Source organism: Danio aesculapii, chromosome 4, assembly GCF_903798145.1.
Source record: "Danio aesculapii chromosome 4, fDanAes4.1, whole genome shotgun sequence".
In the NCBI taxonomy this organism is placed as follows: Eukaryota; Metazoa; Chordata; class Actinopteri; order Cypriniformes; family Danionidae; genus Danio; species Danio aesculapii.
Window position 1 is genome coordinate 46,403,743 of NC_079438.1, and position 144,179 is coordinate 46,547,921.

The window sequence follows — 144,179 nt, forward strand, 5'->3', positions numbered from 1 at the left end:
AACATGCGTTTGAATGATGACTCATGTTTTAATATGGAAATTCATAAAATCACTTTGCCTTGAGTAATATTTATTTTCATAGATATTGTAATAGTTGTCCAACACTTCTGCACCTTTTTTATGAGAACAATTGTGTACCTTCATTTCAGTAAAAGGTTCAACTTTTACAAAGGTACACAACTGTCCCATTTGTCCAAAATTATTTGTACCACCGTGTACCTTTTTTTTCTGAGAGTGTATGGTAATTGTCATGTATACCCATCTCTCGTTCTTAAATTTTTTTCTATCCTTTGTTATTTTCTAACATGTTTTATGCTAAAATGTGAATATCATATTGTAAGATTTGTTTTGTATTTGAGCAATTATTCAGCAAATACAATAAATAAACATTAAAGAAATAGACTGCAGAGAAAAAACAAACAGCACTACTGCTTAATATTATAAGTCTACATGATAAACTTTACAAAAATCACCTCAACACAAACGTCATTACCGACTTAAATGCAAATTAAGCATTGCTATATAATCTTTTAACGACAAAAGTGTAAAGTTACTCACAGGTGATGGAGAGTCCAGCATTCCTGGACTTCAGCCGGAGATAGTCGCATGTTTTTACCTATAGGGTTGAAATGTGTCATGATAAGTGACATTTAAAGGCTCTCACTGACTTACCTGCAGGAAATGTACTTTTATAACTTTAAAACAGTTTGTGTTGACTGTGGTCAAGCGTCGTGTTGTTTTCAGAGCCAAAGGCGAGTCTCGTGCTGAACGTGAGGTCTCTTGCGCCTCTAGCGGAGCGGAAGGAGATCTGCACACTTTCCACAGGACAGACTGAAAATGACTTCCAGTTATCGACTGTCATTAAATATTTAGCTTGAATAGGCCCTCCTGCATATGACTGAATTTGTTTAGTGATTAAAAAAATTTCCCCAATAAACAAACATTAAAGGACTCACTGTAACTGCATTGTCACTCTTTTGGTCATCAAGTGGCAGTCTGCTTTGCTGCAGGGGAGTTGTTACGTGATTAAGTGGGATGCTGTAACATTTAGGTGAGACAGATGTAATTTGTGCGACAGATCAAGAATGAGGCAGAAATCAATTCTCCATTTAAGCATTTTTTACTCAATTGTTTAAACAATGTAACAATAAATGGAAAAACCAACATTTACTCTCTTTAAACAAAAATAACGTAAGCCAAATCAAAGAAATTAACAAAACAGTCCTTATCCCAATCCGACAAAAAGAAATACAAATAAAAACCGATATCTTCAGTGCACACGATAGCCGAACTACACTAATTAAACCACAAAACTCAAGATTACACAGAGGCAAAACACAAACTCATCTAACAAAAATCCATCTAAACTAAAACAAACCGGACAAGATGGTCAAAGGCTCGGTTTAAAAGTTACACAAAAAACATCACATTACGCTACTTTCATAAAGCCAACGAAGTTCAACAAGCAAACTCGAATTACCACAGTAAACTGAGATAATAAATCACTAAACAGCCGAAGCATTGCACAAACAAATCGCGTGGAGCGCAAACCACACACTGGGCTGTCTGGCCTTTAAATACTTGCGGCTCGTCCCGGGATTGGTGGAACCGACACCTAATGATGAAGGACAGATGATGAACCAATAAGAAATCTAAGGGTTGAGTAAGCGGAGAGGAGGATGAGAAAAATAAATACACAAAGAAAGATCACTAACATCAAACATACCAGTGTGCACAATTATTTCTTCTTCATTTCTGAATGAATCAGTCAGTTTTACGGGCATCTGAATCAGTAGATGAACGTAGAAACTATCGGTGAAATATTGGTACAATAATCAGCTCTCAAAGGAACTGGGGTAATAGAGGTCACTAAAATATAGGACATTTTGAAGATAAATATTCATTTGTTGTGGTGAGATCAGGGTTATTCCACCAAATATTGATTTCTTAACTCTTTTGAAATTCAAACAGTCGATGTTTTCTAAAGTGAATACCAGTGTTTCCCAACCCTGTTCCTGAAGGCACACCAACAGTCCACATTTTCAACCTCTCCCTAATCAAACACACCTGAATCATCTTATCATAACATCAGAAGAGACTCCAAAACCTGAAGTTAATGGGTCAGATAACGAAAATATGTACTGTTGGTGTGCCTCCAGGAACAGGGTTGGGAAACACAGGCTTAATCAACTTTTTTCAGTTGTCATTTTATAATCAAGCTATAATTTTATTTGACATTTTAACGAAATTTCATCAGTAGTTTGCTGAACATATTCTAAGTGGTAAATCCAGATACATATTTTGCCATAGCTGCATATATGGTGGTATTATACTTTTTTTAGATTGATGGCAAATGGGCTTATTTAGCTTATTTCTAAAAAATAATAATAATTAAACAGGGTTTTATTTATTTATTATTGTTATTATAAATTTTTCTTTACACAATTTGGCAGTCATTGTGTCATTTTGTTTTACATTTAGCTTTAATTAGTAAGAATGCAAGACTTCAAGACCATTTTGAGCAATCGTATCTGGATGCAGCCTTTATGATGCAAGCTGAGATTGCATCACTCAGTGATGCAGTGTCAGACACAATACACTCAAATGGAGCAAGTGATGTCACTGTGAGAGGTAGGGTTAGGGGTGGGGTTAGGTGAGCCCATTAAAAAGCATTGGATGCTGCTCAGATTGCACCACCGAGTCTGCATCCCTCTCATTTTGAGGGATGTAAACAAAAACAATGGTCCCAACGTACTTCCTGTTTTACATTTTTAATTTCTATAATTTCCGAGAATCCAAAAAGAACCACATATTGATAAATAATGTTATGATAGCTGTTTTAACATTAAGTTATGATTGCATTGCCTTATGTTACAGATATGAAATAGTTTAATAACAAGCGGTAATTTATTTTTTCTTTCTTTTTTAAAATAATATTTGAACAGTACAAAAAATACTGGGGGGGGGGGTGTAAGCATAAGTCAAATACAAATATACAAAATGTACATATGTATAATCAAATAAATACATTGTAGAATTCACAAAGTTTTAAAGTGTATAGGGCTCTCTTATTTAGAGAGTCTCTGATATGACTAATATATAAGCATAATTCAGTCATTAATACCTTAAAATTCGGTTTCTTATTGGTAAATTTACATTTATGAATGTAAAATTTTGTTAGCAAAATAAGTAAATCAATTAAATGAAAACATTTTTCCTCTTGACTAGGTAAAAGGGGTTTAGAACACTGAAAATTGTTGTTAATACATTTTTGCACCTCACCCCATAAGTTGACTGAGTATGCACAATGCCAAAATAAGTGTAAAGCAGTCTCCTCATATTCATTACAATAAAATACAATTCACATCAATTCCATTTTTTATTTTTTGTAAATAATGTTTTCTGTGGAGAAGTTTGTAGGATATTTCTTTAATTTTATTTCTAACATGATATTTCTGTCATAACAGCCACACTTTTTTCCAGCAAATCAGTTGACTCTTTAATAAAGACATCCAGTGAGATTGAATATAAGGTACAATAATGATTTCTCTTTGGAATAGTATGGCCTTATTATTACTCTTGGTTTTTATGGTAAAACAGGTTTTTGCCAACATAAGATTTAGTAATATCAAAAGACGATGCATCAGAAGAGCAGGAAATGGACCACTTGACATGACCACATTGAAATGGTCTATGCATTGTATCTAGGTGGCAGTAGCGCATGGGTGAGCTACAGTCTAACGTAAAACATCTGAAGAAGAATACGACATACGACGGAAGAGATCGTCGTATTCGTTATTAAATTTGTTACCAAATGATTCAGGTTTCATTAGACTTTTAACAAACATGAATCAAGAGAAGTATCCGCGGTCATCCATTGAGGATGATTTTAATTATGGCACGAATGTCGCGACGGCGAGCGTACACATCCGGATGGGTAAGTCGATACGTTGATGTCTACGTAATCAGAAACACAGTCATTAATGTAATACGGTCTGGAAATTACTGACATGTAAAACACCTCGAGCTGTTTTATTTCGATTTTTAATTTCACGTTGTTGAGGAGACAGCAGGAGATGCACATAGTATGACGCAAATGATAAATCAGCTGTCACGAGTCACTGAGCTCCTCATTGTTTTTAGCAAATGTCATTTTTAGCATGCAAAGAAATGCCACACGTTTCTTAAAATGTCGCATGCAGTTGTCAAACCAGTTTTTAAAAATACTGTAGATGTTTTTTTGACCAGCTTTCCTTTTCTGAAGGATGCTTTTTTGATGATATTTGGAAGAAATGTTATTAAACCTTTATAGGCATGTACTATACATCGCATTTTATTGATTTGCAAGTTTGTTGATTCATTGTTACAATAATTTCTTTTGCTCAATGAATGATTATTACTTATTATTTCACCAAAAAATGTAACCAATATTTTACTTTATTGAAATAAATTGTATTTAGAACACTGTATTACACTCTTTAATTAAGTTAAGTATGGAGGGCGAAACCTGGAAAAAGTATAATTAAATAAATACGCAAATTAGGCATGGGCTAGTATAAGATTCTGACGGTATGATAAAAATATCACGGTTTCACAGTATTGTGATCAATACTCTAAAATATATTCTTTTTAAATGTCAGGATGAAAAACAAAATCTTACATATACCATAGGAATGGTATAGCAGAAAATGTTGACTTTTCTAACCGTAGTGTACCTTAAAAACGTTTATCGTCCTATGCATAACGCAAATATATAAATAAATGAGTAAATAAATCCATAAATTCCTACATAAATAAAATAATAAATAAATATGAAAATAAATAAAAATCCACAAATTCCTGCATGAATAAAAATATCAATAAATAATAGTGTGGGCAGGTAAATAATTCAATAAAATACATGAATGTGATGTTGATAGCCACCCTCTCATTAGCATGTTGGGAGCGGGATGAAATATTGAGGTAAAGCTGGTTTTATATTTACATATTCAGACTTTCTCCTTTATAATATAATTTCGGAAAAGCAGTCTTTGCCATTTCCAAATAGTCAAAACATTATGGCAGCCAATGACTGTCAAAGTACAACACTGTTCATAGTCAAATAAATAATGCTAATGCTGTTTTGAATCATATTTACATCTGATTTCAGACCGAATATTCAAAGTATCATGGTAAACACTATAGGGAACATGTCACAAGTTGTCATTGAATGAATATGCGAATATAAAACCAACTTTACCTCTGTGGGGGAAACAAACTTTCAGTTTAGCATTTTCTTATTCCCCTAACATTCGTGTAATTTATTTAATTATATACCTGCCTGCACTATTAATTATTTATATATTTATTTATGCAGGAATTTGTGGATTTTTTAATATACATTTGTTTGTTTGTTTATTTATTTGATATTTATTTATTAATCTATTGTTTTATTTATGCAGGAAATTATGGATTTGTTGGCTCATTTATTTATAAATTTGCGTATTTATTTATTGTTTTTGCAGGTTTCGCCCTCCATAATTAAGATGTATAAAATCACTTTTGCATGTGATTGTCAACACAATAGGACTAATTGTCTTTTTATAGTCATTTATTTAGTAATTTATTTGTGTATTTCTTTTCCAGATTTCCTCCGCAAGGTCTACACCATCCTGTCATTGCAGATTATCATCACCACGGCTGTATCTGCCCTGTTCATGCTCTGTAACCCCATTAAAAACTTTGTGCATGAAAGGTAAGCCCAAGTCCTTCCTGTAGGTTAACCACACATCATTCTGCCTGTTAATTAGGACAAAGTAGACTTTCATCTGTGTAAGTGTGTTAATGTTAACTGCTCTGTTTATTTCTCAGTCCCTCTCTAGTGCTGATATCCGCTATCGGCTCTCTTATCCTGCTCCTTGCCTTGGCTTTTTATCGTCACCAGCACCCAGTCAACCTTTATTTGCTGTTTGGATTTGTAAGTATAACACTAAAATGATCAAACTAATATATTAAAATGCATAATAAATTAATAAACAAATGTATTTATAATTTATTTAGAAATAATACAGGTTTTTTTTGTCATATAATAAATTGTAATGTAATATAAACAAATAATAAAAAGTGTGATAATATAATGGCTGTACATAATCCACTGTTTAATCAATGAAGAAATTATTATTATTTTGAAAATAGACATGACCAAGACACAAAATGCCAATTCTGTCATACAAAGACTCATTATAATTATCTCTCGCATATTTTAAAAGAATATCCTTTTTAAAAGATGGCAGACAATGTTTTCATTTGGAAAATTTATTAATGGACATATTTTAAAAGGTTTCTTCTGGATTAATATTACAGTGTTAGCAGAAATCAAGTTGAAAACATTTATATGTTTTTTGTTATTATTATTATTTTTGTATTGTATTTTATAAATTTATTATTAATTTATGTTATTATATATATATATATATACACACACACACACACACACACACACACACACACACATATATATATATATATATATATATATATATATATATATATATATATATATATATATATATATATACATATATAATTTTTTTTTTTTTTGTGAACATTTGATATACATTTACTGACTGAAAAAATGTGTAAATCATTGTTAATAAATTATTATTAATATATATTATTATTATTATATGTTTGCATGATCAATTTGAATTGTCTTTGCCATAATAACGTTGCAATAAATCTCGAATAAATAAAAAATGATGTAATGGTTGTGCTTTTTATACAGACTCTGCTGGAGTCACTGTCTGTTGCTACTGCAGGTAATTTTGTGTCATTTCTAAATTTATAAGCATCCAGTGTGAGGATAAAATCTGATGCAGCCATAAATGAACACTTGTTTTATTTATTTTTCTCCTTCCAGTGTCATTTTATGAGTACACCATAGTCCTCCAGGCCTTTGTGCTCACGTCTGCTGTGTTTCTGGGTCTCACTGCATACACCTGCCAGTCTAAAAGAGACTTCAGCAAACTCGGAGCCAGGTATTTCTGTCTTTCCCTTCGGCTCAAGGCCCAGCTCTGTCACATTTATCATGGTAACTGAGTGCAAGAATTATTGTTTTAATCCATTTACTCCTGAATCCATGTGGAGTGACGCGGCCACAATTGTCTCTGGAGAAACATTCTTCTTTTCGGTCATTAAAATGAAATGTAACAAAAATAATGGGGCTGGGTGAGTCATAACTCTGTTATATGATATGATGCATGGTCCACTCGTCCACATGGGAAGTTACTGGGAGGGGAAATTAATTTCTTTGCGAGGAGGATTGAGGAATTCCTTGATTCATATTGTTGGTCGATGTAATAGCTTGCTTGATGCAACAATTCTTGCTATGTCTTTTGTTGTTGTTTTTTTAATAATCCATAATGATAACAATTTACTTGCAGAAAACTAACTTGTTCTTCTTTTTTAGTTTGTTTGCGGGCCTGTGGATCTTGATCATAGCCAGCTTTCTGAGGGTGAGTTTGAGGCATATCAATAAATGAACTGAATGCTCTTTAAAATACTTGTTTGCTAGACATAAATGCCATTGTGAATGTATGTATGTATGTGTGTATATATATATATATATATATATATATATATATATATATATATATATATATATATATATATATATATATATATATATATATATATATATATATTTTTTTTTTTTTTTTCAATTCAATTCACCTTTATTTGTATAGCGCTTATACAATGTAGATTGTGTCGAAGCAGCTTCACATAAAAGGTCATAGTAAATAGGAACAGTGTAGTTCAGTTTGTAGTGTTTAAGTTCAGTTCAGTTTAGCTCAGTTCAGTGTGGTTTAATAATCACTACTGAGAGTCCAAACACTGAAGAGCAAATCCAACGATGCGCAGCTCTACAGATCCTGAACCATGCAAGCCAGTGGCGATAGCGGAGAGGGAAAAAAATCTTCTCTAAATGGCGGAAGTGAAGAAAAAAAACCTTGAGAGAAACCAGACTCAGTTGGGCACGACCATTTTAATTTCTCCGCTGGCCAAACGTCTTGCGCAGAGCTGCAGTCTCAGTGGAGGAGGCTGGAAGCTGGCCTCAGCGAAGACTCGTCTGTCTCTGGAGCATCACAGGAATCAGTCTCATGTTCTCCACTCTTCCATGACCATCACAGTAGCTGCTCAGGATACGGCCTGGTCCAGGATATGGAAACCTTGGGATCATCTCGTCATTGGTCTTGGATCGAATCAGTGACTCTGCATAGTCTGAGGGCCTCGGGAAGAGTATTCCCAGGTGGAAATGGAGAATAAAGAAAATAATTAGCGTAGCTGCTATTCATAGTGTATATAAACAAGATGCAGAACCTGTGTGGAAGCCCCCTAAGTGGTGCACTGAGTGTATGCTTTACTGAACAGATAGGTCTTTAATCTAGTTTTGAATTGGGAGAGTGTGTCTGAGCCTCGGACGTTATCAGGAAGGCTATTCCAGAGTTTAGGAGCTATAAATGAGAAGGCTCGACCTCCTTTACTCGACTTAGCTATTCTGGGTACTACCAGAAGCCCTAAGTTTTGAGATCTTAAAGAGCGAGTTGGATATATGTATATGTGTATATGTATATATATATATATATATATATATATATATATATATATATATATATATATATATATATATATATATATATATATATATATATATATAATCATTTTATACCAGGGCTGCATAAAATTGGAAAAAGTCTAACATTGCGATATTTTGTTAGTCTGCGACATATATTGCGATATGAATACAATTGTCTTGAATATCTCTGTTTGGAGAGCTTATCATGTGAGATTGATTGCAATGATTCTGTAGGTGTGTGCATCTGCATAAAATCCAATAAACAAAATGAAAAGCATAGATAAAAACAATAAAGAAAAAGATGGAATTGAAATAAAAGCCTAATAGTATTCAGGTACAGTAATTAAGAAAAAGAAAAATAATTCAATAAAATTAATCATTATTAACATTACTTATGGTACAATTCCTTAGGCCAAACGCTTTTAAAATCCTCATACACTCACAGGCCTCAATCACAGAAATGATAAATCCAAACTCAACACTTGCATATCCTGCGACGTGACTATTGAGAAAGATCACATTGCGATATCGGTGCTGAAGTGATATATTGTGCAGCCCTGTTTTATACATATTTCTAAACTAGTATAATAGGTGAATGGAAGTGCTTAATTGGTATTGAACGTGTAACACGCCATGCTTCTCCTTGCAAAATTCAAGATTCAAGGCACATTTCCTAAGCTGTTCAACTCTCTGTGCAGTTCTTTTTCTACAATGACACTGTGGAGCTGGTGTTTGCTGGGGCCGGAGCTCTGCTGTTCTGCGGCTTCATCATTTTCGATACCCATTTGCTGATGCACAAGCTGTCCCCAGAGGAGCACGTCCTGGCATCCATCAACCTCTACCTGGATATCGTCAACCTGTTCCTGTACATCCTGCGCATCCTCGACGCCATGAAGAAACACTGAATGCTGTGACACTCATCCTCAATGTCACAGGTGAATGTCGGTGCACTCCATAAATAATACTTTAATTTATTTTAACACACTTTCCTTTCAATAAAACAGTGGGTTTTGGCGCTGCTGGAATAATCAAATAAAAAATGAGGTATTAATTATTAGGCGAATTAAGTGTTGCATCTGTGGACCAGAAATCATTCTAAGCATGAATAAAAGTCTTTAAAAATACATGCACTCTGAACGTTAATTTCCTTAATTAGCAGTTTTCATATTATTAGTGTATGTATGCCCTTCTACTATTGAGGCATAAAAAAAACTCCTCAGATTTAGCTTAATTTTGGTTATTAGTTGTGATCGGCTCCTTATTTTCATCTTGCAAAGTGGTAATTGTCATTTAAATGGGCAAATGTGAATGTCTAAAAATGATTGTACGATTTTCTCCTGCTCTATTGACTGTTCCTAATTAGATTCCTTGGTTTTTAGTGAGATCTGTATCATTCTGTGGTGATTTCTTGTGAATTTCGATGTTGTGGTAAGTGAGTTGATGACTGGAGAACACATTTTAGGCTGTAACATTTAATTTTTGTGTGTTTGTAAATGGTATGTGTATTATTAATTTAACTCAACAGTCATTCGAAAACGCCCGGAATACCTAAACCTCATAAAATCTGCAATGAAACATCACACAGACATCTTAAAATATAAGAATAATAATCATTTTAATTTGTAGGAGTCTTTGGTTTTACATTGTAACATCGATAAAGCAGCATTGAGTCAGTTTTAAAAAGCACGCCAGTCATCTCATTTGAAATGAACTAGAAAACTCACAATATTCAGGGATCTCTGTATGCCTGTGCCCAAAGTGCAATAGTAATCATAATAAAAATGTTTTTAAATGCTAAATGGTCATGTAGACAAACTGAGATGTTATATAATTTTATGTTACTTGCTGTATAAATAAAAATAAAATAAAACAACTATTTTAACCTGTATGTATCGTCTTGGTGTACAACAGTTAGTCACCATCTTGAAGTTTGATTGGTTGAGCAGAGTTCCAAGTGTGATGACATCAACTCTGGCATCTCTGGAAGTTTGTACTATGGAAGGTGATCAGGGCCAAAATTTGTCTCATTGAACACAGTTTGACTGTTAACGCATCAGCAAATATAACAGCCAATTATATTGCTGTGTTTGAGACTACATTTGCATGCGAGTTGTATTGAGCTACATGTAAGCAAACATCAGACGGCAAGTTTATTCATCAAGGACTTGGTATACTGACATGTGCATATGCAAATATTAGACATAATATTGCACTTACATAAATATTGCCTTTTAACTTTTCAACGATTTTAAACTGCACGTTTAATTTTTGCATCTTAAACCCCAAATTGCACACTTTAAGCTAGCCTGTGTGCACATACAAACACACAGCCTTTTAGAGGATACTACATCTAATGCCATATGTGCACACAGATCCGCACAAGAAAAAAATTCCACAAGGGAGGAGATTAAAAAATGTTTCCACAACTCTGTTAAACAAGTACAAAGATTTTCCTCTACAAAACTTCAGATTGAAAATAACTTGCACAAATACATAGATATATACATTAGATGTCGACTACCCTGTTGTTGTCTATTGGAAGGAATGCATCAATAGAGCTGCCATTTTAGTACAGGGTAGCGCTCCTTTGAAATTAATGCGGGACCAAGGTGTAGTGGAGGACTTTGGCTATCTAGAGCCAGAGATTATGCATATATCTATGATCAGGAGTTTTCCCGGTGGTCTGTATGCAAATTTTTTTTTTTAATGCGAAAATTATAAATTTACATCACTTTTCTACATTGATGGATCAGTGACCGCACGGATATTGCCGACAAAGAGCGTATGTTTGTGTGCATGGAAATGTATTATCCTCCCTCCCTGTTAGATTTGATCTAATCCATATCCTGAAACACACACCACCACCCCCCCCCTGCTTTCACTTCTCATTCTACCGGAGGGAGTGATTCGATTGTGAATGAATCTCTGTTATGAATGACTCGTTCACTTTGCCGACAATAATACAAGTTTCTGGCAACGCAGCGCCTTGTTGTCATATTTCATTTACTGTGTTTTCAAAATTTATTCAACAAAACTATCATAAGCGGAGTATTTAGTACAGGTTGGTGCTACTTTGCTTTAAGGTGAATGCAGTAGGTGACTATTATCATCAGTAACGTTACTTGTTGAGCACAAAAGTTCGTAACATACAAAAATGTAAAAAACAAAATCATGAAACGTTCTGCCTTTGTGCTTGTTTTTTTGTTTGTTTCCTCGATACTACACCCGTACACAGCACTAAAGTCCAGCATCTTCAGATTGGCACACTGTCTTGAATGCGGTTGAATGATATTTGTCCTGGGAGCCCTGTACAAATGTGGCGGCGCTATTGACGCATGCTCTGAGTCCGTATGCGATATCTAGTGTATATATCTATGGTACAAATAGAGTTGTGCACTCAATAAGTTTTATCTATCTTTACGTTTTAAGCTATCTATAGAACAGAATCTTGTTCTTTTCCAGTCTCTATATATTTCTTGCCTTTGGAACAAAAATTATTCAAACTGCACAACATGCTTTGCTACTAATGAATAAATTATGCAGCGTACATACTTTTCTGGTGTCAAAATCAGTGGCATGCTTACTGGACAAAGATGCCTCGCATAAAAATGCTTAATGCGGTCAAACTGTATGTTGACAATAACAATTCACGTTTCTAGAAATAATTTTGGCACTGAAGACCCTCCATATTTTTATTCAAACTTTTGTTGTTCAAGATTAGAGTGTACGAGCACTTTATATCATTTGTAAACTTCAGTATCGCGTCAAAGCACGCACATAACATCACGGAACAGGAAAAGAAAAGGTTTGACTGCGTTCATATTTTCACTTTGAGCATCAGATTTTTTTCTTTCGATTTTATAAAGAGAGAAATGGCTCAGTTTGAAGCCTTCACAGATCTCTCGGCTGATAAAACCTGGATGTCTCTCAGTAAATCGGGCACGCGCCTGATGTCCTGTCTTAATCCCTCGGGTATTTCCAGCTTGCAGATATCTTGTTTTCTCACCAAACTCCGGATCAACTTCAGGCAGCATTCTTGTAATGAATACACTGACAAAAAAATAGAGCAAAACATTTAATTGAAACATCCGCATATTGATGTATAAGATTATGGATGGATAAATACCTGGAGCAGTGACGTAGACCGCTTGGAAATGCGGGTATCCGTACTCTTCATACTGCGCAGGAGCAGGAAAGTAAACTTCGCTTAGGTTAACCAGCAGCTTAGCTCCATCAGATGCTCTGAACATCCATGGATGAGCTGGAAAATACTATTTAGTGGAAACCACAACTGGAAACAAAAAGTTCTGTGATAGCGTTACTTACTCAGATAAGTGTTCATCTTAAGAGATTGCCCTGGATCTATGTCGCCGTAAGACACCGGCTTTCCCGAGAAGTTCAGCCACCATGCTTCGGCTGTTCTGCTGGATTTGTTAATAAAAGAGATGTATGTTGGATCTTCGGAGTTGAGAGATTTTAGAGGTGCGGGCGCTTCCTGTTCAGCCATGGTGCCTCTGCTCTGACAGATGTAGTGTCGCTGTATTACTGACAGGTGGCAGTGTTACACACGCTTTATACTGTCTACTCTTAAAGGGGTAGATCACCCAAAACTGAAAAAGTACTCACTATTTACACACCCTCAAATGGTTCCAAACCTTTATTCTATTGGCCACAAAAGAAGATATCCTGAAGAAAGCTGAAAACCTGTAGCCATTGATTCCATTGTAGGATAAACAAAAATGGAAGTCGATGTTTACAAGTTTCCAGCTTTCCTCAAATTATATTCGTGTTCGACAAAAGAAAGTCAAACAGTTTCGGAACTAGTAAAGGGTATGTAAATGATGATAGAATTCAACTATTTCTTTAACACAACATCCTACTCATCATCCAACATTTTGTTAGCAGAATGCTAATATGCTAATATGGTATATCTATAGGGCCAGTCAGAATCTGCAGACTTTTTTTGCTGTTTCTGCAGAGAATTTTGTAAAAAAATATATATATATATCTGCAAATTTATGTGGAATGATTTTGGGAGTATCATAACTTTTAACTTAATATATGAAATAAATTTTTTTTGTTTACTTTTATTTATTGTTTACAATGCAATTAGATCCACTTATTTGTTAAACAAAGAAAGTCTCTCATATAATATATCTACAGAAAGACAGAAAATACTACTCTACAAACTGTATTGTAAATAAATAATTAACATTTTAATATTAGTATTATTATATCACAATTAAATTAGTGAAATGAATTTAAAAACTGAAATGTACACACATTTACACATATAGACTCGATGGGCTAAAAATCTGCGGAAATCTGCAGATTTCAGCACGTGCAGATTCCATGTGGGCCTAGTTATATCTTATAAAACGTTTTTAAAAATATCTCCTTTATTTTAGGGTAATTTGCTTTATAAAATCAAGTCGTCGAAAGATATTGTGATTACAACATTTGACGGGCCTGGAAAAATAATAATTGGGTAATCTTAAACCATAAACCAGTAATCCTTATACACAACGCAATACAATGTTAAACACCTGTTAAAATGAATATTAAAAATATCATCAGTAAATGGAGCCATATTTTTACTAAATGTATAGTCAAATATAATATTTTCTTTTTTGGTTCTTTGTGGTTTACAGTTTAAAGTGTGTTCATTTATATCACATAATTCCTATTTTAATTTAAAGTTTCATTCTTAAAAAAAAAATATATATATATATAAATATTATATATACATATAATGACATGAATTAATAGATTAGGCAATTTATAATATCATTGTTTTTGTAATTGCCTAAAAACTTTAGATTTAATGTTTTTACTTAAATGAGTACAGCAATACTGTGAAATATTACAAGTTTTAAACAACTGCTTTTAATTTTAATACATTTTTAATACATTTTTAAAACATTTTTGTGATTGCAAACTTGAATTTTATGTATGTATTTTATGTATTATACATTTTTTATGCTTATACTATATGTTTATGCTGTATTTTTGATGGAAACTGGATTTTTGATAAGGTTCAAAATCACATCATTTACTTTATATAGAAATGTTTTGTAAAATTACAAGTCTGTCTTTGGATGAATTGAAGGCATCCTAGCTAAATAAATCCATCAGTATCTTTCTAACGCCACATAAAATATTAGTTTGAGAAAAAATATCAAGCGGCACAATGGCATTGATAATAACAAGTCTCTTGAGCATCAGCATATTAAAATACTTTATGTAGGATCATTTTACACTGAAGACTAGAGTAATGATGCTGGAGTAACCTCAGCTTTGCCAAACAAAAGTCTACCATAAGTGAATCAACTGCATATGTCTACTGGATTTAAAAAAGCACTTCTAGAAGTTTGATAGTCTCAATTTTAGGAGTCATTTGGTGTGCCATCCTGGATCCCCTCACCCGTTCTGTTCAGATAGAGACCCAAGGAAAGATGGGATGGAGAAATCCACTTAAAATTCCAGGGTGGCTGGTTCTTGAAGGATGGGGGCACTCCGAAATTCTTGCATGATGACAGCGAGGCTTTGATGTCAGTGTTTTTGTCTCTGGAGAAGCAGGGCAGGGCCAAAAAAGATCCTATTCTCCAGAGACAATGATTCACTTTACAGCTCAGACTATACACACACACACACACACACAATCATATATAGGCCAGGAGTCTTAAAGCACGCCATCCGTGTAAATGCGATCGCTTTTCAAAGTCTTAGAGAAGTGATTTATTTGGTTAAGTGTCTCCTTACTGCATCGTCCCACGCGTCTGGATGATGCTCTGTTAATGCGTTTTCCTACCTCTTTTTTCTTTTTGGTAGTTCCTCTATAATTTTCCTTGCCTTTATTTATAGTATTTCATTATATTATAAGAAGGTGGCGCAGCAGGTTTCTCTCTGATGTTTCTTGGCAGGTCGTGTTTGATGGAGTGGGTGGTTTGGCATTTACTCTAAAGGATTTCGAGGTGTTTTTGTTTGGCCCTTTTTTTGCCTATTTGCGCTGTTTGCTGTTTTTATTGTTAACAATAAAAGCCTTGCCACACACACGTTTATGGACAAACCGCTTTATATGATGTTAAAGAACAAATGTATCAATGTTAAAAGAAATCAATTGGAGAGAATGAGAGAGTTTCCATACACCATGAAATGGAAGATGGGGATTTTCAGACTTGAAAAGTCATGCAGAGTCATTGAAAAGCTAAAAATCTTGTAGCAAATTTACATTTTATAAATAAATAAAGTGAAAATATTCACCTTTATTTGTATAGCGCTTATACAATGTAGATTGTGTCAAAGCAGCTTCACATAAAAGGTCACAGTAAATAGGAACAGTGTAGTTTAGTTTGTAGTGTTTAAGTTCAGTTCAGTTTAGCTCAGTTCAGTGTGGTTTAATAATCACTACTGAGAGTCCAAATATTGAAGAGCAAATCCAACGATGCGCAGCTCTACAGATCCCGAACCATGCAAGCTAGTGACGACTGCGGAGAGGGAAAAAAAACTTCACTAAATGGCGAAAGTGAAGAAAAAAAACCTTGAGAGAAACCAGGCTCAGTTGGGCACGACCATTTTAATTTCTCCGCTAAAATAAAATGGATAATTAGATTTTTTTCAGGTACAGAAATTGAATAGTCACACCGCAAAAATGCTTTTCTGACTGTTCAAGTTCAAATAACTAAATTCTTAAATCAAGTAAAAATATTTAGTTTTTACTTTCGAAGGTGATATGTCAAATTTAAGTTAATATTTAAACAAGTAAAAAAAAATCTGCCAATGGGTTAAGTAAAATTATCTTGTTTTTGGTTTAAAATTCACATTTTTGGACTTGAAACGAGACAAAAATTCTTAAATATAATTCAGACACAACTTTGAAATCCTGCGATGTGACTATTGCAGATGTACACATTGCGATTTCAATCCTGAGATGATATATTGTGCAGCCCTAATTTGAACTCAGATTTGTCATTATTATTATTATTATTACGACACAATTTTTTGATGCCGACATTTATGATGCCGTTTTTAACATTGCATTCCTGAATAAAATCTGGAATGTGACAGGCATGGAAAGTCAAACATTAATTCATTAAATTATTGTCAAATTACAAACTTCTGATTATTATTATTATAAGAATTATATATTTATTATTGTTTTAAATCACTTCTCATTGTTGACTTTTGCATACTAATTCTTTTTTCACTCTCTGAAGCGAAAAAAAAAATCTGAACAGATCTTTGAAATTGATTATTTAATAATTCAATTCATTTCATCTTTATTTCTATAGCGCTTTTACAATGTAGATTGTGTCAAAGCAGCTTAATATAGAAGTTCCAGTGAATTGAAACTGTGTCAGTCCAGTTGACGCTCAGTTTAGTTCAGTGTGGTGTAATTTTCACTGCTGTAAGTCCAAACATTGAAGAGCAAATCTATTGATGTGCAGCTCCACAAGTGTCAAACCAAGCAAGCCAGTGCCAACTGGCGAGGAACAATAAGTCAATATACACAGGTATATTTGGGCTAAATCTTACTTTACTTTTAATTATTAAGTCTATAGCTAAGTTTTCTATATTATATTGTATTTGTAATTTTCTATAGCTATATTTTCTATATATGATTGTTCTACTCTATTTGATCTCTTATTTTAATCCATCATTTATTTCTTATTGATATTCTTTTTTATTATGAGGATCATATAAGCATTTCACTTCATATCATACTGTTTACAACTGTGTATGTGACTAATAAAACTTGAATTTTAATTTTAAACTTGAATATTTGAATTCATAGTCACCAAATGAATCCCTTTAACCCTTCAATGACATCTTGTCAGGAAAGAAAAAAGTTTTGAAGCATGAGAATGAAATACCTCAACAACATATGACTCAGTATATTTGTTAAGCTAGCTATACTCTCAAACCCTTTTGTGTTATATAAGCCCAGAGTCAGTAACAATGACACAATGCCCATCCCCAGTGTCCTCCAGCTCTACCTGTAAAGCCTACTGTATTTTTCCGGCGGGGTGATTATGTATGGAGGGGCAGAGCAGATCTAAAGCTCTTGGCTCAGACAGTCCATTCTCCTGCTCGCCCCTTTGATGTCCTACTTGCATTGCTTGTCTTCTGCCGAGACAATGACGAGAACCTTTCGCCACAGTGGGCATAATGCGCTTGTTGCTTTTGTTGGTTCTGTCTTTCTTCTCCACACCCCAGGGGAATTTTCCTGACTGGCACAAACACACTCTGCCTTCTGCTTCACTTGCCAACATATGTCTTCCTGGCTTTGATAACATAAGTAGATGTAGGATATCTGCATGTACTGTAGCAAGTATTGGTTTCCGAGTTGTCTGAATGGTTTAAATGGGTCATGAACTGCCTTTTGTGTCTAAATATGGTAGCAGAAATGGAGACTAGACATCTTTTTTCCAATCTTCTGTCCTTCAGTTTGTTGATCCGCCATGTGAATCGTCATTTGTGTGCTTTTCTGCTGCTGTAGCTCATCTGCTTCAAGGTTGGATATTTGTCCAATCAGAAATGCTCTTCTGATTGCTGCTGTTGTTTTTTAGTTACTGTTTTCTTTCAAGTTCAACCAGCCATTCTCCTTTGCATTAAAAAGGTATTTTCACTCATAGATCTGACACTTGCTGGATATTTTCTCTCTTCCTGCCCATACTCTGCCAACCAGATGGTTGTCTGTGAAAATCCCAGTAGATAAGACGTTTCGGAAACATTCAGACCAGACCGTCTGGCCTGGCACAAGCAACCACAAGTCAATTCTGAAGTAATATAAGAGCTTCAGGAGAACAACTTGCCCATGTCTACATGCATAAAGTGTTAAAATGTTATTGGCTAATAAGGTATTAGAAGAATATGCCTAATAAAATGGCCGGTTAGTGTAAACATTCTTTGTACCCTAGCAGGTGAACCTCCTGATGTTATGATTCTCAAAAGGCTCATTATAATGGAGAAACTTTTCAATTGATTCTCAACAGACCGAATCTTTCTGAAGTGCCCGCTCCGGCGCCCAGAGGCAGGCACAAATGGAACATACCTGCTCCTACCCAGACTGCACCTGCTCTAACACAACGCACCAGATGTTCGGAAAACCAACGGCACGAAATGAATCTATGGTTACCGCCGTTTCATTTGCCTGCTGCATTTTTGCCATTCCACACAGTGTTTTTGTTATTGTTGTATTTCCCCCATGAAAGGTGACCTGACGGGGGCAGCTTTCGCGTGGCTCCCATAGGGCAATCATGGTGGGCCTAGCTGCTATGTGATGTGGAACAGTGCAAATAATCACCCCAGCAACTGTTTATTTTCACCTGTCCTTTCTCAGCTTCCTCTGGACGGCGACGGGAAGCACGGCTGATCGAGCCGAGCCCCCCCATAGAGGTTAATTGGCGTAATGTGTGAATTGCTTGCATGCACATTGCCATCATTCTTCTTCTTCACCGAGACTCTGAATTGAGAAGCTTTTCAACCATAGACTGCTTTTTTTGAGTGATGAATGCTCTTCCAGGTGGCTGGTTGTGTATTTGATAGGTAGACATCAACATTCCTGTTGCGTGAAGTTACTTTTACAGACCCCAACATCTGACGATTTGTCTGGTGATGGTGAACATCTGCAGCCGTTCCATCTTTCCTTTACTCGAGACGTGTGAATACTTGGAATTTTTGTCAGAAAGCATCACTCATTCTGCAACAAGCAACTGATTGGCTTGCCAGCGCTACACGGAGCGAGACCCACCACAGCGCAGGCACACCGCTTTTGTACAGAAGCCGCAAACTCGGCCTATAAAACTCGGCCCACTTTCTCTTTGTTTTACAATCCTTACTTATAGGCTCAGAAACCATGTGGAACAAATGTCGGAGCAGGTTAAAGGAAGATCAGGTATCTAAGAGCCATGTTTCGGCATTGTGCCATTTATATAAATGGATACTTTTGAAAGATATTTATATTTTCATCCACACATGGATTCAATTGATCAAAAGTACACTAAAAATATTTGTAAAAAATGGTTGTCACGATAGTGGAATTCAATACCAATCAGTACTGAAATAAAAAAAATTTGCCCTTCACGTGCTCAACAGAATTGACTGATTGGGCGTGAAGGTCATCAGTTCAGGGAACTCACCGCTGTTTACTGAGTGTAACCAAAGATACAGGGACACTGGAGCGTTTCAACTTCACGTTGATCAGCTGGTTTGTCTATAAGCTGACATACGAGCCATCCGCTGATGAATCTGCTGTCCCTGTATCTGTGGTTACACGCAGTAAACAGCTGTGAGTTCAGTAAACCGATGACCTTCACAGCCAATCACAGTCATTTCTGTTGAGCACGTGAACACAATGGCAAATCAATAGTGTTTAAGAATGTGTTCACGGAAAACGGACGTTTTGAAAATTTCAGTACCAATTGGTATCGAATTCAAGTATCGTGACAACCCTAATCCAAGCGCCTCCAAAAATATAGTTTGGAATGACAATGATCTTAAAGAGTTAAGAGATCTTCACCGGCTTCATGAAAACACGTTTTATTTGTGTAGGCTAATGGAAGTCACACGAAACCTTTTTTTTTGGCTTTATGTTTACGACATCACAAAAGCAGCTTATAATCATTGTTATACATAACTATAAAAACGTTTAAGCGTCAACTTAAAGACCGTCTATCTAAATATATATCTATATATTTCAATTTTACATGGGCGTCAACAGGATACATGTTACTTATACAAGAGCTTGTTTGTAAAAGCTACTACATAAATGTCATCTGCGTGAGGAAGAAAGTTAGTGATGACAACATGTTTACAAAATGAGCAAATCGGACGAGAGCTTTGAGAGCAAACTGAACAGCAATTACCATCCTAAGAAAAGCTGGATCCACAGCCCGGAAGCTCTCGGAAATCCTCCAGTGATTCAGCGCCACATCTGAAGCGAAACCACACGAAGCATCCCAAACGTTCACCGCAACCATTTGACTCACTCCCAGGACAGAAGCTGGATGAAGGGCGACTGGATGAGATCTATTATATCAAAGGCGTTTGGTGTGGTGAAATACTACAAAAACAAGTCCTGCTCGGAGAAAGCAGCAAGTCCGGCTTGGGAGTGTCCCGATGAGGAGTGGAAGAGGAGGATGAAAGCTTTGTTCTGGGGAAAGGCGATGTTGAAATGGAGGTGCCATTGGCCTGAAATCTTGAGGTTTAAACCACATAGTTGGTTTCAGACGGCTGACTGGATTCAGGCGCTTCCTTCGCCGCCGCTGCAGATGGAGACTTGTGTTTGGATGGAGAGACCCGCTGGCTGTTAGAAACTCCTCCGCGAAATCCTGCGGGAACACAGCAAGCACACACTGAGGAACGGCCTTTTAGAAGCGGGTTTTGGTTCAGATTGTGCAAACTGGTATATTTTTTTCACATTTTTCAAACAAATCAGAACAAAAACACTCATATGACAACAAAAAAAAAAACAAAAAGACAGGTCACCAGATACGATCTTATTTACATTCATAAGCATTTATGTGTGATCAGATGTCTGCCACACAAAGGGTTACATATCAAAGATCGGAAATCTCTTGAGGGGGGATTTTAAATACAGTGGGGAAAATAAGTATTGAACTCGATTGAACTAAAGTATTGAACTAAAGGTGCTGTTGACATTGGTAACAACCAAAGAAATCAATATATGCAAAGAAAACAAATCCAATTAGTTTACAAATGAAGTTATGCGTAATAAAATGAAATGGCGCAGGGAAAAAGTATTGAACGCATGAAGAAAGGGAGGTGTAGAAAGGCATCGAAAGCCCAGACAGAAGCTGAAATCTCTCAGAAGTTATTCAGAAACCCTTTGCCCTTCCTCATTGTAAATTAATATTAGCTGCTACAATGTTACATCTACATTATATCAGGAGGATGAAGATGAAACCAGAGTGGACATTTCAGCAAGATCGAAAACACAGCCAAGGAAACTCTCAAACGCTTTCAGAGAAAGAAAATCAAGCTGTAGAATGGCCCAGCCAATCACCTGACTTGAATCCAATATAAAATACAAATTAATGATCAGATTTGATAGAGGAGACCCACAGAGCCATCAAGATTGTTACACTGTGCTGAAGTCTTTTTTAAGCTGCTATCACCAAAAAGCATTTATATAAAGTATTATAAATATAGATGTAGGATATAAATACGTTTCAGTAGTTTAGTTTATTACACATAACATGAAATGTTTTTATGTTTGTATTGTTTGGGTTTTTACCAAAATCTGGTTTAATTCCCAGTCAACAAATGGGATAATAGATAAATAAATAATAGAAATATTATTTCTAGGAAAAATACTTATTTTTCTAGTACTCTGTACACTCATTTCTTTTGATAAAGTTGTTTACATTGTAGTAAAATGCTAATAAAATGTATCTCTTTTTATCCCAGCTGTTTATTTTGGTATTTGTAATTATAAACTGCATAGAACTAATTTTTTGGTGTTATTACAGCAATATGTCTAAATATTCATGGTAAAACCCTGGAATTAGAGCAGATTTCTAGCTCTAATCCATTTCCAGGTGGCAATTAGTCACTTGGCCTTGGGAAAAGGGGTTGTGGGATGTTGTCTTACTCTTATTGCAGTGACGTCCATGCCAGCCTTCCCGACACTGGCACCTGTTGGGCTCCACGCAGGTCCCGTGTGCTCCACAGCTGGGCTCACAGACAGCTGCACACACACATGCGCACACACACACACACAATCAGCCATACACAGAGACGCAGTGTTTAGTCTTACAAACCTTCAGCCTGCAGTCCCAGTGGAAATTTGAAGGTTCAATCAAGCACCGACGGCTCGTTTTTACAGTTTGTTACTGTTTGAATTTGCTTGTTAAGTCTGACGTCTCTATCAGCTGCCAAAAGCAAACGACAAATGGTCTTTTATGTGCTCAGAGTGTGTGTTTATATTACTGAAAATCATGATAGTGATATATTCATATTTATAATATACAGTTGAAGTTAAAATTTGTAGCCCTCCTGTGACTTTTTATTTCTTTTTTCAATATTTCCCAAATGATGTTTAACAGAGCAAGGACATTTTCACAGTATGTCTGATAATATTTTTTCTTCTGGAGAAAGTCTTATTTGTTTTATTTCAGCTAATATAAAAGCAGGTATTCATTTTCTTTAAAAAACATTTTAACATCAAAATTATTAGCCCCTTTAAGCCATAATTTTTCGATAGTCTACAGAACAAACTATCATTATACAATAACTTGCCTAATTACCCTAACCTGCCTAGTTAACCTAATTAACCTAGTTAAGCCTTTAAATGTCACTTTAAGCTGTATAGAAGTGTCTTAAAAAAATATCTAGTCAAATATTATTTACTGTCATCATGGCAAAGAGAAAATAAATCAGTTATTAGAAATGAGTTATTAAAACTATTATGTTTAGAAATGTGTTGAAAATATCTCTCTGTTAAACAGAAATTGGGGGAAAAATAAACAGGGGGACTAATAATTCAGGGGGGCTAATAATTCTGACTTCATCTATATGTATCTTCATCCCTAATCTCAGATGGTTAGACTGTAGGACAATTTTTATTACAAATTCACATGAAACATGAGACCGTGAGAAGTAATTCCAAAAAGAATGCTGACAGATTTAGGTATAGGTTTACTTATACTGAAAAAATGTACTTGCAATTTGTAGAGATGTGTGTGTGCATCAGAAAACCATTAATGGCAAGACATGTGGATTTTACATATGTGACCTGTATATGCAAAAAAAAAAAACACTTTGCATCGCAGTTTTGTTAAATATACAGTTGAAGTCAGAATTATTAGCCCCCCTGAATTATTAGCCCAATTCCTGTTTAACAGAGAGAATATTTTCAACACATTTCTAAACATAATAGTTTTAATAACTCATTTCTAATAAGTGATTTATTTGATCTTTGGCATGATGACAGTAAATAATATTTGACTAGATATTTTTCAAGACACTTCTATACAGCTTAAAGTGACATTTAAAGGCTTAAATAGGGTAATTAGGTTAACTAGGCAGGTTAGGGTAATTAGGCAAGTTATTGTATAACGATGGTTTGTTCTGTAAACTATTGAAAAAATATATAGCTTGAAGGGGCTAATAATATTGACCTTAAAATGGCTTTTAAAAAATTTACAACTGCTTTTATTCTAGCCGAAATAAAACAAATAAGTCTTTCTCCAGAAGAAAAAATATTATCAGACATACTGTGAAAATGTCCTTGCTCTGTTAAACATCATTTGGGAAATATTTAAAAAAGGTTTATTAATTTTGATTTCAATTGTACGTGACTTGTATATGCGGGAAAAAACAAACATGTCCATTGCATTTTTGTGAAATATTCCTTTTTCAAATAGCCTAAAAACCACTTCATTCAGTCATAAATTCTTTTTTTTTTGCAATATATAGGTGTTTGTGAAATTGACGTTTTGAAATTATCATAAAATTTAAATTGTCCAATAGGCATATTTTCAATTCACAATTTCATTTTGTACGATACGAGGGGTAATACAAACCTGCCCTGTTGATTATTCTTTTGTAAATCATTAAAATATTGTTGTCTGAGATGCAGAAATCCAGAGACTTTAATGTGTGATATGCCTAAATGGCTACTAAAAGAGTTCTCCCAATTTATATGAGTGGAGAAATCAGGTTTAGAGTGCCGTTGGTGAATGTGTTTTTCACCACACGTGTCCAGAGTGGTTCTGTCAGCCTCAGATAGTCTCACCTTTGGAGCACAGATCTCCATGATATCCTTTGCTGCACTTGCATTTGTTTCTCCCTGTGCATTTGCCTCCATTTCTGCAAGGCTGTCGACATTTACCTGAAAAGGACAATCGTAAAATGAATAACGGGAATAAGCCGAAGGAAAATGAATGAATGAATGTAAACTAAAATAAAAAGCAACAAAAAAAGTTCCTGATATTCCACGACTTGAGGAATAATCTATCAAATTCCCAGACTTTTAATGTCTGGAGTAGAGCATTTAAAGTTCCATGGTATTCCAGAAATTCCATGACCATGTGTGTGTGCACATGTGTAAAATGACTAAAAGGCTCTCTCCAAATGCTCACGTATCCTCTTACACCTGCATACTTGATCAAGATCAAATACATCTCGCCGGCTGCTTTCCTTCTTAAAGCTCAATGTAATCCATCCTCATGAAACCATCCAAAAAAAGGGGCTAGTTTTTACACAACATGACCTCAGCAGGACTCTGCACATTCACGTCACAGTCCGTTTTGACAGAGAACACGATACTGCGGCGGACCAGACGGCAACAACTGGCCTAACGCTATTAAAATGTTCCTTCAATATTTTCTCTTCCCTCCCTTTTCAGACCAAACACCTCAGAATACGGCAAAACTTCCTGCCTTTGAACAGGAGCGGAAGAAAAACGGGGTCAAACAGGAGTCGTTTAAACATTAACCAAACAGACCGCGGGCCTTTGACGCAAAGCAGCTAAATCTATAATGGAAAACCGACATCTGTAGGCAAATATAAAGTAGAGTTTATATCAATGCTCGCTCTTTATTTTGTTAAAGGAGGAAAAGGCTGATTTCTGTGAAGCGCCGGCGATAAAATGCCACACACATGAGCTCATGAGGTTGGTTTTAGTGATTAGGGTGACAACACAACTGCATTACATCCTGTGTTTGCTCATGTAGGTGCCGGACCATTTAACACTAATGTGAGAACACACTTCACTAAAGACATTTACTTGCTGAAGTGCAATCTCTGGAAGTCAGTCTATTAAAGCCTAAGAAAAACACAACAGCTTTCCTTTGAAAGATGATGATGATCATGATGATAATGTGACTGCCAGTTAATAGCTGTTTGTTTAGTCGTCCTAAAACTTAGAGGAGGATTAGCCATTTTGAGCCTTGGTTCAGGATGTTCTTTAATGTAGTTTTCTACTTTACCTATTTTAAGTTTCTCTTTCCTCTTTAGTGTCACATAAGTCTTGGGAAATCATTTTAACATGTTGATTTGCTGCTTAAGAAACATGTGTTATTGTTAGCAATGTTGAAAATCTGTTTTTTTTTTATGAATAAGAACATCATTTATTTTAAATAAGATCTTTTGTAACATTATTGTTGTTTTTACCATCACTTTTAATACACTTAATGAATTTTTTTTACTGAATAACATTAATCATATGGACTCTTTCAGAAGTGTTTATCAAGTATTAGTCCATAAAGACATCAAAAACACTATTAAATGATCAAATTAAATTTGAATGTGCACCAGTTTTGCACATTTGCACTTTCTTACCATCGTTCAATATCTAAAAAAAAAAAAAAAATTATGAAGTGAGTTATACACGGGTGAGTGGGCTTGACAAACCACCTGTAGAAACACTCTTCTCTCTCTCTCAAAAAAAAAAACCACTCCCATCTCTTAACTTTAGCACTTAATACTCTGAGCACTCACAGTTCCTTTGTATAATAGGGTATATGCACAGCTAGTGTTTCGGCTTCCGGTGAACGGTTAATGTGACTTTTTTTCAATTTTATATGGTTTATTTAACAGAATCGATGTTGTAATGTAATTAAAATACAATCAGTTAAATAGACTTGAGCATTTATTTAGTTGTTTAACCGTAAAACGAGATGAAAAGCCGTTTACAAGCACACACTGTCAGGATCAGCAAGGGCAGAAACACCATTGAAAATGCTGGTGTAAACTAAATGTTCATATTTTAAAGACATGGCACTGGAAAATTGAATATAATGCAGTTCTTCTTGTACAATCTGAGACCCACTTTATATAGTATCTCAATAAGGCAGTGGAGATCATTGATTTTTAAAGAAAACAGACCTTAAGCGCCCCGATTTTGTAACTGTATAAAGTTCACCAGAAGCGCTTGACCCAGGTTACTGAAAAATTAAAAGTCCTTCTGCATATACCCCATTAGCACTCAATGCCTTCTCAATTGTAAATCGCTTTGGACAAAAGCATCTGCTGAATGACTTTATGTAATGTAATGATAGTTGAATTAATTAAATGAATTGATCAAAACGGATTTCATATACATAGAGAGCAAATTAAATGCAAATAAAGTCTATATTTTAATGATTAATATAACTGCAGAGTTTTTAAATTATGGGTAAAAAATGTTCTTCGTCATTTGATATAGATATATTTTGTCACAGATATTTTTGTTAAAGTGAAGCAACATGCCTATTCTGGACTCTATAAAATCCATAAAATAAAAAACGATCATACTAAATGTTGTTATATTTAAAATAATTAAAAACTGACATCCGTGTTTGCGTGGGTTTCCTCCGGGTGCTCCAGTTTCTGATATAGGTGAACTGAGTAAGCTAAATTGGCCATAGTGTATGAGTGTGAATGTGAGAGTGTAAGGATGTTTCCTAGTACTGGGTTGCAGCTGGAAGGACATCCGCTGCGTGAAACATATGCTTAATAAGTTGACGGTTCATTCCGCTGTGGCGACCCCTGATAAATAAAGGAACTAAGCTCTAACTAGTGAATGAAAAACTGACATTTGGGTAAAACTTAGCAGTGTTTTTGAAAGATAGTCGCACTGTTCATACTGAATGGCATCTTAGTAGCGGGTTGTCTGTAAATCGAAGCAAACTTGTATAATAGTGATTATTTTTAGGCCAAAAAATAAATGTATATGAAAAAAAGGTTATAGCTTATTGCATTTTGATGGTTTGTAAGCTTAACAATCTTTTTTCCATTAAACTCATTAGAAAATCTATAATGTTGGCCTCCAAACTGGCATTAAAGTATGTTTTTGTTGTTGTGGTCTGACTGTAGTTTGTTCTTTTAGTGTTGATTAATGTGTCTGAACTCACTGAGCTCACAGCGGACCCCTTCAAAGCCCACGGCGCAGATGCATTTGCCAGGATGGAAACACGTCCCTCCGTTCAAACAGGTGGTGCTGCAGTTTGCTGTTAATGGAGAACAAAAACAACATGCCAATGTCACGCCGCAAACTACAAAGAGAAATAACAACACACGAACAGCTAGAGTGCTTTATTTATTTATTTATTTGACCATTTATTAGATGATGTTTCTGGCCTTTTGGTGTTTACATCTGTAGAACACAAATGGGGGAAAAAAAGTGTCCAAAGGTAAAACCTTGTCTATTTATTGGTTAATTAGTCATGCTAAGTCATATGTATTTAAAGCCTGTATCTTGTGTATTCATTACATTTTATGCTTGGAGTCAAGTTCAAGTTTAATCTCATGTGGGGTATTGATTAAAATTGGTGATTCATATTTTCAGAATATAAGCATTTTACCCTAAAAGGTCCTGTGATTTCTATTGCAAAAATGCTTGTAGCAACTTCAGGAATTAATATATATATTCATTTTCTGATATTAAAAAAAGGAAATTGCTTTGATAGACAATATTTTAATAAGACATTTGGAAGACACCGGCTCTAAATGCAAGATAGCATGACAAAGTTTGAATAACAGAGGCGTAAGTCATTTATTATGGTTAAAAAATATATATATTCACATATCATGCCAGTTTCCCAGGAAGCAAAAATTTAATTCTCTTGATTGCATGGTATGGAAATAGTACCTCATTCTTTATTCGTTATTTACATTTGATGCATAAAGTATATTTGCAGCTCTGGATGGAAACAGCTTGTGACTTTTTTTTTTAGTTTAGTTTATTTGTTTACAGGGTCAACACACATTAATAAACATTACTGTAAAATGTGCCAGAATTAGCCAAGAATGGCTATTTTTCATCTGTAGACCCCTTACAGAATGTTAAGAGTACTTAACAGTACTTAACTTAAAAGTAATGTCACCTAAAATCTTTTTTCTCTCTCTATTTTTAAAGACCAAATGTAATTTATTATCAGGTATGACTTATTTTTCAGAGGGAAAAAGCCACCTATAAAAAACTTTGGCACAATTTAGCACTCTAACCACATGTAGCATGTAGGAAACTAACCTCTCTCACAACTGGATCCAAAGTAGCCCGGTGGACAAATACACACGCCTGGACTCATACACAGACCACCATTCAGACATCTTGGAGAGCACAGGGCTAATAACAAAGCAAAGAGGTGAACATTTAAATTCTCTTAAGACGGTTTATTGCTCACCGACTACTACAATTAGACCATTAAAGTCCACGCGAACAGGAAGTTGCTGAGACTTTTTATTTCAGTATGTTGGAGTCCATTTTTTAAAACTAAAATGGAATATTAAGTAGGGGGTGGGGCATTCTTTTTGCATATCATTACCTCTTGGAAAACTAACAGTAAGAGGGGAGTGATTAAGAATATCGTGGCCGTCAAAATGATCAGAGAAGGACTCCAAACGCAGAAGCAAATGGTTAGACTTTGATTAAAGATTACTAAAACCAACTTTTTAACTGCTCACCTAAAGAATAACAATGAGCACTAGCAAAATTTTGATGTCAAACTGATTTTTAATAGATTTATTTCCATAAAAGTGTAAACACTGAGCACTTTCGAAAGATTGACACACTCTCCTGCTCGACCAATCATAGTTTGGGGCGTGGCTAAAGGCTGAGACACTGTGTGTTTATGGATGATGTGTCAAATTTAGAAGTACCAGTCAAAATTTAAAGACTTACAGTATTATTCAAAAAGATTAAATATAAATACAAAAATGAGGAACTAAGTTCACATAAGTGGATGCTTTATGTAATTCTACGAATATAAAATGACATACTACACCTTTAGATATTACAACCAGCCATAAAATGTGCCTTTATGTTTAGTAGCTCAGCCTACATGATTTATGATCTTAATGCGAAATATAAATGTTCACTGACCTTCTAGACTGAAACATACAGTTGAAGACAGAATTATTAGCCCTCCGTTTATTTTTTTCCCCAGTTTCTGTTTAACGGAGAGCAGACTTGTTCAACACATTTATAAACATAATAGTTTTAATAACGCATTTATAATAACTAATTTATTTTATCTTTGCCATGATGACAGTAAATAATATTTGACTAGATATTTTTTAAGACAGCTTAAAGTGACATTTAAAGGTTTAACTAGGTTAATTAGGTTAACTAGGCAGGTTAGGGCAAGTTATTGTATAACAATGGTTTGTTCTGTAGACAGTCGAAAAAAATAAAGCTTAAAGTTAATAATTTTAACCTTAAAATGGTGTTTAAAAAATTAAAAACTGCTTTTGTTCTAGCCGAAATAAAACAAATAAGACTTTCTCCAGAAGAAAAAATATTATCAGACATACTGTGAAAATTTCCTTGCTCTGTTAAACATCATTTGGGAAATATTTAAAATAGAAAAAAATTAAACAGGGGTTTATAATTCTGACTTTAACTGTACATAGTCTTAGTTTAGGTAAAAATTCATGCTGCTGGTGTCGTTTGGGCTGCAGATTTTCTTGATAAGCGGAGCACAAAACTTAGTGGTTTTGGCAGCAATGCAGGCAAAAACAAATCAGCCAAAAGCTGTGTAGGATGAAAGGTGTTTTGTGGATGCGGTTTAGGTACAAACACAGCAGAGCTACAGTGAGGATATTGAAAACATTTTCAGCATCTAATGGAAGCTTTTTTTTAATGGTAAACCGCTCTTTTAAAGTTGTAAATAGATGAAAACCACATGTTTGTGAGTCCCAACCTGCTGGGTAATTCATGTTTTTTTTCTTCTTCTTCAGACAAGAAACCTTTTAGAATACATGCATGCTTCATTCCTTCATCTAAACTAGTACATAGCAGACTTAACCACGCTTTGTAATTTGCACAAGGTATTTTGGGAAGTGATGCCCAGAGGTTGAGTATAATCATCATCATAATAAACTATATGCATTCGTTTGCTTCCAAAGGAGGCTTGTCCTTCTGAGAAAGGACTCTTGGAGGATACACTTCTCTATTTTTTTTTTATGAATCTATTTGGCTTTTGCAGTGGAGGCTTTATAACAAAGTTCTACATGCGCACATCTGTTGTTAATGGGTATGGGTTGTTGCGGGTATGCTGGTCAGACGTTTATGGGACATCTATAAAAGCCAAAAATGTTAATGAAAATCGAATATTTCAGTTGGTGTTATAGAAATACGGCAATATTTTATACAAATTAAATGTTTTATTTTAATATAGAACTTTTATGCTGTCATCAAGTACACTTGTTAACGATTTTTGTAAATTACACAGTATTTAACTGTAATATGAACTGTATTTTACTGTAGTATTGTATTTTAAAGTTGCATTGTTAAAATGACTATAGATATACAATATATACATATTTAGTCAATATACAATGACTAAAGATATACAATACTGTAAATGCATACTAAATGGTGCTGTAAATGTAAATACAGCATTTTTGCTGTTATTGATTTACAGTAAATTACTGGCGAACTGCAGGAAATTGTTAACAGTGTACATATCAACTTGTATGGTAAAATATGGTTACCTTTCTCACAGTGAATGCCATAAAACCCATCCTGACACTCGCAGACCTGTCTTTCATTGCAGTAGCCTCCATTGCGACAACCTCCAGGACACTTTGCTTCATAAAGAAGAGACATAAATGGTGAGAACATTTCATCTCTATTTTTTTTGTTTTTAATGTTCAATGTTCTCCAAATGCTCCATAATTTATGCCACTTCAAGGACTTCAGATTCCTTGAGAAGTTGAAAGGCCACTGAATTCAATTCAATAACAGTACTTCCTGATACCAGCATATAAAAAGGAGGGAAAAGCCTTTGAGGTAGAAACCACAATGTCAACAACTCTGTCAAATCTGATGTGGCCCCAGTATACTGTTACAGATATGTTTTAACGTAATTCACAACTAGCTTTAAGGACCAAAGTTTAGTGTACCTAACATTCTGTCAACATTTGTCATCTTTTGAAACTCGTTTTTCTTCTGTGAAAAGCAAAATGAGAGGTTTAGCAGAATGTTCACACCGCTCTTTTTCATACTGTGAAAGGGAATGGGGATTTTCCAGTGAAGAACGTCTTGAATTTTGGCATGTTATTCATTTATAAAACTCTTGAAATACAGCACAATCATTTTTATTAGCATTTAGTTCCTATAAATGTTCATTAGAAGTTAAAAAGCAGCTTGGACATTCTGCTAAACCTGTGTTCCACAGATAAGTTTGGTATGAAGGTAAATAAATGATGACAGATTCTCAAATAGTGGTTACTTCCATTATTTCTATTCAGTGTACTGTAACATCCATGCATTTTGCTTTTATATTTATGGCAGTTTTATAAAACACAGAGCATAATTCGCACTTACACAATATGTTTCGGTGCACGTTGCATCCAGTCATTTTACATGATTTACTCAAGTCCTTTAAAACTCACACATGCTTTTTGTAAAAAAACAAAAACAAATAAAAAACAGAAGTTTAGCAGAATGTCCAAGCTGCTCAAATGAGACTGACGCTGTCAATCAGAAAAGATTTTTACAGAATCAGTCTCAAAAGTAATTGGAATAAATTATGTTAAACATATTAAGTGTACTTTTTCAATGATTTTGGCCTAGTTACATCAAGATCATCAAGATTTTAACTATATATAGCGTCCAGACCAACGGAGAATAACATTCTGTTTTTTGTAAGAATGTTGTGCACTTTTGTCAGCTACAACTTTAAATCCTCAAGCAACACTCAAAAAACAGGGGACATGTGCATGGAAGAAAAAAAAAACATGTACAGGAAAAACAAAATTGGGACCCATGACTCCTGAGGATACACATTTGTCTTTTACAGTGAAATGATCATTCTGTGCAAGAAACTGAACATTACTATCATACTTTAATATATGAAAAATGGTCCAGCACACATTCATGACAGTCTGGACCTTCCTTTTGCTTATTGATATATGAGAAATCAATATGCTTGATCTGTGATGTTTATTCATAATAGAGAAGGAGGATATGTATGTTTCATTATTCATAAAAAAAGGTATTTGTATATATCTTGGTTTCTGCAATTAATATAAAAAAGGTTGTAAACAAACAGTGTCAGTGAAGTTGTGAGTTTGCCTTCATGCATGCATCATTATGAAATTTGAAATCATGAATATGCTCTGGTCCACTCACGGAAGCTGTGAATTACAGGTAATAATGTTGTAAATAATAGTCATTTTTTTACTCATTTTGCTTCATTAGACCTCAGTGTATCGCCAGGAACCATGGGAATTAATATTGTGTTGCCTGTATTGTGTTTTGACACTCGGAGTGCTGGTAATCTTAAGGGTCATTCACACAGAATGCTTTTCCATTCCAATGCACTGCTTTCCTTTAGTTTTTCTATGATGGATATGTGTGGATGATATGTTTGTGTCTTTTACAGCACCTTGCACTTGAGTGCTGCTCATTAATATCAGTTCCTAAGCAGTGGACCAATCAGAAGAACTTGGAGGCAGAGCAAGTGTTGTACAGTAGCAAGTTGGCACTGTTAATAACTGTTTTATTTGACAGCAACTATTGTTCTCATGTGAATGGCCCCTAAGACTTGTGTTTTATGAAGCAATGATCCAAATTTCTGCAAAATGTTCTAGTAAAATCACCTGCATGTTGGATATTCCAAGGAAAAATAAAAGAAAATCAAACTGAAATGTTTGTATGAAATGTTTTAAAGGGATAGTTCCCACGAAATGAAAATTCTGTCATCATTTATTCACCCTTTACTTGTTTCAAACCTTTATGGGTTTCTTTATTCTGCTAAACACAAAAGAAGATATTTTGAAAAATGTTGGAAACCTGTAACCATTGCCTTCATAGTATTTGTTTTTCCTGCCATGGAAGTCAATGGTTACAGGTTTTCAGCTTTCTTCAAACTATCTTCTTTAGTGTTTAAGGTTTGAAACCACTTGAGGGAGACTAAATACTGAGTAAATATTCAGGTTCATTCAATGCACAGTCCAGTTTATGAAACATCACAGCAAACATCGGCAAACATACGGCTCAAAAGGCGGGTAAACTTGAAACGTTCAACTATATCTACTACGTCATCCTGTTGGTGAAACTCAAGCAGTCAGACTTTTAGAAAAACATCTTGTGAGCACTAGTCATTAAGGCACCCTCAGCTGTCAGTAGGAAACACTGGGCTTCCTCCCCGCGGGGAGGCTTCAGACAGATGGACCATTTGATCTGTGAAGTCTGCAGGCCGAGTGGAGAGGGGTGGAGAAGGGTGTGTAGGGGAATGCAACACCGTGAGGTTAGTGTGTGTGTGAGAGGAGGGAGGGAGGGAGGGGGGATCAGAGAAAAACATAACACGCTCATTCTAAAGGGCTGCAGCTGGCAGGATTCACATGACCTCATGAGCCAGCGATGGCTTTGTGGGTGAGGCTGAGCGTCACCCGGACCGTGATCTCTGTTTCTCTTACCAACTACACTTAAAGGACATCAAGATGGAGACCAGACATAACATATGCGTTTGTGCTCATCTCAAATCCAAACTTTCACCTGATGCATTCTCCAGCACGCTTACATTCATTCCCTAAAAGTTTGAGATGTATGAATATATATGTAACATACAAAGATATATAATAATATACATTTACAAAGCTCCACGCATGACTTGCAAGGAAAAAGTGTGTACATCATGGCCATGAACGAACAAATTCATTACCATAACTTACTAATATGTCAGATTGTTTTGCTACTTTATTTATTTTAGGTAAATCATAAGCATGATATCATAATTAACTCCCATGTTTTACTAAAATTTGAATGTTTTATTGAATCAATTATGTTATATAAACATGTTATATTGAATCAATTATAATAATTTATTTTATACAGCAAAAGGGAAAGAGTTACAGAGGCTGTCAAGCAAAAGTTTGAGTGGATAGTATCTTAATTTTGGCTCAATTCTTAGCACAAAAGTCTCAAAAATATTACGAAATTTATTTTAAAACAAATATAATTTGTTTGCTTATGATATATACATTAACAATAATCATTAGTTTAATATTTTTGAGACTAATTATTTTGGATAATGCCAATTTTATGAAGAAAACGTTTTTGTTATATTAAGAATATCTTTAATTTCTATTTAATGCATCCTTGTAAAACAACTGTAGTATTAAATACCTTTTCTTGGGTTTCAGATCTCAAAAAAATCTCTACACAAAGAGGAAACCATATTACGACTCTACATTCTGTATATGGATTGTCTTTGTTATACTTTATTATACAACAAATCGTTTACTGTCATCAAAGTTATGACAGCAGAATTTGTAAGCTCACCTCTCTGGCATGTTTTGAAGAAGATGGCGTTGTGTGGCGTCCTCAGGATGATATTTCCTCCAGCGTCCATCACCAGGATGGTCACCTCGAATGCCGCCACACCGTCCTGGTCACCTCTGCACGGAAAGCCCACCTGAACCACTGAGTATATAAAACCACTGTTGATTACTAAACTTTGAGAATCAACGTGAAACAAATCTCAGGATTTATGATGAAATCTTCTTATGGGTGTGTTTTACGAATATTTATACACCCACACACACACACACACAGTTGAGGGCAAAATAATTAGCCCTCCTGTAAAATATTTATTGTTTTTCAAATAGGGATGAACTGATACCACTTTTTACAAACCGATACGAGTACGAGTATTTTAATTTGTGTACTCGCCGATACCGAGTACCGATTCCGATACTTCTTAGATTTGGTTTCAATGAAAGTGTAATTACTTTAAAAGGAGGTTTTTATTTTTTGCCCGTAGCAAGGATGAACACAAAATTCCTTACCAGAAGGCTATTCCAAGCCAAAAATATACACACATTGCTAAGCATGACATATTAAGAATGGATAATTAAAGGATAAGTTATCTTTGCGCTGACACGCATCCACAACTTCACACATTACATAATCAAGGATCATATTGCATATTCGGTTTATTCTTCAGTAGCCTATAGATTCAATAATAATGTACTCTATAAATAGATTGTTTATGAGGACTAAGCTATTAATATATAATACGTTAAACCATACATTAAGACAATGAAGTCAGGACAACAAATAACATCTATTTAGTGAAATACTGTTGAGTGGTAATAGTGCATGGTATTGGCATTTCATGTACGATACGTGTACGAGTATTTTACCCAAGTATCGACCCGATACCCGATACTGGTATCTGTATTGATGCATCCCTATTTTCAAATATTTTGTGTGTGATATGATATTTAATGGAGCAAACCAATTTTCACAGTATTTCCGATATTTGTTACTTGTAGAGAAAATCTTATTTGTTTTATTATGGATGAAATAAAAGCTGTTTTTTTACCTTAATATTGACCTTAAAAAAAGTTTTAAGGCCAATATTATTAGCCATCTATAGGTAAATATTATTATTTAACTTTAAGCTTAATACTAGCATCTTCAAACATAGCTAGTAAAATATTATGTGCTGCCATTATGGCAAAGATAAAATAATTATTAGAAATAAGTTACCCGATACTGGTATCAGTATCGGTTCATCCCTATTTTCAAATATTTCTCAAGTGATATTTAATGGATCAAGGCAATTTTCACAGTATTTCCGATATTTGTTTCTTCTAGATTTCTTATTTGTTTTATTTTGGATGGATTAAAAGCTGTTTTTTACCTTAATATTGACATTAAAATCTGTTTTAAGGTCAATATTATTAGCCATCAATAGGTAAATATAACTATTTAACTTTAAGCTTAATACTAGCATCTTGAAACAGCTAGTAAAATATTATGTGCTGTCATTATGGCAAAGATAAAATAATTATTAGAAATCAGTTATTAAAACTATAATATTTAGAAATGTGTTAAAAGAAAATCTCTCCAATAAACAGAACTTGGGGAAAAAAATGTAAGACTTTAAACTTAACAAGAGGGCTAATAATGCTGACTTCAACTGTATATTGATATATTCCTCAAATATTTTGAGATGAAACTAAACCAGTACAATGTCAAATAGAATGTATTAAATAAATGAATGTGCAACAAAAAAATGAAAATAATAAATAATTAAATAAAAAAAGAAATGACATTTAAATGTGCAAAAATTCTAAATAAAAGCGCACCAGAGGCTTTGTGTGGCACTGATCCCAAAAGAGGAACATTGACAGTAGGATCATCCATAATGTCTTTATCCAATGAGCGCAGCGTCTGAAACTCATAAAAATACTCTGCCTGAAGAAACAAAAAAGAAACAAACAGAAATTAAATTTGTTAGTAAAAATTAACCAATCAAGCAATGAAATTTACATTTATAACACAAAAAGTTGCATGACAGGAGCACATAAAACTTTTTAAAAAAGGGTTTCCGGGTATGCTTAAACACGCAAGGTAATCAATTTCTTCAGAAACGTGCAACTAATGACCTCAACTCTTTGAGAACGAGGACAGCCGTGATGCTGAAGCCAAACACAAACTACAAAAAAAAATGTCCCAAAAGAAGATGAAAGCGAGGTGGACGCTTCTCCCCCCGTCTTTCTTTTTTCTTTCCCCTTGCTCTCTAGATTTGGGAGTGTAAAAGCTGTGCAACGTTTGATGAAGGCAAAAGTACACAAGCTGTGTGGAGAGCTTAGCTAATCCTACAGCTGAATGGTAATAACCAACACAGATAACTCTCGCCGCCAGCCTTTTATGCCCGAGACCTTTGTTCTAAAGCCTCGGCGGTCGTCTTTGAAGCTAACAGGGGCCGGGACAGAGCGGGCCCTCTCTTTTTCGCCACTATCCCTCCCCTTGCTATTTTAATTTCTCCCTCTTGCTGCTCTTTCGTCAAGTCAACATGCCACTCACGAATTATGATCCCGGTGTGCAAAGATAGATCATTGATCAAAAGAGATTCATGGGAATCCCTAAACATGTTTTTGTATTTGATTTGTATGTACTTGCATGTAAATAATTGCCAATTGATGATGCATTGAATGACGCACTGTTGCATGCAAGAGCATCATAGAGCTGTTTTTTTTTTGTTTCTGTATGGTAAGTATTGTGTTATTCTTGATATTGCGAGATATGTTTACTTTGAATTTTTGCAGGGTTTCTGCAGGTTTCATCAAGTCAAATTTAAGACTTTTTAAGACCTTTTTAAGAGCATTATAATTGAAATTTCAGACTTTTACAGGGCAAAATGCTAAGGATTTTTTGTAATGGCCAATGGATTATTTTCACTTGCCCCATTAAATTTGAAATTCGGTTATTTCTTCGCCACATATTTTAAATAATGTGTCAAAACATATATATTTTATATAGATAATATTTAATATAGTCAGATAAAGTAACATTTTCATAATTTTTATATATATTTTTTATTACCTTAAGTTTTAAAATAATAAACTATGATAAACTAAATATATTCTCAACAAACATTATGTTTAAATACATGGTAAACACAACTTTTAAAGAAATTTTACTGTAAGGATCTAAGGAAGATAAGTAAACCCTATTATTAAAATTAAATGTGGTTATTTCTTAGCCACATATTTTAAATAATGTGTCAAAACATATATATTTAATATATATTTATATATAAATTTTAGTTTTAAAACTGTTTAAAAAAAGACATTTTGAATGCTGAGAGAAAACTCAGAAATAATGCTTTATTTTAATCAGAGCATCGTCAAAACATTTGCAGAACATATTTTCTATTTTAGTGTTTTGTTCTCAGTATTTCAATGACTTTTGCTAGAAATCTCTTAAAATATTAAATATATATGTGTTACAAGTTGTTTCAGAACATTTTCAAAATTTGTATATATTTTTGTATTACCATAAGATTTAAAATAATAAACTATATTAAACTAAATTTATTTACAACAAACATTATGTGTAAATACATGGAGAACTTTTACAGAAATGTTACTGTAAGGATGTAAGGAAGCCTATTATTAAAACTGAAATTTGGTTATTTCTTAGCCACGTTTTAAATAATGTGTCAAAACATAGTTATATATGTAATATATATTTATATGTAAATTTTCGTTTTAAAAAACTGATTATAAAAAACAATCTGGATTCTGAGAGAAAATTCAGAAATAATGCTTTATTTTAATCAGAGCATTGTCAAAAGAAATTTTAGTGTTTTGTTCTCAGTATTTCAATGACTATTTTTGCTATAAAACTCTTAAAATATTAAATATATAAGTGTAACTACTTGGTTCAGAATGCTTAGAGGATTAAATGTTCTTTTTAAAAGACTGAACCATCAGATTTTTAATATATTTTTATTACCATAAGTATTAAAATAATAAACTATGATAAACTAAATTTATTTACAACGAACATTATGTGTAAATACATGAAGACCTTTTAAAGAAATGTTACTGTAAGGATGTAAGGAAGATAAGTAAACCATATTGGCAAGTAGAGTTCATCAATTTTACTTGTGTTAAACTTTTTTTTTTCCTTAAATGGATTGTATGTTGTAGCGATTGGGAAGCTTTATATGGACAAAGGAAAATTAACACCTGTTTAAAAGTATTTAAGACACACAACGCCATATTTCAGTGAATTTAAGACTTTTTAAGGCCTACATTTTAGGAATTTAAGACATTTTAAGACCCAGTGGACATCCTGTTTTATTTATAACAATATGCATTCAAGAAGTGTGTGTATTTGTGTGTCTTTTTATTAACTTTTCTCCTGGCTATTGTTATATTTATCTGCTCACAAGGTGTAAAGGTAATGTGTACATGTTAAACTGCTATAGAAAAATATTTACTGTGGAATGAGTTATGAAACAAAATCTAAATTCATTCATTCATTTTTTTTTTTTTTTGCTTAGTTCCTTTATTAATCTGGGGTTGCAACAGCGGAATGAACCGCCAACTTATCCAGCATATGTTTTACGTAGCGGATGCCCTTCCAGCCACAACCCAACACTGGAAAACAAAATCTAAATTATTCTTATTATTTTAATGAAGTAATAAATTAAAATGTTAATATAAAAGTTACTTTAATGCAGTTATGTTGGCTGTTTTAATTTAATATATTTGAGATATGTTGGTCTAATGGTTTATATATGAGGCTTATAGTTTTCTTAGGTTTATTTTAATGTCATCGAGCAACTATTAAACATTTTAGTAATAATAATAATTTCATATTTTTTGTTTTAATTTACATTTAAAAGTTTTAGCACTTTTTCTGGCTGTTTTGATTATCTTTTTAAGTTATTTATAGTAGTATGTATATACTTTTTTAAGCCATTTAAATTATTTGTTTCTATTTTAAGTTAAACTAAATAAAATATGATTGACTGCTAGCCTGCAAAATTTTACATATATGTTTCAGTTAACTATATAATACATTTAAATGATGATATGTAATTATTTTAAACTAATTTATATAAAAACACCATTAAGTCTATTGACTTTTGACACATTATTATGAATTATCATGCTTACAATTATATTTAAATACATCTAAATTAAAATAATCTCCTATAATATTATAATCAAGGGGTCCTGATCAATCTTATATTCTATTATCCTATAAATCATAATGCTTTAAAAGCCCTGATAGGGAAAAAATCCCTCATAATTCATAATCAATACCAGATACTCACTATATTTGTGGTCTTCTGATTTTATGAAACTATTGGAAAAATCTCTGGAGGGTAAAAGAAATCATTCGCCACTGTTTCTGCCAAAACCATAACGAATTACAAAGCGGATCAACAAGCAATAACGCCGCTACAAAGTGATTCCAAATGGAAGTTTCGCTGGTCAATAAAGCGCGGGCTCTGGCACGCGCGCTCGCGGTGGAGGCTACTGATGATGACGAGCCAGATGTTTGGCACATGCATGAGGATGCGCGCTCACGAGGCGGACCCGCGCTTTGATCCGCGTGCAGCTTTACAACATGCAAAATACCGCAAGAAGAATTTAACTAATTTTTTCTTTTCAAATTAGTCAATATAGGCTACGAGGCATATTTGGACTATATTAAAGTCTTTAAATAGGCAATTTAAAGTTTTTTATTTATATAATTACTGTTATCATGGTACATTTATTTTCTACAAAATGTATTTTTAATCTAAGCCTTGTTTTAAATAGCTTATAAACCATTTAAAACTACAAATTTTTAATAAGCAGCAATAATGGTAAATATTTCGAGTGTTTCAGATTAATTCACTCATTTCAGAGTTATCCAGACGTACAATATGCATCAGGTTAATCATAAAAATGAAATAAAAATACCATATAACTAATAAATAAACTACGTGAATGCAAAAAATACAGTTTTTCTTATTAACTAACACAAATTTAAATATGTTAAGCTAATAAAAAAACCTACAACGGCTTGAGAAAAGTGGTTTGTCAGCATGACGTGTAGCCTACTATGTTTTGACGTACAGTACCTGATCGGTGGCTTGCCAGGTGAAGTTGACGTGATGGATATTGACAGGTATCGCTGGCATTCTCTGCTGTGCTTTCCTGAAGTCGTGTGTGAATGGAGCCATTTTCCCCTCAGAGACTATTAAAATATCCTCCTCAAAACCTGTTCAATAAAACACTGAGCATTCACAAGCCTCTCATACTGGAGTTTAAAATCAAAAACTTTTAATTGAAATGTTTCCGCAATTGTTTGCTCTAATAACAACACTGGCGTGTCAGTACGGAAACTACGCAGACTATTACCAATTAATATTCTTGCTTGATTGGCATCAATCCACATGTACATGGTTCCTCGCTCTTCATAGGCAGCTTCCAGCAGACCCCCTAAAAGCAGAAGGAAGCACGCTTTAAGGTGCAGTTGAACAGCAGGCGTCCTGAAAGCCATCCTTTGTTTGGTTTAAAGCGAACTGGCCGTTTTTTCTGTTTGTCTCCGCTCGCTTCAGTCCCGTGAGGTAAATGTGTCTCGAGCGACTCTTCAATTGACAGAATGATTCGCGCGGTCTGCTCCGCGAGCTACTTGTACGCAGCAGGAGGCGCAATTTACAGAACTTACCACGAGGTGGCGCTGTTAATTATAAGGTGCCACTGACGCATACATTATTAAAATAAACACAAACAGTGCTCAGCATAACTGAGTACACTCTATTTTGAAAATGAATATTTCTCAATGAATATAGGCAATGTATTTTGGTGTAATTAAACAAAACAGATTTATTTAACAGATACATTTATTAAAATAATATTTAGTCACCAAATATTTTAAAATTGAAAGATAAAACAATTAAATTCAAGCCAAATTTAGTAAAAATAAATATTACAACCTACAAAATTTCAACTAAATGTTTCTTTTTTTTGCGTCTTTTAATTTTTCCTCTTTTTTAAAATTTGTATTTAATATTTTTATATCATATAAACTTGAGTTGAATTGTTATCGTAAGTTATTTTGTTAGATAAGCTCCAGATTTGGCTTCAGTACTGACTAATCTAATGTATATGCACAAATATAATATTGTATAGCTTCCTATTACAGTTTTTCTCAGTCACTTTGGTCCATTTCTCAGTTCAGAATTGAAGTTCTCAAAACTACCTGTTTGATCTTCACATTATTGTGTCACTTGTGCACATCAAAACAGCAGCAGTTAGCATCTGTGCAAATGATTATGCGCAATTCTCTGATGTTTCCTACATTATCAACTGTATGTCGTGTTGATCCAAATCATTTTGGTCTATGTTGAATAGTCTCACTCCCCACAACATTTAATCATTTGTTCATGCCGTAAGTCTTCACATGCAAAATGGCTGAACAAGTTTTCATAATACTTTTTTATATCTAATTTTTCTATACATTTCCAGTAAACTTCTTGTTCTAAATCTGTATACAATTGGTAAACTTCTCCCAGGTGAATCTTGACCTTTTCTAATAAAGGTGTATCTAAAAGCAGATTGTCCTATGTTCACATTTCTACTTTTGTTTTGTTTTTTCTTTGTGCTATGCAGTTTTGTCTTTTCCTTTCTGTATCACAATATCTGGCAACAAATTACAGTACAAAGAGCAAAAAATAAATAAAATAAAAACCCTATTTTATATTAGAACACCTCTTTAGACTCTGTTATATTGACAACATGACTAAATAATTCAACTGTCTTATCCGTACATAATGACCCAAGGACTTGTCATTCTAACGGCACTGATACATTCATTGACATAGAAATGTAGTTTTGAGAGATGAACTAAGGATTTTGAGCTGGCTTTTGCTGGCAACCCATGGTGTTTTGCTATTTGAACACGTTGTTTTGAGAAATGCACTTACTGTTTTGCAAAATTTCAATTCTGATCTGAGAAATGTGCCAAAGTGACAGAGAAAATCTGTAAAAATATGAATTTAAAAGATAGATTTGTGAGGGGTGTACTTATATACGCTGAGGACTGTATTTGCCTTTCAAAAACATAACAATTTAGGCAAATTTTATATTCATAAATGCAAGCGCCTTCAAACAAAACCCCTGTTTTTGGTTTTCCAAAAGGAATTTGGCTTATAGGCTACTGTAAATCTTTAAAGTTGTTAAGACTGTTTAGTTTATTGGAAAAAAATATTAATAAAAGACCCTGCAGTGTTTTTTTTTCAGTCTGTGTTTGTCTGTTCTGTGTTTTATAATATATTTATTTGTATTATTATCTTATTGATTTGATTAATATTTGGGGTCTGTTCTGTAAATGTAGGTGAAAGTGGTTAGTCGAATTTTACCTGATTGTATTTGTTATACTGAAATAAAAAGAAAAACACAACAATTTAGACTAAACAAAATTCCATTGTAATCTTTCACCAAACTGCATGAGAAATGTCCAACATTCATTCATTCATTCGTTCATTTTCTTTTCGGCTTATAGTCCCTTTATTAATCAGGGGTCCCCACAGAATAATCAAATAAAAATAAATAAATAAAAAATATGTTTTTATATATAATTTAATTATATATTTTAATATAATTTTTTATAAAGTATCTAATTGTTTACACATTTCTGCTTTTTGGTCATCATCGTCATTATAACAGAACAATAACAGAAACAAGCATTAACGCAAAATAATAGTAATAATCATCTTCATATGTATTATTAGTATTATTATTATTAATAATGAAAGAAAAAGAAAAACACTTGACCATTTATCACATTAGAACTCCTTATGAAACTGAAACTGACATGTGTGGGGTGAAACTCTGAAAATATTTCATTTTCTGTGTCTTGTTATATTTGTGACTTGTTTTTCTCCTTTAATGTCTTTTGTTGTGATGTTTAATGTTGGTTATTTAATCACAAAAAGGTTTCCTGTTTCTTTCCTTTCAAGTTGGCCGTCTGTCCGCTTACTTTTACGTCACTTCCGCCGTGTCTCGCTGTGTGCGTTTTTCGTGCAAAGATGGCGTCTGCACAGTTAACGGATGAGGAGCTTGTGTCTGAATTGAAACGGCTCGGCTTTACCCCGGGCCCGGTGACGGAGAGCACGCGGCCCGTGTACTTGAAGAAGCTGAAAAAGCTGCGTGAAGAGCAGCCACAGCCGCGGGGCTCCCGGAGCGGAAAAGGGCGCAGCAGCAGCGGGACTATCAACAACAACGGCAGCAGCAGCGGCGCTAGCAGCAACAGCAGCTCGGCGGCGCGAGCTCCGGGATTCAGCGCCAGGCCACCGGCCAGTGACGTCACGCGCCTGAGCGCCAGCCGGAGCGAAAAGCGCAAAGCCGGAAAGTTCGTGCTGGGCTTCAGCTCGGACGAGTCGGACGTGGAGGCGCCACAGAAGAAAGGAGGCCCGAATCACGGTGGTAGCAGAAGAGACCGGGGATCCGCGCAGCAGACACCCACCATCAGGCCTGCGGGAACACCCGCCGCCGCCTCCTTCGGGCTATCCGCGGACAGGAAAAGCGTTTCTAGCTCTCCGTGGTGGGCAGACCGGGGGAAAGCGGGCGATTTAGAGGAAACGGAAAGAGACAGTCGGGCTGTGAACGGGAATAAGGCTTTTTACGAGTCGAACAGCAGTAAGTTAGCCAGGGATTACTCTGATTCAGACGAGGAGGAGGAAGAGGTGGGTGAACGAGAGCGTCCCCGAGAACGCCGTCTGACTTCCAGACACAGTCCACCAGCCTCTTCTTCCCCTTACCGGAGCGCCTGGAGCTCGGAGAAGACGGCGCTTGGTGCGCATGATACACCCGACTACAGTCTAGATATGGTCGGGGAACGTAGGGACGAGGATGACAAGGAACATAGGGAGTTTAGCGGAAGCTACGTGAGCCGCAGCTACCCAAAACTGTCCGGGACGGGCAGGGATGACAACAGCGGCGGGAGCGGCATCCCGTCCGGTTCTTTTCATAGGAATCACCTCGACAATGGAGACGGCGAATCCGCTTGCAGTAGCAGCAGCAGCCGGTTCAGCATCGGTCTCAGACCGCGCTTTCCTTCCTACACCGCGACTTACCGAGCGAACCACTCGAACCACACCGGTTCCAACCACTCCTACAGCCATGCTTCAGCCCTCAAGCCCAAGCAGCACACCACGGTCCCGGAGGACGAGCTCCTGCAGCAGTTTAAACGGGAGGAGGTGTCCTCTACCGGTGGATTCAGCGCCCACTACCTGTCCATGTTCCTCCTGACAGCCGCCTGCCTGTTCTTCGTGCTGCTGGGCCTCATGTACCTGAGGATGAGGGGCTCCAGCACCGCCGAGGGGGATGCAGTCAGTAAGTATGATGTTGGCATGTACATCAAACCTTGTCAACTTGTGGAACTAAGCAATGTTTTAGGGCTAGTTTAAATGCATTAACAAGAAGAGTTGTAATGTCTGTTAACAAAATATTAATATTCATGACACTTGTTTTCAAAGTTATGGTGGGTCCTCTGTATAAACTTGAAATTGGCAGGGTCAAGTGATGGTGTGCTGTGTTATTGAATGGTAACCACATAAATAATATGAATCTAAGGCTTTTCCGTAATTCTTAAAGTATGCCATATCTATATCATGGAATTAATACTATGGTATAATATAGTTCCACATGGAACTATAAAATAGTAGTAACATGCATGGAGTGTGATGATATGTGGTAATAATGCAATCCAATGGACAAAAAACAAATCAAGAATAAAAAAGGTGGTGCAATAATTAATGTAATATTTTTTTATTATGCTATTAAGCAATAATGTGGTGAATTCTGATTACATTGTACACCATAATTAAAAGAATACTATGGTATTACCATACTGTGATGATCAAATAGTTGATTCAGTAACTGTTCGAGCCCTAACATGTGACCATAATTTAAAGGGTGGATACATTATGCACAAATGTTTGTTCTAGCTCACCAATGCTGTTCTTATTTCATTTTTGATTAGGAATAAGACATTTCATAACTTTATATTTATGTGTGCACTTGTTAAGTGTCTGCTAAATATGCTTAAGAATATGCTAAAAAACTCATATTTGCATCTATATTGTTGTGTAAAATTATCTGTATTATAAAACAGCACAAAAAGCTTTAGAGTTACTAAAAGTTTTTCAACTCTATGACTCAAGCTTGCCCAATCCACACAGCCATCACCCATCACCCCAGACTATTTGCACCTTCTCAGACAGGAAATGGTCTATGTTACCGGTGTTTTATGGGACAGGGAGAGGTATTTGCATTTGAAATATGTGTGTGCTGTGCTAAATCTTATGTCAGAACTGGGATTTCAGATGGTTGATCAAACCTGTGACAAATCAGTCAAATCACTTATCACTTCTGAATATTTATTTGGGTAAATATTGCATTTTTGTCAATTTTAAAATGTAAATTAATTCCATATAAAATGATTCATTGGTCAGATTTAAGTAAATAAAGCAAATTAATTTAAAAGTAACTTAATTAAACATTTTATCTGTCAATTATGAATGAACGGGTGATTCCTGAAAAGTGTGGGAACTCTCTGGATGTCTGTTATTTGACAATACTCATGGCCAGTCCCCACATTTGGACACGTTGGCATAATTTCTGGTCATAATATGATTGCCGGCATTATTCTTTTCATACATTTTCCCAGATGAGAGAAACTGTTCTTGGATATGCGTTCAGTGGCACTCAGTTTTAATAGCTTGAGTACCATCAGAGTAAAGTGCTCTGGAGGCAGAGACGACTCTTGAGAGGAAGCCGACTGATGAATTACTATGTATATCTGTGGCATGGTCGCTCGCTCAGGGAGGAAGCTTTGACTGGAGATCGCGCTGCAGACATCTAGGTCACAGACAAGCTAAAGCGGCCTAATTGTCTGTCTCTCTGGGGACTCTGGGAGCTCGCGGCCAACTAGAGTGACTGACTTCTCTCTGGCTGGATGAATGTCTGATTCTTACTTTGAGAGCGATTATATATGAGTTTGCACTTTCATGGATTGGAGTTTGCAGCTTTATTGTGCACAAAACATGCAGCATTAATTATTTTTTTTGTAACCATGATGTCAGTAATGTAATGCAAATAACTTGATCTTCCAGTATGTCGAGTTTAAGTCACTGTCAGCTATTTATAACGTCATGATTCATTATTTTATCAAGCTGATTTAAGATATTTTAACGCAAGAAAAATGTATATTTATGCAATTATAACTTATTTCTGCTTATTGGCTCCTGTAATGCTCCTGTAAAATTGAAACATTTAGCATTGTGTGTTGTTTATATATGCCAGTTTTTAAAGTATGGTAGTATCCATTTCCAAACTTAGAAAGTTTAATCTGATTCTGAATATTGGAGATTCAAAAATGAAATTATTTTATAAGAAGACCTTTTATCAATGTTTATATTTTAAACAAGCAGGAAGAGGAGTGGGATGCACTGAAAAATAATACATTGTATGAAACACAACCTGAAATCTCAAACAGAATTTTAAGACTAGATTTTATCAAGTGCTTTTTTTTTTTTTTTTTTTTTTTACCAGGTATTGTATTGCAGGGGTTCCCAACAGGGGGTCTCGGCCCACAAGGGGGCCTCAGCGAGCCCTGTGGGGGGGTTGCATCATATTTAAAATAAAAAAATTAAGCAGTAGACAGTTAGGAAAACGATCTTGTTTCCTTAATTCATTTTATCCTCTGGCTGAGCAAAAAAATTGACAATTGTAATTCGTCCTCCACTAAAAAGACTTCAGCAGCTAATACTAATGACTCGAGCATACTGGACCCAGTTGAGGAAGCTCCAAACATTTCGGGTCGCAGCACTAGCAATACTGGAAACATGTAATGCAGGAAATACCAAGATAGTTACCTGAACTATGGTTTTATTCCATTTTCTCAAAGCGAAGTGTCCCTGACCCAGCCACAGTGCATTATCTGTGCCAGTTTTTCTAACGAATGCATGAGGCCGTCCAAATTAATAAGACATTTGCAGATAACTCATCCCCAATACCACGACATGCCCAGAGCATTTTTAGAGCGCAAGGCAAAAGAATTAACACACACCCAAAATGAGATGAGGGATGGCACAAACTTTTAAAAAATTGGCAACTAATATAGGGCCAATTTTTTTAAATACCGAAGGCTTACGTTTTTTAGTTACAAATGGCCTACTGATGTTTTGCTTTTATATTATACATAAGGCTATTATTTGTGCATAAACGCATCTAGATATAGTAATCAACATACCATTTGGTTGAAAACAGCATTTTTTGTCAACCTTACTGCAAACTGTTATGAGCGATAATATCATTAAATGTTGAGGGGGGCCTTACAATATTTTCCTGAGGAAAAAAAAGGTTGGGAACCACTGTTGTATTGGACATACAAGAAAAACCTATGTTTTTTTGCTCAAAGGTGAAGACTCACTCAATGTACTGCACAATTGCTCTTACAGTAAAACACATTCTACTGTACTGTCCTGCTTTTAATGATTCCAGAAGACTTTTTTTTATTAAATGAACTCCCTTAAGGACACTTTTAGCAAAGTGACACCAGGAAAAATTGTGTAATTTTTATCATGTATTAGAGCTAAACATCTTATTTAATTAATGTATTCATTTGTTTGTTGATTTTTTTTTAATTGTGTAATACCATGATCAAATGTTGATATACTTCATGATATAGTTCCTATTGTTTATGTGGATACCATTCCATAACACAACACATCATCAATTTCCTCTGCCAATTTCAAGTTTAGAGACTGCACCATTGCAACATCAAAACATTCTTGCAATGAAAGTAGCCTTGGTTGCTGACATGGCATTAAATAAAAAATAGATAAATAAAAAAACATTTTATATAAATTTAAACAATTAACTATAACTGCGATTAGTTGCACAGTGATTTTAAACACACTAATGTTTAAGTATGTTATAGCAACTTGTCAGAGTAATGTATAAAATTGATAAAAAAAAGTTTTTTTTTTCTCTCTCACTTAAATTTCCTCTTTTTGGTTTCCATTAACCCATTAAAGGTTCAGATTGGCTAATATAATTAGTTAAAATACATTTTAGTAATCAGAAAGTATTTTTAGTTATTTTTAAACATTTAACTTGAAAAGTTAACTTTAAAATTTGAAAAGTTTCACTTAAAAAAAAAAAAAAAAATCTGAAATATCTGTATAGGGGAACAACAGTTTAATTATCTCTATTCATATTTGTAATAATATTATTATTATCATTATTACTTTGACAAATCTGACTAATGTACAAGAGTAATGATAGTTTATCTGATGATAGTTTCTCAAAAAAAAAAAAAAAAAGCCTCGGGGCGACTCTGGAGATAAAGTGCTCATGAGTAGATGAAAGACATTGCAAAAAAACTGCATTAATATGCATGTAGAAAACAAAACTGAACAGTCTTTATGCAGTTCTTCATTCACAAACAGCACTACTTCTGATCAATTCACCCAAGTTTTGTGAAATTCTGCATTAAATAGTTATTTTTTTCTTAATGATTCTTCAATTGTAAAAGCAGTAAGCCACTTGTGGAATTGATTTTCATTGGTTATTATCACTGTTTAGGTTTTAAATGGATCCTTATATACCCCATCACCTGAAATTGAAGTCAAACTTTGTCATGAAACGTAAAAACTTGTTTGGTCTGGTTGGATATGGCTTCCTCTCAGAAACGTGGATGGTTTACACTATCAGACGGCTCATATTTAATACGGCAGACCAATGTAGTATATGATTAAGGAAAGCAGGGTAGTCGCTGTGCTAAATCTGGGACCAGGCCAGAGTGAAGACAGATACGCAATGTTCAGACAATGACTCAAGTGCAAGATGATGAGAGGCTTTCGCTTATAGTCGCACCCTCAAGTGTGAGACGATGATCAGTCCTCCTGTCTGTCTGTTCTCGGTTGGGAAACACTGTCCAGTCATAATACTATAACAATGCTGAACTCTACGAGATTTTGCCAGATGTTGAATAATGCAATTTTGTAATCTCAGTTTTCTTTCTTTTTCAGTCATGCAGCACCCATTTGGAAATGAGTTTGATAAGCAGTATGTAAGTATATGTGTCCCATGTTTTAAACTTAAATTAAATAATGGATGAATAGTCTGTAAATATATATTTGTGTTGGATCTACAGGGCGTTAAAGATCGAGAACTCATCCTTAACCTTCTCTTGTCTCTACATGAGCACCTGGCCAATGTTGCAGGTGAGCATAGAGTTACAGCACATAGTTTTACCTCTCTAAGCGTGGTACGGATTTCAATTGTCTGTATATGGATAATTTTTAAATTGTGCATCTTGTTTGTCCTTCAGGAGAACATGATTGTGGAGACCTTAAAAATCCTTTAAATAGAAGTGTCTCGTTCAGTGACGCCTCTACGTACCTCAAGGTTTGTTTTACATTTTGAAGGGTTTGGTGCTTCCTTTTTTATTTCCTTCAGTTTAACTAGCTTGTTTTTATTAGACTGACATTGATCTTATTTAGTTTGTCAATGTGAAAATGCACATCACAGTAAAGTGTCCTTCTTTTTCAAGCTCCAAAATGAAGCCTATGAAAACTTGATTGAAACGTCTTTAGAATGGGTCATGAAAACCAAAGATGTTGTTGGAATAAGGTACCTGATGTCTGTCTATCATTGTGTCTTAAACTCTTTGTCTTATTGGCTTTCTAGCTATCTTTCAGTCTGTCTGTCAGTGTCTCTGTTTGGAATTCCATCCATGCATCCATCCATCAATCCCTCTATCCTAGATAGAACAATAGATTGAAAGAGAGATAGAATGACAGGTAGATGAATAGACGGACAGCTAAAATGACAGAATGCTTACTAGATAGCTAGTACCTTCTATTATTCTGTCTATCTTTCTAACTTGTTCTACTTATTTATATACAATTTTGCCTGTTTATCTCTATCTGTCTGTCTGTCTGTCTGTCTGTCTATCTATCTATCTATCGACCGACCGACCGACCAGCCATTCTTTTAGTTGTCGTTCTCTTAGTCGGCGTTCTGTCATTCTTTTAGTTGGCGTTCTGTCGTTCTTTTAGTCACCGTTCTCGTTCTTTGTCTGCGTTCTGTCTTTTTTTTTTTTAGTCGGCATTCTGTCGTTCTATCAGTCGCGTTCTGTCATTCTTTTAGTCGCCATTCTGTCGCGTTCTGTCGTTCTTTTAGTTGCCGTTCTTTTTGTCTGCGTTCTGTCTGTCTTTCTGTTTGCGTTCTGTTGTTCTTTTTGTCTGCGTTCTCTCGTTCTTTTTGTCTGCGTTCTGTCGTTCTATTAGTTGGCGTTCTGTCATTCTTTTAGTCGCCGTTCTGTCGCGTTCTGTCGTTCTTTTAGTTGCCGTTCTTTCTGTCTGCGTTCTGTTGTTCTTTTTGTCTGCGTTCTCTCGTTCTTTTTGTCTGCGTTCTGTTGTTCTCTTACTTGGCGTTCTGTCGTTCTTTTAGTCTGCATTCTGTCATTCTTTTTGTCACCGTTCTGTCGTTCTATTAGTTGTCGGTCTGTCGTTCTATTAGTTGTCGTTCTATTAGTCGGCATTCTGTCGTTCTTTTAGTCGGCAATCTGTCGTTCTTTTTGTCTGCGTTCTGTTTTTTTTTTTTTTTTTGTCTGAGTTCTGGTGTTCTTTTAGTCGTCGTTCTATTAGTCATCGTTCTGTCGTTCTTTGTCGGCGTTCTGTTGTTCTTTGAGTTAGCATTCTGTCGTTCATGCTGTTTTCTGTCATTCTATTCAGTTAGCATTCTAGCTGTCTGTCTGTGATTTTATTAAGTTAGCATTCTAGCTTTCTATCCATCGATCTAGTTTTCTTGCAAACATTGTCTTTCTGTGGCTCCAGCTAGCTATCTGTCATTCTAGCTGTTTATCTGTTTTTCTAGTTGCCGTCCTGTCTTTTTTGCGTTCCATCTGTCTAACTGTCCATCTGTTTATCATTTTCTATCAAGTGTTTAGTTCTAGCTGTCTGACTGTCTGTCTATGCTTTTACTAGCATTCTATCTAGCGGTTACTCTGTCTAACTAGCTTGCTGTAGATGTAGTTGTCATTTGTTCTGTTATTTCATCTGTCTCTCATTATATATAGCTAGCGTTTATTCCAGCTAGCTGTCTATATGTCTATCTAGCAAGTTGGTTGGCATTCAGTCTAGCTCTTCTGTCTGTTTGCAACATGCATACCTGTAGTATCTATTTCCGTGTGCCGTTTTCCTATGTTCATTGGCTACGTGCTGTTTTCTGGGCAGGTTGATTGGTGGTGACCCTGATCAACCCATAGAGGACGTATCTGAAATCTCTCGTCTGGAGTCCATCCACCCCCGCATGTCCTTCTTCTGCCGCTTCAGACGAGCCTTTTTCACTGTGATCTACAGAGTTCTCCTCATCCTTGCTGGTACACATCTGCTTTTTGTACAACTAAATCTTGTTTTGGTAAAACCATACTTTAAAAAAAATAATTTCCTTACTCTGTTTCTTTGCAGGCATCGGTGTTGTTGTGGGTTTGGTGTATTACATGAAATACAGATGGCGTAAAGAAGAGGAGGAAACCAGACAAATGTATGACATGGTGGAGAGAATCATCGGTAAGGCCTCTTTACTCTAAGACCACATTTATAACACAGAAACGTACAATGCTGAAGTAAAGCATGACTGTGTGTTTACAGATGTTCTGAGAAATCACAATGAGGCCTGTCAGGAGAATAAGGACTTGCAAGCATACCTTCCCATCCCTCACGTCCGTGACTCTCTTGTCCAGCCTCAGGAGAGGTATTCCATCATTGCTTTTCATTTCGAATCCATATTTGTGTGAAAAATCCTCTTCTCACTGTCCAATGTGCTCAAAGTTCAAGTTCAATGTTGAAAGTTTATTGTCATATGCACAGTAAGGAATGGGTTCCCTGTACCACACTGAATGCTAAGGTGTAATGCATATTTAGAAAATATAAAATTCTTATTTAACAAAATAGACATGCAAAACAGCAAACATAAGTATAAACTGTGAAATAAAAAATAATAATAAAGAAGGTTTCTATATGCATTTGAGTAAATGTTAAAAACTGCAAAATTGTTTCTTTGTTGTGCAAGTTCTGATGAGTTTGTTTTTGTTGTTCTCTCAGAAAGAGGATGAAGAAAGTATGGGACAGAGCAGTTTCGTTCCTCTCTGCGAATGAGTCCCGCATCCGGACAGAGAAGCAGAGGATTGGAGGGGCGGATTTCATGGTGTGGCGGTGGCTTCAGCCCTCAATGTCACCTGATAAGATGTGCAACATGCCCTCCAAAGTGTGGCAAGGCCAAGGTATTGCTTGCTGTTAGATATGCAAATTAAGGCCAAATTTTTGCCCTTTTGTTGTCTAGTTCCAAATGCTGCAAACACAACAGGGACCACTGACATCGAAACAAAGCTGAAAACGGGACATGGTGTCACAAGATGTAACTATTAAAAAAATAAAACAATGCTCAGGCATAGCTGTTTTTCTTGTCATAATTATGATGTTCCCCACTGAAGCTCTCAGAACGTGCTTCTTTTCAGCAGATTTTTTGTTTGTGAATTGCCATTTTCATTGCCAATATATATTGACTTACTCATTTTAGAAAGTATTTAGGAGTTTAATAATACATTCATATGTACACGTATGCAACATCACAGCATACAATATTGTTTTGGATGTCCTGAAGTTTTTCTTTGTCTTTTAAAGCTTAGTCTTAAAAATGACTGACTGCAGTGAAAACAAGGACTAATGTATCTTTTTTTTTTTGACGTTGAGCAAAACAAACCAAGAAAATGACTTGTGAAAGCGCCCTAAACCTTTATGTTGAGTGTCCTCTTTATTTTTGTGATATCAATTGTGTTTGGATTTAAAGTGGCTTGTTTTGCTTTTCAGCGTTTCCGCTGGACCGAAGAAATTCGCCACCAAACAGCTTAACGCCATGCTTGAAGATTCGCAACATGTTTGATCCTGTAATGTAAGTTTTTCAAGGACTTTTACACACTAACTCAATTTAAATATTTGGTTCAGACATGCTTGCGAAGTAAAATGTATTTACTTTCATATAATTAGAAGCTTTGCCTGATATTTAAGTGGTTTATAGAGTAGTTCTACAGTAATTTCCCTCTTGTACAGGGAAGTGGGGGAAAATTGGCATCTCGCCATTCAAGAAGCCATTTTGGAGAAGTGCAGTGATAATGATGGAATCGTTCACATAGCTGTTGACAAAAACTCAAGAGAGGTGAGTGACTTGTGTGGGTTGTTACAAACTTTACAGACTGGATTTATAAGGTCTTGTCCAAAAGTTAACAAATCGTCCTAAAAAGGGAGCTTAAGCAGAATATTGTGTAAAATTCATTTTTATTAAGCAGTGTAACTGTTATTAACTAAAACTATTCAAACTGAGTTAAGATAAAGCTGAAATAAAATCTAATTTGATGGAAACTTGACACTAAAAAAAGAACATTAGAAATACAACTTTACATACTTGATGTGTTACAACGCAATTAAAACCTTTTATGCACTGTAGATGTTCATTTAATTGATGACTGCATTTTGGGGGCTTAACAATTAAATCTTGAAAACTTTTTGCAAGTGTTTGTGCAAGTTTCTGAAAACACTACTATTATCATGTTAATGTAAATGATTAAAAGGTGTTTTTTTTTTTTTTGGTAACTGTACTGCAAATTTTAGGCTTTAAAAAGTCTTACATTCACAGAAATATTGTGTTCTAATCATCTTAAATCATTGTAAACGGGTCCTAATTTTTAATTTGTCCATGTAAAGCTACTCAATTGAGCTGACATCCATCCAATAACCAACAATCCATCTCAGTGAAACCTTATTTTTATATTTACATTTTTTTTATTGCAAGGAGATTCACAACAGCTGTTAGACATTTTCCCAACAGCAAATTACCAATTTAAAAAGATAAGAAAACATAAAATAAAAACCCTGTACAAGTCTAAAATGTAAATCTTAAAGGGTCTTAAAAAATCTTATTGTCTTAAAATACAAAAAGTTAATTGTAGGCCTTAAAGTCTTAAATTCACTGAAATATTGGGTTGTGGGTCTTAAATCATTTTAAACAGGTCTTAATTTTGCTTTGTCCAAGTTAAGCTACTCAATTGGGCCGACATCCATCCAGTCACTAACAATCCATCTCAATAAAACCTTATTGTTAATATTTAAGTTTTTTTTATTATTATTGCAAGGAGATACAGTTCACAACAGCTGTTAGACATTTTTACAGCGAATTCCCCATTAAAAAAGAAAACCAAAAATAAGTGATGCATCATGATAATACCGGTAATAAACCAATAAAAAGCCCTGCATTACTCTAAAATTAGTAATTAGGGCCTTAAAATGTCTTAAATTATAAAAAGTAAATTTTAGGCCTTTAAAAAGTCTTAAATTCACAGAAATATTGTGTCATTTTAAACAGGTCTTAATTTTGCTTTGTCCAAATAAAGCTACTCAATTGGGAAAGAAAACCTAAAATAATTATGATTCATCATGATAATATCGGTAATAAATCGATAAAATATCATTTTTAATGGTCTTAAAAGACTCTTAAAAGTCTTACATTTGACTGGATGAAACCTGCCGAAACGCTGGTGAATGCACCCTAAAACTGAGAACAAAATATTATAAATATTATGAATAATTAAATTAAATCTATAATATGAAATCACATAACAAAATTACATAACCTAAAAAAATAACTAAAAGTCCAAGTTGACTACTAATTATTATCTGCAATGAAGTATGATCTTAAACTATCAAATACTAAATATAGTTAGCATAAATAGACACAAATGTTATATCAAATAATCCATGTTTAAATACATTTAAACTTTCACCTCAATTTAAGCCTGGCATTCTGCAGTTCTCCGAAGACACGAGCCTCCCTTCGCTAAATGAATTTCATTGTGTTTTGCAGCAAAGTAACATCCCTAGAGGCTTTTAGCTAATGAATTGCTTATATGATCTTATTCCCGTCTAGGGCTGCGTTTATGTGAAGTGCCTTTCAGCAGAGCATTCTGGGAAGGCCTTCAAAGCGCTCCACGGCTCCTGGTTCGATGGTAAACAAATAACATATTTACTCTAGTCTAATTAGCAATTTATGTACACTTCAACAACCTGTCACGTGTTTCCAACAGGGAAGCTGGTGACAGTCAAGTACCTGCGCCTGGATCGCTACCACCAGCGTTTCCCACAAGCCCTAGGCTCCAACACGCCTCTCAAACCCTCCAGCTCCAGCATGAACAGCATGTCTCGCCTGAACCAGCGCTCCAGCACGTCCAGCTTGAAGGACACGTTCTCCTGAAGGACATGCAGGACGGCCACCAACCATCCTCTCTGCTCTTTCTCTTTCACCGTAAAACGAAAAGCTCCTAGCCAGAGAGAAACGCGTTCAGGAGCAGTCGGGCGACTAAGGACGCCCAATCAGTTTTGTCAGCCATATGCAAGCAATGGTGGTTAAACCTGTGAGCTGCTGTGTTTTAGTTTCTAATCTTTCTCTGTCCGTCGGAGTCAAGGCAGACACTGTGGCGTAAATCAGTGGAAAAGAGAGCATTGTTTGGTCCGGATGAGAACTTTTAGGACACAATCCTTCTCATATCTGGTGCAAATGGACACAAATTTCTGGTTATTTGATGTATTTTTTTTTTTATATTTTAAATATACCGTCTTTATGGATTCAATAACAAAATGGCTTCCAACTTTAAATCTTACACACTCACACACACACACACAAATGAAAGTTTTCCGGCCTCTGCTTCTTTTTGTTTTTTGTTTTGTTTTTTTACACGTAACTAACTCCCCTCCTTAATTCCAAGGAGCTCTGTTGGGCTATACATAGCTGCATGTGCTGGTTAAAGTATGCCTATATTTAAGCTTTGAATTGTATCATATATTGTGGATGTTTATTTCCCTGAGGATGTTTTTTTTAGCAGATGTATTCCATTTAATTATTATAATTTTTTTTTTTGTTTTTGTTTTTTCGGGCCTTTCTTTTGTAGTTTTTAGTCCAAGAACGGCATGCAGACACACTCTGAAAAAAAAGAGTGCTGTAAATATCTAATTGAATGGTGGTGGTGCTGGTGGTGGTGGTTGAAATCATCTGTATGAAATTGAAATCGTCATAAGCTCTCGTTTGTTTCTTGCCAACGGAATAACTACACTGCTGCATTCAGAGACGCGTGTCATGTGGAGAGTCTACATGCCATTCGATGCCATGTTTCTGAACACTAGTCTTAATTGTCACAGCCTGATTGTATTCAAGTATATAATTATTTACTGTTGTTTTTGTTTGTATTTTAAAGGTTATGCTTTTCCCGTTAATTGGTGGTGCAGATGGATGTTCTTTTTTTCTTTTCGTTCATCTCCCCTTTACCCATTACTTGGCAATTTTAAACGCCATGCAATTGCTGTATTTAATCTGTTCCTGACCCTTCTAAATTTCCAAAAGAGACTTTTTTTTTTGTTTTTTTTTGATGGAAGTTTTTCTTGTACACACTCGTGCGCAGCCTGATCGGCGACCTAATTGTAATTTGTACGGAGACACTCATTAACAGAGCATGTCATGCTGCGTTCATGTCTATTTTGGATCACAGAAAGATTTATCAGCTTTTGTTTAGATGCAGTTTGGGTTGATATGAGGTAAATAAAATGTACTTGTTTATTACTGGTGTTTATTTTCTTTCTTTCGTTGTATGTCTACATGAATCGTTTAGTCTTCTGGTTTGTTTGATTGACTGGGTTTTGCATTTGTTAAATTTGACTTTTTAGACGAATGTGACCTTTCAGTGGTTTAAATGTATATTTAATTGTCAGGCCAGTCTATTTATATTAAAATGGAAGTTTTAAAACAACAGCATTATATTTTGAAGTTTATAATCTCCGAGATGGTTCATAAGAATCATAAGGTGGTACTGTTGCATCAGTGAAACATTTTGAAAGCTGTAATCTATATCTTAATAAATCTGATAAGATTTTATACAGTTAAAGTCAGAATTATTAGCCCCCCTGAATTATTAGCCCCCTGTTTGTTCTTCCCTAATTTCTGTTTAACGGAGAGCAGATTTCTTTAACACATTTCTAAACATAATAGTTTTAATAACTCATTTCTAATTACTGATTTATTTTATCTTTGCCATGATAACAATACATAATATTTGACTAGATATTTTTCAGGACACTTCTATGCAGCTTAAAGTGACATTTAAAGGCTTAACTAGGTTAATTAGCCAGGGTTATAGTATAACGATTGTTTATTCTGTAGACTATCGGGAAAAAAATATTAGCTTAAATGAGCTAATAATTCTAACCTAAATGGTTTTTAAAATATTAATAACTGCTTTTATTCTAGCTGAAATAAAACAAATAAGACTTTCTCCAAAAGAAAAAATATCATTTATATCTGTTAAACATCATTTGAGAAATATAAAAAAAAAAAATATATATATATAAATAAATTCCAATGGGGTTTAATCATTTTGATATCAACTGTATATAAATATCTCGTCTTTCAAAAAAAAAAAAATAATAATTTCACTATGTTGTAACCAGAGACTTGAATAATTTTTATAATCATAGAAAAAATCCAGTATTGAATTGCTTTAAATGTCTGCATTATTTACTTTTCTGCCTTGTTCCCAGTTTCTAAGCTATATTCAGGGTTTAGGATCACTGCCTTGTTAGTTAAAGTGCAGATGTAATATGTACAGTGCTCAGCATATGTAAGTACACCCCACGCAAATCTATTTTAAATTCATATTTTTAATAGGAAGCTAAACAAAATTATATTTGTGCATAAACATTAGATTAGTCAGTGCTGAAGCCAAATCTGGAGCTTATCTAACAAAATAACTTAGGATAACAGTCCAGAAACGAGTACACCCATATTTATGTTATAGAAAAATATTAAATACAAATTTAAAAAAGAGGAAAAATCAACAGAAGCAAAAATTTGAAACAATTAGTTGAAATTTTGTTGGTTGTAATTGTTTGCAATATTTTGTTGAATTTAAATGTATTTTCCTTTTATTTCTAAATATGTTTGGTGACTAAAATATTATTTTAATAAATATATCTGTTTAATAAATCTGTTTTGTTTAAATGCACCAAAATACATTGCATATATTCACTGAGAAATAAAAATATAATAAAAATATTCATGTTCAAATTGGGCTGTACTCAATTATGCTGAGCACTGTAGAACAACTATTGCTTACATTAAATGGACAGATAAATATTATATATATATATATATATATATATATATATATATATATATATATATATATATATATATATATATATATATATATATATATATAGTAAACAAATAAAAAAATAAAAACGGGTTAAATCATACAGTAGAATAAAAACAAAATAATTCCAATATTATAATTATACAAAGTGTATTAATATTTATTTATTTATTAAATAATGCAAGATTAGAATAATCCACATTTTTAAAATTAAAAATATAAAGGAACACTAAATTAAATTAGCATAAATATGGATAAAACAATAAATGCAGTACTATAAAACTAAATTGTGTGCAAATACAGTATTAGTATATAGTCCTCTAGTACAAAAAAAAGTATCTTAGAGATCAAATATTTTCAAAAATAATTTTTAGACCCATTTACATTATTAATTTCATTGTTTTGTTTGTGGACTGAAAATCTCTGATCTAAGGTAAGTTTTTTTTATATTCCTATAATAGTATGTGTAGTTGGCTGATCCCAGAACAGAAAGTACTGACTGCTTCATCCCAAACCAGCAAGCGGAACAAGTAAGATTGATGCGATGACATGCGAAGTAGATTACTTACACAATATAACACAAAATTAATGAATATTTTCTCATATCCTAATGACGTAGTTGAAATACTAAAACCTTCAAACTGCTTCGCGCTGAATAACTATGCGCGCAAATTACGCATTGCTCATATTTGGAGAGCCCCTGCTGCCCGGCGAGAGGAATTTCCCACAATGCACTTGTCATTACCTAAGAAGTACACGGTGGTGAAGCTCTGTTTGACAAATGCGCTGCTCTCCCAGCGGCCCCCCTTCCCTCTCTAGTCTACTGTCCTGCTCGGTTATAACGCTATTTCTGCTGTCCGGTACGTGTAACTACTTATCATATCTGTATGTTGTTTATTACGCACTTTTAAATGACTTTCATGAAGGCAACAGGGTCTCTATGACTACGCGTTGATGTAACTCAAAACCTTTAACGTTATAACGTTACTTTGCTGTCATGTTAATTAAACGTATTAACATGTAAGGTTATGTGCTTTTTACATCTATTTATTCGTTTTATTATGTCAAGATACGTAAATAGTCACAGTAAATTAGTTTAGTTGTCTGTGGGAGCCATATCAATTACATTGTATTGAATGTATACCCTCCCACGTGATATCATACCAGCTTGTTGTTATTATTACGTAACGTTTTATTTATGCAAACCACACCCATATATATATCCACACCCATATATATATATATATATATATATATATATATATATATATATATATATATATATATATATACACAGTAGTAAGCTACAGTGGCACTACTGTTTAACAATGATGTAAACACCTGACACTTCAAAACTATAAGTGCAGATTATTAAAATATATTAATATTTTATGTCATGTTTATTTAAATAACCTACATAGTAACTTACTGGCACATATCTAATGAACTTCTACAAGTATGATGATTTGCCATTTGATGGAGAGATATTTAATATAACCAGATTTATAAAGTTTTGATGAAAATTTTTTTAATGTTTTCAATGTTGACTTGACAAAAATCCAAAACTGAAACTTTAAAATAATTTTGAAAAAATTAAGTTTGAAGATTTTGTAAGATGACAGAGAAAGTCAATTAAATTAGCACATTTGTCTTGTGAATTTGTAACATGAATTAGTATGACTTTATCACATAGCCAACCTTTAGTTTTGTATTTTATCAAAATAAATTAGCATCTTGCTAGCACATTTCGCATGCAATAATTAGTGTGTAATGTTTGTTTAAAATTAATTCTGATGTCATTTCTAGCATTTCTAACACATGACTAACATGTTATAACATGTTAACATGTTTCTTTCCATGCTAGCTTGCTTCTGGTATATTCTACCTGTTGCTAGCTTGAATTAGCTTGCTGTTAGCATGTTTCTAGCATGTTTTAATATGTTGCTAGCATGTATTTGAATGTTTTAATGCATTGTAAACATGCGTTAGCATGTTCTCGCACTCTTCAAACATGTTTTAACTTATACAGTTTTTTTGGATGAACTGCTAGATTATTGCATGAGTAGCACATTGCTAATATTTCTAGTTTGTTTTAGCTCATGGCTATATTGTCTTAACATATTGCTAGCATGTATCATTAATACAGTTTGTTTCTAACATGCTATAGTACAGGTTTTTAAGATGTTTTTAGCATTAATTAGCATGTTTAGCTTAATGTTGACATGAAGTAGCATGCTGCTAGCATGAATTAACATTTGTCAAGCTAACATAATACAGATCAAATTTTGACTTGATGTTTGTCATAATTATAAAGAACAAATTAAATAATTGTATTTGCAAATCATGAAACTATGAAATGTTTTAGACAGTTACCAAACAAAATCAGATCATTAGCCTAGTTTCAAATGTTACAGATATTCAAGCATTCATATTTCATTTGCCAGCATTTGGTTAATCACTGCTGATCCCAATGATGTTTACCCATCAGAACCAGTGTTTTGAAATATCAGCCATTTGTTATACAAATCTGATCTGCTTTTAGATCTTTTCAGATCTCATTTGTCACTTTATGACCATATATAGTTATGACTTTAACCCAGTGTCTCAAGCATGCTGTATTTATAAACCACATTAATACTCAGAGCACTTGATATTTTTGGTGTGTGATGGCTTCAGTTGATAATTTTTTCAATTAATAAGGTTTTACCCAAATAAATAAATAAAAATAAATTCAGCTGTTCTTTCTTGAGCATATTTTGCAAACCAACTGAGTGATGCGTTGAATAGCATATAAATTAATTCATAAATTATTCGGATATTAACACTACGTAAAAAACTATTTTCTGAAGTGCATCATGTAAACATCAGCCTGTAGTAGACAATTACAGACCCTTGGTGTGAATCTGCAGCTTTGCAATCAATCAAGTCCTATTTATAGTCCTCTCTGGATGTGAGCGCTGAGTATTTTTAAAATGTGGCCTTGCTTGTGTCTGTATCAGGTCTATATCTGTGCATGTGTTAAAACTACTTGCACCAGATGGACCAGTGCAAAGTGAAGAAAGTCAGTGGATTACCAACAAATTACACTACATACAACAAGTCTGCATTTAGAAAATGTTTGTTTTTTGTTTGCTTCTTCAGCTAGATATTTGATTATTTGTTTATTTATTTAGAAACAAATATTAGTGCTATATATATATATATATATATATATATATATATATATATATATATATATATATATATATATATATATATAGCACTAATATATATATATATATGTATATACGTTTATATATATATTAGCTCAATTATTATATATACATATATCTCATTTATTATTTTCAAATTAGACAAATAATAGACTAAATTAAATGGACAGAAAATCTGACCAAATTACATTTATTTTAAAGTAAAAAATAAATATTTAAACAGTAAAACTATATATATGATTTCTTTTACTATGTGAAAGTATTTTAAGCACTTTTTAAAAATGAACCTTGTGTATATTATACTTATGTAATCATGTATATAATAACAAAAACTATATTATTATTTTAACTTAATTCAACTATATTATAATTTTTAATTAATCATGCATAGGGCAATAAAAACACAAAAATAAATGTGCAAAGAAACCTCAATGAATTTATTTAAAATGTGTTATTTAAGATAAATACATTTTTAAAGTAGTAAAACTATCTATAATTAATATTTTATATATGCATATTAAACATATGCACTCTTTTATAATAAATGCAATTTCAATGTTTTATTTTATTGATTTATTTAAGCATCATTGAATCGTGTGCATGCTTAATATGATAGACTACACTTGTAACTTTGCTGTGTGAATCTGAATTGAAATAAACCAACAAGCAGAAATGTACTCAAAATGTTGCAGTACTGGGAAAATCTTGCTTAGTTGCAGATTCCCATGTAACTTATCCAAAATATATATTTGTTTGCTCCTCTGTAAAAATAAATCCTGAATGAAAACATCCTCAAATCAACCTAATTGTTTAGATTAGAAGATCATTTCTCCCATGCACACTTCTCATGCCTCCTTGTCTCAGTGAATGAACTGAAAAAGATCTTTCTTTTCCTCACACACCTGCACCACCACTAGATGGACCTCATTCCTCATAAACCGCAGCGACACCCTCTCCCTCACAGTGCTCTTGTGCCTGTTATTGCTCCTGTAAATTCTTTACACTCTCAAACTACACTTTCATTGGTGTTTATCTTTATAGCTTCAACAAGTCTCGGTGAAGCTTTTTCAAAAGCAGTCTCTTCCTCAAAGCTTCGTTTGCTGTAGGCCCGGATGGCTGTCCGTCTTCTCCGATCCATGGCCCCGTGTGCATCCATGGCCCTGCTCCAATGCATGCGCTCCTATAAGACCGCACGGCCACTCCTAATACTGACTACACCCGCTGCGCTAGGTACTGTAAAACAGTGTAGCTATAATTATTTAAGTCAAGTGTAGTCATATTTTTATTTAAGTGTAGTTATATTTATTTTAATGAGAACTACAGATATTTGTGTTGTGTTTTGTTTTAGAAAATTGAACACAAATGCAATTTTTTTGAGTGCAATATTAGTGATATAGTGGTATTTGCTATGCGATTAGTTACATTAGCTGATGTGCTACAGCCATTGAAGAACTCTGCATTCATTGTTAAAATGCAGGGTTCCACACACACGATTTGTGGTGGAACAACATGAAGGAATTCATTTAACTTATTAGTTTTTAAAAAATTAAGGGGATTTAAGAAAAAAAATTGAGTTGTCTCAAAAAAAAACCCTTAAGAATTGTTTTGTTTCAGCTCACTTAAAATAAGTAGTTTGAGCAAACAGCAAACATATTTTTGTTGAGTATTTGCAGCTTTTACTTCTTTTTTTCTAAGCAAAGTGCTTCTGCGCTTTTGTGTGTGTGTGTTTGCTTTATAATCCAAGCCATGAAACTTGACACTAATGAGGTTTTCTGAACTTTTAATATTTAAAATCCAATTTTTAAAAATGTATAAGGCTTTTATCATTCTGAAAATTAAGTACGTAATTAGTTAGTTAATAAATAATATTTAAAAATGACTACAAGCTTCTTGAAGTGCTTTTTAAACCCACGTAAGTGTCATGGATTGGTCAGGCTCTCACGACCCCCACTCACGAAGATCACCATCACCTGACTTCTAATGAGCACACAGCTGCATCACATTCACGAGCACCAGATAAAAGCACAGCACTCCAGTCGCTCATTGTCCGGGCTCGTCTCGACGAAAGCGGACAACTGAGCGACCACTCAGCGTAGTCATCCTCAGCTAAACAAACGATTTACTTACCTGTTCTCTTTGTATTCCTCCTAGTCTTCCTGGTCCTCCCGAATCGTCCTGTCTTCCAGTCCTTCCAAGTCTGTGTCATCCTCTGTCAGCTGTATCTGGTGTGTGCTGTCCATCCTCGTGTATTCCTGTTACCCAGCCACGGAGGAAAAGACCCCAACATCATTCCTGATCCTCCTGGCTATCCTTCATGTGCTCCTTGTTGTCATTCAATAAACACCCTAACGTTTCCTTACCTCTGTCTCCTGTCCGCTTCATAACAGAAGCCCGGACCCATAACGACGACAACATGAGCACCCTCGATCACTTTCAAGAGCTGGTGGACCAGTTGAAGCGGATTCTACAGCCACCAGCTCCACTTTCCAACGCACCACCAGCACCGAGCACTTCCGCCTCCACAGTTTCTTCTTCGGCCCTTCCTTCCAGTCCCATGGCCCGACCAGCGCCCTACTCAGGCGGAGCGGGGGAGTGCAATGGTTTTCTGTTACAATGTTCCCTCATATTCGAAATGCAACCTTCTCTATATCCCACAGATAAGTCAAAGATCGCCTACATCGTATCACTACTCTCTGGACCTGCACTTAAATGGGCTGAGACGATCTGGAACCAAGCCGGGCCGGTCATGAATTCCATCACTACCTTCACGGAGTATTTCAAAGAGGTGTTTGGACGTTCTGATGGGGAAGTAGCCGCTGGAGAGCAGCTGTATCATCTAAAGCAAGGTACTCTATCTACACAGGAATATGCTCTCCGGTTTCGCACTCTAGCAGCTGCAAGTGGATGGAATGAGAGATCGTTGTTGACCACGTACCGGCTCGGCTTGGAACCCACTCTCCGAATCCAGCTGGCCACATTAGATGATACAATGGGTCTGGAGAGATTCATCCAACATTCTCTCCGATGTTCCGATCGTCTCCGTTCCTATCAACAGGACACCATCACCCCCTCGTCTGCACTCCTCCAATCGCCTGAGTCAACAGCCTCTCCAGAACCAGAACCCATGATAATAGAGTCTGGAAGACTGACATCAGCGGAACGACAGAGGAGGCTGACCCGGGGTCTGTGTCTATACTGCGGTGTCAGTGGACACACCCGTATGGAGTGTCCCCTTCGTCCCATTCGGACTTCAGTGAGTGTATTCAGTACGAATATTGAACAATGTAAACCACTTACTACCACCGTACAAATAACTACTGCCTCTATTTCTCTCCTTGTCACAGCCCTCATCGACTCCGGGTCAGCAGGGAACTTCATCTCCCAATCCCTCTGTCGTCAACTCCACCTCCGTACTGAGGCGTCCTCGCATATATACCAGATACAACCGATAACCCAGTGCACTCGATCTTCGACCCGTATCCATCGACAATGCGAAGACATCCTTCTTCAAGTGGGGCTGTTACATCAAGAGAGGATTCAATTTCTGGTTCTGGAGGGTGCAAATATGGACATCATTCTAGGGCGCCCGTGGCTGGTGAAGCACGATCCCATCATCTCTTGGGGCACAGGAGAGATAAAGAAATGGGGATCTGGATGTACACCTACCTGTTTTCCAAATCTCCCTCTTCAAGGTCGGAACCCCATTTCTTTGTTTGCAACATCGGTCGAGAGCCCTCCTGAGAAGCAGTCTATCCACATTCCTAAGGAGTACAGCTCCTTTCATGATGTCTTCTGCCCCAAGAGAGCTTCCCAGCTACCGCCGCATCGGCCATGGGACTGCGCGATCGACCTAGTTCCAGATGCCCAGTTGCCAAGAGGTAGGATCTACCCGCTCTCGCTTCCAGAGAATCAGGCAATGGAAGATTACATAAGGGAGGCTCTGAGTCAGGGGTACATACGTCACTCAAAATCACCAGCCGCCTCAAGCTTCTTCTTTGTGGCCAAGAAGGACGGAGGGCTGCGTCCATGCATCGACTACAGGGTCCTAAATAACGGTACAGTAAAATACCGATATCCCCTTCCTCTGGTACCAGCCGCTTTGGAACAGCTCCGAGAAGCTAAAGTCTTCACTAAATTGGACCTCCGCAGCGCGTATAATCTGATAAGAATACGTGAGGGGGACCAATGGAAGACAGCATTCGTGACCCCTACTGGCCACTATGAATATGAGGTCATGCCTTACGGTCTGGTCAACGCCCCCTCCGTATTCCAAAACTTCATTCATGAAGTCCTCCGGGAGTTTCTTCACCACTTTGTAATAGTGTACATAGATGACATCCTCATTTACTCCCGGAGTGAGGCCGAACATCGCCAACACGTTGCGGAGGTCCTACACACATTGAGAGAACATCACCTCTACCTCAAAGCGGAGAAATGCTCATTCCACCAGAAGTCGATTCATTTCTTGGGATACATCATTGATCAAACCGGTATACGTATGGATGGGAAGAAAATTGAGGCTGTTCTATCCTGGTCAGAACCCACTTCCATTAAGGAGCTCCAGAGGTTTCTTGGGTTTGCTAACTTTTATAGACGGTTTATCAAGGACTACAGCAGGATTACATCACCTCTCACTAATCTCCTCAAGGGTAAACCCAAAGGACTGGAGTGGACCAAAGAAGCAGCCGCAGCCTTCCGCCTTCTTAAGAAGGAGTTCACAAGGGCCCCACTCCTGACTCATCCTGACCCAAATCTTCCTTTCGTGGTGGAAGTGGACGCATCCACCACCGGCGTCGGGGCAGTATTATCTCAACATCATGATACACCGCCCCGACTGCATCCCTGTGCCTATTTCTCTCGGAAGTTGAGCCCGGCGGAGCAGAATTACAGCATAGGAGACAGGGAGCTGCTAGCAATCAAGCTAGCCTTGGAGGAGTGGCGTCACTGGTTGGAGGGAGCCAAACATCCGTTCCAGGTGATCACAGATCACAAAAACCTCCAATATATCAAAGAGGCCAAGAGACTATGTCCACGTCAAGCCAGATGGTCACTTTTCTTCTCACGTTTTGATTTCTCCATTTCCTATCGTCCAGGACCCAAGAATCTAAGAGCAGACGCTCTCTCTCGTTTACACGAGCATCACGATCATGAAGAACTCCCAACGAAGATTCTTCCCGAACACATCTCCATTTGTCCGATCACCTGGAACGCTCCTCCAGTCGTTGCCACTCCGGAAGCCCCTGCTCCGCCGGGATGCCCTCCTCATCGGCAGTTCATACCACCTGAACACCGGGTAGATCTGATCCACTCCTTACATACCTCGCTAGGCACTGGACATCCAGGGATCAACAATACTCTCTCGCTAGTATCCCAACGATTCTGGTGGCCAAACATGGCAAGGGATGTGAGGCAATATGTTCAGGGCTGTAAGGACTGTGCCCAATCCAAGAGCCCACGTCATCTACCCGCTGGAAAGCTCCATCCCTTGCCGATTCCGAACCGTCCCTGGTCACACCTAGGAGTGGACTTTATCACTGATCTCCCTTCGTCAGAAGGTAATACCTGTATTCTAGTCATAGTAGATAGATTCTCAAAGTTTGTCAAACTAATCCCTCTGAAAGGTCTTCCCACAGCCTTTGAAACAGCCGACAATATCTTTAATCAAGTCTTCAGGTCATTTGGTATTCCAGAAGATATTGTGTCGGACAGAGGTCCACAGTTCATCTCACGTCTATGGAAAGCCTTCTTCAAGCTCCTAGGTGTGGCCGTCAGCCTCTCTTCTGGATATCATCCCCAAACCAACGGGCAGACAGAGAGGAAGATTCAGGAGGTGGGACGGTTCCTGAGGACCTTCTGCAGTGGTCACCAGAGCTCCTGGAGCCAGTATTTGGGCTGGGCAGAATATGCCCAAAATTCACTGCGGCAACCCTCCACCGGACTCACGCCATTCCAGTGCGTCCTGGGCTTCCAACCACCGCTCTTTCCCTGGGATGGCGAACCATCTGATGTCCCCGCAGTGGATCACTGGTTCCGGGAGAGCGAGAGAGTCTGGGACGAGGCTCATCAACATCTGCAGAGGGCAGTCCGTCGAAGCAAGGTAACCGCCGATAGAAGAAGGTCTGAAGAACCCAGATACACACCCGGACAAAAGGTGTGGCTATCCACCCGGGACATACGCATGCGACTGCCCTCTCGCAAGTTAAGTCCCCGATTTGTTGGTCCCTTCACCATCGTGGAACAGGTTAACCCCGTCACCTACAAACTACAATTACCCTCTCACTACCGTATTCACCCTACATTCCACGTATCACTCCTGAAACCCTATCACGATCCTGTTCTTCCCTCCACAGAGCCTGACCACGAAGAGGAACCCCCTCCTCCACTGCTCCTAGAAGAAGGAGCCGTCTACGCAGTGAAGGAGATCTTGCGTTCCCGACGTCGTGGTGGCCAGTTGGAGTACCTGGTGGACTGGGAAGGGTACGGCCCCGAAGAAAGGACATGGGTTCCCAGAGCTGATATTCTCGATCCTAGTCTCATGGTGGAGTTTCATGAGAGCCACCCTGAGTTCCCAGCGCCTAGAGGCAGAGGGAGACCACCACGGCGTCGGAGGTGTCGGCCCTCAGGAGCGGGCCCTGGGGAGGGGGGTACTGTCATGGATTGGTCAGGCTCTCACGACCCCCACTCACGAAGATCACCATCACCTGACTTCTAATGAGCACACAGCTGCATCACATTCACGAGCACCAGATAAAAGCACAGCACTCCAGTCGCTCATTGTCCGGGCTCGTCTCGACGAAAGCGGACAACTGAGCGACCACTCAGCGTAGTCATCCTCAGCTAAACAAACGATTTACTTACCTGTTCTCTTTGTATTCCTCCTAGTCTTCCTGGTCCTCCCGAATCGTCCTGTCTTCCAGTCCTTCCAAGTCTGTGTCATCCTCTGTCAGCTGTATCTGGTGTGTGCTGTCCATCCTCGTGTATTCCTGTTACCCAGCCACGGAGGAAAAGACCCCAACATCATTCCTGATCCTCCTGGCTATCCTTCATGTGCTCCTTGTTGTCATTCAATAAACACCCTAACGTTTCCTTACCTCTGTCTCCTGTCCGCTTCATAACAGTAAGCTTATAAAAATAAAAAGCATTTATTAATGCTCATAATGAATTTAGTAGTTATTTGATCCTTATAAGATATAAAATGCATAGTTATTATTAAGGGAGCAAAATTTTTGCAAATGCTGGAAGACCCTCAAAACATGTAGCATTTAATATTATACTTTTACAGTTGTATTTAAAAGAGATATTACCTTTTTTTAAAATGGTGCATGATGAAGGTTACAGTGCTCAGCATATCCATTTATCCATTTCTCAGTGAATATGGGTGATATATGAAGAGTTCAGATGCAAAAACCTCTAATTCCCATCTGATATTTTCTTCGAAAATTTGCATTTTTCTCCGACTCCTGTGTGTAGGCTCAGTAATTTTACTTTTATAGTGATGAATAAGTTTTTTACATTGCCTTTAAAGTGAAATAACTGAACATAAACAGAGGAGAACATTTCACACAGCATTCAGAGGTTTTTGCATCGAAACTCTTCATATATTAATGCATTTGATAACAACAGATTTATTACACAGATATATTTATTAAAATAATATTTTAGTCACAGAACATCTTTAGAAATGGAAAGATAATACATTTAAATTCATACAAAACAAAATAAATAAATAAATAAATAAATTTATATATATATATATATATATATATATATATATATATATATATATATATATATATATATATATATATATATATATATATATATATATATGTATATTAATGTTTTTCCCTAACATATAAATTTGGGCTACAAACTTTTAAACGATTATTGAAAGTTAATTTGTTAGATAAGCTTCAGATTCGGCTTTAGTACAGCCTAAACTAATGGATATGCACAAATATAATATTGTAAATATAATATTCACTGTTTTAAGTGAATTCAGAATTATTTAGTCCGTTTTGCATCCACATTTCAGTCAAACCACACTAGAAGCAGTTTAGAAGCAGATGGAGGCTCGTCTTTCCATCAATTTTGTATTATTATTTGTTTTTTGGTGTGCATTAAGCTTTGGAGGCAGCGTTCAGGCTTCAGAGTGATCACATCAGAGTTCATTTTAATAGACTCAACATGACCAAGTATCAACGCACACTTTAACTTTCATTTACATGAGTAAATATGTCTTTTGACTTGTGGATATTATGTTTAACATCTTTATCATTCCTCTTAAACTCTCTCTCTTTACACAGTGACGTTAATCAGGCTTTCTCTGCATGACAAGCGTCAGCTGTCCCGTGATTGGCTGCTCTAAGTGTCCATCTTTGTGACTGACATCTGTGTTGACCAATGTTGTGTTTTTTTTCTCCTTCCTCTCCCTCCTCGCCTGTGTTTGTCTGTATAATTTTTATTTTAGTCTGAGTGGTTGGCGGGTGTTATTAGGTGGCTCTCTTCTCGCCGCTGTTTCTGTTCACCCAGGAGCACCGGCGGCCATGTCCGGCTTCAATCTACTGCATCTGGTCAGCCAAGGCCAACCTGTAAAACTCAAGGCCTGCGGGCTCCCCTCAGGTCACCTGGATGCTGTGTGTGTGTGTGTGTGTGTGTGTGCAGTGTGCTTTGCTTTCTTGATGCCTTTTTTAACGTGCGCACACGCGTGTTTGAGTGTCCGGCAAGGGGGGTGTGTTTGGTTGATGATAAGGTCACTTGTGGAGAAACCAACTTTTGGAATTACCCCTAGGCAGCTTGACATTGACACTTCTTCACTTTGAGTCTACAGGTGAACTGTAAAACCCAAAAAGTTTAGGTAGCTCAAACCATTTAAGTTCAAAAGCTAGTCCTAATGAGTACTGTGAACTTACTGTATTTAAGTTGAAGTAATGAAGTATTTAATTAACTCATTACCTTCAACACTGAGTTCAAAACTCTTTTTAAATGAGAAGAATATAACTTTCAGTCAATTTTGAGTTTACTGCATTTCATTTCATTTGATAAAGTTGACTGTTGGGCTTTACAGTGTATACTTAAAAAATATCAGTGTCTTGTATTGATTGTTCCAGATATCAGGTTCCCCCTGATATATAAGTTGGTTTTTCTGTATTTGATGACCCCTTGGCGTAAAATGTCACCTTTTGCTTTGCTCCTTTTCTCTGTTTAGATCTTCAGTTGCTCATGGATTAATGCCTAACTCACTGTTTTTCCTTCTTTTAAGCCTGCATGTTCTGTCAAGCTTTAACATTGATGTAATTGCTACTAATGATTGCGTTTCTGTTTTGCATTTTCCATTTTAGGACTCTAGATGACACTGTTTGTGTTTTTTCTGATGAGTTAATCATATGTAATTGCAATCACTGGTGATTCATTGGTATATTAAAATAAAAAAAACTAGATCTTGCTGTGTCAAAGTTAAATAGAACTGCATTCGAATTTTCTGACGAAAATGAAAGTGCTTGCAAAATAGCAAATAAATAAATAATTTAAATAAATGATTAAAAATATATCATGAGAGAGATAGAGATGTTGTTGTAGCTTAGTGCAGATTAATTTCATTATAAATATTAAGCCTTTGTTCATGCAAAGGTATTTTTTGGATTGGATCTCCAACACACTGCTTATAAGCACTTAGATTCTGCTATTTTAGGCTGTTAAATCAAAACCGAACCATGGAATTGTAATTGAAGGGATAGTTCACCCAAAAATTCTGTCATCATTTACTCGTTCTTACCTTGTTTTAAACCGTTATGAGATTTGTTGTTCTATTGAAAAAAATCTTAGATTTAGACAAAATCTTAGATACAGTTGAGGTATGAATTATTAGCCCCCTTTGAATTTTGCTTTTTTAAATATTTCCCAAATGATGTTTAACATAGCAAGGAAATTTTCACAGTATATGTCTGATAAAGTTTTCTTTTCTTCTGGAGAAAGTCTTTTTTTCTGCCTAGAATAAAAGCAGTTTTAAATTTTTTAATAACCCTTTTAAGGTCAAAATTATTAGCCCCTTTAAGCTACATTTTTTTCCCGATAGTCTACAGAACAAACCATCATTATACAATAACTTGCCTAATCACCCTAACCTGCCTAATTAACCTAGTTAAGCCTTTAATTGTCACTTTAAGCTGTATAAAATGGTCTAGTCAAATATTATTTACTGTCATCATGGCAAAGATAAAAGAAATCAGAAATTGGTTAGAAATTAGTTATTAAAACTATTATGTTTAGAAATGTGTTCTTTAAAACATTTTTTGTCTCTCTATTAAACAGAAATTGGGGGAAAATAAACATGGGGACTAATAATTCAGGGGGGTTAATAATTCTGACTTCAACTGTATATTGAAGACTGCTGTAAACCTGTAACCATTGACTTCCATATTTGTTTTTCTACCATAGAAATCAATGGTGTGGGTTTCCAGCTTTCTTCCGAATATCTTCTTAAATATTCAATAGAATAAAGAAACTCATAAACGTTTGGAACCACTTGAGCAGAGATGCCCAAACTACGGCCCACGTGGCAAAGTTGGCTCATGGTAACCTTTGATTTGGCCCGCCATCCCATCTGAGAAGAGAGGGAGGATGATGGGAATCCTTACGAGTTTGTCAATTCAAATTGAATGTAACTCCTTGTTTGTTTTACTGTTAAAAGCTAACTGAAATTAAATGTTTCAATTAAATGGTGTAAATTAATCCGATTTTGTTTAAATGTACCTACTGTCACCTGACAATAAAGACTATGGTGAGCAAATCAAGTCAAAGGCAGATTCTGCTTGACTAATGTATTCAGCATTGAACTCCATTGTGTTAAAAATGTGATTGTTTGTTTTTATTGCAATAAGTTATTGTTTAAAACGTTATACTGCATTAGTAATAAAAAAAAAATGTAATTAATATTAAATAAATGACGAAATGACCCACGGCAACTTTAATGTAATCTAATTTGTTATATTTACCTTCTGCCCACGGTTCTCAATGATGTTTGGATTTAGGCCCTTCATATGAAAAAGTTTGGGCACCCCTGCACTTGAGAAAGAGTACATTTTCATTTTTGGGTGAGCTATCCCTTTAACATCAATACATCCTCACCTTTGCAAGCCTTATCAAAAGTTTGAAAGCAATGAGCTGAAAATAGGAGAGAAGTCAAGGGGAACACGTGATATTTTGAGTGTGAAACAAAAGGCCTGTTCTAAGAACAAAATTTTGCTTCCAATCAGGAAATAACTTTCACTTGAGGTTATAGCGGAGGGATGTTGGAACAACGTGCTGATTTGTAGCGTGACCTCTCGGTGCACCAAAACTAAATCATTTGCAGGGGGTGACACAGACCGAATTCCTGAATTTCTTTAAATGCCTCCTTAGAGGCTTTTCTAGACAAACCAAGAAATAAAACACTTTCCCCCCCTCCCTTGATCTCGCAGTATAAATAGTGCTCAGAGCTCTCCATACACAAAAAAACTAGGAATTCTCTCTCTCTGTCTCACTAATAGGATCCAGAAGACCCCTCTCACAGAGTTGAGAGGACTACGGGAGAGTCCTGCGGGGAGGCGACCCCCCCCTCCTCTCTCTGCGCACTCCTCCCCTCTTCCCCATGTTTGTCAGAAGTAACTTTGTACTCGCTGGACAGAGCAGGGCCCATCAATGGAGCCCATTCACCAGAGGGACCTTTAAAGACCCCATTATTTCCTCCATTCACATGGTTTCAATCTTGTCGAGAGGAATTCTCCACATACTCTAAGTGAAGGGAGAACGCAAGCTGTAAAACCGGCCGAGCAATACAGGAGCAGGACAGACCCCACAGGAACACGAGTGAAAAAATCGTTATTAGCTAAAAAAGAAGGAGGTAGAAGGTACTCTGTAATGGGAAATTGCAGTAGAATTGTATGTAATTTAAAACTGCTGTATGTCCCGGTGACTAAATGGTGTACAGATGGACATCTGGGCCTCTTTAAAAACACAGCTACAGTCTTTTGAGGATCTGAGAGGATTTTCATGCTCGTTTTTTTTCTCGGTATCTCATGTTTTTCCCAGCCTTATCAATTGAGGTTGTATCACTGTTTGGTCCTTCTGGTGACTATTATTCACTCCTCAGCTTGACCTCTAGAGGTCAGCATCGGCGTAAAGCTAGACATCAAGCGTAGCGGTCGAGATGAGCTCTTGTCTAGATTTAGCTAACTCTGTGTGTGTGTTAAACACAATTGCCTCGGCGTAATACTTTGGCTGTAGCACATCACTGACAGAGCGTTTAGACTGTGTGTGTGTGTGTCACTGACATTGTGATTTTTCCAGGCAAGAGTTAAGTCATTAAAGTAGACATTGCCAGATCATTCGAAACCAAAGTGACCAGACACTTGCTTGGAAGGAATCACGTTGAAAACTAGATCAGAGTGACAGTTTGTTGTTTTTAGTAATGCAAGTGTTGTCTTTTTGATGATTTACAAATGAAACTCGCTTGTCTTTCCATCAGGAACGTGCCGAAGTAAGAAGACATGGCCTAAAACGTTCCCCGAGGAAGAGCTGAGGAAGCGTTTGACCCCAATGCAGTACCATGTTACTCAGCAGAAGGGCACAGAGAGGTGTGTGACCAATAATCACCCAGTTTGACAGCATTGAGGTGGCAAATGCAGCTGTTTCACTGGCTGTTGTTCTTGTTATCATGGTCAAACTGCAGGTTGATGGTGATATTTCAGACTTTTATTTCAGGTTGATGGTGATATTTCAGAGTTTCATTCACTTTTCAGAAGTTTCATTGAAGACTTTTGCCCAAGATTGCTTTGTGTTAGACCAGGGGTGGGCAAACTCGGTCCTGGAGGGCCAGTGTCCTGCACAGTTTAGCTCCAGCTCTGATCAAACACATCTGCTTATAGATAATTAGTGATCTTGGAGACACTGATTAGCATGTTCAGGTGTGTTTGATTAGAGTTGAAGCTAAACTATGCAGGACACCGGCCCTCCAGGACCGAGTTTGCCCACCCCTGTGTTAGACCAATCCTAGCTAAAACTCACTTTTAAACTCACTTTGAGGCTGAATTTTTCTGAAAAGAAAAGGAAAATTGTGTACTAAAGGTGTACTAAGGTGTAATCAATGAAATAATTGTTTCGAAGGGGAAACGTCCTGGAATATGAAGCATAAGCAGCCAAAACAATATTTTGATTAATATTTTATTAATTCAATTCAATGTAATGTTATGTTTTGAAAGAAAAACTTTCTGTACTACACCATAAATTAATTATTTATCGCATTAATATATTTAAAAGGGGTCATTTGTACTGGACTGTAAAGAAAAAATCTTATATTTAAGTGAAAAATCATAAAGAATCATATTTGTCCAAACAATAATAAAGGACATTGGGTTCCTATTAATTTACATCCCCCCCTCCCACAGTATCCAACACTTTGTCCTAGTTGATGTGTTTTGCTGTAAAACATCAATAGACAGGACATTATCTGAACAAATTTCATTATGCAGGGCTCAAAAAGGCATTTGACACTTTCTCTCCAAGGCCTTGAGATTGACTAAATGGAGGATGTAGCATGGAAGGGAAAACACTGACACTTCCCCTCTTTCTCTCCGTTGCTCTGCGGTAAAACACACACGTGGGGAAAGTATTTATCGGCCCATTGGCAGTAGGAATGTGAAAAATGCCCTTCAGTGAAGGTGCATTCTGGGGCCTGCGCCTCTGTTTATCCACAAATCCCCCTTCGCTTATCTAGAATAGACTGTCAGTCGATGCCATTTGCTGGCTGTTTTGCATAAACAAACAGAGAGAATTGGAAAATGATTTGCAATTTGATATAAGTGAGCATGAGTGAGCTTTTATTGGTAACTATGAACTTTTATTGAGCTAACAAAATAGTGTTGATTGTTTAAATTTATGTGCGGTTTTATCTTTCTTAGCGCATTCACAGGAAAATATGTAGATAATAAAGAGGAGGGAACTTACCACTGTGTTGTTTGCGGTGCACCTCTTTTCATGTGAGTGCTAATACATTCTCATTTTTAACAATTCACATCTTATTTAATCTTTATTTTTTCGGTTATAGTGATACATCTTTTTTTGATTGTCAATATTTTTGTTTTCTGTACCTGCAGGTCTGAAAAGAAGTTCGACTCAGGATCAGGTAGAGTTCTGCACTCACCTATAATAAGTATAGTAATCTAAATATAGCAGACGCTATTATTTTTGCCAAAAAGCTTTATTTTACTTCTCAGAACTACTAGACTTTTTTGTTTTATTGTTTGAAAATGAATAATTATTGCTTTTAAGGCTGCACGATATATTGTTTGAGCATCGATATCGCAATGTGTGTATCCGCCATAGTCACGTCGCAAGATTAGATTATTTATTAAAGATTAAAATATAAAGATATTATTATTTTTAAATAATTTATACAATGATGACCTTGTTATTTTATGTTTGATTGTTAATTTCTATATCTGAATACTGTTAGACTCTTCAGACAACCATAAAGCGCTGTATATTTTACTTGTATCTTTGCTCTGTCATATTTGTTTATGCTTGTAATTTATTATAATTTATGTAAACAGACTGCATAGAAAAAGACTCAATCATCCCAATGTATCGAAATATTTCCAAATAGAGCTATTCAAATCATCTGGTGAAATTATATTCATATCGCAATATATATCGCAGTCACGTCGCAGGATTAGATTATTTATTAAATATTAAAAGATAAAGATATTATTTTTAAAGTAATTTATACAATGATGTTATTTTATGTTTGATTGTTCCATTTTTTTATGTTTGATTGGTCATAAATTGGTTATTTCAGTATCTGAATACTGTTAGACTCTCCAGAAAACCATAAAGCGCTGTATATTTTACTTTTATCTATGCTCTGTCATATTTGTTTATGCTTGTAATTTATTATAATTTATGCAAACGCACTGCATAAAGACTCAATCATCCCAATCTATTTAAATAAATTAATCTTTCCAAATAGAGCTATTCAAGTCACCCGGTTGAAATTATATTCATATCGCAATATACAAATCGAAGAAAAACTAAATATCTATACTAAATAATTTCCAATATCATGCAGCCCTAATTGCTTCTCTGAAAATGAACTCTACAATAATATATTCATTGCTCCACATTACTCTGGTTCATCTCTTAAAACTGTTTTATGGTTTGTTTCAAGGACACATACGAATCTGCTGCTAATAGGCTCTAAGTGTGGGGTATGAATTACAAATAGCCAAAACATTTTTTAATGAACGTTATCTATTCCCTTCAAGATTAATGTTATTGGCTGCAAACATTCCTCCGCTGTCACAATCTTTGGAATCCTGCTGCTGTTCATTTGCGCATAACAAAATATGTGCACATCAAATAACTGTGCAGTTCATCTAATTTTACCAGGGGGGAGCAAATAGTGGAGGTTTTATTTATTTACTTAATTACTAGAATTAACAAAAGATCTCTAATCAATTTCTTATAATATGGTGTTTTGATAAGGAGAATACAACATAACAAATGACTCAAAAATTCAAAGACATTACATTTAGGGCTGCAAGATATTGGAAAAATCTGATATTGCGATATTTTATTTTTCTGCAGTAAATATTGTGATATGAATACATATAAATGGGTCTATTTAACAGTTTTCTTGGAAATCTAGCTTGCATGTTTCGGGATCTATAGAGCTGCGCATTGTTGGATTTGCTCTTCAGTGTTTGGACTGTCAGTAGTGATTATTAAACCACACTGAACTGAGCTAAACTGAACTAAACTTAAACACTACAAACTGAACTACACTGTTCCAATTTACTATGACCTTTTATGTGAAGCTGCTTTGACACACTTTACATTGTATAAGCGCTATACAAATAAAGGTGAATTAAATTGAATTGAAATCTAACAGTATTTAAGTACAAAAAATGTAATAATAACAATGCAAAAAAGCTTTTCTTACTTTTCTTTGTAGTTCAAATATGTAAAATTTCTTAGATCAAGTAAAATTATAGTTTCACCTTCAGAAATAAGTCGAAATGAACAGTTTTTCCTTAAAACAAGCTAAATTAGCTACCAATGGGGTAAGTAAAATAATCTTTTTTTTATTTTTATTGTGGATATTTGGACTAGAAACAAGGCAAAAATTGTGTAAGGATAATTAAATACACGCAAGCTTTGTTACACCATCAAACATCCATAAAATTTTGTGCCCAAATGTTCTAAACTCTATTGAAATGCTCAGTCACAGGCCTTAAAAACACTGATGTTACTATTGCAGAGTGCACATTGCGATATCGATGCTAATAACATTTATATTAGCCAACAACAGCATAAGGATTGTTTTACTTTTTAATAGTTATATTTGACTTGAACTTTTTTGAATGCAAAATTGTTTAATGGAGCTATATGGAAGAGAAATTATAAAACTTTAATTGTCACTGGTGACCATTAACTGAACTGTAGCTTGCAATTTTAGCTTGGTCTTTCACTCATAAGCAAGAAACTTACTAGAGACTGAATGTAATTCAATGCCCTGGTATATTCATTGTAAAGTTCTTTTTCATTTTGTTATATGAGGTAAATAGATGTTGTAACTACAAAAAAAGGGTTATTTTATGTTTTAAATCACTGTGATTTTAATGCAGATGTGCAAATAAAATCCAAATTAAATTGAAATTACTTTAAATGCATCCCATTATGCTCCTAACATGACCTAAATGGCATTTATTGTTGCATTGACAGTACTTCCTCTTATGACACAAAGGTGCGTATTAAAGAGTCTCATCAGCTCAGACTAAATGAATGTTGAGTTAATACTGAGGGCACACAATACCATTATAATGTATCGCAGCAACGGTTTGTTGATCCTGCACAGATCTGAGCTCAGATCACATACTTCTACAACATTACACATGCTATTTTTATTCCCTCTCTGAACAAAGTACATGCGTATGCACAAATTCTCTACAGAAAACATAGGGTGAAAATGAGAAACATCTGGGCCCTCTGTTGAAAAATCTGATTTTCGATGGAGTTGAGTCTTTTCTGTCTTGGATGTGGAGATGGGAGCCAAACGGACTCATATAGACTCAATTTCCTGTTTTGTTAGAGCGCCGTTACACTGCTCCATTCACTGGGCCGTTCGCTCCGGCGATAAAGCTCCATTAGATCAGCTCCGCGACGATCCACCGGGATTCTCCTGGTCTGACTCATAGGATTCTTATATTCCCCCTAGAGCTTCCTGTGTCTGAGTGGAATTTCGTGGCTTTGTAGTTGCAGCCAAGCATCTCCTCCCTAAGAGGGAGTAGAGGGAGGGGGGGAGGGGGGGGTCGGTATAGAGGCAGATTGAAGGGTCGCGGGGGGAAAGTGTAGAATGAGCGACTGGACGAATGACTGACTTCTGTTTCTCAACATACGCTGTGTTACAGCAGTGAGCTGACTCCTGCTTCCTCAGGTCTGACCTGATATCATTAGGAAAGGAAAATCAGATGTGAACAAGATGTGCTTGGATAATTGGGGTCGCAAGCTAAATAAAGGAACCATTCTTGATTTATTATTTAGAAAGGGTACTTAAAAAGTCTTGCGCTAACTTTTTAAGGGTCTTAAAGTCTTTGAAGTTCTTAAATTTGGTGACAAAGTGTTATGTTTTTAGTTTTTAATTTATTTGATACATGAAAAACAATGTTCACGTACTGCCGTTTAAAATTTTGTGATCATAATTCAAATAAGTCTCATTTGCTCACCATGCCTGTAAATTAATATACAGAATACAAAAAATTTAAAATATTACAAATTGAAAGCACTTATGATTTTAAAATATATTAAAAGCTGTAATTTCTCAATTTTTTTCTGTCTCACAAGATCCTCTAATTTGGTGTTTTAAGAGACTTTTTTTGCTGAATACAGTGTATTATTACAGGTAATTATTTAATTTTTGCAGAAATGCTAAAGAAGAACCTTTCAATGATTACAAAAAGCTCATTTTTATGGTCTAAAGAACATTTTAATAATGTCAAGAAACCCTTTATACCATAATAGAACCTCTCATGCATAATAAAACATAAATTATAGATAACTATACATTATTAAGAACATTTTGTTCAACAGAAAAGTTCTATAAACCTTAATGGCACCATCAAGGTGAATAGAGAACCTTTATTTTTTAAGATTGTAGAATTTCTCAATTTTCCTTTAAATCCTTCTGATTTTTTCTTTTTAAGAGACATTTTTCATAATTGTTTGCTGAATACAGTTTTGTTTATTTTTATATATTTTTTGCAGAAATGCAGATGAAGAACCATTCAATGATTACCTTAAATGGTCTAAAGAACATTTTAATAATCTCAAGAACCCCTTTATACCATGATAGAACCTTTCATGCATAATATTACATAAATTATAGATAATTGTACATATTAAGAACATTTTGTTCAACAGAAAAGTTCTATAAATCTAAATGGAACCATCAAAGCCAATAGAGAACCTTTGTTTTTTAAGAGAGTAGAAAGAACTAGTTAGTAAGTCCATGCTAAAAGTAAAAGCAATATAAAAGTATAAACTTCTCAATAAAAAAACTAAAACTTACTGACACAAACTTTTGAATGGAAGTGTAATGTAAATATTGTTTCAATAATAATTCTTATTTAATTAAACACAAATCATAAATATCTAACATTTTTGAATTCATCTTGTGGAGTGTTTGAACCTTAAAAACAGTCAATTTATTTTGCAAATCTGGAGTTGCAGAAATTACACACTTCATCTACTACAGTGTTTTGAATAATGATTGGACATGGAATACGCCACAGTGCCAGTAGCCTTTTACTTCCCATTTGTTCCGCTTAACTTAATGTGTCTCCCTCTACTAGTAATCAGGAGGTAATAGTTTAACGTTTGTAGAGCTTTTGTCAAAAGTCTAAACAAATATGCCAGCACAGGCCTTGTAGCTGTAAGCTCCCAAGGTTCCTCTCCTCCAGACGTTCCACCTACCCAGAGAGCCATGAGCCGGACCACCCATGAGCAGCCATTCTTTCCACTTACACTCCTGTTACTGGGTAGAAATTTTCCAGATGAAAGAAACAGGATTGTGTAACTTTGCAGATAACACAGACTATTTTCAGGGAGGTTTGTTTCCCTTCTTGACCTCTTGAGATGCCGTCCAGCCATGTGGTAGGACAGTTGGATGATCCTTATAAATCTAGTTTATCCAGAAATCAAACACCTAAGGATTGTGTTGGTCATTTTGGCATTGCCAAACACCAAATATGCTTTGGAGCACCAGACTTTAAACAATGGAGCCTTTTTAAACTTCCGGTAAACCTAGAGCGCAAGGAGAGTACCACAAATAAATTAGTTGAATTGCAATTTATTCAAATAATAAAATAAATACCTGAATTTGTCCCATACATGAACTCGTCTGTCCTATTTTGACTGCTAAGCCATCATAAGTTGTAAAAATTACCCATCGAAAAGGCTTTAAAGCCAAACAGAATCCTCTGTTGGCTGTCGCTTCAGTGAACCTTATTTTTGAAACAAAAAATAAGCAATAAAAAAGTGAAGCACCATAAGCGGACCATATTAAAATGAATTTGAATACTGTTTTGTCTATTGTTGTTATCCATGAATTTTCAAATGTACTTTTTTTTTTTTTTACAAAAGAGGCTAGAAAAATTGTAAAGCTCTACATTATTATTATTATTATTATTATTATTTTTTTTTTTATGTTTTAATTTTTATTATTCAAAGGGCCAAGTTCTGAATGAGGAAAATGAAATGTGTGTTATTTGCCTAATAAATGACAATAGGTTACAGTTAAAAAAACTTTAACAGACTTGTATCTTTTTCTTATGAAAAATAAGTATTTATTCATATTTCTTTGTTCTAAATCTTTAGAAAATATTTTGGTACATCAAAAAGTGTGGTTATGATCACCACCCGACAAGCTAATCCAGCTAAAAGTAGTGCGTAAAATGTCACTAAATGCAGTATTTAAATATAATTAAATAGAAAATAAGGCGAATAACTGCAAAAAGGTCCACTTTTTGAGAAAAAAAGAACCACTCCTTTCACCAGGCTGGCTACGAGCCTGTATTGTAACGAACTGTCAACCACTTCCAGAGATAGTCAAAAATGTATTTGACCAAATTAGACCCTCTTATCAAGAAATCAGGAAAATGGTCAAAAATTGGTAGAAGAGACATATTAAAACTCCTGGTGTAAATGGGAAGGTTTCCCTCATTTGCTTGTGATCCAATCAACCAAAATGCATCTTAATACTAGGTGTACATGAGGTATGCAGGTTTTACTTCAATTGCAAAACAAAACAAAAATCTACAACGAGAGATTGGCGGGAAATGTGAAAGATTTCACCCAGGAAGAGTTTCAATACCCTACAAGACAAAACTCTTAAGATTATAGGTTTGTGTCATTAACTTTTAACGCTGTACTGCTTTTTCAGGATGGCCTTCTTTTTTTGATTTGATCAATAAGGACGCTATAGCTCAAACAGATGACTTTTCATACGGGATGCACAGAGTGGAGACAACCTGCAGTCAGGTACAAAATCAGATTCACCTTTTTTATGCTCAACTATGAAAGCATCATTCTTTAAATTTGACCTCTTCTTCAAAGTGTGGTGCTCACCTGGGCCACCTCTTCGATGATGGACCTCGACCAACAAAGAAACGCTACTGCATAAACTCAGCCTCGCTCAGTTTCCAGCCCAAAAACAGCGCCACTGAGGAAGTTGAAGCATCTGGTGCAGCAGGTCAATCATCCGCTAGCAGGAATGAAGAACTTTAATAGGACTTGGAAGAAGATCAGATCGACTCCAAAGTCACTCCAACTGTCGATTCCAAATCAAGTGAGCTGTGCAATCATGCTTAGCAACATTGGTCTGAATGATGGGTCCTTCAAAGATCACAATACGCAATAATATCAGTGTTCAGATATCAGATTAGAATGGCCTTATGTTTTCTCCTAAACTTTTGCATTTTAATTATTGCGTCATTTGAAGAACTCACTTCACTTTCATAAAATTTACTCCGCTAAACTGTTATTTAACACTCAGTGGTGGTTTTAAAATATAGATAAATATAATATTTTTCTTCTACAATGTGTGAGACCAAATCTGGGGTTTTAAGTGAACCTTTTCAAATTTTCTTTTCATTTAAAACAAAGGCTTCCAGAATACTTGAGTACAAAGAAACATCCCTGCAGGCACAGGACGTCAACATGATGTCATATTGACGTTGTATCCCAACGTACCCAAACATCATGGGGACGTAGGATTTTGTTTGGAAATGAAAATTGGGTTGACGTCAAACCTAACGTCAGGCCAATGTCAATGTCAAACCTAAAATCAACTAAATATCATTGTCTAATCATGTTACACCTTGACGTTGTGTAGATGTTACTACTATGACATCTATCAGACGTTGGATTTTGGTCACTTTCCAAAACAACTTCAAAACCAATTATCAACGTAATTTGACGTCGTTATAGGACGTCAAAATAACATTGTCCTTAGATGCTGGCTAAACATTGAATTCTGGTCTCTTGACGTCATGACCTAAATCTAACCTTACATTAATGTCTTTTGTTGTGTGCCTACTGGGTTTGTGATGGAATGGTAACTAGAACTATTTCGTATTCTGCACTATGACTCTGTACAGACGGTTAGACCTTCCATTTGAAGATCAAGACTCTTTGGGTTATTTTTAAATCATGCTAAAGAACATGATAGTACGGTCGACGTTGAATCTTCCTTTGAAATTTTAACTCAAATTGTTATTCTGATAATATTTTCCATGCATTTTTCACTAGTGGTCTCTGACTTTCTGGACCCCATTGTATATTGAAAGCCTAGTCATTGGAAACAAATTATAGATGTGTACTTTCTCAGAGCGCTGTGTTGTTTTTGAAGTGACATGTGATACAGGGGAGGTCAAGAAGTTTGGAGAAAATGCTATGCAAGTGCTCCTGTGAGCAGTAAAATAAGCACCGGTCTGAGAACAAAGCATTCTTTGAAATAAAATGGAACAGATGACAAATGTTTAGTCTGAACACAAATGTAGCCTGACTTTTAAGGGTGCTTTTTTTGGTCTCCCTGCTTGCAGTGCCTATTTTCGTCTTGAGTTGATATGGGTTTTTTTTCTTGAGATATAAATTCACGGAGATTGGTAGAAATAAATTCATTTTGACCAGTGTGGTTGAATAAATATGAATAATGTGGTGTCCTGAATTTGTTCAAACATGTAAATGCATGTTGCACATGCATTATTGGGGTTACACTTATTACAGTTTTATTATTTGACTTTAAATGTTCATCATTGATCCATTGATTTATTTAAATGCTTCGAATTCGGACAGTATGCACAAGAAGTACGGACATTTGGTCTGTTTTTTTCAGTTACAGCTTTCTTATTGCTTTGGAAGGTGTGAATATAGCATGCTAGTTGTGTGTACTGTGTGTTTTTGTCCTTCAAGCTTGACAGCCCTTGTCACTGTGTTGTTTACTGTATGGTAAATATCTACTTGAACATATGGAAAATTCTCTGTTGCGTTCGACCGAAGAATTCCGAAGAAGTTTGGAACCCAATGAGGGTAAGAAAACGTTAATGTACTAATTAAAGGACTACTCTAGCTTTTTATTAACCATTGTGCCTGCTGAAGCCAATGTGCTGCAACAATTACGCCATAATGAGAATAACGTTCCTACCTGTATCGACTTAACAGTAAATAGCAACATTTCATTTTCCCTCAGTCTTTGTACATGATGCAAATACAGAAGCATCAAGCTTTAAATAGGGAATTACCATCAAATATACTATCATATAAATACTATCAAACGCGGAGATCTGCTGAGTAGATCCAAAAATGGTTAAACTCAAGTGTTTAACTCTAGAGGATTTTTTTTAAATGAGCCTATTTCCCCTAAAAGTGGAGACTTCCTTTAATAAAAAGCATTAAAGTCACATTTCACATATGCACATCAAGCTAAATTTCTATTTTACCAAACATTTGCTGATTAAAATTTTCTTGCAACAGGAAATCCAGACACCCTGTATGTCCTCTTTGGGATGACTGGGCTTTGATGCTCTTGGTGAGCTGCTGGAAGTCCTCCAGGACTGGAGAGGTGACGTCAGCCTCGCCATCCTCTTTGGAGTGCTGTTGTTTAGAGAACAGAGTGGTTGGCCTTACTCTGAGAGTGTGGGAAAAATCGTCCAACAGGCCTGTCGCTGAGAGCGTTTACGTTACCGATGCAATAAAGAATATTTACAAGTCAGGTGTGTTTAGACTGAGGGATGGTGGTGAGGGGGGCTTTCGGCGGAGAATGGAGGTTTTGAGGGGACTGGCAGCTGGAGTGTCTCACACTGGCTTTCAACCCCATATCATCTCCCACCCGGAAGTCAAACAATTTTGTCATTTATAGAGCCAAAAGGAACAAGCGTGACTCTCTCGGTAGGTGCGTGACTACTCAAACCGTTACAACCCTTTCTTTTTTAGCTGGAGTTTCAAAACATCCCGTTGAAATAAGTCACGTCTTGTCTCTGGTTTAGACACTGATGCTTTCATCGCAGTGTGTAGGTAAACCTTATCCGTTGATCTGTTTCCACGTTGTACGCATCACTTCCTGCCACCGAAGTGTCACCCCGAGCAGGTCATACTATATCTTGTCCCACTGGCCCCATTAGTCTGTTCTATGAAAGCACAAAACCAAACAAAAGAGCCCCTGCCAGCAGCAGTACAACCCAAACACACAGTCCATGATCCACAAAAGTCATCCAACACATAAACACCTCCCTTGAACCCTGGGAGAAACACTAGAATTTCCTTATAGGCTGAACGCGCTCATTCACAGTTTCTTTGGGAATGTATGTGTGCAAGCCCCCTTCTTTCCTGCTTCATGGCCTGCTATTAACTGTGGCTCTATGCTGACTTTGAGGGATTACAGGTTCTTTGCACAGACCTGCCTCTGTGTTCCCCTGAAAATGCTTGCTTGTTTTAGACCACAGCTTTGTTGCATGCACAGGAAACCTTGAATTTAACAGGGTTTATGAATTATTAGTGTTAGTCTTCTCCTTACTTCCTTCCTTCAATCTGTGGAGGACTTAAAATTTAATTTGATAATAAATCAGACCCCTTTGCCAATCATTCTCTTATGCCCCCATTCAGTCTCATATTCAAAGGTTGTGGGACGCTTGTGCAAACTGAACTGCAATTAGGTGCTTGGGAAGCAGTGGAAATGGTTTCTGTTTGGCTTTCCAAGCACCCAATCTCCTGGCTATGCAAAGAAGTTCTGTTTTTGCACAAATTCAACATTAAACAAGTTTCATATACAGCAATTATGGGCATTAAGGCCTACATGCCAATTATTTTAGAACTGCATGGAAAAGAATAACCTGGACACTCATGTTATGTTCAACATAACAATCTCATACAGGTTTGAGATAACATGAAATAATTGAATCCTTTTTGTTTAGAGTAGGGTGTCAAACTCGGTTGCTGGAGGACAATAGCCCTGCAGATTTAAGTTCTAACCCTTCTTCAACACACTTAAGCTGCGATCACACTGCACATAGACTTCCATTCATACGCATGCGAATGTGTCAGACCGGAAGTTTCTAGTATACCTAGATAGAGCTTGATTAGCTGGTTCAGGTGTGTTTAATTGTAGTTGAAGCTAAAATCTGCAAGACACCAGCCCTCCACGACCGAGTTTGTGCACCCCTGACCTAAAGGAACAAGAGTAAAGGATAAGTCTTTGGAAACTTATCATAAGTCTTGAAAACCATTCCTTATTATCATTGAAGAATGTCTTCATACTAAGTTCCTAACAGTCTTATTAAAGTCTAAATGATTTCCCCCTGCATTGCAGGATCTTTTGGATGTCATAATCTGGGTAACTGCAGAATCCAAAGAAGGGAGGACAAATCACTGCAGTGAGAGTAAAAAAGAATTTGTGGAATAATGTGGCTGTGCCAGCTCTATCAGACATTTGGCTGATGGATGTATTGTGACTCCTTTCCTGGAGAAAAGTCAATGATCTCATTTCAGCTCTGTTAACTTCTGCCAAGTATTTACTTTTTTCAATGAGCAGTGTGGGGGCAGAGGGACAGAGTCTGCCTGTGGCCTCACTCCAAATCACGCAGTTTGACAGAAACCACATGAAGGGCAGAGGGTATGCAGTGTAGCCAGGGTCTCAGTGCATTACCAAACTCTTTTTGTACCAACTACTCAAGGTTGCACCAATCCCAAAGCCTAAGCCAACAAGTTCAAGATTGGCACTAGTTTCAATATTAAACTAAAAGAAACCACCAGTCCTACCGACTGTTGTCTTGCACGGCATTTGCTGAACTGGAATTGGGCATCTGTAAGTGAGACATCACAGCTTTGGAATGCCACCAGGCGATCACCACACCACCTCTCCGGCATGCTGAACATAAATAAACCCCAGGATCTAGCCGCCTTGTTATTCCTAGCATTGCTATCAGGAAGTGTCCAGCGGTGATCTATGCTCTTCAAATAGTTCATTTGCAGCCTCAGTAAGACATTCTTTTCCCAGGACAGGGAATTAAAAAGCAGCTCTGTGTTTTGAAGTTGGTCAAGGGGATGAGGCTCACCATGACCCCTGTGTTTGGTTTAGGAGTACGTGCTGTTATTCTGGACGTGTGTGTTTGTCTGCAGCTGGTGTATGGGAATGAAGAATCCAAGTGCAGCATCTCTTCAGCCTGGAAACGTAATTTCTATCCCTGTTTGTTTTGAATCTGCCAGGTTGTTTTGACTGCTTAAGTTTGCATCTTGAGCACATATCCTGATGAACCCAGTGAATGTGTCCTCCACGTGACCCTGCAGCTGTCCAAGGACTGAGCGGATGCTTTGGGAGAACTTTAATAGGCGATGAATGCAGAAGCATAACTTTTATGAACAAGTAATATCAGGCCTGTTGTGAAGGGAAAGCTTGGGGTGGAGGGACGGAGACAATCATGGAATGTAGGAGAGCTGGTTTAATAAAGAATCTGATGTGCTTCTTTTAGAACCTTCGTATAATAACCAAAGGGATCCTTTGTTTTCAGGGAAAGGAATGGAGCCATACCATATTGATACAGGGAGATGTGGTGAAAGGTCATTTAGTCTTTAAGTAGAGGATGTATGGAACATGTTAACCATGTGATTAATTATTAGGTAGAGGTGTGTGTTTGTGAGAAAGGAAGTTCAGAATGGCATTCAGAAAGGTTCTGGGATCAATTAGGCCTCAGAGAAAGTGGAGCGAAATTGTGGCCACTGGGCCTCTTGTTTCATTGCCAAGTTCTGCGGTTCATACCATCGAGCGAAAATTAGCTTTTATAAGAGCATATTCAAGAGCTGACACCATAAAACTGACAGAGGGCATTTGTGCCTTTGTAGTTTCAGCCTGTGCAGATCTTGAATGTGGAGGAAAAGACAAGATTAAGGTTCTTAGCTGGCCCCCTCTCTCTGAGAGCCCATGGGAGGAAAGCCAGCATCTCAGAGCCCAGAGTTAAATATAGAATGGTTACAAAGCGCTCATGATTTGCATACCTGAGACTAAAATGATCCTGTTCTGGAACAACTTAGCGGTGGAAGCCATGGGAATTTCCCTGCTCTGCAGGCCAGAAATGTGGAAAATCTTCTGGAGAACTGAGCAGTTCAGAACAACTGCTTTTTGATTTAAACTCTGACTTGAAAATGTAAGTCTTTGACCAAACAACTTCATTTATCATTTCCCATAAAAAGAATCAGACTAGTTAGTTTTTATGAGAAAACGTAGTGATATCCGTGCACTAAGGTAAAATCCTTCTTGAGGTGCAAGGTGCATGATGATTTTTTTAAAGTCATTTACCAATGTTTGATATATGTCCGTGGATTTGCTACAACTTTATTTTACAGTCCTGTTTTGTGCATGCATACTGTGTACTAATTCAAGTCATTACCTAAACTGGGTGTATAACTAGGTACTTTCTCTAAACTTGCCTTTAAAGCTAACCTTAACTCATGTAGCCAACTTGTATAACCTGGTACTTTCTTAGGTAAGTACATGGTCGTGATGCCTTGTTTTGTGATTGGCAATTTTTAACACAAGCTTTATTGCTGAAATATATAGTAAGTACATACATTTGCTGTGTGTGTGTGTTGATAGATGGACTAAAATTAAAGAATAAAAGAATCCAAACTTATAGTAAATCATCAAAATCCCAAAACTCTAACCTAAACAGAAAACTGTAAGAAAGTGTGTACAGCTCCTGACATGCAATGGCCAAGGAGCACCAAGTAAACACTTGAGATCTGCGCACAAAAACATTTTTTCCTCATTGACGCTTTTTTACTTTTATGTTCTCTTTTTTCTTTCTTTCTAAAGCAAGAGAACTTGCCTCTGGCTCCCTGGGCGGCAGGGAGCATTGAGCGAACGCCAGATCTTTAGGATGTCACCACTGCTCAGTTGCTTCCACTTAGCCTTCCAGACTTTCCCCTGGCTTCCTTTCAAAACAAATCTTGGAGCGGGCCCACAGAAAGTGCATTCTTTCAGGGTCCCTGTGAGCCGTGCTCACGCGCTCCGCTGCTGCCAGAGGATGGCCAGACAGACGCTCTGAGACGGCATTTATTTACACTATCTACATCAGGAAGTGTGTGCATATGAGATGCATATTGTGCATCCAATGTACTTTTTTCTAACAGGATCAACTACTTAAAGAGTTAGTCAACCTAATAAGAAAATTATGTTATTAATTACTCAACCTTTGTTGTGACCATTGGTGTCTATGGAGGATTTAATCTATAATATCTTAATTTGTGTTTTGAAGATTAAGAAAGATCCCAGGGGATTGAAAAGACAAGGGTGATTGATTAATAATAGACTTTTCATTCGAAACTTGAGAATGGGGTTCTGTGTAGTACTTTAGGGATGTTTGCATGGCACCATTTTTGTCATTCACACCAGAAAAATCTTCGTATGGGTGTCGAATACGAACTATTATCATAGCCATGCTATATGTCATGTTAAAAGTCTAAAGACATGCATCAGGACTAGACAATCAAAACCAAGTCGGAATACAAGACTGTACGTGTGCAGATGTGTAGAGTTTCTTAACATAGTGACATCGCCTTCTACTGGTCTGGCATGCATACTACAACATTGTTAGTTTGCCTAGATCTATGGGAACAAATTGATCTGATAATATTTTCCATTGTTCGCAAAACCTTGGTTAGTAACTTGTTGTGGTCACAAATTCCCTTACCTACCTAAAATATTGTTGACAAATATTGACTGATAATGTTTGTTATTATAGGGTCTGATATTATTTATATTGAAAGCTCAAATTGGGGTGACATGGTGGCTCAGTGGTTAGCACTGTTGCCTCACAGCAAAAAGGTTGCTAGTTTGAGTCACAGCTGGTCCAATTGTCTTTTCTGTGTGGAGTTTGCATGTTCTCCCCGTGTTAACGTGTTAAGACGTGCGGTACAGGTGAATTGAATAAACTAAATTGGCGTTAGTGAATGAGTGTGTATGGATGTTTCCCAGTACTGGGTTGCAGCTGGAAGGGCATCTGCTGTGTAAAACATATGGTGGATAAGTTGGTGGTTCATTCTGCTGTGACGACCCTTGATGAATAAAGGGACTAAGCTGAAGGAAAATGAATGAATGAAAGCTCAAATTAGAAATCCAATTGCAAAAGACTAAAGCATAGGTTGATTTGACAAACTTTGGTGTCACCCTCCACCACCCAAGCAAATAAGTTTACCTAAGTTTGCTTTAATCTACTGTTCTCCTGTTGGCTTTGGCAGGTGTTTCATGGTGATTTAGTGTAGTTTTACTTCCACTGTTTGCTTAGGCTAATGGTAAATGGGCTTTTGGCAAATTCTTCACCTATTTAAGCAATGAGATTAGGCAGGCGTTAATGTTTGGTCCAGTGAACAAACACCCAAACCCTTTTTTCTTGGCAGGATCATAAACATCAGAGGGAATAATCTCAAATGCTTTAAAAAAAAATTCTTCAGTGTAATCCAACAGTCTCAAAACAATTAGTAACTATTTTATAGTGTCAAGTTATTGGACAAATCGCAAGAACTTTGTGTGTTCTCTTTTTGTGCAAATTACGTTGTTTCCCAGTGAAACTAGGTTGTGTAAACATTTTATTAGCAGTTTTGATTATTGACTTTCAGATTAGTGGGTGGCACGGTGGCTCAGTGATTAGCACTGTCGCCTCATAGCAAGAAGGTTGCTGGTTCGAGTCTCGGTGGGGTCTGTTGGCATTTCTGTGTGAAGTTTGCGCTTGGGTTTCCTCCAGGTGCTCCGGTTTCCCCCATAGTCCAAAGACATGCAGTATAGGTAAATTGGGTTAACAAAATTGGCAATTACGTATGATTGTGTGTGTGCATGTTAAAACCAATATTTAATATCAATAGACCTTGCTTTTGAAGCTAGAAGTCATGCATGTGATTTTTAAATATTAAGGCACACATTTGATTTGCTCCTACTGTGTTCTCATTTATTTCTGTGGTAATCATCTGAGCTATTAAAGAGTATAAAGGTTTAATATGACAGTTAATTGGTATTTTGGGGGTCTGTACCAAATTATTCTTGTTCGAAATATGCCTGATAAGATTGTCAAAATAAAATACTTCAGTGGCTGTAAAATCAAAGTACAGTTTATTTTATTAAAGTTTTTTTTCATACAAAAAAGAGGAGACATTCTAATATACAGAAGGAAAAATAAAGCTGTATTGCAATTGCTCCTGATTTTTGAAAACGTTTCTTCTACTTTGATCCGCATGCATGTAAGCTGTAGATAATGTTATGTAATTAAGACTTTTTTTCTAGTTTTTTTCCATAAATGCCTATTCTTTTTTACCATATCCTTTTTGTTAATCTGCACAAATATACGGCAAAGACCAACATACAATAGAAATACCAATAAAAAAGTGTGCAATTAACCAAAAACCTTTTTTTGCATGTGTGTATTTTGCAGGTAGTGACAACGTTGACCTTTGCAGGCCCTCGTTCACTTTTTTTTCTATCATCCCACATTCCCAACATTCCTGATGCAGCAGGACTCACCAATCACCTCCTGAATCCAGACAGAGGCCACAAGACTGACCTTTGCTCTGGGGCGGAAAACCACACTCCAGGTAAAGGTATGCAGCATTAGCTTAAGTGTGTGTCTTTATCTCTAATGTCTACACGTTCATTTACTTAACAGGAAACTGATCAATAACTGGAGTTACTGACCCACAAAAACCCTTTAAGTCAAAATGAAGTCGCTTAGTCTTGAATAAATCAATGACCACAAATATATTAAAGACAATATATTACATTTTTATTTAGATGGAACACCATTCCTCCAAGCCGTTTATGTGCATATATAACAATTTCTTTTTTCTGTGCAAGAAGTGTGAGTTAAAGCACTTACAATGGAAGTAAAAAAATCAACAACTCAATATGAAGTAATTTTGATTTCAGTTCTTTCTTTTGGTCTTTTTTTTTTCATCTTTAGCCTCATTTGGTCTAATATATGTTCATTGTTTTTAATTGATTCTATGTATAATTTGATATATTATCCAATTTATAAATAGCTTTGCTTTCATTTAACATTTAAATTGAGCATTTTAGTGTATGTAAATGCTTTAAGAATTCTGTTGTTATTAATATGATTAGATGGATGGATAGATAGATAGATAGATAGATAATAACCACTCGTAACAACTGAGGTATGCAGAAGAGCATCTCTGAATGCACAACATGTCCAATCTTGAGGCAGATGGGCTACAGCAGCAGAAGACCACACCGGGTGCCACTCCTGTTAGCTAAGAACAGGAAACTGAGACTATAATTCACACTGGCTCACCAAAATTGGACAATAGAAAATTGGAAAAACGTTACCTTGATTTCGGATTTGGCATCAATAATATAAAAGCATGGCTCCATCCTGCCTTGTATAAACGGTTCAGCCTGGTGGTGATGGTGTAATGGTGTGGGGAACATTTTCTTGGCACACTTTGGGCCCATTAGTACCAATTGAGCATCGTATCAACGCCACAGCCTACCTAAGATTCGTGGCTGACCATGCTCATCCCTTTATGACCACAGTGTACCCATCTTTTGATGGCTACTTCCAGCAGGATAATGCGCCATGTCATAAAGCGCGAATCATCTCAGACTGGTTTCTTGAACATGAAAATGAGTTCACTGTACTCAAATGGCCTCCACAGTCACCAGAGCTCAATCCAATAGAGCACCTTTGGGATGTGGTGGAACGGGAGATTTGCATCATGGATGTGCAGCTGACTAATCTGCAGCAACTGTGTGATGCTATAATGTCAATATGGACCAAAAACTCTGAGGAATATGTCTAGTTAAACTAGTTGAATCTACGTCACAAAGGTAAAGTGGCCGGTGAGTGTAGATACATATTTGTATTACAAACGAGATACAGGCTGAATCTCAGTTAATGTAAAGTTCTATACATTATAAGTTACACAAAATCTAGTCACAGTCACTTTGTACTGCCTTTTGAAGGCTTTCTGTACCACAGGCCAACGCTTCATGAATGTGTCAATGAAAGCAAGTTAATTGAAGAACAGAGCAAAATTTATCAGGGCTGTGTATGAATGAGTGTTGAATGTATGAGTGTGTTTGTATTTGTGCACAGATGTGTGTGTGTGTGTGTGTGTGTGTGTGTGTGTGTGTGTGAGAGAGAGACGGAGACATCATGCCTCTGAAAATATTTCCTCCGCTGGAAAAACATTTGCCTTCGAGGAAAAACTCACAAAGCTGCGGTTTGCTGCAGCCAATAGAGATTCTGTACTGACCAAAACTTGCTCTATTCATAAACTTTACATGTGTCTCCTCTTGGCCAAAGCCTGTCTTGAGCATAGCTGTCGCCATATGACAGAAGAGGAATTTCTTTTACAACTACTGCGTGGAAGTCAAATAAACATGAGACGTACTCACCAACTTAGCGCCATCAATAATAGTCCTTTTCACAAATTCGGTTTCCAATAGTTCACATTCAAACTTGCTCACTACAAGGGTTTTTTGTCTCAATTACAACAGCAGCACTAGATTAGGCAAGAGAAAACATATAAGGTTAAAATTATACAATTATAATTTTAATTCACAATCTAATGAGAAAAAGAGTGATTTCGTGTAATAACCAGCCTGATCTCATGATGGAACGTAACTATTTTACATTTTGTCTGTTTAGTGGATAATTCGTACAAATTTGTATTTCGTATTCGAGTTCAGTCGTACAATTTCAATTTAATTCATGTTTATTTCTATAGCGCTTTTACTATGTAGATTGTGTGAAAGCAGCTTAACCTAGAAGTTCTAGTAAGTTAAAACTGTCAGTCCAGTTTTAGAGTTCACCTTATTAAGTTCAGTGTGGTTTAATTTTCACTGCTGAAAGTCTAGTCACTGAAGAGCAAATCCATCAGTGCGCAGCTCCACAAGTCCCACTTCATCACTTCCACAAGTCCCGTACAAAAATGTATGATTTTTAAAAGGAGGCGTGGCACCCAACTGTCGTTGGAGGATAAGAAAATTGTACTAAATTGTATGAATGAGAATGTACGATTTTATACGAATTAACCATTATCATTGGTTATAACATGAACAGGGGTGGGTTTCCCAATTAACGTCATAACTCGCGGCTGAACTATCATAGTATGATGCATCGTTTGGGAAAAGAACGATGTAGTGACAAGTGTTTCCCAAAACCTGTAGTTTCTATCGCAGATCCATCGTTTAAACCACATTAGTCATAACGTAAAACGACCATAATAATGCTCTAAACGGGGTGGTAACAACTTCTTTTGAGAAGAATCGCATAATTTTTGTGTGCAAATTATATTGTTTTGCAAACACGCATTTAAAAAAAATCCAATATTAGTTGTGGTAAAAACATGCACTCATTTTCCATATTAGTTGAAATATATGTAAACGACACACATAGGGCCTATGTTTCCTTTACAAATATTATTGAGAACATTACATATTCTTTTCTAAAACATAAAATCACTTACAAAAGCTAACACGTATTCTAATATCATATATAAATTATATAAATAAATCAATAATGAGGCTATTTATTAAGAAATGAAATTTAATATTTATTAATTATTAGGAAATGTAAAAAAAACCCACTTTAATAATATTAATAATATTAATAATATTAATGATGATGATTATTAATATTAATATTATTGAGTAGGATATTGTTTATATATTTTATATTTTTTGAAAAGTCTACTTTTTGACACAATTTGACACATGCAAACCACTGCAGAAATGTTCTAACCAACAGACTCATGTCATATACAATACAGATGACCTACTATAAATTAAAAGCATTAACGTATGCTGTGTTTTTTGTTTTCACAAGCTTTGGAGACGTAACATAAATTCCACTTTTAAATAATAGGTCACCTATAGCTTTCATAATGAGCCACGGCTGTGTTCAAAATTACATCAATGTTTTCAAAGTGCACTGCGAATGGAGCGCATTTGTCAACATGAAGATCGCTAAAACTGAGCTGTAAAAATACTTTGAAAGCAAATTACAGCTGAGAGAGATGACTTTAATGCCTTTTTTTAAAGTTTAAATGTCAGAATGTTTTAAACGAATAGGGCATAGGGGGGATAACTGGGAATAGAACACAGCCATGTTTCTAACTACAGCTCCAGAGGTGTAATTGCAAGCGTACAAGTTTGCGACACAGTTTGCGATTGTTCGTTGGAACGATGGATCTGGGAAACGCCAAATCAACAAACTATGTTTGTAACGATGGTACTTGCAACCTTAGTTGGCTAACGATGGTTCTTGGAAACGCACCCCAGAATATTTTATTTTTATCTGCTTGTTTTATATACAACAGATTTACATGGGCGTATTTTTATAAGTATTTTTAAAGTAGCATATAAAGAATTGAATTATACATATAACAGTTACACATAAATCTTTTTTAAATGAAGGTTTTTGTTTAATTTGATTACAATCCAAGTTAATTAAGTTTTTATATAATTTAAATTTTAAATTCACTTGAAAAAAATAATAAATATATTCAATTTGTTCATATTTGTATATAATAACAAATAAAAAAATAAACAAATAGACTCCCTAATATTTAAATCTAAAGATATTTGTGTTACAATCTGATCAAACACTTCCCATTTCCCCATTAGAAATCCATCTAAATGTTCTAAATGGTGTAAATGTGGTGGAGATGAAGCAGTGACTGCTGTTATTGTGTCTGATGTGCACCGAGAGATGAAGTGTTGGGACAGATTGATCTAGGCTGGAGTGGGGAATGTGTTCACTTGGCGTCCTCTAAATTGCAGTGAATGGGAGTGTTAGTTGTCCACTTCTCTCGGCTGTGCCGGCAGATGGAGCCTTTGGCCTGCCAGCACACACACACACACACACACATTTACAGCTGCCACACACCTTTAGTCTGTTCATGGAGTTTTGAGTAAACATTCTTCCTGAAACATTAAATGGTGCCCATTCAAATAGTTTCGAAAGTTTGATCGTGTTCATGGGGTGGACCGTACGCTATGTTTAGAATATTTTCAGTTAAATGCCTTCTTATTCACATTTTACCTTTAACACCGCTACATCTGTTCTCGTAAAAATGCTCTGTTGAATTCCTGCTAAGCAACTCCATCGAAAATACACAATGGGCTCTGATTGGTCAGCTGGGCCAGTGTGGTCTTACGGTGCGTTCCAAATGGGATCTATATTGGAGTGAAAACATTCATGGCCGCCATATTGAGGTGTCGTTCCAAACCAAAGTGCTCAAAACTGACCACTTCAAAGGGCTCTTGGGAATGATGGATTTCAGATGGGTGCAAATAATGGACACTTCAGGCTCCCGTTATCAATTGTGCTGGGAAGTTGTTTGGTGTCAAACATTTCGTAGGGCTCATCCCGATGCCGCAAATCCCTGTCACCCCAGAGGGTAAACCCTTAGAAGAGATTAGAGCATAGGGATCAGGTTTATGCAAATTTTAGGGTTAGTGATGTCACATTTGCACTAAGAAGATCTTTGTAGTCCTCAACAGCCATTTGTTAGCTGTTAAAAGCTAATTCTGCATAAGAAAATGTCTCCTGTTATATATTAATCATATTCAATCATATGAAATGACCCATTTAACTGATCATTGAAATGGACAAATAAAAGATGTAATTTGCCCAAATGACCAAACACGTGAACATTTCCCAAACTCATTTTGAGAAAACTGTCTTGTAATTGAAATCTACAGACACAAATTTAAAAAAAAATTGACAAATGGAGCTATTTTCTTTAAATTAGACTGAAAAAAAATTATTGGTATAAAGAAAAATCTAAAAACTGAAAGGTGCATGGATGTGTCTGTATTTATACTTAATTATAACATTTATTGTTTTCATAACCAAGAGAAACTGCCTTTAAACATTCATAGAACATTCAGAAATATTGTCATGTTTTTAGTTGTTGCTACTCTGAGCAAGCTAATGTTAGCATTCCTAGTATTACTGACTGAAGGCAAGCTAATGTTTCATCATATCAAGGTTTTTAAAGGCACTTAAACAGCATAAGATGCATCTTTCTCAGTCTCACAGTTGAGTGTTTTTACTTTGGATTGTTTATTCTTTAACTAGTAAGCTAATTAGTTTTTCTAGTGGTGATAGAACAAGGAAGGCGAAGAACAAAGTGGTTTTCTCGGTTGGCCTCAGTCTGGGAGGTTCAGTCTTTGTGTTGGCTACTCTTTGACCTTAACAAGGTGTGGAGGTAAAGTCTGTCCAGCAGCTCCGGGTCAAAGGACGTGGAGTTTTTCTGCTCTTACTTTCCTGAATTCGTTCATCACAGGAAGTGAACATGCTGAGATTTTGCACCACTGGCTGTTTTAAGGAGAAGTTTGCTGATTGGGCATATTTGAATAAGTTTGATGATTGTTTAAAAATATTACATTATCAGAGTTTGAGAATTTAGAGAAGGTAAAAATAGTATTTAAAGAAGATTTAGATGCTTAAATTTTTTGAAAGACTGATTGATTATTACATGGTTACATGTGTTGTGTTTTTTTTTTACTTTGCGAACAATTTTAGGAGTATAGACCTGATTTTTAAAAGTATTTATCTATGTATTTATTTACGTTTTGGTATGAATGTGTTATGTGTGTCAGCATAATGGTGACATTTATGTTATCTTTTATTTTGTATGTATATTTATATGAAACTGATATGAATATGAAGATCTGCTAATGCTTCAGATTTTTTTTTCCTAAATAGTACTTTAAAAAGATTGTTTTCTTGGCCAGTATGGCTAGGAACTCTGCTTTCATTTTGGCGTAATAATCAAGAAACATTGCTGCCATACTATGGCTGCAGCAGGCGCAATGATATTATACAACTCCTGAAAATAGTTCTAAATCTTCTCGCAAATGTTTACATGGTTGCAGGATTTTCCACAGTAGTGGAACTGGTGCTCTAGGGTGGGCGGTTGGGGTCTCCATGTCGCCCCAGGCAAGATGCCGCACTTTGCCCATGCCTAAATCCGCCATTTGATTTTAGTTTTGTATGCATTTTTAGATTTTCAGGAATGGCAACTTCTCATTTTTCTTCAGTCATAGTACAAGATGTAACTTTAGACGTGTCAAACTTTAAATAGAAAACATATTTATTATAGGAATTTTGGTCATTTTTGAGTGAGACGCTAATGGTCTATCCGATTCATTGATCTATGCTAAGCTAGGCTAAATGTACTCTTGCCAGACCCAGAGTTTGTCTAAATGGTTTAAAACTCAACAGCTTAACTCAAGAACAGCTGTAAAAGGAGACTATAGCAAAAAAGTGGAGTGTTCCTTTTAGTCAGAGATGCTTAAAGTAGGGCCCACGGGTCAAAGTTGGCCCATTGTAAGCTTCGATTTGGCCATCCATCCCATCTGAGAGGAGAGTGAGAATGACACAGAGATCATCATTTCTAATTTGATGTTAACTTTTTTTTTACGTAACCTCTTTTGTTTTATTACTGAGCTACAAAAAAGCAAACTGAAATTAAACAACTGTCACGGATAAAGGACTATGCAGAAGGCATCGGCAAGCAAAATCAAGGCAAAAACTAGTGTAATTCTGTTATAAATTAGATTGTTTTGTTTTTACTGTAATAAGTTCATTATAAATTGTATAAAAATACTGTATTAGTTAATATAAAGCAATGTTTTCTAGTCATTTTTAAATATTATTAAATAAATTAGGGAATTACCCATGGCAACTATATTTACATTCGGCCCACTAGCCTCAGTCAAGTTTGGTTTTTGGCCATTCATAAGAAAAAGTTTGGGCACCCCTGCTTTAAGTAAAAGTATTATCATTCATTCATTATGATCCCGAAGAGCTTGAAATGTTGCATAATATATAGTCTGTAAACCAGCAGAACACACATTTACCTCACAGCTTCTTCAATGAAGAACATCTTGAGTAAAACATCCACATCTGACTTCACATAACTGCTCAAGTCTGTAAGACAACAGATGCCTTATGACACTCAATTAGATTAGCAGATTAAAGCTAACTTTAAATGCAGACGCTAATAACATGCTGTTCGTTCAATGTCTGTTCATTAATATAACAATAAATTCATTGACTTCTGCTTAATTACAGGAAAATCTTCATGGAGCAGTATTAAAGAGGTAAGAATATTACTTCTATAGAATATCCAATATATATATAATTGATTTGAGTTGATAAGCTCTGTTTCTGGACTGTTATCACGATCAGAAGGTTTATTTGTGCATCACTTTGGTTAATGTTCACAGGGTTCGCTGATATTAGTTATCAGTGCAGAAGAAGAACTGATGGATTGATGTGGGACAGACAGCAGATCACCTTCACCTGCTGAAGTTCTACAGGTCAGTCTATTGTGTGGTGTGTTTGCGGACAAACACAGCTTCTCATGTCAGTGGAGCTAGTCCAGGTCAGGCCCTCGGGGTCCCGGGAACAGCGGGACTGCGTTACGGCTCATCCCACCTGTTGCCTGAATTGGTAATATATCAAGTCATTTGTTAAAAAGGATAGGTCACCCACAACTAAGCACTCTGTCTATGTTAACTCATTTAACTTTTTTTCAGTAACACTCTCAAGCTTTAAACTCCTTTTATATATTATATTATATATTATATTATATATATTAGTGCATGCATTGCGCAGGGTAATGGCTTTTGTTCCATTTTTTTATACAGTAGATAATTTTTTATATGTTTTCCTCATTAAAAGAGCATTTAAAGTTATAGTTCACTCAGATTCTGCCGTCATTTGCTCATCCTCTATTTGTTCCAATCCCACTTAAGTTTCTTCTGTTGAACCCAAAGGAAGATAAAGTGAAGAATAATGGACAGCCAAATGGACAGCTATTGACTTCTATAATACTATAGATGTCTTCCCAACATTCTTCAGAATATCTTTTGTTGTTTTAAACTGAAGCAAGAAAAGTTTAGAATCATTTGAGAGTGAGTAAATGATGAGGAAATATTAATTTAGGAATGAACTATCCCTTTTTGACCGGTTTCCCCCCAATCATCGAGGAATTCATGGACAACACATACACTTAATATACAAATATACTTCATCAAACATGAGCACATAGACATCACCTATATGATATAAAACTCCGGGTTAACTATATTTATATATAATAACTTATATTTGATTTTAACTTTACCCTAATTTGAAACAATAATTATTGTAAAAAGCACTATTCACCATACAAGCTTATTTTGAAAACTTAAAACCAAACTTAAGTTCAGATTTTTGACGGCAAAGTTTAAATCCCATTTGCCTATAATGCACTTCAACAACAGTACCCATAAGGTTTAAGAATTATAGGTATTTTTGGCTATTCAAATACAGTCCGTTTATCATTTATGCTTTGAAAGCAACCCAATCATCTCTAAAATTGGTCTAAAGTGAACAATCTTTATTTGACCATTACTTAGTGTAACCCACTTCTGATCGGATCACCAAACCTCATCTTAACAGCAGGTGTAAAGAGCACTTAAAACTATAACTGCCTAACCATAACGTGAAGGAATTGTGTGGAACTTAGAATTTTTTACAGTGCGTCTTGACAAACCATCTGTAGGACAAAATCTCTCCTCTCCGTATGCACCAGACACTTTCTTATCAACCCTTTAATATATTTCTAGATATATAGTGCAATTCTTTGTGTGCTTAATGCAGGCTTAATGTAGGAGACACAATTGTTTCCTCTCCATATGCACCAGACACCTTCTCATAAGCAACATATGCTTACTTTTCTTTGTGTGCTTAACCCTTGTGTATTGTTCAACTACCCTTTTGTTATATTGGTGGCTATTTTTGCCCCATTGACTTCACATTTTTTGATTGCAAAGCCATGAGACCAAATAATCATGCATGCTTGATTGTTGGTGGTTTTCAATATGCACCAGACACCTTCTCATAAGCAAACTATGCTCCGCACAGGTGAGTGCTTGACAAGCCACCTATAGGACAGTCTCCCTCCTCCCTGTATGCTTGGAAAAAATTCTAATCTAACATAGACTTGTTTGCATTTACACATTCCTGCTCCCAGATGAGGTTGTTGACAGACTTACACACAAGTGTTATGCTGGATCAGCAGCTTCTGTTCACCCAGTGAGCCCTCAATGTACCTGTTTCCCAAACCAGAGCTTGAGTTCACAGAGGTCCATTTCCATATACACTCTTCCCTCCTCCATCTGACTGCATTAGGAATCTGAGAGCGGGTCTATGAATAGAGCAGCGGACCCTGCCGTTCACAGGGGATTCGACTTCAGGTTTTTTGTGTGTGTGTCTCACAGGGTGGCCTGGATCTGGCCAGACGTCTGTGTCACTTTGAAAGAGACAGAGCAGGATCATCATTTGTCTTTATGGCCCCTCGTCACCCTTTAACCCCTTCCACAGGGTGACTGACCCTAGATAGTCCACTTCTGAGTGAGCAAACAGGCGGTTTGTCTGATTAGTAGATGAGCGTGTTAGATGTTAAGTACTCATTGTGTGTAAATAAAAGTGACAAAATATTATGTACAGACAGCATACAGCATGAATACACTCCTCACAGAGCTCTTTTAAATTCATATTTCTTATAATTCAATTCAATTTAAGTTTTTTTGTATAATAATTATTGTTTTGAAGGAGCTTTACAAAAGATGCACATTATTGCTTTACAAATTTATTAAGCAAATTTGGAAACATTAAGGTTATTAGTTACCATAAATGTAATAGTTACTAATAACTTTTACTAATTAACAAGTAATAAATAGCTATTAACAGTCAAAGGTATAAAATGCTTTAAAATAATGTATTTGTGCATGTACACTATATTAATCAGTATCAAAACTGCCAAAACTGGAACTAATCTAACAAAAAAAATTAAGATCATAGTCCAAAGGTATAAGGCGAGTCCACTCAAATGAATATGTTAATAGAACAATATAATTTGTTTCTATTCCTGGTTAAGATGTTGACCAAACACTCATTTTAATGAGATATAACTGTTTAATAAAACAGCATTGTTTACATGCACTAAAATTATTGGCTATATTAACTGAGAATTGGATAAAAATATTCATTTGAAAAAAAGCAGTGTACTAATTTATGCAAAGCATTGTGTTTCTATAGTTTGATAGTTTATATAGTCAACAAATATGAATGTGTTTTTGTATGTTTATTGTAAAAAGAATAATGCATTCAAAATTATATCAATAAATACATATTCACAGTTCCTAAAATATATAAAAAATGAGTTATTATTTCAATCAGTTGGCAAGAAAATGAAACTTAGAATAACAACTATGTTATAATAAGAGTTAATTAAAACTATATTGGCATATTTTCAAACCATATCAATTATATGTGTATATATATATATATATATATATATATATATATATATATATATATATATATATATATATATATATATATATATATATATATATATATATATATATATATATATACATACATACATAATGTATTTATTTCCATATAAATATATTGCATATACAGTATAAATTAATGAAAATATAATTAAGCGTCTGTATAATAATAATAATAAGAAGAAGAAAATGAAGAATCACAATCAGAAAGAGCTTTATTGCCAGGTATGTTCACACATGCGAGGAAATTCTTTTCGTGACAGAGCTTCAACAGTGCAACAGACAGGACAAAAAACAGATTATGGATATATTTTAAAATTAGAAAAAAATAGTTAACCCTGCATATCTCACATGAGCATTGAATAGTTTCACTTCAGTTTCTTTAACTCAGACAATGCAGTGAGGAGGGAAATCAGCTTGATATGCAGCTTTCATGAATGTATGGCATATGCAGGGCCGCTTTCAGTCTGTCTGTGGGTGAAATGGTTAAACTGACATGGGGTGGCAGAGGGGCTGTGGTTTGTCTCTCCACTCTTTTTAGTGTGTGGCAGTGGACAAGTTCTCCCACAATCTGCACAGCGAGAGAGGGAAAAAGAGAGAAAAAAAAAGGAAATCTGTGTCCGACCCAAAGAATGTCCTTTGAAATGCACATGCTCCTGCTTTTTTACACCCTACGAGTTTCCTTCACATTTCTGGCTTGCATTCTTGCCGTTTACCCATTGCTTTTAATAGTGGAGAACAGATTGTGTATTTAAATCATGCACCTATAAGTTTTGAGATTTTGTGCTCTTCTTTTTTCAGTGTTTTAAGAGTAATGAAAAGAAAACATCAAAACAAATGCACCTTTACGTGTTTTATTTGCACTTTGTCTCTTTAGATTTAAGTTGTTATGCATTAATATAATAGCAGTTTACTCATAATACTGTAGTTTTATTCATATTTGTTTTGAGGATTTTACGGAAGGCTATGTGTATGCATTATTTGCCCGTTAAATGGCTGATTCTATTCTACAAATTGATTGTATTTCTGGCTGGAAGAGTAATGAAAAGAGATTCTCAAAATCTCCTTGTAAAAAAAATAAGTTAAATACAATAAATTAAAAATTAAGCAAGAATTTTTAAACAAATTTTAAACTATATGATCAGATTTATTATTTTTTTAAAATAAAAATCTATGCAATTTGGCACATATTTAATGAAACCATTATTAATTTGCATATTTAGAGTGAAAACTGGTAACACTTTACAATAAGGTTGAATTTGTTCATGTTGGTTAATGCATTTATTTAATAAACATGAACAAACAATGAACAACACATGTATTACAGTATTTGTTCATGTTATTTAACATTAGTTAATGGAAATAAATATATTTATTGCTAGTTAGTTAACTCACAGTGCATTAACTAATGTTAATAAGCATGAATTTGGGTTTTAATTTATTAGGAAATGTTAAACTAATAATTGCTTTGCACATATTGTTCATTATTAATTCATGGTTGTAAATACATGAACTATCATTAACTAATGAAAGCTTATGGTATATTGTGACCCCAAACTTAAGTGTAAGTAAATGATGCGGTAATATTCATTTAATAGTGCACTATCCCTTTTAGACCTGTTCCCCCTCCAAAGATTTATTTTGGAAACTTAAAGCCAAACTTAAGTTCAGATTATTGACGGCAAAGTTTAAAACCTATCTGCCTATAATGCACTTAATACCATAAAAACCCATAATGTTATTTTTATTTATAGGTATTTTTGGCTATTCAAGTGTATTTGACCACATGGGGCCGTTTACACTGTGAAAGCAATTCAATCATCTCTAAAATTGGTCATTAACTGATGTTAATAAGCATGAATTTGTGTTTTAGCAATGCATTAGTAAATGTTAAACTATGGTTAATAAATGCTGTACACGTATTGAAAACCTGTAATATATATTAAACGATATTAGCAATTCTTAATTTAAGCAATCAACTGGCGAAATATGATTACATTTTTCCTCATTCACCTGCAGTGTGATTAAAATATGAGGCACATGCTTTTGTCTGGATTTTTTAAATGCATATATGCACATACAACCTTTATTAATAATCAACCAAATCCAAAAGAAGTCTTGCAAAGTAGAGACTAAAATGCACAATATGCATTGAATTGTTTTGCACAAAATGCATTGAGCTCTTATACGTGAGCATGTTCTGACAGAAGCCTGAAGCTGGTCGTAATCGATCTGTGCAGTTTTTTGGGCAGTAATTTGTGGTTGGTCTATTGATCGGATTGGTTTCATTGGCTGGCGCTGCTGACGCCGTTGTGTCTGCGGGGGAGTGTCTCACATTCCTCCTCTCCACCTTCTTTGGGGGTCTGAGAGCTGTTTTTTATGAATGAACTGAATACCAACTACAAATTAACTAGGCTCTTTCACAGGGATAGCGCTCCTTTCGCTGCCGCTTCTGAAAACACACTCACTTTCTGTCTGAAGAGGTGCAAAAATAAGCATCCAGATGTGGACATTTTAGAAAAATGCACTAAATAATCAAGCAGATAAAAAAAAGGGAAAGAGAGAGAGAACTGTGTCCTTTTTTGTAAGTAATTTGCAGGTACACAGTGTTTTTCCTTCTTTTTTCCTAAGTTTGTATTGCTTTTTCTATTTGTTCAGGAATTTTAGATTTTTAATTATTTATAATTTATTATACATTTTTTTGTGTTACACTTTTGTTATATTCATACAAAGTTACATCAAAGTGAGGGTACCTATAATCTCATTTAAAAAAGAAGAAAAAAATATATACAGTTGAAGTCAGAATTATTAAACCTCCTTTGATTTTTATTTATTTTCTTTTTTAAATATTTCCAAAATGATGTTTAACGAAGCAAGGAAATTTTCACAGTATGTCTGATAATATTTTTTCTTCTGGAGAAAGTCTTATTTGTTTTATTTTGGCTAGAATAAAAGCAGTTTTAAATTTTTTTAAAAACATTTTAAGGTTAAAATTATTAGCCCCTTTAACATAACATTTACTTAGAGTGTTTACAAAATAAACAAATAGATAGAAAATAATAACGTTACATTAAAAAAGGGAAAAAATAAAAGTAGATAAATAAATAAACAAACTCCAATATAAAGACAATAACTACAACAAAAACCCTATCAGCATTTCAAAGATCAAGTATGTTTCGATTAATGCCCAGGTCTGTTGGAAAATATCTGATTTCAATTGTAAATCTGCAGTCATTTTCTCAAATATATACAGTTGAAGTATTAAAAAAAATAGCTTCGTTTATCAAAAAATTAAAAACTGCTTTTATTCTAGCCAAAATAAAGCAAATCAGACTTTCTCCAGAAGAAAAAATATTATCAGACATGCTGTGAAAATTTCCTTGCTCTGTTAAACATCATTTGTGAAATATTTAAAAAAGAAAAAAACTCAAAGGAAGGGCTAATAATTCTGACTTCAACTGTGAATCTAATTCAGCCAATGTTTCCATTATGTCGTTTAGTAGGTCAGGGGATCTTCATCCAGTTCACTGTAATTATCCTCCTAGCTGTTATTAATAATACATGTAGTGCAAATAGGTGAGACTTACTGAACTGATCAGGGGGGAAATATACTGGGTGCATTGGTATGTCGTATCCTAAAACTTTACTAATCTCCCTTTTAACCTCCTGCCATACACTTGTATTTTGGGACATTCCCAAAATATATGAACATAGTCCCTCACTTCTCCACAACCGCTCCAGCATTGCGATTATTGTAAAGAACTATCGAATTTGGCGACCACTATTGGAACTCTGAAGAACCTCATCTTCATCTTCCAGTCGAACTCCTTCCATATTTGACTGCTTATGACAATTCCTGCATGTTTGTTCCCATGTTTCATTCTCTATTTTTTTGATGTAATAAGAGTCATCAGATTTATCCTGCATTAAATTTCCATATAAATGGGTTACATGATTTTTAGTAGACAGACCATGTTTGATGAAATTTATAAAATCTATATTTGTTGGGAGATCTTTTGATTATATCCCATTGTTTATGGTTTGTGATAGCAAATTTCTTTACTCATAATAACACAGATGCAATTATTTTGAAGTTTTTAAATAAATTTGCTACATTTTCAAGAATATTTTCAACCGTATTTATTATAATTTGCAATCTGCAAGCTTACTTAAAACCCTCTTGTAATTTTCTCGTTTTTGCAATTTGCTTAGACGCTTTTAAACTAAACAAACAAAATAATTGCAGTTTTCACAGAATAACTTCCAGCCCAAAACAAAAGCATCATGTCATTGGCCCAGGAAACATCCACTATAAACTATTTCTTGCTTCACTTTTTCTTTTAGTTTTCTCTCTTTTTCTCCCTACTTTGCTGTGCTTTGTGTGGCTCCTGGAGTTGAAGATCCTCTAGCTCTTGGTTGTAAAGCTCATCTCTGCCACAGTTGTATTCATCTGGAGAGGCAGCGTTTGTGGAGCAGCTCGGTCAGATCGTGGGAAAGGCCCTCCACGTAAAGCACTTTCTTCTTTGTCACTGTTGTTCTTGTGTAATTGATCTCACTCCACGTCGATGGGCTGAAGACTTCAAACACACGCGGCTGCTGGAGGTCGATCTGCTGCTGCTGCTGCTGCTCACGGCCTTCAGGGACAAAAAACAACTGCTTCCCTTTCTCTTACAATGCACTTCTGATCAGTCTGGCAAACTCAATTTAGGACATCCTCATTGAGCCAAGCCAAACATATGAGGAAAAAGTGGCTAATTTGTACAATGTCTTATGATTTTACTCATCCAATGATAATTATTGTGAAAAGTGCTGTACTTTAACTTGAATTTAATTAATTGGACTGCATTAGCCTGATCTCATGAGAAAACGTAAGTATAAACCCAACCCAAAACGTCCCTAAACCCAACCGTCATTGGTTGATGAGCAAATCGTACTAAATTGTATGAATTAGATCGTACGAATTAGCTACCAAATTAAGAAGTTATGAATTGCCGTGCGATTGCGTTGGATTGAATACTAAGTTGTTTGATTTTTAAAAGAAGGCGTGCTCTGTAACCCCGCCCCTAAACCTATCCCTCAGCATTAACAAATCATACTTAACTCTATGAATGAGATTGTGAAAATTCATATAAATTAGGCACTAAATCAAAAGTTGGGAATTGTTTAATATTGGCTATTTTGCTTTGTAATGAACACAGATATATAGCATGAATGGTGTTGTCCATTTCGCAGCTGTAATAGTTACTGTACCATTTTTTTGGTAATGCCCAAAAACATGACAAATGTTTCCCATTTTAAAACTGCAAGAATTTTTTTCCAGCCTGATCTCACGAGGAAACTTTAGTATATTAGGTTATGTCAGTTTAGTGGCTAATTCGTATACGAATTCAGTGGTTTGAAAACAACTTTAAAATGAGTCAAGGCACTTAAACCCAACCCTCATTGGAGTATAAGCAAACCCTACTAATTTGTACAAATGAGGCTGTATGATTTCATACAAATTAACCACTAAATGAAAAAGTTATGAATTGTATGAATTGCACTGAGATAGCATTGTTTTTTTTTCCAAATAGAATGGAAACATACAGTGGATTAAGTGTTGGCCATTTTATAATTGTGATAATAATTCTATAATAAATGAGAATGTACAAGGTGTTGGCCATTTCCGAACTGTAATATTGGGTTCGCATTAAATGCGAATTTAAGTATTTATGTGGCTAGATTACAAACAAAGTTGTGCGGCAAATTGTAGCAACTGTAATTTGAACCGCTTTTTCGGAAATAACAAAAACAAACAATTTGAAAATTGTTTTCCATTTCCCAAACCTAATAATAATGATTTGTTTAATGAGTAAAAACATACAACAGGAAATTTTCCTAACCATAAAGTTTATATATATATCCTTTACAATTTTAGTGACCTTAGTAAGTTTATTAATACTTCTTTGTATCATTTTTATTATAGTATTAGGATAAGTCAAGTGTATTGCAAATTACTAAAAATTGTTGAAATGTGAAATGATCTTATTGTAAAGACAATACACTTTTTTTATCTCAAATATTTGTTTCAGAAAAGTCTATCTAAAAGAAAACTATATGAATATCGTAAGAACATGCAAAACGAAGTTTACAAATTGCTTCAATAAAAACAAAACAAAACAAATAAACAATCTAGGAAGTGGTGCTGCTGTGTCTTTAAACGTGCTGGAGTGAAGCCAGTAACATGAATGGTGCTGGACACGTGAGTTTGTCTCAATGTGGTCTCTCCTCTTAGTATTTCTCATGTTTTCTCTGGCAGTTGTCCAATTCTTTTCTCTCTCTCTCTCTCTCTCTCTCTCTCTCTCTCTCTCTCTCTCTCTCTCTCTCTCTCTCTCTCTCTCTCTCTTTTTGCGCCTCTCGTGCCCCCTCCTTCCTCGTGTTATCCACCCACGGGAAAAGTGATTTTCGCCTCTCTCTCTCTCTCTCTCTCTCTCTCTCTCTCTCTCTCTCTCTCTCTCTCTCTCTCTCTCTCATTTTTTATGTATATACCTCATCCTCATCCCCAGTATGTGAACATATTTCCGTGTGGGCAGCAGGGATGCATTTAAAATGCCCCTATTTTTTGTTTTACTCAAACCAATCGGCGTAAAGTCTTTCCCCGCAAATTCTTGAATCCGCAGTAGCGTGGAGATCAGCCCGTGCACTGTCACACTGCGAAAGTCTCGTTCAAACTGCAATCGATCACCGGGCTTATTTTATTTCTAAAGCCACCCCCACTTAATTCTACACAGGAGACTTTCCCCCTCTCTGTGTGTGTGTGTTGTGAGTGTGAGCCAAATTCTCCAAACCAAGACGCAGCACGTGCTTCTCACAAACACACAACGCGCTTTAATTTACATTTTGCATGAGCGCACCGGTTTTTGAACGCTTTGTTTTGCTGACCGCGGGACATTGACCGACTGACTGACCGACCGGCCGAGAGCTCGTGCTGCGGGAACTGAAGGTGCGCGAGACTGTTTGGATCTCATTCACACACACACACACACATACACACACACAGGATGAGCGCGCGCGGAGAGGAAGCCGCCGGCGAGGCTTCAGGATCGCAGGAGCAGCCCGAGCCTGCGCTGGCCGAGCCAAAGAAGAGGGGACCCGGCAGACCCAGAAAGCCGCAACAGGTCAGTGTGCGACTCCCTTCTCTTCCACCTTCGCTAAATTTAGAATGGACGTGTTTAAACCTGCTCATAAACTTTTTCAGTGTAAGCAATATTACTTTTTGCGCACTTGTTTACTCACTGCTTGAAAGCTGGACTGGTTGCAGGTGTTAAAGTGAACATGGACTCCTTTTTAACTTGGCGACTAGTTTATACAGCTGGGAGACCAAGTAGACCAGCATAGTGATTAAGTGTGGTTTAGAATGTTTTTATTTTTCGCCAGAATCAGTATAAGCTATTTCGGATGTTTTTAATAAGCTCCGTTAATTAGATTTATTAAATCTTTATCCTATATTTAATGTTGTGCATTGTGTTGTGTGCATTACACAAAAAAGGCATTGCATATTTTTGCACACCATGTACTGCAGTACACATTTATCTGTGCAATCCATTTTATAAAGAGAAAATCAACATTATGAATGTAGTTTTCCTTTTTAAAAGTTTTTTATTATCTTTTTTTATTTCAGTACTTGATTACATTTAGTTTTAGGAAAGTGCATATATTCTAATTAATACAGATGGATTGGAAATAGTTTTAATTAATTAATGCATGACTCACTGCTGTCACTGCTTGAAATGTCAACAACATAATTTTATGTCAAAAAAGTTTATTCTACTCAATTCAAGCATGTTCCCTTGGTGTTTTTAGACAAAAGTAATTGTGTGCTTTATTGTGAGCATTAGAAGTTTCTCTTTCCTGCAGTCTGAATGTATAGCCTGCACAAGTATTTGGCTTGTTGTACGAGTAGCACTTGTTTGCATTTGTGCAGGAAGCACTTCTTTCCTATAGCAGATAGCATTCCAAAATTACACGCTTGCCATCTGTTGATCACAACGCTCTATTATATGTAATGCTAATGCACTTTACAGAGTCGCTCTGGTTGAATGTAAACGTATAGGCTGCGCTACAGGCTTCTCTTAATGTGCTGAGATGAAATCCAGTTTAGTTTAATCAGCCCTGATTTTAGTTTAATATTTGAGAAATGCTGTGAATTGACATTTGGATTTATTTTTTGTTGTGGATGTGAGCAGTGGTTACTATAACAACAAGAATGTACTTGAAATGCACTGAACATTTAACTGTTTAGTCATTACCACATCCTTCAAAATTCTTGTTTTGAGTGTTCGTGCTTGGAGGATGTGATTCACTATCTTAAGTAATTCACCAGTGAGTCACTCTTGTACCTCTAATTGCAAGTGGACATCAGGATGAGCTGGCAAGTGGGGTTAAATATAAATCAATCAGTCATTAAATGCTGATTTTAGGTGGCATTTACCACTGCAATAAAACAGAAAATTACTTTGTATTAAAATGACTATATATTTATATATATTTAAATCATTGCAGATACATATAGTAATTGCTGTCTTATTAATTCTGTAATTACCTTTGTTATAATTGCTCTGTTATCTTGCTGTTAATTCAGTCCAACTCTGTCATCTTTCATGGCTACAAATTGTAAACATGTCTGTGCTCTGTGCAAGAATTATGTTTAAATGTAGTTGTTTTTTATGTGCACATATGCATATATACACGTCACTGTTTGCTCTTAACTAGTAAAGCACCGAGTGAATGGGAGACCACTGGTTAATGTGTGTGTGGTTGTTAGGGACCCTGTATTCTTTGAGATTAAGTGCATATGTAAACAGAAGTGCATATAAACAGAAATATTTGGACACTTTTTGAAGGGCTACCTTTAAAAACCTTATATTTAATTAATTTATTATTTAAAATAATTTATTCATATATTTATTTATCTATTAATAAATTAATTAGATTGCAAATGCCACCAACAAATATAACCAAGGTGGACCTGCACTATTTTGCAAGTATTTAGTCCTAATGTTTGTTTTAAATGGATGTATGTAGTCATTTCACCTCAAGTTCACACAGTAGCATAACCACAGGTGTAGTTTGTCATATTACCTAACCTAAGCACATGATCCAGTAACATTTGATTTCAGGAAAGTGTTTTATCATTTAAACCCCTTAATAATTTGCTTCAAAAGTGTGCTTGTGCATTCATCCAAATAAATGACTCGTGGTTTGCTGATAGAAAGTGGTGCAGCAGTACTCAAAAGCTTTGTTTACTGTTTTCATGGCCTAAGTTCACCTCCTTTCCCCTTCAGGAACCCACAGGAGAGCCTGTCCCCAAACGACCAAGGGGACGCCCCAAAGGAAGCAAGAACAAGGTTCCCTCCAAAGCAGCGCAGAAGGTGAGAATCAGAGAAATGTTCTGAACACCTGACCAGTCACAAACAAACTCAAGACACAGATCTAGCTATCTTTTCTGTCTTTTTATCCATCCATCTGTTTGTCCATTTGATTCATTCCATGGCCTTTTGAAGTTCTTGAAGTTCTCTGCCAATCGTTGCGCAGTTCTTCACCTCCAGGTTGTACATTTCAAATCCTTTAACACCAGAAATCCATTGATTATGCCTTAAAAATAATACATCCATCCACCCGTTTAATTGATATCATTCATTTGTCAATCTATTCATCCATTTCATATGTTTTGAACAACTGAATTAGATGTTTTTCACATCCATCCATAAATTTGAAATCGTCTCTTCATCCATTTCATATTTTATCCATCCATCCATACATACATTTGTCCAAATAATATATTAATCATGCACCAATTCATGTTTGGATTAATGATCATTCATCCATCCATTTGATATTTTATCCATAATCCACCCAATAAACCATCAATCCATCATCCTTCCATCCAATTGATATTCCATCCATCCATCCATCCATTCACCCATCCATCCATCCATCCATCCATCCATCCATCCATCCATCCATCCATCCATCCACTCACCCAATTGATATACCATCCATCCATCCATCCATCCATCCAATAGATATTTCATCTATCCATCCATCTATATTATATATTTTCCATATAATAAAATTTCCATCCATCCATCCATCCATTCATCCATCCATCCATCCATCCACTCACCCAATAGATATAACATCCATCCATCCATCCAATTGATATTTCATCTATCCATCCATCTATATTATATATTTTCCATATAATAAAATTTCCATCCATCCATCCATTCATCCATCCATCCATCCATCCACTCACCCAATAGATATAACATCCATCCATCCATCCATCCAATTGATATTCCATCCATCTATCCATCCATCCATATCATATATTTTCCATATTATATATTTTCCATCCATCCATCCATATCATATATTTTCCATCCATCCATCCATCCATCCTTCCATCCATCCATATGAGCTATTTTCAATATTATAAATTTTCCACCTTTCCATATTATTTATTTTCCATCCATTCAACGTGGTATTTGTCCATCCATCCATCCATCCATCCATTCATCCATCCATCCATCCATCCATCCATCCATCCATCCATGTTTATATATCTGTCTGTCTATGATTTTTCTATGTATCCTTCTATTCTTCAGTGTATCTGTCTGGCCTATCTACTGTACACTACTTTCCAAGACCAGGAATATTAATCTTGGCATTGTTAACCGAGTAAATGGGCTCTTACCATTTTTATGAATCATTTATCAGGAACGTGTTAGGAAAATTTAGAAGCATGTGAAATGTGTCAACATCCGGGGTGTGTGTGTGTGTGTGTGTCTGTGTGAATTTTGGGGGCTGCTTCTTTATCATAAAGCCTCAGTGTTGCCTGTGTGAACGGACCACAGTGACCCGAATGTCTTTGCTGTGTGTTTTAGCAGAGCAGTTAACACTAAGCTCCAGTAATGTGGCAAGGGGAGTCCTGCTGACCTACACACCTAAAAGTAGCAGTCAGATCCACACACATAAATAGCCCCTCTCTGTCTCGTCTTAGGCAAATTACCACGCATATGTGAAAGAACCACAAACATGCAGGCATATACACACGCGCACATGAAGCGCATACTCTATGCAGGGAGTATAGAGCATGCACTGTTGCATACTGCCAAACGAACTCTGTTCCCATTCCTTACTAATGCCCATGTAAACAGAAAAGCAAATCACAGCATCGCATAATATTTAGTTGGTGTGCATCAGTATAGCCGTAATTGCTGGATTCTGTTTATGTATTGGGAATGCCTTTAAAGAGGGGTTGTTCTGGCGAGCGTTTTGTGATGAAGTCATTAGCATTTCTGCCTTGCTTGTGTGTGGTCTAGTCTGGCATATGCTTGTGGGAAGTCCCCTTTAACTGTCAGTGCGTTTGGTTTTTTAAAAGTATTACTGTGTGTTTCTCATCTCCGAGCCGCCGTGGAGAGCTGAAATGTCTACTTGCGGAATTAGGCTGTGTTAATAACTCACTGACAGCATTGGCTGTTCTCTTTTTTGCAAGTTATGTACCACTGTAAACACACAGCCCCCCTTTGAAAACTAGAGGACTTTTCTGTGAGCATAATCCTGTCTCATCCCGTATAGGTTTGTTGGGATATAACATGAACTAAATAGTCTACCATTATGAAAGGAGTCAAATTTGGGAATCAGTCAACTTCTCTGTCTCCTTCCACTGTCTTGACCTTGCACTTGCCAAAACATGGAAACACAAGCTCCTGCAAAGAGGAAGTACTGCATGAAGAAAAGTGGAAGAATCCATTGTTCTGTCAATTTTTTTGGATGGATGAATTGATTGATTGATATAGAGATGGGGTGGATGTATCAATAAAGGAAAGGGTAGATAAGTGGATGGATGGAGATAAATGGATTTATAGAGCGATGGATTGGTAGGGTCGTATAGATTTACAGAGGGATTGATAGATAGACAGTGAGATGGATGGACATCAAGAGAGATGGGTAAAGTGATGATATACTGATAGTATGATAGAGGGATGGATTAGTAGAGGACCTTGCACTTGCCAACAAATATTGAAAGAACAATGGAGATATTGGCTGTATCAATAGAGGAAAGGGTAGATTAATGGATGGATGGACTGCTAGGGATAAATAGATTTATAGAGGGATGGATTGGCAGGGTTGTATGGATTTACAGAGGGATAGATGGCTTGATAGATAGACAGCAAGATGGATGGACATCAAGAGAGATGGGTAAAGTGATGGTATACTGATAGTATGATAGAGGGTTAGTAGAGGACCTTGCACTTGCCAACAAATATTGGAAGAACCAGCTCCTGCTGAGAGTAAGGATTGCATGGAGAAAACTGAAGGAAACCATTGTTCTTTTAATATTTTGGATGGATGAATTGATTGATTGAAATAGAGAGGGGGTGGATGTATCAATAGAGGAAAGGGTAGATAAATGAATGGATAGATGGATCGATAGAGAGGGATGCATTGGGTTGTATGGACTTAAAGAGGGATGGATTGATAGATAGACAGATGGATGGATGGACATCAAGAGAGATGGCTAAAGTGATGATAGATGGATGTTATGATAGAGGGATGGGTTAGTAGAGGATTGAGTGATAGAGATTAATTGATTTCAAGAGTTCACACTTAGATATTGCTTGATACTAATTGTAAGTTTGGCATGCTGTTCCAGGAGAGAACCCTGACCTAGGAGATAATTGAGCCGATGGCTCCAGCCAAGCTCCAGTCAATTAGCATGTAAGGGGGTCAGAGATCAGGTAGTTCTCGAGAGCTCGCTCTGGTAAAGGAGGAAAGGGGGAGATCGGGTAGACGGGGATAATCTAGATAGGATACAGTTGCGGATTCGCACATCAATATACCATTATTTTTGTAACATTGTATATCAATAATTAATATTTTTACAGTACTGTGATGGTTGGGTTTAGGGTTGGGGTGTGGGTAGGCGTTAATGAAATACAATTTATTGGATTATTTAATAAATAACAAATTATACATGGTACGACTACTGTGTTTACATTGCTGTGACGGTTGGGTTTAGAGTTGGGGTAGGGGTAGACGTTAATAAAATACAATAAATGAGAAATGTAATGAGTATTTATTGTAGGCTTGGATGATTCTGCAGATGAAAGACCAGCTGCGATTAATCATGCCATGTGCTCCTCTCGAAATTAGTTTATAAGACTTCACTTAGGGAGATGGATTGACACATGGATTGATGATGGGTAAATGATGGAATGATAGAAAGATGGTATGGATTGGTATGGATGGATTTTGTGAGGTATCAATCATAGAGTGGATGGGTAAATTATTGGAGCAATGGATGAATAATGTGTGGTTGAATTGATTGATTGATTAATTGAAAGATGGACCGATAGATGCATAGATGATAGATAGAGCCTTGAGACAATCCAGTGAATGTACAAAAAACTCCAGGTTCTTGAAATTTAGTTTTCAATTAATAATGATTATTAATTGAATCAATACAGATTCTGCCATTGTAAGCTCTTAATTGCATCAAAGAACCCACAGAGCTGGTATCATATGAGCAATGCAGTCTAAATCAGAGTAACCATGATGTACCTTGATGGTTACTACCACGGTTTTAACTGTCAACACACATACCCAGATCATCTCCGTCTAGCTGTGATCAGACTGGCATTAATGACTTGCCCGAATATTTTCCATTAACCAGACATTGTTGGAACTTGATACGGGGCATCAGGGGGCTAATTTTAAACTCTCCATTCGCAAAAGTGGGTTTGGCAGAGGCAAGGCTGGCCCTCCCTTTCCATTAATGAGAGATGGCCTTGTCCCCGGCCTCACACGCATGCCAGGATGTCCTGGTGTCGAAGAGGACAGCAAGCGCCCGGCTTGTGTCTGCCACGGACACGGGACTTGGCTGGACGAGACGCGCAAACACAGACATGATTAATTGATCAGGGTGTCGGCTTGCAGACCATTAAATCTCCTGATTAAAAATGCAGCATCCCCAACAGAGGACTGAGGGCTGGGAGACACTGATTGGACTAAGACAGACAAACAGAGACACTGAGAAAGACACAGACAAGGAGAGGCGAGGTTAAAGGGATGCTGTCTTTGAGAAAGCTCAAGTTTTTGCAATGCATCATAAGATCTAGCATTTACATCACATTTCAACCAGTTTGCAATCCTGCAATCCTTGCAAACTGACCTGCCTCTGTGTCCTTTCGTAGTGGCTGTGTCGTGAACTGCGATGCTCAGGTTTATGTTTCTCCAGTCTGTCATGCCTTTGCAGAACGGTGAAGCGTCCTTGGGGTATTCAAAACAAACTGTGCTTGTTGAATAAGTAGTAATGCGAGCCTTGACAATGCCTGCATACTTAGTCAGGGCAAACAGACTGATACAAACAGGGCTGAACACATCACACACAACACGAGACAGAGGTGCATTGTAGAAGTCTCCAACGATAATAATAATACAGGTTTAAATGGATAGTTTGCCCAAAAAGAATAGTCTGTCATCATTTACTCACTCTCATGTCTTTCCAAACCCGTATGACTGACTAACTCTTGACTGGCTGTCAGAAGAAAATGTACTAAAATTGTACCTTTAGGGGTACAACAGCTCATCACAGATACAAGTTTGTACCATATCTACCCCTAAAAGGTGCACATTAGTGTCTTAAAGTAGTAATGTGTACCCTTAAGGCCACAAAATACTTAAAATTCATTTTCAACCAACAAGTGTTGTGCATTAAAACCTCAACAATGTGTGCACGAAGTTTAAATGTAGCTGCAGTACAGGTTTGAAATATGCTTGCGGTGGTAGCCGAATTGAACTGCAATTAATGTAATGCTTAAGCAAGGTGATGTTGTTAATAGGTTAGATAGACACACACTCTACCAGCATTGATTTGTATCTCGCTCGAATGACAAACATGATACCTCTGACACCTACCGTTCCTGGGTCATTCGCAGAATTCATAGATGTTTGATGATTTGAATAAGGTTTCCTGCAGGGCTCTGCATGACAAAAGCCCACGGCCAGAAGAAAACTTTATATCCTATAAATAATGGAGACGCGTCTTGTCTTGTTAATTGTCTTCGACCGCGGTGGGAAGGCACCACCTTTCAAACCTGCAGGGGAAACACTCTACTGTCAAATTATTGCAGTTACCATGTCAGAGGATTATTGCATGAATGACGCATAATGTTCTTGGGAAATCCTACCCTGTCTTTCAAGAAAGGATCAAAGTAATCGACTCAATGGTAATACAACAAAATAAAGGACTTATAGAAATATGCACAATTCCAACCTATGCTTTTTCATTGGCTTCCCTGAAATAATGTCTGAAGCCTGGAAGAGCTGGGTTTGTGTTTTCAACATGTCAAGTAGATGTTGTTTTCAGCTCCAATTTCCAATTGATAAGGTAAAATGACAGCATCACTAGCTTTTGTGCAGATATTCTTATGGGTTTTGGTTTTTGACATGCACTTTAAGTGGCGATCAATCACAACAGACTGGGCCCAGGGTATCTGCAGGGTCTTAAAAAGTCTTAAAATTTCTTAAATTTCCAAAACAAAGTCTTAAATTAAATGAAATATTGTCTTGTAGGTCTTAAATCACTTTAAAAGGCTCTTAATTTTTACTTTGTTTGATTTTGGTTGCCATACCTGACAAATAAATCAGTATTTGATGTCAATATGACGTTGGTTTAAGATGTTGGCTTGACGTTAGATTTTGGTCACTTTCTAACACAACCTAAAATCAACCAGATATCATCATCATTTAATGTTATTATTGGACATCAAAATAACGTTGTCCTTAGATGCTAGATAGACATTGAATTTTTGTCACCTGATATCACAACCTAAATCTAACCTAATATTAACATCTTATGATGTTGTGTGCTTGCTGGACAATAACTAAATGCACTACAGAATGTTACGTTTGCACACATACACAAGTTACATGTAAATGCATCAGCTTTGTACAGCATAATACTCACTACTCACTACTCTTGAGTACTTTTGAAAGGTCTACTTTTTACTAATACTTGAGTAATTATTACAACAGATACTTTTACTCTACTTGCACTACATTTCAAGGCAAATAATGGTACTTTTACTTGAGTATGATTTTTCAGTACTCTTTACACCACTGGTTTTGACACATTATTAAAAATATGTGGCTAAGAAATGACTAATACGAATTAGTTTTTTGATGTAGCAAGTATATTTTTTCTGCTGGGCATTAAAAAAAAAGCGTATAGCCCTGTATATGTCAGAAATTTCAAAAAAATCTTAAATTTGACTTAGTGAAACCTGAAGAAACCCTGGGGCCATCTGACCAATCTGAGCAAAGTAGACTTTCGAAAAGGCAGGGTTGTTTTTTAGAGATTTGTATTCTTAAACCAAATTCTGCAATACACATTGTGATTAGATGACCATAAATGTATGTAAAGCTAAAAAAAAATCTAAATATTGTTACTTTAAAGACTTTCGCCTCCAAAGTGTTTTATTTTAACAGACTACTTCAATAGACCCCTGTTATTAAGTTGGAGCCGCTGTGATAGCAAGCCCATAACTGTCTTTCATGGCCCTTATCTGGGTGGTTTTGCTGATAATGGTGCTCTTATTTACACTTGAATGGCATAAAATTCCTGTAGTGAAATATTACGCCGCGTAGACCAGGAGCTTGAGCAATGGAGACAGTTCATTGTTGGAGGCCCAGATATACATTACAAACTCTTTTTTTTTTTTTTTTTGCATTAAAAGCGTTGGAGGAAATTGAGCTCTAGCATTTCACCTTTTCCTTTTGTGGCCATATTTGAAAATGACTTTGCTTTGTGACAAATTGTGTGCCTGAAAAATTTGTTTAAAGCACTTGATGAAATACCGGCCACTAATTCATGGTTTGTTGGCATTTGCAGAAAGCCGAGACCACAGGGGAGAAAAGACCTAGAGGAAGACCCAGGAAATGGGTGAGTTTGTTTATATTGGTCGTATATAACTAGGCACCTTCATTGAAATATGAGATCAGTTACCTTTCAAAGCTGTCCACATTTTTTATTAGAATTTTTATCATTATAGAATTCCTTTCTGTTATGTTTTGGGAAAAATTTCTTATGCTTTTAAATTAATTTATTGATCAAACAACAGAAAATGTAAGTAGAACTTGTATTCATGCTACATTGACCTATATTATATACAGTTAAAGTCAAAACTATTAGCCCCCTTTGAATTTTTTTTTCTTTTTAAAATATTTCCCAAATTATGTTTGACAGAGGAAGGAAATTTTCACAGTATGTCTGATAATATTTTTTCTTCTGAAGAAAGTCTTATTTGTTTTATTTCGGCTAGAATAAAAGCAGTTTAAAATTTTTTAAAAAACATTTTAAGGTCAATATAATTAGCCCCTTTAAGCTATATATTTTTAGATAGTCTACAGAACAAACCATCGTTATACAGTAACTTGCCTAATTACCCTAACCTGCCTAGTTAACCTAATTAACCTAGTTAAGCCTTTAAATGTCACTTTAAGCTGTATAGAAGTGTCTTCAAGAATATCTAGTCAAATATGATTTTCTGTCATCATGGCAAAGATAAAATAAATCAGTTATTAGAAATGAGTTATTAAAACTATTATGTTTAGAAATGTGTTGAAAGAATCTTCTCTTCGTTAAACAGAAATTGGGGAAAAAATAAACGGGGGCTAATAGTTCAGGGGAGCTAATAATTATGACTTCAACTGTATATGGATTGATATTTATACAAAGTGATATAAATGTAATATCACATGAATATAAACAGTTTTATTTACAGACAGTTGAAGGAAAGCATATTACTGTGAATTTAAATGAACACTTTTTAATTCAAATTTTCATTCTCTCATGGAGTGTGGGATTCAACATGACTATGTTCATTTTAATTCAGCTATTTATTTTGTATAAGCTAATTAATTAAACTAAAAAGTAACTTGCATTACATTCTTTTTAAAAATAACTCAAATATTATTACTTAATTTTTAAAAGTAATGCGTTACTTGTTACTTAGAAAAGTAATATAATTAATAATATAAATATGAAGCACTTTTTGTGTGATAAATTTAATGTCTTGCTGATGTAAACTTTATTTACACACAAAAACATGCCACTGTATATATTTATATTACTTTAGGGGTAAAAACTTCTACAAAAAGTAGCATTTTTGCTTTTTTAACGTAAACTTTTTATTAAATATTGTAAATTAAATTATGTACTAGGTACTGTTCAGATAAATGCTACACTGAATGACGATAATAACCTATCGATGCATAAAAAATACACCATACTTGTATATAAATTCACTTGCTTAAATCTAATTAATGCAGACACCAAATTTAATTTATTTTGGAAAATTAAATAATACAGACACCATTAAATTGAAACAATAAGATATCACCAACATGCAAAAGAGGGTGGAAATTGTGCAGTTGCTTGCTCTCCGTTTGCATGAACGATTCCTCCGTTATCCTGAAGTTTTCAGTGTTTATTAGCCTGCCAGTGACACGTTTGATTGATAGCCGGAGGAGTAAAGCTGCAGGCAGTTAAAAGTGCCACCAGGATGACTGTGTGGAGATATGGGGAGAATGAACCCTTTGTGGCAAGCCGACTCTGTGTCCTTATGGATTTTTCTCAGGCAGACAGGAAAAGCAAAGCATTCCGAGGCCCCTGGACACACACACACACACACATACACACACACACACAGACACACACACACACACACTGCTTTGAAAGATCCAAAAGTGTGTCACATCAGAATTCACTATATGCATTTACTGATGGGACACAGTTGATATACAGTGTGCAAATGTTTAAAAGTCAGTATAAAATTCAGCTTAGATTTTTAGTGTGACGAAGTTGCATGGATTCTCATATAGCAGATATGCCAGGGGGGCTTAAATAATTTGTTCAATACAGAAATGAGTACATTTGTATTGGAGGAAAACATGACCCATCTGACTCTATCATCCAGGAATGTGATTCGAGTCACATGTTAGCCGAACGTTTCCAAAAACAGCCTTTACCTCCAGGTCTCGGCTGAGCCCCTATAGCTACCATACTAAAGTTCAGCATTCACTCACCGCATTGGAGAGCAACGTTTGTAATGTATTAGACACATTGATTCAGATATTACCATCTAGTGTTTTGTTAAAAGTTTTATTTTAATAATTTCTGTTGAACTGAAAGAGCCGGACTCAAACTCAGGGCTCAAATGAGATCTTTTTTTAGTGAGGGGGAAATGAGATCTGTCACCGGCCACTTTATTAGGTACACCTGTCCAACTGCTCGCAAATTCAGCCAATCACATGGTAGCAACTCAATGCATTTAGGCATGTAGTCATGGTCAAAATGATCTGCTACAGTTCAAATCGAGCATCAAAATGGGGAAGAAAGGTGATTTAAGTGACTTTGAACATGTCATGGGTGTTGAGCTGGCCTGAGTATGTCAGAAACTGCTGATCTACTGGGATTTTCATGCACAACCATCTCTAGGGTTTACAGAGAATGGTCAGAAAAAGAGAGAATATCCAGTGAGTGGCAGTTCTGTGGATGCAAATGCCTTGTTGATGCCAGAGGACAGAGGAGAATGACCAGACTGCTTCCAGCTGATAGAAAGGCAACAGTAACTCAAATAACCACTCGTTACAACTGAGGTATGCAGAAGAGCATCTCTGAACATACAACACATCCAACCTTGAGGCAGATGGGCTACAGCAGCAGAAAACCACAGCAGGTGCCACTCCTTTCAGCTAAGAACAGGAAACTGAGGCTACAATTCACACAGGCTCACCAAAATTGGACAATAGAAGATTGGAAAAACGTTACCTGGTCTGATGAGTCTCAATTTCTGCTGTGACATTCGGATGGTAGGGTCAAAATTTGCCATCAACAACATGAAAGCATGGATCCATTCTGACTAATATCAACAGTTCAGGCTGGTGGTGGTGGTGTAATGGTGTGGGGGATATTTTCTTGGCACACTTTGGGCCCACTTGTACCAATTGAGCATTGTGTGAACGCCACAGCCTATCTGAGTATTGTTGCTGACCATGTCCATCCCTTTAGAATAACCGTGTACCTATCTTCTGATGGCTACTTCCAGCAGGATAACGCGCCATGTTTTAAAGCGCGAATCATCTTAGACTGGATTCTTAAACATGACAATGAGTTCACTGTACTCATAAGACCTCCACAGTCACCAGAGCTCAATCCAATAGAGCACCTTTGGGGTGTGGTTGAACGGGAGATTCGCATCATGGATGTGCAGCTGACAAATCTGCAGCAACTATGTGATGCTATCATGTCAATATGGACCGAAATCTCTGAGGAATTTTCTAGTACCTTCTTAAACATATGCCACGAGGAATTAAGGCAAAGGGGGGTCCAACGTGGTTCTAGTAAGGTGTACCTAATAAAGTGGCCGGTGAGTGTAAGTGTTTAATAATAAGGTCAATGACATTTGTTTTGCTGAAGTAGTTTGATATTTTCAGCAATACAGAATGTTTTTTTTTGTTTGTTTTAACCATATACCAGGGTAAAAGTTGCCCCAGAAGTGTCTGTTTGAATGAGCATGTGACTCTTTGAACTGAACTTATAAAGTTTATATTTATTGCGCTGTTTCCTTTGTACTGAGGCCCAAAGGTGCATTCGGCTGCTCTTTCATGATGACTGCGTGATGCAGATACACGCTCACACGCACATGCCTACAAACACACACTCCCACTCACTCGGACACACTTGATCCACCCACACATTGATGTCAGTTAGCCTTAAACAAATAGATAATGAAGTGATTTGCTTTGTAGATGCAAAATAGACTTTGTAAAAGGTTGTTCTCACACAGCTGCGGGAAAAGGAAAGATTTTTAGTTATGAATATTCAACGCAATGAAATTAATGACACTTTTGTTTAAAATGATTGTTTGTGATGTTTTGATATTTACATGAGGTAGAGCAATGTGTTGGTTGCAGAGGACATGAAATCTGTTTGACCAAATTAGGACAAAAATTAGCTTTGGAATATTTTTCATCCATGAAGTTTAAGCTTCATTTCAAATGCATAAACCCTGCAAAATAATTGTTTGCCTTTGCGAGTGAAGTGCAAGCTAACAAACTAAAACATTATGGGTCAAAGGTTAACTAGACTTAAGCAAGGGCAGGATTTTGTTAGTGAGCGAGAGATTTTTCTCATGGAAGTGTCATAAATTTTACTATCTGGAGAAACAAACAGGCCTGGGCTTTTAAACACTTTCCTTTCTGACTTCAACAATAGTGATTTCTTTTTTATTGGATTTTATTATTTTTATTAAACATGTTTAAATACTCTTTATTCATTAAATGCAAATTGTATTATTTATTTAGTCATCTTTTTTATATAAATTGAAATTATAAAAGCAGTTTTATAGACTGAAATATGTTAATTCTAGGCATTTGTGCTAATTTTTCTTAAAACGAGGGTATTTTTAATGTAAATATACATCATATAAATAAATATAGATGTCTCATTTAGGAGTTTTTGGCTGCATTAACACTGCATGGTTCAAGTGACTCAATTCCGATTTTTTTTTTTTTTCCTCTCATGTGGCACAGATCGGAAATGGCCCACGTACGTGTAAGCAGTAGGAAAAAACACATGAATTTCGATTTACTCAAATCAGATTCAGGCCTTGTTCATTTGTGGAAATTTATCCAATATGAATCGGATCCGTGCCCTTGTGTCTGCAGTGTAAGCAGGTTGATCGGATTTTCACCTGTCAATGCGAGTCGCGCGTCATTAAAAACCATAGTAGAAATATTTATTTTCAATTATAAAAAATTCTATAAGATATAATTTATTCATTCATTTTCCTTTAGCTTAGTCCCTTATTTATCAGAGGTGTTAGATTTCAGCACTTGTTTTACACAGCAGATGCCCTTCCCTCCGCAACTAGTACTGGGAAACACTTACATTCACACATATTGTTGACTATGGCCGAGTTTGTTTCCCAATTCACTTACACCTCATGTCTTTGGACTGGGGGGAAACCGGAGCACTTCGAGGAACATGCAAAATGAAATCCCCTATAGTCTTTAACCAACATACAAGGTAGAATTTTTTTCTTTTACCCAAAGACATTCAATTGGTATGAGTGTTACAAGCTGGAGTGAATCTAGAGGCATAGTCATTAGGCTATAGTCATACTACAAACATCCTGAATGTGGAGTGGGCATAGTGGTATGACATCCTGTGAATAAGTCCGAGAGGAACTTATAGCCAAGTGCATGAATGATACTGACTCAGAGATGGAAAGCAGTGAGCGATAGTGCTCCAATCTGAACATCAGAGCATCAAAAAAAAAAAAAGAATGTCCAGATGTGTGCCAAGACTTTGAGTTCAGCCAATGTAGTCTGAGGCAGAAAACCAAATTATTTTTCTCTTCCTGTCTCCTTTTTTATGAATGGGCAATGGGAAACGTGTGCGTCTGTAGCGCGCCATCCTCTTGTATGGGTCATTGTGTGTGGGTTATGATCTGTTTAGCATGTCACAGATGAATTGACGTGGCCGAGAGGCTGCACGGCGGTCTCCGCATATACAGGGTGGACTTGACAAGAGCTTTGCCATTCCTCTTCTGGATAAACAAGTCGGTTTTCTTCATTCAGCTACTGCTCGCCCTCCTGGAACTAATTATAGCATATCCTTTTTGGCTACAAGGGGCCGCTGGAATGTTTTCCTTTGTCCCCCTCCCCCACTTTAGTTTCACCCCCCTAAATGGTTAATAGTGGGAGGTGGCTATAAGAGGAGAGAAAATTGGTTTAATCATGTCCATTCCACCGGAGACATTTAAGACACTTGCCAAGACTTGGCCAAGACCGGATCATCCATCTAGGACATTCGTCAGCTTCACCATGACCCCTGCTGAGATGGCTGCATTGAGCATCATTCTTGCCGACAGGAAATCCATCAGTCAGAGGATGTAGAAAGGTTTGGGATTCTTAAAATAACGTTGTGCAGGTGGCACAGCTGCTACGAGAGGATACTAGTTTGCTGCAAAAAAAAAATACTCTCTCATAGTGATGAGAATAAAGTTGTTAGGAATATTTCTACAAAAGAACCTGCCACCTCATCAGCGAGTACCTTTACACGGACAATACTCTGATTAAGAGTCTACCATGGAAACGGCCATTTTTGATGACCATAATCTGACTAAAGCCTTAATCGAAATCGAACAGAAATCGAATTAAGACAAATTGAGGACGAAAGTGAAGAGCTGCAGGGGTGGGGGTGAGTTTCGGGGTGTCACAGACGGAAGTCAAGACCGGGGGGGGGTTGGGGGTTGCATGTGTCGTGGGCCCCTAATAATATCTCTGGGGGCCTCCAAAATGCTCGGCCCCTTAGATTCATCCTTACTTACCCCCCTTGCGGTGTCCCTGCAGACAAATAAACACCTTAATCAAAGTCTTATCATTTTGTAGTACTTTTCACTACACTTTGCGACAGGATGCACACAAGGCAGTTGTCAAGCGTTTGTCGACAAACAAATGAGAATGACTTCAAGCAAAAAAAAAACATTTTTGGTGTGTGTTGGAAACGATGAGTATGCTCTCATCCAGAATCTCAGGGTTTGTCGTGGGGGCATGAATGAAAAGTTAGTGAATGGAATAGCAGATGTGGCCTGTTGCTTAAGTATTTGTATATACCATAGTATGTTTGCATGCATAGTGTGAGATAATAACTGCGGTTCAACTTGTCGCAAAATTAAAAACAAATGCCCGAAATCAAATATGGTACCATGTAGAACACAAACTGTTGTAGCGTGAAATGGCGGAGGAAACTAGCATTGATTGGTGACTTGATGTTAATCAAACTATTTACTATACCGGTTAAATGGGAACATGAAAGGAACAATCAAAAAGCATCTCATGTAAACATTTTAATCATATTGTCATCTTATTAAGATTAAAGTAAATAATTATATTACTGACAACAGGTGTCTACACAAAAAAGTTCACATTGTATGTTTATTTGTTTGGGTTATAGTCAAGGCAATTACAACCACAATCATTGTGAATAATCTTTTTTATAATTCTCAGATGACTTCACTGTATATGACTGGACATCTATAAGTATAAATAACTAATCCCTGAGTGTAGAATTGAACTGCACATACTAGTTTTTGCTTAGCTTCTTTTGATATTTATAAATCAGACCTACAGGAAGTCCTGCTATAGGGGGCATTCAGCAGATCCCCTGCGCCAGGCGAAATGTTATCTGCTAGATTTGTTTCAGCAGCTAAAAGACTGATTTATTGCCCCCCTCTTCCTTTTCCGGGTGTTCCTCCTGCACAGGTGCGGACATGGACCAAGTCTGCTGTGCCAAGCGGACAAGCCGCACTGTGTTGTGGAGTGGGGGGGTGCATTGGAACGGGCTATCTCTGTCCTCAAACAGCTAACATTATTCAGTTGTGAACTGCAGTTCCCTTTCATTCTGCCAACTGGACTGTGTCCAGCATGTTTACGCATTTTGTTCCTCTGCAAGTGAGACCATGGCAGAGAAGGGGGAAGTTTTTTGCCTCTTCTTGTGCTCTCTCTAGGCCTGCATGATCTTCCAAGTATTAATTCTATCAGCATGCTTATGCGTTTGGTTCCTCTGCAAAAAAGACCTTAGTGGTAAATTGGTAAGTTGTTGCCTCATCTTGTGCTTTCTCCAGGTTTGCATAACCCTACAAGAATTGAGGCCAAATCTAATGTGTAAATGCATTTGGTTTCTCTGCATGCAAGTCCATACTAGAGAAGGGGCAAGTTCTTGCCTCTTTTTGTGCTGTCTTTAGGCCTGCTCAACTCTCCAAGTGTTAAGGCTGGCATCCAGCATTTATGTGTTTGGTTATTTTGCATGCAAGACCGTAGATGAGAAGGGAAGTTCTTACCTCTTTGTCCTCTTTATAGGCTTGCACGAGTGTTAAGGCTTACATCCAGTTACATCCATATTTACACCATTCGTTTTTCATGATGTAACACTATGATGAAAAATGAGGTCTTGCCTCTTCTTGTACTCTCACTGTGGATGCATGACTCTTTTGTTAAAGCTGATTTCAAGTATGTTGTATTTGTTTTGTCTGTAAACAAGACTAAGGTGGAGAAAAATTGTAAGATCTTGCTTCCTCCTTTGGTGGCCTGCATGACCTTTCAAGTGTTAAGGCCAGAGTCCACCATGTTTACATGATTAATTCCTCTACAAGCAAGACCATGGTAGAGAAAGGGGAAGTTCTTACCTCTTTTTGTGCTCTCTGTCGACCTGTATGACCTTTCAAGTGTCAAGGCCGACATCCAACATGTTTATGGGTTTGGTTTTTCTTCAAGTAAATGAATGAATAATGGAATGTATGGAAGAGAGAAGATGGTGGGTAGAAAGTTCTCTCTCATCTCCTACAAGAATATGTTGCTTTTTAACTGAAAGATAGACTGTATTGTAAAGTGTTGAGGAGTGAAATAATGGTGGAAGAATGGGGAAGTTCTTGTTCTTCTTGCGCTCACTCCAGACCTGTGTAACTTATCCAAGTCACTTTACTGACAGACAGACTAGCTCAGACAGTCACTAGATTACAAAGTTTAATTTAACTAGAACCCAAAATGCAGACTTAATATCTATAATCAACAAAGGAAAGTGGGCAACAATTGCAACAGATGCCATCAAGGGTAACTTACTGATCCGATAAATGTGTTGCTGATGGTCTGTCAGTGCAGTGTGAATTGGCCATTAATGCTCTCTTAGCCAACAACCCTCCCTGTTTGTTACCAAGGCAATAAGTGAGAATGCCAGCAAAGACAATATATATACTTCACATGGCGTCTTCAAACTGAGAGGTCTGGCCAAGAAGTTGACACTGTGATGTCCACCTTATCTTAATCCAAGGATTCCTTTGATATGAAGATTCATACTCGCTCTTCCCTTCCCAGGTGGTTCTTTCCACCAATGTTTGTTGGATCACAATGACCTTGCAAACATTTTAACAAGTTGCGGTCCAGCTTGTAGCTACTGCCAAATTACGTATTGGGATGTTGTAAACCCAACGCTCGGACTTCAACTCCCACCTCAAGGAAGAGATGAGGAAATGTGAATAAATAAGTGAAGAGGGACGGATGAGTGCAGGACAGGAGACAGTGGGGAGGAAGTTCTCTCTCATCTCACACAAGGATCTGCTGCTTTTGGCTAGAGGACAGACAGTGTTGTCAGGTGGTGAGGAGTGGAATCAGAGCTGAGGGAAATGGGAGGGAGAGTCTGGCAAGGAAGAGGGGAGGCGCTCATCGTTTCGAGGGAAACAAGGGCTGCGATTGGGAGTCATCCAAAAGCCTCGATCTGGTGGGGAGGCTCGGAAAACCCTTAACTGCTGCCAAAGTGTGAAAAGGTTTTTTTTTGCTCCCCCCCTCTTTCCTTCCTTAATGTGTCCATGTGTGAGGCAGGAGGAGAGTATTGTGATGGGAATTTGGTGTCAAACATCAAAAAGTTTTTATAGCCTTCGCAACCCTCCTGGGCAAAATATTAAACATAGCCCCCTGGGTGTTTTTAGGCAGGAGAATCTGCAGTCAGGTCAGGTTCTGTCCTGAGTCAGTGGCTTGGCCTATACTTGGTCTGTCAGACGGTTTTTATTCTTAGCATTTCCTATTCCACACTAAATAGACTTAAATAGTAAGATGCTGTCAGCTGTATTTAAACTTGTAAACAAACCCAAATGTTTGTTTAGACATGGTGAGACTCCGCAGTGAGTCAGATGGGTGTCTACACGGGCTACTACTTTTAAAGTCAACATGAAAAACTGACCCCGTTTACTTTCTCAAAACTTGTTTTTCATGAATGATTCATCAAGGCGCTTCATTCAAAAACAAATTATTTAATCAGAATTGAAGAACTTTACTAGACTTTCCATATGATTCACCTTGACTAATGTTATTGCCATAAGTAATGCCAATAGTTCGTTGTGATTTAAGTACAGTTCATACAATAGTTGCTATTAGAAATTATAATATTCATAGAGTTGGAGAAATATGGATTTTTGTTGCATGTGTTTTTGTTTTTACCTGTTTCAGGATCCAACAACTATTAATAGTGACAATTTACCCCAATCACACCTTTTTAATGCTTTATTTAACAGTCATAGTATTACCTTAAGGTTTATTAATAATGCTTAATTTACACTACAAAGGTGGACACAAAGGTCTTTACACAGAGTGTTTAATGCCCCTCAAAACTGACTGGATTAATTCCACTTGGCTTGTATGTTGCATTGGGTGCTTCACTATTTTAATATTTAATACCCAGTTTTCATTCAGCAAAATCCTGATGGTAAAATTCAGATTGTGCCTTTTGGATGTTTTGTTCCACTTGGAGATGCAGAATTGAAACTGGAAATGCAATGTCAAAGTTTTCCAATATAAATATTGAGCAGGTGTCATGCATTAAAACGAACTTGGAAATTGGACTTGGTCTTTTTCAAAGTTTTGCTTTCATTTGCCAGGACTCTCCCAATTACACAAAATTTGATGGTGAGTCGATTTTCATAAAGAGCTGCAAACATTTTATTAGCTATTATTGAAACTCGGGCAGGAATTGGAGTCTTGAAGTATGCACATGCAAAAGCTTTGTTTACATTGTGGCTTGGAGCCGTTCCTGTCCCTCACTTGGACGGCTGTGTGAGTTCGATACAGCGTGAGAGCGAGCAACTGGACATCTCTACCTCATTCCCCACATTCCCAAAACCCTCTCCCCTCCTCTCGTCTCTGTTTCTATCGCTTTCTCCCTCTCTATCTGGGGCCCGAGTAGTTGAATTCCTGCCAATAGGGGTGTGTGTTGCGATTTCTGGGACCACCTCAACGGATTTCCACTGCTGACCCCTTTGACCTTTCCCCCCTCATCTCTCACTTCCCCCTGCCTTTCCTGTTCCAGCTTCTGGAAGCGCTTTAATCATTTTGCTGTGAGCCAGCGACTATAACAGCTGCCTCAATAGGTGCTCCGGAGATGAGAATGTGAAAAAGGGGAGATGGAGGAAGCACAGGAGAAGGCAGTAGGAAATTACAATAACATAGTATGCCTCATATGGGTCTATATATGGTTGAACATGTTAGAAAGATTAAATGGTGTTGTTTGTGTAGTTGTTATATTGGTAGCATAATATGGTGTTAGGGGGAACCAGTATATTTTATTTTTCCACACTACAAAAAAGTTTAATCACAATTACATAAATTCTTTTAAAAAGAAGCGAGGGAAAGAAAGCAAGGAAATCTTTGTGTTTGTATGAACAGTGAATGGTATGTGACAAACATTATTGATAGTGACACTTCTGCTACACAAGACCTCTATCATGGTATGGTCACGCGGCTAAGCGCTACATGCACATTCTTTCAATGATGTCTTTCTCCAGACATTTCCATGAATCCATGTATGTTACTGTGACTTTGATTTAAGCACCCTGAAATCTGAATAAAATAAATAAATAATAATAATAATAAACATATTCACTCGTTTTATTTACTTTTATATAATGTAATGATTCGGATGAATGATTGGTAGAATAAAAGCATATTACTATAAATCTTATATCTGAGTATGTACAACATCCCATTGGACAAACTGAGCTATTGACCCAGTTTCTAATAAAGACCCCACAGAATCTGAACAACAGAAAAAACAAACTTTAAAATGGGAAAGTTTTGTGTACCGAAAGTAAAAAAAACCTGAATTACTGTGCAGACCCCCAGCACCCCTCTCCCTTCTCTTCCTCTATCCTTTGAGAAACTCTGGGAACTGATTTCACTTCAAACAGCAGAGGCTCCTAAACGGACCAGATCCAATTTGTCTGCGCTTTTCTTTCCCTCCAGAACACCCCCCTTAAAAAAAAACCTTCCTAACAAAAGGCTGCTTGTCCTGCCAGGAATTTTCCACATTCCTTGCTCTGGCAGACATTTTTCTTTTCTACAAAGGGCCCTTCGGCAAATTCCCCCTAATCGCAGGGTTTAGCCCAGCTCTGATAGGTGGCATTCATAGCACTGTTTGGTTGGGGAGGGTGCTTGATTTGGAGTCCGAGAAGGGACGTTTGAAAGCAAGGGGGGCTCTCGGACCTGGAGTCTTTTCAGATCGGCCCGAACCGGTGGAGGCTTTCCAAGGGTGATCACAAAGCCAGTGCTGTGGCCCTGTACCCTGGAGATGTCTGGCTTGTTTTCCCCACTTCCACCTCCAGTTTAACATAACATGTGGCCTTTATTCATGGGAGCGGAGGGGGTGCAGTTACTGGGTGGCTCATCTGTGGGGTCCGCCTCTAGTGAGGGAGTCCTTGGATAAGTTTGCCTCATCAAATCAAGCCGAGTGTTTTTTTATGTTTCCTGTCTTTGTGGAATTCTTGTCAGCAGCCCTAAGGAGACTATGTTCAAGTAAGGGCTTTTTTCCCCCTCCGTTAAACGCAAAACATATGTTAGCCGTTCAAGTTTAAAGTAAATGTGAGCTGCGTTTTCATTTTTCTTAACTTTCCCATTTTATTTTAGCAGGCAGTCAGGTAAAATGAATACGGCTTATGGGCAGGAAAGGGTCTCAGGGTCTCAAGGGGTGTACCGTGTTAAAGTGGCTCTCTGTTTTGAGGCAAAATATGTGAACTTTAAATACAGTTAATTGTGTTCGATGAAGCTGAGAACACTACACTGAAGGTCCTGAAATACATGAGGCGAACTCAATGAATGAACTGCTGATTTCTTTACAGAAACGTAAGTTGCAGAAAAGTACGTTTCTGCTGGTAAAGACCTTCAAAGTTTCATTGGTCAATGGTGATCATGTAAGACTCTTTTTTGGAAAGTAAAATCCAATGACATTGTTTGGTCCATCGAGGTCAACTTTAGTAAAAACAAACACCATCCTGCAGATGCAGATTCACTTTTAGTCAAATCATTAGCAATTATACAAATAGATAAAAGAGGTTAAATACGGATTACTGTACAAACTTGTTCAATCTTGTGTTGCAAGAGCTCATACACTGTTCATTACAGGGATTTGCATAAAAGTTTCCATTAGCTTCTAATAAAAAACCCTGATTCTTCCAGATCGATGTAAGTGAAAGGTTTGCCCAATGTGGAATCAAATCAGAACTGATTTTAAGCATAGGTTTCCTCAACTCTTTTGGTGTCAAGACTTAGATTTAAAGATCTCAAGGGCATGAATGAAAGAGAGACCTAAATATCTCCAGTGCAGTTTCTTGTAAGAGGGAGGGGTTCTCCACTGTGTAAAGCTTTTAGTAAATGACTCTTGGCACAGAGAATAGTTTTGGTAAGACATGCCAAGTCCTAAGAGCAGGAGTCTTCCACTAGCTTGGCTACGCTCTGCCCCGGCACGTTCAGTTCTGGAGCTGCTGAGACGTGCAGCTGCACTCTTCTAGCTTTTTGCCCCCAGTTACCTGTGCCAGAGGCTGACTTACAACCATTACATAATCTCTTTGTGTAACTGGCCCAAAGACCTCTTTGCATTCTTAACGAATGAAGTATCTCCCAAACCACGTCTACCAGACATACTTTTGAATGATCAATAGTTTTTAAAGATACTCCCTCCATTCAAAGCAGGATGAGAGACCATGGCAGCACAAAAACATTTCTACAACAATATGAATCACCTTTAGATACAGAATATGTGCTTAACCGTTGTTTGAAATCCAAGCTGGAGAATTTGACAATAATCTAAATCGCAAGTACACGCACGGTCTTGCAAAGTCTACTCAACTTGATAGTGTGCATGAACACAGGTACTCAGCACATGCACGCAAAGGCTCATTCTTGTCCACTTTCTGCACTTTCTCTCTCCAAACATTACTGTAAACTTGCAGATATCTTATTCAATCACACAAGCTCTTGTCAACACAGGCATCTATTCTAGACTTCTTCAGTAGTTTGTTGATCTCTTGTGTTGCTTTTCCATTTATGAAACAATAGAATGGTCCAGTGGGTTGATGCAAACAATGTCAGCTGATTGGATCTGATGGTAACACCCCCCCCCCCCCCCCCACACTTCCGTTCTTACTGATTTAAACTGACTGAAGTGTTCATGCACCTGACTCCCATACCCTCCCTGGCTGGAATCTTGCTCAGAGTGGGGATGGCTAGATCCATTACATTGATGTGATGACTTAGATGAGAATAAGGTTTACGGGGGTGATTTGAATATAGGAGCTTTGGGAGTAGATCTAACTCCCTTGGTCTCATGAAATACTAAATGATGCTAAAGGATGATGCGTTCTTGTTACAGTAGATCGCCCTTGGCAGAAACACTAGCCTTTAGTGTCCTTGTTAGTGCATCTACCACCCATACTGAAAACACTGGCTGTTTCTCAATATGCGTTCTACAGCGGTCTTGTGTCCTCGTGTTCTCATGTAACGCCATCATTAACTGCCAAAGTTCAGTTCAAATTCTCAAGACCGTAAGAACGGAGGATGCGTGAAACTTCCCGGATGTGTTCTTGATATCGAGGACGCATGGAGGCAGATTTGAGCACTGAACTCGCTCTAGAAGTCCTAGAAGTCATTGTGATTGGAGCTGGAAAGCGCAGCATTTTTCATTAAAAACGTGTGAAGGTCACGTGACCATTAGACAGAAAGCAGCATCTCATTTCTCACAGGACGCGTTCTCTGTTCTCGTGGTCTCCTGAGTTCGTTCTTCCGAGGTGACTTGGCAAGACCGGTCTTTACAAGAATGCAAGTCTGTTCTCTGCGTTCTTGGAATTGAGAAACAGCCTCTGTTTTGAACCGCTTGGAACCGGAGAATTTATATTGGTGCCGTCACCCGGATGAGAGTGAGGTTTACTGGGATGAATGTAACAGAGACCAGAATCAGAACTTTGTAAGTAAAACATATACCTTTGGACTCACTAGGCACTGACTGAGCTGTTGAAGATAAACATTGGTGCCGTGACCCAGAATAGAGTGAGGATTTTGGGGGGTTAACAGAAGTCTAGTGCAGACTGTTTCTGTAAACTTCACTCCCCTGGCCTCAAGAGGCACACTAGCTACTGTTGCATGTGGTTGCAGTCTTTAGTACCTTTAACCACCTCAGTTCAGATCCCACTCAGATTGGGGCAAGTATCTTGTGAAAAAACTAGGTAGCATAAAAATAGTTCATGAGGATTTTGTATATAGTATACATGTAGTACGTAATACTATGCTAATGATGAATTTGCATGCACACAGCTGAAGTGACCTATGTGACACAATGACCTATTGGAAATGGGCTCTTTTATTTAGAAGGTAGAGCATATTCCCCCATAATTCATATCTAGTTCACAGTAGTATGTGCCATCTTATTATATATACAGTCTTTACTGCTGAATTAAAAATCATTGGTACTCTGGTCCACAAGAGAACTTTCATAAAAAGCTATGCTAGAAAAATCTCATCATTTAAAGAGAAAACTCTGACTTTGTGTCATCAAGGTTTAAAAGAGGCTGCCAGTCCAGACAATATTTAATTGGATGTTGAAAATATTGATTATCTTATTATTTTAACTCCTTAACAAGAAGAAATTTCTCGCATGGAAAAGGGAGGAATTGTTCCGCAAATGGAACCATTTAAAGAAAGGTCATATAGATCAGCCAAAAATGTAAAGTATTCATGTTGTTCCAGACCTAACCTCAAACACCAAAAAAATGGTGATTTTTGTGTGAACCACTTTGTTTATCACTTCCCAACTGGACAGAAGAAGAATGCTACATTATATTGTTCTACCATTTTATCATTGTTTTTATTTTGGACATACTGTTCGTCAGTGTTATCATTCCTGAGCATGGTGGGTGTCTCAGTTTACCTTAGTTTTCTTTGTTTCAAGGCATGCGTAACACTGTAGGCTGGAAAGTAATTCACAGTACTTGTTTCCAATGTGGCAGGTTGTGGCAAGCAATGCACTTTAATGCCAGTTGGCAGAGTAGTGTTAAATGTTTGGAAACTCACTCTAGCTGGTGTTTTACTTTTCAATCTGTCACTTCAGTGAGAAAAAAGACAGAGATTCTTTCAAGAACCAAATATGTAGCTTCTTATATAGGTGCATGTCTTTAACTGGTGCGATAGACACCATTAAAGTCATTGAAGAAACAACTAGGATGCATTTTTAAAAAAATATTTGGTATATAGTTAAGGTCACACTTTATTTTGATGGTCCGTTTGTTGAATTTAAGTTACATTGCATCTACATGCCAACTAATTGTCATTAGATTATAAGTAGACTGTTAGGTTGGGGTTAGGGTTAGTTTAAATTGACATGTACTTGTAAAGTTTCTTATAGTCAGTTAAATGTCTGTTGAAGGAGCAGTATCAACAGATATTAAGCAGACAGTCTACTAATACTCAAATAAACCATCAAAATAAAGTGTTACCATAGTTAATATTTAGCTTTAATTGCTGTAGGACAAATCTGGTAATTTACATGCAAACTGCGATGTAGCCCAACGTTTTTTGTGCCTCACATTGAATGTGATTCATGCTTTAAAATAATATTTGAGCAGTTCTCATTTTGGCATAAAAATTTAATGGCCTTAACAGCCTCTCAGAGCGGAGCTTCTATTCCCTTATTAACACAAGTCTTTACATTGACAGTTCCCCTACTGAAAAGCAAAGCTGTTAAAATGCAAATGGATTGACATTCCTGCATTTTTACAGGCTGCGTATATTTGCAGATACAGTAGTATCTCATTTGAGACATTTACAGTTGAAAGCAAAATTATTAGCCCTCCTGTGAATTTTCATTTTATTGTTTTTCAAAGATTTTCCAAGTAATTTGAGGACTTTTTTTCACAGCATTTTTTATTATTATATGTTTAAATTTATTTTAATTTCTAAGCAGTTTTTAAATTGTAAAAATATATTTATGGCCATTATTATTAGCCCACTTAACCACATGACATCAACATGATGGCTGGTTGACGTTGTACCCCAATGTCATGGGACGTTGTGTTTTGTTTGGAAATTGGGTTGACGTCAGACGACAATAGACAGACGTAACTTTCCAACACAACCTAAAAACAGCAAAATATCAAAGTCTAATGTGCATGAGGTTGTGTGGGCGTTACCAATGATGTCTATTCGACATACCTGACAAAGAAATGTCAGTATTTGACGTCAAAATGATGTTGGTTTAAGATGTTGGCGCGACGTTGGATTTTGGTCACTTTCCAACACAACCTAAAATCAACAAAAAATCTACGTCATTTCACATTGTGATTGGACGTTAAAATAATATTGTCCTTAGACACTGGCGACCTAAATCTACCCTAATATTAACGTCTTGGGTTACGTTTTTTGAGTACTTTATAAATTGTAACAGTAAAAACTACACATTTAAAAGGTCACCTATTGCCCTTTTACACATTTCAAATCATTAAAGGGGTGGTCCACTACGAGATCATATTTTAAGCTTTAGTTGATGTTTAATGTAGCTGCGTGAACATAAACAACATCTCCGAATGTAACACACTCAACGTTTAATGCAAAGGGAGACATTGGCTTTTACAGAATTAGTTTAGCAAAGGCTGCAGCGAATGAAGACTACAAAAATGCATCTGGGTTAATAATGTCATAAACCCTTCAGGTTATGAGCATACACCTTGCACAGTGAAGGGGCGTGGCCAAATAGGTTGTAATGTTATAGCCGAGGTGCTTCCTGGTGACACGGATCCAATCCGCGCATCACAGCACATTATGTTGTTAGCTGACCAATCAGAGCCTCCTGAGGGCGGGCCTCTCAGAGGAACTAGGAAATATGTTTTCACGTTAGCTAATAGCTGTATATAATCAAAGTAGGATATATGAAAAATAAGGTGATTTTTATGAATGAAGCATGAGCACACATTGCTTTGCATCTTATGAACACAACCAAGTCTTGAAAATATACTCTGGACCACCCCTTTAAACTCAGTACTCAACCAAAGATAATATTCTCACAATTAGCTTTTCACACTAGTTAGTTTCCCTTTGATCAGTGCGCATGACTTCCAACGTCAAAAGCGGATCAATTAGGAGAAGAAAAAACATTTCGACTTTAATGTGAAGTATTTGCATTTAATTCATAGCCTCTTTCATGCCTCTCATTTTCTGTTTATTCCAGCTGTCTGCAAGTGATCTATAATTAAGACATTTGGATATCCGGGACCTGATGGCTAAATGTATCTCCTCCAAAATGATTACCCCAAATTTACCACAGGGACGCAAATAGTATCTGAGAGCTTTTTCCATGTCACCTGATAGCCTATATCCGTCAGAGCCATACCCTCCCCTTATTTGGTCCTATCTACATTTATATCTTATTTTGTGGTGCTTTTTTTCAGTGTTTCAATCCTTTTTGTAAAAATCGTAGCTGTGGCTCCACTTTATATTAAGTGACTTAAACTAGTTTGTATTTGAATTAATGGTATTTAATTCTATGGTTGCTATTGTGGTTGGATACAGTTAAAGTTGGTGACTGCTTTAGTTGTATTTGTAGTTTTTGCGTACATGAACAGAATAAATGCAGCAAAAATGTACTGTGTGCATTCAATAAAGACAGACGTTTGAAGAGAAAGTTCACCCCAAAATTTAAATCTGCTTTTAATTTACTCAGTTGGGCATCCACGGTGACTTTAAATAGAATATTGAAAGATATTTTTAGCTGAAATTGTTGATTATTATTCATAAAATGCAAGGCAATGACTTTTAATTTTCCATTTAATTTAATTTAATTACTTTAATTATATTTTGTTTTAATTTTCCACTTAATTTCCTTAATTACTTTAATTAAATTTTTTGTTTTAATTTTCCATTTAATTTATTTAATTTAATTTCAATTTCATTTAATTTTTAGTTTTAATTTTTAATTTAATTTAATTTAATTAAATTTTTTTATTTTATTTAATTTTATTTTATTAAACAAAACATAATTACGTTGTTCATTATACATAATTTTAATAAACAAAACATTATTACGTTGTACATAATACATTATTTTATTTTATTTTAATAAACAAAACATTATTACATCATACATTATTTTATTTATTTCATTTAAATGAACAAAAAATTATTACATTATACATTATACAAAATCAACAAGCAGTTTAATTTAATTTAATTAAATTTTTATTTTATTAAACAAAACAATATTGCATTGTACATTATACATAATTTTATTTAAATAAACAAAGCATTACTCTATTATACATTATACATCCTCAACAAGCATTTATAAGCACATTATTAATATTATAAACGATTCCCAGTTTCTACAGTGCAATTATTTTTTAAAGAATTAATTATATATTCTATATATGGTTAATTATATATACAATTAATTAATTAAGAGGTAATTAATTATAGAATGTGCTCACTTGGGCATCCAAAGTGACTTTAAATATAATATTGAAGAAGATTTTTAGCTGAAATGGTTGATTATTCATAAAATTCAAAGCAATGACTACCAGTATTTTAAAAACAGTTTCATAGTATTTTATTTTATTTAATTTCTATTTAATTCTATTTTTAATTTTAATTATATTTTATTTCATTTAGTTTTTTTAATTAAATTTTTTTAAACAAAACATTATTACATTACACATTATTTTATTTAAATAGATGAAACATTATTACATTATACATCCTTAACAAGCAGTTATAGGCACATTATTAATATAATAAATGATTATAATGAATGATCTTCCTACAGTGCAGTATTTTTTCTGCATGTACAGTATCATCAGTGATGTAACGTACAGTGTGGTTTTGGACATCTGTGATCATCTGTTAGTGGTAATGCGCACATGGCATCTTATGTTTCACGCGTTTGTAAATAGATGCAATCAGGAAGGTGTTGGATTTATTGCCATCTCCAAAGTGTATTTGTGCTCCGTCCGTCACATTCGGAATGTGTGCATCATTTTCCCAATTTCCCTTTATCGCCAGCTGCGTTCTTCGCCCGCTTCCATCCGGTGTTGACATTTACTGTGTTACAGCCTGATAGCATTCCAGGGAGAGCTGGCACAAAACACACCAGCTGCTCTCAACAATCCTCAATGTGTGTGCGTATGTGTGTGTTGCTGGCTTTGGTTCCAAACGCTGGACACTCTCAGGGTTTTATTTTTTGCTGGACTCCTCAGCTGTCAAGATCTGGTCTTAGAAGCACTTCCTGTGGGGTGGCAGCGCTTAGTGTTTATGATGTAATGCGAGTAGGGCACAATCTGGGCATTGTATCTGGCACTCTTGCCACTGTGAAGACACTGCTGCATACATTCCTATGCATGCATTTCAGTATCGATATCGCACATTCACAATAGTCACATCGCAGGATCTGCATGGTGAGTTATGATTATAGGTGACCCGGAGAAACAGACGCATGAGAATTGTATAGTTATTGAAGAGTTTAACTATAATGGAGTAAAAGTTTTTAGTTTGCATATGTTTTTAAGGCCTGACAGCATTCGAAGTATTCAGGCACAAGAAATTTTACCATTCGTAACTTTAATAAAGAGTAATTTTATCGAATTATTCATACAGTAAAGACATTTGCAGTATTATTTTACATTTAGTTATTCAAATTCTGAACCTGAATACTATTTGACTGCCACAAAAACCCTAAAACACGGTTTATTTCACTTTTATATTTGCTTTTAATTAGTTTTTGGAAATATTTTAGTCTTTCTAAACAGCAGTTTTTAAGTCATCTGGTGAAATTGTATATTCATGTTTATTTCTATAGCTCTTTTTTACAATGTAGATTGTGTCAAAGCAGCTTAACACAGAAGTTCTTGTAAATTGAAAGCATGTCAGTCCAGTTTTCAGAGTTGAAGCTCAGTGTGGTTTAATTTTCACTGCTGAAATTGTACATATCGCAGTATTTATCGCAGAAAAACAAAACATTGCAATGTCAGATTGTTCCTGAGTGTTAGTGCACACACACACGGACATTCATTCTTAATGCTGTTTAAGGAGCACTGCCCATGTGTGTGTGTTTTTATGGATCTATCTAAATGTATATATATAATACAGAGATCATTTATGTTCTATATAAAAAATAAAATATACAAAAATAATTTAAATATCTAAAAAAAGAAAAAAATATTGAATAATAATGATTTTTTTTGCCCTTTAAGACAACAAAAATCTACTTCTGAATGTACGATTTATACTTTACTCAGTTTATAGTTGTGCTACTCATGACTTTTTTTCACCATTTTTAAAATAAAAAATCATTTGGAGCATTTTTTATTAATAAGTAACACAAACAACACAATAACAATGTGGGAATAACATAACATAACATTAGCTATTTTCTACTATATTTAGGAGCTATTTTCTTAGCTAACCCTTATCTATCTATCTATCTATCTATCTATCTATCTATCTATCTATCTATCTATCTATCTATCTATCTATCTATCTATCTATCTATCTATCTATCTATCTATCTATCTATCTATCTATCTATCTATCTATCTATCTATCTATCTATCTATCTATCTATCTATATTCAGGGTTAGCTAAGCATATATATAAATTTGTATTTAATATTTTTCTATAACATAATAATTTGGGTCTACTAGTTTTTGGACCTTTATCGTAAGTTATTTTGTCAGATAAGCTGCAGATTTAACTTCAGTACTGACTAATCTAATGTATATGCACAAATATATTATTGTATAGCTTTGTGAGATAGATTTGTGAGGGGTGTACTTATATATGCTGAGCACTGGATGTATACATGTATATACAACTTTGCAGAGAACTTGTATAAATATGTTATATTTAAATACATATATTATTTATGTGGATCATAAATAATGATATGTACTCTATAGTCTTTTTTTGGAGGTTAGATTTAATAATATATCATATTTTTTATTATATAATATCTACATGTTCTCTCCTGCCATTTTGTCACTGATCTTAAATCATGCATAAGAACTATCAGTATATTCTAAAATAATATAAAAATGAAGTGTATTCTAACTCTGCATTCAGAAAGTCATAATTGTTTCTCTTTTTGTCTTTCAGCCACAGCAAGTGGTTCAGGAAAAGCCCGCTCAGGTACGTCAAACATTATCTTATTTTACACTATAGCAAATTGAATCTGGCACCAAATGATAATTACAGCAGGTGAACATGCACTCATGTATACAGTTGAAGTCAAAATGATTAGTCCTATCAAATGAGGTTTAACAGAGCAAGGATTTTTCACAGTATTTCCTAAATATTTTTTTTCTTCTGGAGAAAGTCATATTGGTTTTATTTCTGCTTGAATAAAAGGCAGTTTTTATTTTTTAAAAACATTTTAAGGTCAAAATTATTTAAGCAATATTTTGTGATAGTCTACAGAACAAACCATTTTTATACAATGACTTGCCTAAATACCCTAACTTTCCTAGTTAACCTAATTAACCTAGTTAAGCCTTTAAATGTTACTTTAAGCTGAATAGAAGTTTCTTGAAAAATATCTAGTCACATATTATGTACTGTCATCATGACAAAGGTAAAAGAAATCAGTTATTAGAAATGAGGAGCTAATAATTCAGAAGGGCTAATAATTCTGACTTCAGCTGTATATGAAACTGAAACTAAAAAGCTTTCAAAGAAAAAAAAAAAAAAGATTGACGATGATTGTGTGAGGAATGGGATTTGCTGTTTGGGTTTACAAAGCTCACAAAAAGCCCAAGTGAGTGAAAGGGGGGCATAATTCTGGTTTGATGAGAGACCTGTGTGGTTAAAGCTAATGTAAATCCTATAGCGCTATGTGTGGAATCCCAGTCTTCTTCGGTTTCATCCCCTCACAGATGGATATGCAATCTGGCAGACAGGATTAGTTTTAAAGAGTTGCCCTCTTTTTTTTTCCCTCTCTTGTCAAAATTCCTTCAGCGTATTAACAATGGAGTGGACTCTATAGTCTCTGTGCACACCGCTGCTTTAATGTGCTTATGAAGAAAAGAAGGACAGCCTGTATACTGGCTGCTAATGGTACTCAATTACAAAAAAAACAAGTATAATAAAATATGGATGAAAATACCGAATATGTTGATTCTTATTGATATTTTAATATTGATATGTATATAAAATATATATAAAGAATAGAATAAGTGATCATACTACATTGTCATTACAGCATAAATTAAAAGGGTTTGGCTGAAAAATGGGTTAATTATGGTGGTTTGAAGGATAATATTTCTAATATGCCAGTGATTTGGAGGCTAGGATCCTAAATAGGAGTTATTTATGTCTTTAACTGTTTATACCAGACAGGATTTTGTTTAGTATATAAAACATTGCTATATTAAATGATATTTCAGTTGGTTACACATATAATAAATCGCTATAGAAAGTTAAATAGTATGCTTCGAAGGTAACACTTTATTTTGATGGTCTTTTTGAGTATTAGTAGACTGTCTGCTTAATATCTGTTGATACTGCTCCTTCAACAGACATTTAACTGGCTATAAAAAAACTTTGCAAGTACATGTCAACTTACACTAACATTAACCCTAACCTAACAATCTACATATATTCTATTGAGAATTAGTTGGCATGTAGATGCAATGTAACTTAAATTCAACAAACAGACCATCAAAATAAAGTGTGACCGCTGAACCGATTATATAAGACTGTAGTCTAAAACAAATCAATAAATACAAAACACCTACTTATGTATTAAAAAACAAAAACAATAAACGTATAAAGGCTATGTTAGTCATATATGTTGGCTTGATTTGAGTGGAAAAACCCTAATAAGAAAAGACACAATAGCCTGGGCTACAATTCCCCCCACTATACAATCTTCCACACATTTACCAGGAATCTGCTCACCTTCTCTTGTTCGCTGGT

The 144,179-nt window shown here is 36.0% G+C and overlaps 6 protein-coding genes across 9 annotated transcripts in view; 4 read left to right on the forward strand and 2 right to left on the reverse strand.

The window, feature by feature from the left end:
* Positions 1-3,731: 3,731 nt before the first annotated feature.
* Positions 3,732-10,496, forward strand: tmbim4 (transmembrane BAX inhibitor motif containing 4). The gene is made up of 7 exons (XM_056455834.1): positions 3,732-3,937; positions 5,626-5,734; positions 5,851-5,956; positions 6,764-6,797; positions 6,899-7,016; positions 7,448-7,493; positions 9,313-10,496. Exons 1-7 carry the CDS (start codon positions 3,847-3,849, stop codon positions 9,517-9,519), a joined length of 711 nt encoding a protein of 236 aa, XP_056311809.1. The 5' UTR covers positions 3,732-3,846; the 3' UTR covers positions 9,520-10,496.
* Positions 10,213-13,141, reverse strand: vhll (von Hippel-Lindau tumor suppressor like). The gene is made up of 3 exons (XM_056455836.1): positions 12,941-13,141; positions 12,741-12,875; positions 10,213-12,664 (listed from the first exon to the last, which is right to left on the reverse strand). Exons 1-3 carry the CDS (start codon positions 13,119-13,121, stop codon positions 12,492-12,494), a joined length of 489 nt encoding a protein of 162 aa, XP_056311811.1. The 5' UTR covers positions 13,122-13,141; the 3' UTR covers positions 10,213-12,491.
* Positions 13,142-20,139: 6,998 nt separating this feature from the next.
* Positions 20,140-41,489, reverse strand: wif1 (wnt inhibitory factor 1). Its single transcript, XM_056455837.1, has 10 exons — positions 41,231-41,489; positions 40,951-41,090; positions 36,668-36,776; positions 34,854-34,994; positions 31,058-31,153; positions 28,593-28,688; positions 27,475-27,570; positions 24,375-24,470; positions 22,230-22,325; positions 20,140-20,946 (listed from the first exon to the last, which is right to left on the reverse strand). The coding sequence occupies exons 1-10, from the start codon at positions 41,370-41,372 to the stop codon at positions 20,822-20,824; spliced, it is 1,137 nt and encodes a 378-aa protein (XP_056311812.1). The 5' UTR covers positions 41,373-41,489; the 3' UTR covers positions 20,140-20,821.
* Positions 41,490-43,881: 2,392 nt separating this feature from the next.
* lemd3 (LEM domain containing 3) lies at positions 43,882-57,550 on the forward strand. Its single transcript, XM_056455838.1, has 13 exons — positions 43,882-45,208; positions 49,912-49,952; positions 50,037-50,106; positions 50,214-50,290; positions 50,436-50,515; positions 52,123-52,268; positions 52,357-52,458; positions 52,540-52,642; positions 52,993-53,171; positions 53,758-53,839; positions 53,998-54,103; positions 55,868-55,946; positions 56,025-57,550. Exons 1-13 carry the CDS (start codon positions 43,903-43,905, stop codon positions 56,189-56,191), a joined length of 2,538 nt encoding a protein of 845 aa, XP_056311813.1. The 5' UTR covers positions 43,882-43,902; the 3' UTR covers positions 56,192-57,550.
* Positions 57,551-59,867: 2,317 nt separating this feature from the next.
* On the forward strand, positions 59,868-84,440 carry msrb3 (methionine sulfoxide reductase B3). Of its 4 annotated transcripts, none has more exons than XM_056455839.1 (7): positions 59,908-59,998; positions 63,392-63,580; positions 74,856-74,964; positions 76,288-76,365; positions 76,483-76,511; positions 82,824-82,921; positions 82,997-84,440. In XM_056455839.1, exons 2-7 carry the CDS (start codon positions 63,463-63,465, stop codon positions 83,165-83,167), a joined length of 603 nt encoding a protein of 200 aa, XP_056311814.1. In that variant the 5' UTR covers positions 59,908-59,998; positions 63,392-63,462; the 3' UTR covers positions 83,168-84,440. The 4 variants fall into 4 exon arrangements, with proteins under 4 accessions (XP_056311815.1, XP_056311814.1, XP_056311816.1 ...); XM_056455841.1 differs by lacking the exon at positions 63,392-63,580 and adding an exon at positions 70,821-70,972 and having other exon boundaries at positions 59,909-59,998; XM_056455842.1 differs by lacking the exon at positions 59,908-59,998 and adding an exon at positions 70,821-70,972 and having other exon boundaries at positions 63,500-63,580.
* A 25,399-nt stretch (positions 84,441-109,839) lies between these two features.
* The window catches only part of hmga2 (high mobility group AT-hook 2), a 39,226-nt gene continuing 4,886 nt past the window's right edge, over positions 109,840-144,179 (forward strand). The window contains exons 1-4 of the mRNA XM_056455843.1: positions 109,840-110,458; positions 112,625-112,711; positions 120,241-120,291; positions 142,362-142,394. Coding sequence (XP_056311818.1) covers positions 110,342-110,458; positions 112,625-112,711; positions 120,241-120,291; positions 142,362-142,394 — 288 coding nt within the window. The 5' untranslated portion in view covers positions 109,840-110,341. The remainder of the gene's footprint in view (positions 110,459-112,624; positions 112,712-120,240; positions 120,292-142,361; positions 142,395-144,179) is intronic.

Excerpts from the sequence above, each read along its gene's own strand:
- tmbim4 (XM_056455834.1), top strand. The coding sequence starts at position 3,847 with ATGAATCAAGAGAAGTATCCGCGGTCATCCATTGAGGATGATTTTAAT. Across the intron at positions 5,735-5,850 it reads AAAAACTTTGTGCATGAAAG|TCCCTCTCTAGTGCTGATAT; the intron begins GTAAGCCCAAGT and ends TTTATTTCTCAG. Across the intron at positions 7,017-7,447 it reads TTCAGCAAACTCGGAGCCAG|TTTGTTTGCGGGCCTGTGGA; the intron begins GTATTTCTGTCT and ends CTTCTTTTTTAG.
- vhll (XM_056455836.1), bottom strand. The coding sequence starts at position 13,121 with ATGGCTGAACAGGAAGCGCCCGCACCTCTAAAATCTCTCAACTCCGAA. Across the intron at positions 12,876-12,940 it reads TAAGATGAACACTTATCTGA|CTCATCCATGGATGTTCAGA; the intron begins GTAAGTAACGCT and ends AGTATTTTCCAG. Across the intron at positions 12,665-12,740 it reads GGTCTACGTCACTGCTCCAG|TGTATTCATTACAAGAATGC; the intron begins GTATTTATCCAT and ends TTTTTTTGTCAG.
- wif1 (XM_056455837.1), bottom strand. The coding sequence starts at position 41,372 with ATGGCTTTCAGGACGCCTGCTGTTCAACTGCACCTTAAAGCGTGCTTC. Across the intron at positions 41,091-41,230 it reads TCAAGCAAGAATATTAATTG|GTTTTGAGGAGGATATTTTA; the intron begins GTAATAGTCTGC and ends TTTATTGAACAG. Across the intron at positions 31,154-34,853 it reads CTTCAAAACATGCCAGAGAG|CAAAGTGTCCTGGAGGTTGT; the intron begins GTGAGCTTACAA and ends TTCTTTATGAAG.
- lemd3 (XM_056455838.1), top strand. The coding sequence starts at position 43,903 with ATGGCGTCTGCACAGTTAACGGATGAGGAGCTTGTGTCTGAATTGAAA. Across the intron at positions 53,840-53,997 it reads AACATGTTTGATCCTGTAAT|GGAAGTGGGGGAAAATTGGC; the intron begins GTAAGTTTTTCA and ends CCTCTTGTACAG. Across the intron at positions 54,104-55,867 it reads TTGACAAAAACTCAAGAGAG|GGCTGCGTTTATGTGAAGTG; the intron begins GTGAGTGACTTG and ends ATTCCCGTCTAG.
- msrb3 (XM_056455839.1), top strand. The coding sequence starts at position 63,463 with ATGGCTGTCCGTCTTCTCCGATCCATGGCCCCGTGTGCATCCATGGCC. Across the intron at positions 74,965-76,287 it reads CAGCAGAAGGGCACAGAGAG|CGCATTCACAGGAAAATATG; the intron begins GTGTGTGACCAA and ends TATCTTTCTTAG. Across the intron at positions 76,512-82,823 it reads GAAGTTCGACTCAGGATCAG|GATGGCCTTCTTTTTTTGAT; the intron begins GTAGAGTTCTGC and ends CTGCTTTTTCAG.